Here is a 144,179-nt window from a genome sequence, read left to right as displayed (position 1 = left end):
TTTCCCCATTCCTGTGTGACAACAGCAGTGTGGTACAATCAACACACTAGAGTGAAAGGATACCATTCACAGGGACCTTGACAGGCTGGAGTGGTGGGCCTGTACAAACCTCATGAAGTTCAACAAGATCAAATGGAAGGTCCTGCACTCGGGCTGGGGCAATCCCAAGCACAAACACAGGCTGGGCAGGATATGCATTGAGGGCAGCCCTGAGGAAAAGGACTAGGGGGCATTAGCTGATGAGAAGCAAAATGTGAGCTGGCAGTGTGCACTCACAGCCCAGAAAGCCAACTGTATCCTGGGCTGCATCAAAATGAGGTGATCCCGCCTCTTTACTCTTTTCTTGTGAGACACCACCTGGAGTACTGCATTCAGCTCTGGTGGCAACAACACAAAAGGGACATGGACTTGTTGAAACAAGTCCTGAGGAGGACCATGTAGATGATTCAAGGGCTGGAGCACGTCTCCTGTGAAGGTGGGCTGAGAGAGTTGAGCTTGTTCAGGCTGGAGAAGGGTCTGTGGAGACCTTAGGGTAGCCTCCAGGACCTAAAGGAGGCCTACAGGAAATCTGGAGAGGGACTTTCTACAAGGGCATGTAGGGGACAGACAAAGGAAAATGGCTTTTAATTGAAAGAGAGTAGGTTTAGATGAGATATCAGGAAGAAGTTATTTACTATGAGGGTAGTGAGACACTGGAACAGGTTATCCACAGAAGCTGTGGCTGCCCCATCCCTGAAAGCATTCAAGGCCAGGTTGGAGGGGGCTTTGAGCCACCTGATCTAGTGGAAGCTGTCCCTACCCATGGCACAGGCAGTTAGAACTGGGTGATCTTTAAGGTTCCTTCCTACCCAAACCATTCTGTGAAACTGCTGTAGCAAAAAGATCTCCACAGCCAGCAGCTGAACATTCCCCAGAAAATTATATTATGAAGAATTTTCATCAGACCCCCTCTTTTTCTGGATCTTCCTCTTTCTGGCCATGCAATAGATGCTTGGCCTTTTAAACCACTCAGACCCCATACATCAAAACATACTCTTTCAGCATATGCTGTCAACAAAATTTTGGAACTTGTGACTCCCTGCTTCACTTGTGGCTCATCATAAGTAGGGGGAGTCAACATGCATGGCCTGAATTCTCACTGATCATATGGCTGGATTTAGTTTCTCTCTGTGAAGTTGAAGAGATTGTTCTTAAACTGCTGTAAATCAAACCTTGATTCTGTAGGATCAAGAAAGGGACAACATCTTATCTTCTACCTAGTGGGTATCTCCTGCAGAGTCAGATATTTCACTGGTTCCTCACCATCCTCTTCCCACCTGCCATTGTTTTCCTTCTTTCCATCCTCTATTCTTCCATTCCTCTGTTCCTGTCATCTGTCATTATTCTTTCTCTCTGTGCAGTACTGAGCTCAACTGTGCTGCAAAACTGATACCTTTCTTGCATGAACAGCTGAACTCCATCAAGCCAAGAGAGGAAACCAGAGGGGCTAAGTGCAGTTGAGAGTTGTGCTCTTCCAGTGAACATGGGGAGTGGGACAGGTATCAGGTTATGTGATATGGGCTTTCCTTGCAGCACATGATTCCCCCAATGCCTACCTGAGCAGAGATTCCCAGGAGAAAAGACTTCAGTCATCTGTGCATGGGAGTGCTGTTTGCAACTCCATGATTTTGTTAAAAATATTGCATTTAGCTTATTAAAAAAGAAAAAAAAAGATGGCTTTAGTCTGTTTGAAATTATTATTTGTAGATTTTGGAGTACTTCAGTGGAAGTAAGGGGGAATTATGAGAAGCTGCATATTTCTCTTGTAGTTTCTTGGATTTATTTTTTTTATTTCAGTTCTTTTAAAAAATATATTTTAAAAGAATTCAGGCCAAAACAAAAGTTGGGCTACTGAACACATTTATTTAATTTGCTCTTTGAACCAAGACTGTTCCCTTGGCTTTTTATTGTTCATTTGACTTATAGTTGTAAAAAGTTTTCAGAAACATGTTTCTTAGCACTATGTCAATAAATTATCACCAGTACTCTCTTTAATATTTTGGTAGAAGTGGCTGAATAATATTAATTAAATGATGCATTAGAAAATTTATTTTAAAGCCCCAAAACTTTCTGATTTTTTTCCTTCAGTTTCAATCAGCCAGAAATAGAAATAGGAAAACTTTAAAAGTATATCTGCAAAATGTTTCTGTAATTTCTATTTAAAGATTTTTATTTGCTTTTTAACAAACTGCACTAAAATTTTAAGTTAAAAATATTTTTGATACTATAAACTCATTTTTTATTAAAAACAAAGAAGAAAAGAGATTAAGTTTTGCCTAAATTTGCCAAAACCCTGCTAAATGTGGTTTTTATCTTGTTTTATTAATCTTTCTTGCCATTAAATTTCCATATTTTTTTTTTCCTTTGGAGAATGTCAATTCTATACATCCTGTAAAAGTTCACTTTCAAAACAACCTTTTTTTAGAGAGAGGAAAATGCTATCATTGGTAGAGGAGCATTGTATCATATTACAAATCATAAAATTACAGAATGGTTTGGGTTGGAAGGGACCTTATCAATCATATAATTCCACCCCCCCTGCCCTAGGTAGGGACAACTTCCACTAGACCAGGCAAGTTCACTCCTATTAAGCCTTTTATTGTTGAGAACTAGAAACACAGATTGACAGGATAGATACAGAAGCACATTTGATATATCTAGCAGAACTAACAAGTCAAGGCTGCTCCATAACCAGCCATAAAAGCACATGGAAAGGTAATCCTATATTCCTTCTTTGGGTGAGCTTGTGAGAGCATTTCACTCAGATTACCAGTAAATCTTTACTTTCATACACTTTGGCCCAATCAAGTTTCTCTCCTAGGAGTCAAAATACAAAGTTGTAATGTCTAATGAAAACTCTGAGCTATAGGAGCTTCACAATAACTTTTCCCTCTTCTCTACAAAGGGAGGAATATTGTAGAATATTTCTCTTCTTTGTTTTGATGTTGTTTTTTTTCCCTAGAAAAAACATTGTAGGATCTGTACACATACCTGACACGTATCAGTTTGAAACATGGGATCTGTCCCTTTGACAACAGTGTAATGGATCTACCATAGCCTGAATCTTCTCCAGCCCCTCACAGTATCACTACTGATGTTCATGGCATGACATAGTTGCTACAATAATTATAAAAGCACCTTTAATATGTGGCAGCATTAGTTGGTTTTCTTAAACTTTCATTTCTAAATAGGCTGTTTAGATGTGACTTTATGTAAGACAAGTAAGAAATACATGATAAAAGTATAGAATTCACTACAGACTTGGACAGAAATACAGTGAAAAGATGAAATAAAGCTGTTAACTCTTAGATAGTCATCTTAGGTGTTTCTAACAATTATTGAGAAATAAGTAGGATTAAATGTAGTTAAATAAGGGTTATATAAAAACACAGACAGAACTGAGATGAAAATTATAATGCATTTAAACATATTGAGCATTTTTTCCTTCTCTTCCTCAGCTTGATATGAGCCAATGACCCTATCTTTTTTTTACATAGTTGTTGCTATTTGCAGTGATTTGTCTTTGGTCTGGTTTCCAACTATTATTAAATCACATAGCAGCTGCAGAAGTGTGTATTCATCACCAAAATATCAATAAGGTTTTGCCAATTTCTTTACAGTGGAAAATTTACAGCTTGGTTTCATATACTTCATATTTTTAGATTGAGAACTGTAATTTGTTCTGTGGAAATACATTTGGACTGTTGGGCTGCATTTTATCTCCAACTCATACCTAAAAGTGGTGCAAAATTTAACAGCTTACCTTGTCATATTTTATTATTAGCATTTTATGCTAGTATTTCTGACATGGCTTCTGGCTCTGTGTCCGGCTCTCTGTAAAACAGGTGGATTTTTAGGGATTTGTTTTGGCTTCTATGATTCTGAACTTCTTAAGACTGAGATTCACCTGAAACCACCCCACCAATTATGATCACAAAGAAGTTTTGAATAGACACCATAATCTTTTCTAGGGCTTTTCAGATTTTGCAGAAGTTTTCTTTCTTCAGCCATCTTACCTGCATAATTGACTAAAGACTTAGCTGAGAAACTCCAAGGACTGCTTCAAGACCAGCTAGGTTTCCGTTAGCAGGAATGGATTATGATATAGATCTTGAATGCTTGTGGTTATTGGTGGTTTCTGTGGAATGAGGTTTGTATTTCACACTTGTTTATTTAAGGATTGCCAAAGGAGAATCTAGAGCATCTTTGTGTAGATGGAACATAAGGAAGTATATACACAAGAAAGAACGATATGTTCACAGAACTGTGGTTAGGTTATGAGCTCTACCACTCAGAAGCTAAAGAATGGCAAAGAAACGTATGCTGTATAAATCTTGGACTACACTGCAGTTTCTACTTCTTTGGCTTCATATGTTCTTTTTCTCCCTTCAGTATAGGTCTGACTTTTTCAGTGTGTAGACTGAAATGTTTTCCTTGTGCTCCTACTCTTTCCTCTCCTCTACCTTCCAAGTAGATGAGCCAGGATCCGCTTACCTGCCAAAACCAGGTGCAGCCAACACGTGATATCTGATGCCACTGCTGATCTGTTCTCTTTCCACATCTTGTTTATTATTCATTGTCCAAAATGTGGCTCACACCCTGTAAAATGCACGTGACTCAAGGCCTTCCCTAGATACAAAATTATTATTTTCCTCCTGGGCTTTCCTGTAGCCTGCTGTAGTCACCAAGTGATGAACAAACACCAATTAAGTTATTTCACAACACACTAGTGAGACAGCATGGTATTATTATACCCAATTTAGACGTGGAGAAGTAAAGTATGAGACACTGTGGTTCCACGTGTAAGATATCAGCATCTCTAACTATACAAGTATGGACCATTCTTGGAACAGGGCTGACCTATTAAATAACTGAGGTAGGGTTACTGTGGAAAACAGTATGCAATCATGTAATTAAAGACTAAGTCATACCACAAGTGCCCGATAGGGTCAAAAGAATGTTACTCAATCAGCTGTAATTCTAACATTTCCTAATCTTTCAAGCTTAATTCCTGGTCCTAATTATATTATTTTAATACAGATAATATTTGCAAATTGTAGGATTAACCTTCCACAAAATCAGAGAAAAAGGAATTTCATTAGATCTCGTTATCCTGATTTTCATACGAGTCATCAGAGGAGTATGAGCCTGCAGCCCCATGGTATAGCTCTACAATACCTAGGATGCCACAGGCTGTGCATCTGTGGAGCTCTACTCACCTGCTGATAGCTAAAAGGCAATCTGAGAGGAAAACAACTGCCCACTTTCTTGTCTGGATCAGTAAACACCCACAGTAGATAGGTGCTATGGAAATACAACCTTAAATAGTAGCAGTATTACTTTTTTTCTCTCCATGAGAGTAAGTTCCAGAGATACTGGTTTATCAGCAGGTTTCATGAGAATTTTTATAACATCAGAGACTCAGGTATAGTCAGTTTGATTCCCAGATTTGAAGAGAAAGGTATTGATTTCCTCAGTATTCCAAATATGACCCTTGATGTTGCACTTGCCGCTTGTCCTCTGTTGTTCATATACATTTTGCTGCTCCTAATAACTTCTTAATAATAAACTGAAGAGTAATTTCTTTATTTGTAATTCATCAAATTGAAAAGCAGAATTCTCAGGTAATGCATATGGGGAGGAAAGTTAAGATGGTTAGATTTGGATTTAACCTTCCAGCAATTTCACTGAGAAACAATTCATAAAGCCTTTTAATTTTAAGGCTTGGCCAGGTTCTTCTACAGGAGTGGCTCACCAGGTTTTCAAAGGAATAAATGTCCTATTTCAAAAGTTGTAGGATGCCTTGGAGGATCTCTTGTGGAGATTTAAAGTGGGAAATACTGACATCCAAAATGAAGGTTTGGGGTTCCTATAAGTGTGGGATCAACACACAGAAATTGAGAAATTGTGTCAGATCTACTAGCAATCACTGTGTAGAGAGTAACATATTCCAGAGCCTAGACTAAAAATAGGAGAATTGCAAGGTCCTGCTGCATAAGAGATAAAGGCATCATAGACAGAATACTGAAGAAATACAGTGAAAAATACACTAGAAATTAAGTTTAATTATGTTCTATATAGAGCCATTATGTTCTTGAACCATGAAGCTCAAGATCCCCCTAATCTGTTTGCTCCCATTCCAATGACCATTTTCCTTGACCTTTTCCCTTCCTCAGCTATTTACCCTGCCTGGCTTTTTTCCACCCATTTCTAAATGCTCAGTTGTTTATCTGGACAGTCACCTACCTATGTTTTCTCACCTTACTGGATTCCATTCACAGTCACACTCCCTGAACATCAGCTTCAGTTTCACCTGCAAGTTACCATTTTTTCTCTTCTTTTTGATACAGCTCTTCCTTTCCTACTGCCATGTCCATACAGGTTCAATTTTTTACCCAGGCTTGATTATTTTCTTGAGTTATCACCTTCAGTCATCAACTCAATGTCAAGGTTAGTCCTTTCCTAACCTACCTGTTCCTTTCATACCGTTTTTTCAGATTCTTATAATCAGCTTCATTGTGCCCAACCTCCTCACCCATACCTTTCCTCATTCCACTTCAACACAAAACTGAAGACTAAAGAGGGCCCATTTCCCATTCCATCTTCATTCAGATCACATTGTTTCTTCCTACACAGATCCTGCATCTACTTCAGCACTCAGGAGAGACAGAAAAAACCCCTCTTTTCAAGTGTCTAGGTCAAGATAGCTATTGAAGAAAACCTGTAGCTGCAGGAATGTGGGCCTGAGCCCACATGCTTACCATGTAGGGAACAATCAGAGAAGTTCCACGGGAAGATACAAGAGATCTCCACTTCACAAATCACTTTTCTTAGGCTTTGAATATGGCCAAATGTCTGCAAATTGTAACCCAGGTTTCAGAAGACATGTCCATGTCAGCTCTGTACCCACTTCCCTGAAGAGTTCATTCTTCAAGTGCAAGGCTGAAAGGTCAGCAGCATTTATTGCTATACAGATATGCACAGCTATAATAACAACCCATTATGCATAAGGCTTATCAAGCACTGCTATTATTTATAGACAGGCTGGGGCCATCTTTTATTTCTCTGCTTTTGTCTTAATAATGGCCAAACTTTCATGGCTTCAATTAAAAAAATAAAAAGCCCATTCTAGGATCAAACCACCTTCAGAAATATGCACCCAAATGATTCAGATTTGTCAAATTTATATAAAATGAAAGCAGAAAAATGGAAGAGTAATGCAAGCCCAACAATAGCTAGGCTGGCCTTTAATAAAACCGTTATTAATCTTAATGACTGTTCTCACAGAAACTGAGATTGTTTACTTAAATGAGTAATTTATAGGATTAAACTATTACAGGGAAAACTAGTTCATTTAGGAAAGAAAACATTTGAGAAAAGAAGTCCTTCATATGTGTTGAATTATCAAAGGCTTTGCTCCACAATGGGACAAGTTCCACATTTCTCAAGAACTCAGCACCTGTTGTACATTTAGCAAATCACACACATTACCCACTGCTCTCTTCCTAGCATTATGTTCCCTGAAGCCTACTGGGAATACTTTTGAATCAAATTCTACAAACAAAGAAATATCTGCTCTTGAGTATTTCTATTATCAGACAATGCCAGGCTAACAAAGCAATGATACATGACTAGTCTAAAATTATGTGTCACAGTGGGGATAAAAAGGAAACACATCTCATTGCACACCAGAGGCAATATCCAATTATTTCAAATTCCTCTTCACAAAGAATGCTGACATCTTTCAATTCTGAGAAACCGCCTCTTGTATAAGCACTCTATGGTTTTGGTCTTTTCATGGTACTGCACGTGGTACAGTGCTCTCAAGTCTTGCTGATGTTGGTGGGAACTGATGTGCTTTGCTTCTAAGAATGATCAAAGCCTGGCCAAAGGCGGGCCCATATATATGGTCAAAGTCATTATTAGGATTCAGACATGAATAATATCTATGAAAGCCAGAGATGCAGCCAAAAGACAGTTTCAGGCATACAGTACAAATGTTTTCCTTCATGTACAGACTGCCGGTACTCAGTTATTCAAGGCTGTTCTCGGTTAGGCTCCAATTCAAGTGCTGAAATTTAGGTGTGTGAATATTCATGCTTAAATCACACTGAAATGTATACTGTTACTGTCCCTTGTTATTAGGATTTATTCTTTCCTCTATCCTTTTTTAGCTAGATTGTCCTCTCCTGAGACAAACAGAACAAGGTTTGAAAGCCGTTGGGATCTTTGCCAGGCTCAGAATTTTCAGGAATATTTATGTGCAGTTGTAGCTTTGTCCCCCTGCAAACATTTTTACAAATAAAGTCTTACCAGATTCTTGGGGTTGGAAGAAGGTGTCAGGAAAGTGGCAAGATAGGATTTCCCACTTTTTTCTTTTGTTTTAGTAATTTTTTGCTTTGCTTTGTTTTGGTTTTGTTGGTTTTTTTCCATCATTTTTTTTTAAATCAATTCTTTTGTACAGTTATTTTATTCTATTTTTATCAGTATCTCTTACTGACTTTTTTTTTACATATAGCTCTTAATTTCAGCTACAGACTTTTCAGTGCCATTAGGCTATTCAATATATTTATTTTAATGTGTCAGTGTGAATTAATAGCAAACTGGATATTTGACCCATTAGTGTATCTTATTTGTTACCCTAAGTCTTTCATTTACCATATTTACATTTTATATTTTTTTAATGGGGAAACAAACCTTTGGTTTTTCTCTAGGAGGATTCTGCAGCTTGTCAATTAGTACGCAAGTGACAAAGTTTGATGTGAAGCCCTTGGGGTGCTCTCATCCTGCACTGAACAGAGCAGAGTTTTCCAAAATAAGCTTGCTAACATCAGAACCTCTTGTTGCTAAGAGAAGTGTAGCCTGGTAAAACCACCTTGCTTCAATAAATCCATATGAACTGGCAGCTAACTTGTCTAAAGACAATGGAAGTAGTTTTAAGCAATACATAGCAGATTGTTACATCAGCCTGTTTTAACTGGAGCAAGAAAAAAAGTGCAAGGGTATTGAGGAAAATAGCAGGGAGGGAAGGGGAACATATCATCCACTTACAGAGACTGCAGAATGTAAATGTGTTCTATCAGTCAGAAAACTAATGGAGGTGAGAATGACCTACCTCAGGCTAACAATGTACAGTACATGCAGGTTCTCAAAAGAATTTCCAATTAAGCTTCTTTTTATTACCACACTAACCAATAGCTCCACTACTGCATGGTACATTACTTTTAAGAATTGAACATTAATTTACATCAGGGTAGGTATTCCCATCCTGATTAGGTGAAATGTTATGTAGTATTGACCCTCCTCTAGGACCAGCATGTAAGATCATAAAGCAATCCACACCTTACACTATGTACAATTTACAATCAACTACTGACCACCTGGATGGATCTCTGCACCACAGTCCTTTAATTCTTCTCAATTTTTAGCACATTAAAGATGAAACACACTACAGTCTTGCTTTCTGACTTTCTGAAAGATGCATACAAAAACACCCACACTTCTGAGAGGCTGAGAATAGAGTAAAACACCAGAGGTTAGTCAGCTTTCACAGATTATAAAATGACACACGATATTGGTTACATGAATGGGAATTAAAAACTTCACAGTTTTTGGAAGGTTCACAATCTCTACATATAAACAATAGCTATCACATGTTTAACTAATGGTATTGAAATACAACTTGTTAATCCCCACTGGGTCATGGGAGAAAGTAGAACCTCCAATGAGTTTCAGCATGAGATGCCTGCCTTAACAGGCAAACCACTACCTATGTGTATTTGATTCTACCTGTCTTGTAGAAATCATGTCTTTATTAGTTACTTACTAATTACTTTTTACTAATTACTAATTACTTACTAGTGAGACTAGTCTGATTTTTCTTCGCTAAATTATTGTCTCTTAAAAATATTGAAAGTTCAAAATCACAATAAGTACTGGTTCTGGTAGTTTGTGTGACCTACCTTTGTATCTTCTTTTTTTTTTTAATTATTAAATTTCAAATACCTTTAAATCACTGCAGGATTAAATGCAGTGTTTTAATGACCAGTTTTCATAGTCTTAGTGGATACACATGCATTTATACCAAAATCATTATATTTGAAATCCCTAAAGTAAGAAGAAAATATCTATGCTCAAAAGAAATAAAGAATATTGCTGATTTTGGAAAATAGGTCCTGATTCAAAATCATCTATTTTAGAGTTCTTTTTGTTGACTTAGGAGTATTGTGAATCAAGTCACTGATTAGTGCCCCTTTCTTACAGAGCATGTACAAGTGATGCTGACTTCAGCGAAATTCTCTGAGTTCAGGGTAGCTCTGCTTTGCTTGTATATGTGGTTGTGCTAATTGCTATGAGGAAAAGTCTTTTAAGTAACATAAATAGAAAGGTAAAGAAAAAATAAAAGAAATAAACCCCAAACCAAAACAACATCACATTATTGCTATAATCAAACAGCCAAGGTTAGAAGAAAAAAATCACTTTTGCATGACCCTGAACTAATATCACTAGGAGTCAATAGGAAGACTTGGGATTTCATAGTGATCTTCATATTGGTTGCAACAGACATTCAAGTAGAACTTTCTGATCTCTAAGCCACATCTGTATTCCTTCTTACTGTGTGGTTCTGCTGATTTTAACATTAGGCACTAAATCTGCTTTGGTTTTCTCAGTTATTGTAAAGTTTATTAATTAACATTAACTCTGTAAGGTTCTGTAGTGGAAGACTCCAAGTTAGCATAATATACTCTTAATGCCATTATTCTTTATGAATAATTAGAAAATAATTACCCCTTAAATTTGAGCTTACCATAGCCATGATCTTCTAAGATAACTTGCAACATAAATCTGAATCCAACTGTAGCTATATATAAATTCATAGACAAAAATTTCACAGGGTTTTATTTCGAATTCATATATACAAGACCTTGAAGGTAAAATGTGCACTTACTCAATCACAAGACAAAGGTTTAATGTGACTCTAATGAGATACATGACCAGTTCTGCTAATTTACCTGAAGGAGGAAAGGCTGTGCAATGCAGTGAACATTAATCTGGGCCTCAGGAGACTGCCACTCAGCTCCTTGCTTTTGCAGATATCATCTCTATGACTTTGTAGGAATCATATATACCCAGATTCTGAAAGGTATTTCATTATCTGCCATTAACAATCTCATTCAATCTCAATCAGTTGCCTAAATAACAGAACTAAAAATAACCCTGTGAAAATAACAAGGTGTCAAGGTTTAAACCAAGTCCCCCAACTCCCAGAGAGTTAAGAAGGAGAATCCAAAGAATGTAGCCCCCACGGATTGAGATAAGAACGGTTTAATAGCTAAGGCATGACACAAAACCCCTACTGCCATTTACTACTACAAATAATAATGGTACAGCAAACAGCAAGTGAAAAGAATACAACACCCCACCAGCCACCGACCCATAACTCACTCCACCCTGCCTGGCCGAGCACCATGTGCTCCCTCCTCCATTTTCCTCTAGAGCTCCACTCCTCCATCTCTCTCTCTCCCAGTATGCATCCTGGGCATCACATGCTATGGTATGGAATACCTCATTGACTAGCCTGGGTCAGGTGTCCTGTCTCTCCTTCCTCCCGGACACCCCTCCTCCACGTGGCTGGAAAAAACCTTGAACAAAAACACCCTCAAAACATGCTCAAACCATGACACAAGGGATTTACAGTACCTCAGGATATTTCCTACTCCAATTAAAAAGACCATCTATATTGTATTACTTATAAATATTTTCTTGGTATTACCACCTGACTGACCTGCTTTTATACATAGTTCATTAAGGAAATGCTTTGATTTCTCTAGAAAAGCTATTCCAGTACTTGCTTACATTTAAAATTATTTCTATGTATGAAACTATTCCATGCCTTATTTCTTCACTTAGAAAATGGAACAAATTTTCTTCTTTAATTGAACTCTAGCAAGAATAAAAATACTTACATCTAAGAAACTTATATTAGTCAAGTTTAGGTGCTGAAATCAATATACTCTACATTTGAACAGCTGTATCAATATCCAATCAAAACTAAGCACAGTAATTTGGGAAATATACAAAATAGCTGAGACATTCAAACATAGGTAACTTACCCAGTATTTTTTGAGTAAATCAAATTCTGTTGACAGCAGCAAACACATTTTTACATGATACAATAGATTATATTCCTCCATCAGTCTTTTTAGGAAAAAAAAAAGGAGTAAATAATTGCTTTATCTCATTGTGTTATCTTCACCAACTCATTATAGAAGTTGAATGTGATGACTATATGTAAAGAATATAACCCTAAGGAAAAATACTCTGCCTACTCATCAAATCAGTGATAACATTCTTTTCAAAACTGATCTCTGTAGAAGTACAACAGACACTGACAAACATGAAGTTTCAAAAGAAGACATAAGGTCATGTTTCTACATTTTTTGAACTTCGAGGTTCAGAATTCATATTATTAATGAAAAAATTATTAATAAAAACTTATTAATATTATTAATAAAAAATTATTAATAAAAACTTAGCTTTTCTGATTCAGAATTTGAAAAATAAATAGCTATCAAAACTGGAATTCAAGATTTTCAGACAATCAAAATGAAGCATTCAATCACAATTTTCTGTTTGATTACTAGGTCATGAAAATGTTGATTCACTGTCTCAGGGGAAACATTTTAGACTTGGGTAGTCAAGCATGGGAAAAAATTTCTTACAATTTAACTTTCCTATTGTGTTTTTTCCTAGGTTGGATTTGTTTGGCAGCTGGCATTCACATGACAGTTTAAGCATAAACAGCCTGTTGTACAAATTTTGGAAAAGTAATCTATCTTTGTCAACATTTGCTTTCCCACAACAGATTTTAAGAGCTGACACTCTTTCCCACATGTGAGTTAACAAGAAATGTTTTTCTTTGTTTCTTACCAGAATTTTATATTAGACTAGGCATTGCTTGTTTCTAAGATCTATAACTGACCATGTATTCTGAACACAGCTTGTTTGTCTGTGGCTAACTCAGGTGAAACAGAGAAGAATCTGGACCCTTTTATCACTGTGGGTTAGAAGACATCAAGTTTACACTATACCTTCATTCCCAGTCACCTCTATAAGTATCATCTGTTCTCCCTATTTATGTTTCACCTGCTTTCTAATTGGTACCTTGCAAAGCTGCACACCTGCAGCAGCTCTATTGTCACCTCACTGGCCATCACCCACTAAGTTTCCACACCACAGCCTAAACAGAAATAATTTTGTCACTACATTATTAAACCTCCTTCTCTTCTGGGGAATACGGGTAATAATCAACTGGTTAGAATTGTTATTCTTGGGAAACAACAGTTATTTCTTTTGCATCTTTACACATTTTCACATAAAGTGAAAATCTCACATGTCCAATGTCAGTATGGCCATCAGATTTGTTAAGACCACAATAAGGTGTTGAAAACAAAAAAAACCCCAAACCCTACCCAAAAACACACAAAAGCCCAGAAATGCAGAGTTTTGTCTTCAGAGGTCATTAACAACTACGCCAAACCACTGCGAAATGTTTTGAAATGCTCTCACTGTTGAAATATATACTTTTGCATTAGGTACATTTCTTGTAAAGTCACACCAACACTGTTCTTTTGGGCTGGTTGCTCTTGGAGAAGGGTTATTTTATTTTTCTGTATTGTATCACATTTTGTGTAAATCACGCACAACACACAACACACACACACCCCATTTAATACACAAGCTCAGCTGCTCATGAATAACTTCACTGTGAAGTAACTCAGCAATCCCTGAATACTGTGTGGACAAAATGCATCACATCAAGGGAGTCTGATGATTTTTCAGATTTACATTAGTACAGAACATAATTTTCTTATGCATTCTCATGCAGCAGCAGGACTGTGTTCCTCTGAGCCTCTCTCATGTAACCAGTACATACTGTGGTAGCCAGTGTTTTCCTCCAATTCCCAAACAGGTGTACATGTGTATGTTTGTAAGTATATGTACGTGAAGAGTGCACAGTGATAATCTGCCCTAATACTATTTAAATCACCATTGCACAATTGCTAGTGCTAAATTGCACGTGGAAAATTTTTTGACGTTACAGTGGCTTTATTTTTCCTCTCCACCTATTTGGTATTAGTCTTATTTACATAAAAATAAAAAACCCTAAGCATTGAGTATTCTGTGGTTTTCTTAATCCCTTAGTGCCTGTAAGTCTGCTCTTATGTGATCACTTATGTTTCTTTGAAGCAGGTGGAATAGGATGCTAAATGCTACCCAAGCAGAGCTATCATGGATCACTCGTTCTGTGGTCATGTTGCAGAGTTGCAAATAACTTCTCTAAAGCCAGCAAGGACTGCTTAGATAGACAAATGATCTCTTAAAATCAGGATATTGCAGTCTTCAGAAAACATACAATTACAAAATGCAGTAATGAAAAATTGTGGTTGGGAAGAAACTGTGATACACGTTAATAAAATTGGTATATTTACAAAACAAAAAGGGGTAAAGTATATGTAGAATGACATTTTCTACCTCGGCCATGTCCTTTGCTTTATCTGTCTGTGCCTTCAGTGTGCTACATTACTGGTCTGTCAGCCACAGACTGGTCTGAAAGTTGTGTGATGTTTACTGGTATTCTTAAGAAAATACTATGCAACTGATCTTTGTTGAAGAAATCAGTCATAATCCATCGACTTTAATGGCAAAACATAATTAGGTCTAAGAATACATGCAAACAACTTAGGGGTAAAGACATTTCAAAGAAATTTCTGAGAGTATTTGAGATCAGAACTTTCAGCAATGAAACATGCTTACAAAAAAAATAGAGAGCACGTTGAAGGATGGAAAAATGCATTACAATTTAACTGCTGAATACTTGTAAGCAAAAAACAAAGACATTTGCAAAGCAGAAATGATGTTGCATGTTTACAACTCAATAATAACCAAATACTAGTTTCACAGTATACCTCTTCTAATGATGTTCTAATGTATTAGCAATGAAGGATATCCACCAATGAAGTGCAGTTAATGTAAAGCTCAAGTTAGTCATATAACACAAATATGTCTAAGAATTTAACTTTTTTTTTTAATATTGAATGAAAATAAATGTTGACTGGAAAATCTCATTAATTTGGAATTTACTAGTAGGAAAACCATTTATTTGCCACACCTTCAGAAGCAGAAAACCCCATCCCATTTCCTAATCCCTGTTCCAACTTGCACAGCACATTTAGTTCCAATGATTGCACTACTTACATTCCTGCCCAAGAAACCTAGCCAAGTGTTGAGATTATATCTTTATTTAAATTCTAAGATAAAAATAGTGCCACATGCATATTTTTGTATTTTTGGGTAGTATTTCTTCCTATCCCATGGTATAAGACATACCAATCTCTTTAACAATGATCCAGTGAAACAAGCCATAACTCTAAAATTCTGTTGAAAAAGCACACATTATACAATCACAGAATCACAGAACGGTTGAGGTTGGAAGGGACATCTTGTGGCCACCTGTGCCTACTCCTCTTGCTCAGGCAGAGAAACCTAGAGTTAGTTGCCCAGGACCACATCCAGGTTGTTTTTTACTATCTCCATTGACAGAAACTGCACAACTCTCTTGGCAGCCTATGCCAGTGCTCAGTCCTACTCAGTAAAAAAGTGTTTCCTGATGTTCAGAGAGAACTGCCTGTGTTTAAGGCTGTGCCCATCACTCTTGCCCTGTGACTGGGCACCACTGAAAAGAGCCTGGTTCTGTCTTCTTTATAAACTCCCTTCATACATAAATATTGACAAGGTCCCCCAGAAGTCTCAATTCAACTTCATGTATTAAAAAGATTAGCTCAGACCTGTTTCAGTGTTGGACCAACATTTAAGTGACTGCACTAGGCAGCAGACAACTATTGTAATACCTAAAACAAAGACATCTGTCCTTAGCAAGGTAAATCCTAATACTGTTAAACATGCAGGACTTTTTGATATATTCTTTTTTGTAACCTTACAAATCATCCTATGAGCTCCTCTACTTCCATACTGAGTTAGTCAACAGAAAAGCAGATTATCAGCTTAGACATGGGCGTATCTTCATGTGTGTCCATGCACTCCAGAGAACAGATGAAATAGACTGAATATGTACCTACCCATATAGTTAATACTTCAAACATAGTTTGAAGACACAATACATAGGAAAAGCTAAATATCTCTGATGGGGCACTTCAGCATTTATGCATTCTAACAAAGAAACTGCCTGAAGCTGCATGATAGGACATATTTAGCCCATCCCTTCTGGGGAATCCAAACCTTTGTCCCCAGATTAGCAGAGGTCATGCTTTGCAAACATAAGGAAGATGTAATTTAGCTAGGCATGTCACCGTCCAGCTTTTCCAATACCCTAGTAGTTAAGGTATTCAGATAAGGTGTGAGATTCTTGTCTTTTATTAGTTAATTCTTCATCTAAGAAAGGATCCAGCCATCTTAATATAGGGTTGACTAAGAGGGAACATACTTCACCTCTGTGATGTAGCTGGACCACTTTATACCCAAGAGATAAGGGTAGTTACTTTCCCTCACAAATATTTCTTCTAGATCACTCTACTATTACTAATAATAAAAATTGTATTATAAACACACTGATAATCTATAATTGACTAAATCTATTACTCCATCTACTTTTATTCTTTGTTTTTTCTTCATCAAATGTATTCTGAAATGCCTCTAAGCAGAGAAAAATTGTTTATCATTTGTCAAACGAGTCCTATAAAAGATAAAGTTCATAGCAAATATGTCATACACAAATAGAGAATTATTGTGTTATTTTGCAATATCAATGCAATTAAGTCCTGTTAGTTTTGTATACAGCCTTGGGAATCACAGCATCAGTTACCACTAAACAGAGGAAAGGATACAATAAATACTAAGCTGTAGGAAAAAAAAAATCTGTTCCTTTCTTGTCACTAGCAAAATAAGACACAGTGGGAACACAAGTCATTTATAAGAATTATTTTTTTACATATCCAGAGAATTTAGCATTTTAGCTAGATTTTCACTGATTAGGAATTGGGGTTGGGAGGGTTAGATCTTGGTAATTCTTAAAGCTGATTTTGAAAACTTCAGTGGAAACAGTCACTGCATTACTTCTTTTAGCCAAACAGCATGGTTTATGCACTGTGAATGCAACAGTTCATAGCCTCTTTTTGCTTGAATTCCCATACCTTCAGGTATAAAAAAAGACTCCTTGAACATCAGTACAAAAAAATTTACCTTTTATGGTAACCACAACTGACTAGACAGATATTCACACATGCAAACAATAAGTTTTCTGTCAAATACCCAGTGAACAGTTCTGCAGTATGGTAACACTTGTATCTATCTATTGAGCAAATTCATATCTTAAAAAAAATTCTTATGTTTTCTCTGACATCTCTGAAAAAATTGTGGAAGAAAATATGTCCAGAAGCTGTGTTTTGTATAAAAATATTGATAATTCTGATTTTTGAATGAACTTGTTGACATATGTTTCACATATACCTACATGTATGCTACAGAGCATGTTCTACAGAAGATATGAATTACAAATATTTTCACAGATGCTTCAGTGTCAATATGGTTCTAGTTGGTCTTGAAATGTACTATTACATCCAGACTTTAAAAAGAAATATGGTTTTGGCTGTACATTTAAGTACACTTTTAAGCCAGTGTTTTACAGCTTCCCCATGAAGTCTTGTGTGGATGTGCTTTATACCTTAGTTCTGCCGAACTATGAAGGGAAAATAAGCTCCAATTGGCAAAAAGTGATTATGGTTCTCCCATGTTTCAAGAATACAAAATGGTGTACTTGCATCTTCTTTGTATGAATGTAGTTTTAAAAAAGCTAATTTGGTGAAAATAAAAAGGAATTTTGCTTTCATGAACCCAGAATCACACAGAGAAATATAATCCACAGAAGTCTATATGTGGCACTCCAGTGTGTAAGTAATTAATCTCTTAACCACCTCAAAGATTGCTGATAGACAAATATGTCATCCAAATATAAGAGTTTTTGCCATTTTACATTTTATCAGACTGCCACATAATTTTTTCAAGCTCTTCCAGTAACAGATTATTTGGCTAAGAGAAAAGAGGAAAAAAAACAAAAAATTGGCTTTTATATCTTCCTTAAAGTATACCCTCATCTATGAAACTGTTGTATCTAGCTGCTTATTCAAGCAGAACTCATTTTATCTCTTTAAATTCATGATATTAATAGTTTGATCAGTTAAATATATAACTGCATAATGTATGCACTATAGATTCATTTACACTGCAAACCAGCCAGTGGAGGAAGTGTAAGCTGCACTGTGTCTACGGAAGTGCAAAGTATTTGCATATTGCAAATCTGTGAGGCTTCATGGATGAGCAAACAAAAATAATTACTGCTGCACATATTTGTGTCAGACAGCAATATAGATATATATTTCTGCTGTTGAAATCTTCATGTTTTCATGTGTCCACTTATTACAGCATGCACAAGGCAAAGTATTCAAATTAATATCCAGTAAGCCAAAATAAAGATATTATAACTGCGAAGTTGGTTTTGCTTAGATTTTTTTTGTGGGCTTTTAAAATTCCCAAAATACAGATCCAGTCATAAACAGGATGTATCAATTATTTTAAAGCATCTCTTAACAAAATTAATCAACATATTTTCAGAAGAACAACTAAATAGATTTAGAACAGATATTTCTTAGGAATAGGTTAGTTGAAAAGTGTTTTAAAATATGAAGGCCACTATTTTGCTTCCTTTAACAACAAAGAAACACTGGAGCAGGGCAGAGGCTGAAATGAGCTTTCCCACTCCAAAGCAAACAATAAACAGAAAATGCAAACAGTAATGTGCATGTCCCTGTTCAAAAATGCCTCATATCTGCATATATTCCTATGCAAGAACATGTGGAAGGGACTAATTATTCAGTGTTTCATTTAGGTGCTTGGTTTAGACTTATTGTTTATAAATAAAACAATTTATTTGTTTATTTATTCCCTTCTGTGCTGTGCCTTACCACAAAACCTGATAAAATGTATTAGAAATTAAGTATGTTTGTTTCTGTTAATAGTAAATACATTCTGTAACAGCTATTAAAACAATTAAGGTTTAGTTGAGAACTGTTTCAGTCAGAAAATTTTATGAGATGGTTTAAAAATCCTATAATAAATAATGCAATTCCATTTTAAATTATGTGGGAAACAATGAGCATAAGAAACAGAGAGCCGGTAGAACAGAATGCAAAATTTTTTGGAACATGAATAAAAATCCAAGAAAAATTTTTTTATTTTGTGTGTGTTTAAAAGTAACAGTACAATCACTGTGCAGAGACCATTTTTTGTTAAAATGTTAGGTAAATTTATACCTGCTGTACATCGATTAGAGGTGCTCTTTTGTATAAACTAGATAAAATCCTATTGATCGAGGATTTTTTAAAAAATGTCATGCATTATAAGGTACAGATTATGAGTCCATAATAATATGCATTGCCATGAAAATATTGTAGCAGCTGTGAGGAGTTCTGCTGTTTGTTGTGTCAATGAAATGAACAAAACCTGTTTCAAAGCAAAGACTAGAAAACAAAGCAAGCTCCAGCATGCACCAAGCATCATATTGCATACTTGGATTAGTCAAATGAATTTTTGCTGTTGCTTCATACAAATTTCACTGAATTAAATTTCTGAAGTAGAAATAGTAGTCAAGTAGAGGTAGAAATAGTAGTCAAGTAGAAGGTAGAAGAAATAGTAGTCAAGTAGAGATAGTAAGAATATTCATGTCCTACAGAATTACTAAAATGTGCATATGCCCATTCACAGCAGCAGGAAAGATGCTGCACTTTTATTGTCTTTCCCTCTGAAAAAATTTATTCTGATAAAGATGAAAAGTGATAGTCCTGCTTTGCCACTAGCCTGATTTAACACAGTGATTACAGATTATTGTCTTTTGGTCCCTTGGCAAGGGTCAAGTTTCTAAATCTCATATTTGTGCAGTCCAAACTCACCAAACTGACATTGCTAGCTGTAGCCAGAAGGCTACCACAAGGTTAGGCATAGGTGATCAGACTGTGAGATTCATTTTCAGTACTTATGAGTAGGTAATTCCCTCCTGAACAGCTCCAAATATAATTTGTTTGTTTGTTTGGCTGGTTGGTTTTTCTTTTCATCTTTAGAGGTCAGAATATCTCAAAGCAGTGTGAAGAACTGCTGAACTGAAAATTGCCTGGCATCAGATTTGGCTGTGAAAGGATAGCAGTATGATATATTTCTCTTAAATACTTCCAGAGAAAGACCAAATAATCAGTATCACTCTATCACTGTAACTGAAATATCCAACTGGGATATAACTGTCCTCTACTGAATGCAGCAATACATGTAATTTTAGCTTAAATTGCAAAGAACATGAATATTAATCCTTAAATATTAGACTGAGACCATCTTTTTTTTAATGCAATGTACAAAATAATGCAACATCATTTATGCAGCATCAGCCAACACCTGTCTATGGAGGTTCAGACCGGTGATGAAGGATAGTAAGCCCAACAGCTACATTCTTTCACTTGTCAGAGAGAATCAGTTATCCCAGTCTTAAATTAGGTCTTTTATTTCATTAAAGAGGCTGGTTTTAAGCTGCAATGCTATTTTTCAATGCCTTCACTATAAAAAAATTAAGCAGAGTGTTTATTTGGTAGGTAAATCTTTGATATCTATAACTGCTTTTTTTCCAACCAGTTTATGTATATCTAGGTCACTATAAGTGGTAATTTGCTGAAAAGTATCATTTGACTAGCACTACTTAGTTATTAGCACTACTTAGTTATTAACCCACTGCAAAAATTGCTCCTGATGAGAGATGGGGATGACAGGCAATAGAAACCCTGGATAGAGAGCAACGTGGAGACCCACGAGGAGGCCTGGTGAGGCTGCTGGCTTGAGGGACCACAGTGTGAGAGGTGGCTGTGGTCACAGTTGATGCCGTGAGGGATGCTGGGTGGTTGGGTTAGGTAGGAGACAGAGTAGCCCCTCAGGGAGCCCACAAGTGGCCTGGGGAGCTCAGGCACAGTGTTGGAGACACCAGCCCTGTAGGGAGGCAGCAAAGTCAGGTCCTGAGTGAGGGACACAGGCACGGGCCAAAAGGACCACAGGAGAGCAGGACAGAGGAAAGGAAGGAAAAAGAAGGAAGGGAGTGAAAAAGACTTCTGCATTGAACTTTGTTTTTGTAATGAAACAGAATTAGGATTTGCCTTGTTAAGAAATACTGTTTTCTGTGTTTTTTTATTAGAAAATGCAACATATTGTACATGTAAGTAGAAAATTGAAATAACAAGCTACCTTCATCACTGCCTTTTCTACTTTTGTGCCTTATCTCTTACTGTCAAAAAAATTTTATTCCAAAATTGTTTTACAACAGCATAGAGTGCTGCATCCAGTATATTCTGCACCAAAACCTGTTTAGAGTTGTAATATAAATCAATCATCTCAAGAGTGGTGACATAATAATGAAGCGGTCTTCTTCTACCCAAGGATTTCACATTACCTCACAAGCATTAGTTCTTCCCTTTGAATATCTTTCTCTGTGATAGCCAAGGCAGCAGACTAATATTTTGCCATGCAGAAAGCCAGGTGTGACTTCCATAATTCTGTCACCTTTTACGGAAACAGAATGAGAACAAAGAGATACATTACCCACTTGGTGTAAGTCATATACAAAAGCTATTGAATAGCTTGGGATAATTCCTGTAAAACACAAGTTTTGGGACAAGCCCCATTTGAAGATGGTCCAATAGTACTCCTGTTACAGAGATCAGGAGTGATAGTAATGATGCATAATTCCAGAATTTTTTAAGAGGAACACTTCTGCTACACATTTAAGTACCTAACTATATTTTTTTTTAAATAGTCTTTTGAACTGCATGGCCAAAATGTCCCTGTTTGTTCTTCCATTACTGAACACAGACAGCACCATTCTTAAAGCTGTAAGAACAGCTTTAAGCTACTGTTCATTATATAGCTTTTATTTAGCATTTATTTATTTATATGTTAAATAGCTTCTACTTGTTACCACAGATGCTAGTTGAACACCAGAGAGGAGCAAATACACCAGTAGTGAAAATACTGTATTCATTACAAACATACAGATGTATACATAATTGAAAAAAGGAAATGTGCCAAGTCTGATCAGTAGACTTCTGATTTTGCCAAGATGAACTTTTAAGAAATGCATGTGCATACCTAGATAGATAGTAGCGTAAGTGTACAGAGAATGAAAGGGACCTCTGGAGGTCCCAAATCAGTGAACTTCCAAGGCAGGTGAAGTTGCTCTGGCTTCATCAAGTCCAGGTTAGAGCAGCTCCACAGTCAGAGACTCCAGAGACAATCTGGGCAGCTCATCCAGCCTCATGTTCTTAACCACTTGGAATCCATGGTCATTTACTCGTTATTCATCTGTTATTAAATTATAATACACTAATGGCAAAGAAACCCAGTCACACTCACCATTGGCATTTGCTTTATTCTGCTTGGGTGTTTTTACAGAGGGTACCTAACTCCCTGTCATATAAACTGAAGAAATTAATAGGTGCTATAAGGGAAAACCTTTCTGCAGTTAACAGCAGAAGGACTTGACCACATGAGGTTGTACTGATATTTTCCCAGTGGTACTGACACACAAGTGAAAGCTCATAATCAGCTCTTTTTATTAGCACTAGATAATATCACGTTCACTGCAAGATTGGTCTCCAATCTCAGAAGAACACCTTGAAATCCATGTTCCTCTGGGGCAAAGAAGTCACTGCAGTTTACTATCTTCATTCTGTAATAGTAGTTCAGATATATATATACACATATATACAGAAATAAAAAAAATAAAGGTCTGGGATAATCTGACTCTGATTCATATTCACAGTTTAGATGGAGGCTATCTTTGATCAAATTGCCCATCTGTCTGTGTTCATATTAAAAGAAAACAGAAATAATTCAGAAACCAAACCCAAATCAAACCAACCAAACAAAAACCCCCAGATATGTGAAAGGTATTTTGAGGGACAAAATACAGTCTTGACTCAGGAGATAGAGGCAAACATGTTTTTCACGTGGTCTTTTTGCAGGTGCAGAGAGGAAAGTTATCTACAGACTATCAGTGTGTAGGTGTCTGAAGATAATGATGAAAGGGAGTTTATTTTTAAAACAGCATATTGTCAAAACAGACATATGCAATTTCATCATAGACTGTTTAATTACAAACTATTATGACTTACACTAACACAAAAATATCCATTACAGTGATATTATCCCTTTCTTAATTCAGCAGCATGGCACCAGTTTTTGCCTAAAACATTCTGAATAGCTTCCACTACAAAGTTAATCATGTTTATCATGTAATTCTGAATTATTTGGATTTGTATTATACTGTAACTTAAATGTTTTCAAAATATTTTGGAGAGCATTTCAAAAGGCAAACCTTATCTAATTCTGTCTGCCAGAGTATCCACATGCTGAACCTTGAAAAATTACAGTACTGCATGCGTCAATTTTCTCTCATCCTTTCACCTAATTTTGTTCTGATTTTTATGCCAAAGATATAAATTTGGAAATATTTAGAGGTAGTGCAATGTTGGACAGAACATAAGATTTCTATTTTTGTAAAGTCAATAATTTAAGTGTTTTCTTTTATACACACACAGAGTAATGTAAACTATTCACATAAATACACTCTAGTTTTGATGCTATTTTTAGAACAAGATCTAGTTAAAGACTTGGATGGCTTAAACACAGCCTGAGTGTCTCATTACTGACTTTTTTTCTCCTTGTGACTGAACAAGGCATTCATAAGTGTCAAGACCAAATGGCTCTTTCTGCTTTTTTTCTCAGGCAGCTGCAGAATTATATGAGAAAAGAAAGAAAATTGAGTGTTATATTGAGAAATGGGCATGTTCATGCATGAAGTTCAAACAAAATATGCTTGCAACACAGAACAAAGTTCACCAGGTAATTCCAAATACATTCTTTGGGTAATTTTTCAGAGGGCAGAGATCATAGAGTTACCATAATAAAGGACTTTTAAACAAGTAAACTGCTAAAGAAAATAAAAATGCCCTTCTCACACACTTCTTTTGAAGTACAGATGTAATGCAAAAACTCTGCCAGGACACTGGCCTTCTGTGTGCATGCTACGTTCTGTATGTTTGCTACTCTGCTCCCTATGCTCTCCTGCTTTTTTCTTTTTTGCATGTGTCTCCTGTGTAATTTTGCTCTTCTCCTTCCATGCCTTAGAGAAAAGGCATACTGACAGGCTGCATCCCAATTCCTGTTAAACCTCCTTTAAATAAAAGGAATCTTCTCATACCATACTTTTGAAGTAGAACTCATATGCAGACAATTTTGGGCTGGTGAAGCTTTCTCATTATAGTTCCAGGTCTACAGGTGTGGCCTGGGAAGTGAATGTATCTGGCTTTGCCAGGATCAAGGTATGTAATTTAGGTTAACACACATGAAGACCACAGGTAAAACTACACTAATAAAGAACCAGAAAAGGAGAAAGAAACTTGGAGATGGCCTCAAATGTAAACCACCGCCATAAAAGTCACAGAATGTAACTGATGCCATCAGGATTTACTGCCCTGGAAGAGCTGATAGTACAAAGGAATGCTAGAGCTAGGTTGGTGTGAAGTGTATTAGAATATGCTAATATATCCTAGTAGAGTTGGTTTTGGTACTAAACTGGAAGTATTAATGGATGGAAATATGTACGTAAATAAACAGTCACTCTCATATCTTAACAGCATGATCATGAATCAATCTGTTCTGTATCTTTGATCTGTGTTAGCCTAAACCATGCAGCTATTTTCTAGACAGTACTGTACACAGCATGATGAATTTAAGTTTTCCTCTATTTTGTGAATACGTATTTTGCATAAATGTTTACACACTTTAAATATACAATTTCTTAGCTCTTCCTGCCTTCAGCTATGCAATGATAGACCAAAAAGAGAGTATCTGGTGGTATAGCAGATCACTGTATATCTGCAAAGAAAACCTAAATCCAAAAAACATACACAAGAGACAGAGAACAGCTCTACAAAATGCTTTTCATTAATTCTCCACTGAATAGAAATGAAAATGTATTAGGCATAGAGATTGGTGAACACAGCTGTGGATTCCTCCGTGACTCTGTATCAAGAGCTGTTCTGTGGATAATCCATTTAAAAATGCTCTTTGGCCTGAACTATCATGTGCCAAGTTTCTGCACCTATCATGACATTCTGCCTTTCCCAGACAGAAGCCGGTCAACAACTAATGCGACTACATGGCCACAATAGTTTTTAACAAGAAAATTACTTAGAAACTTGCAATTGGGTTTCAACTGATAATCCCTTGAATGCAAAGATGGCTTTTCATGTACTGATGCCGAATGACTGTTTCTAGAAATGGAAAAAGTCCAAAACAAATTTTGGTTCCCCCCCCATCTTTTTTTTTTTTTAAGGGTTCAGTGTGTAAAGCATTTATCACTCAGTTTGGAGGTCATATCCCAAATATTTCTCTGAGAAGAAGCATCTATTTGGATACAGTGGACATATGATCAACAAAATATTTACTGCAAATTAACTGTGTCCTTTGTAATCTACATTGCCAGTACTGCAGCTCTATTAGAAGGCAACAACAGCCAAAAATGCCCACAAGCATCATTTATTTCCTTCTGAAAGTGCAATCATAGTATAGCGAAATTTGTAATATTTGCAGCTAAAAATTGCTTATTAGCTATATATGAAAATTTAAAGTATTATATCCTAGCAGCACTGTTCAATTTAGCAGAACTAATTTCTATTTTAGTTTAGCAGAACTAATTTTATCTAATCAGCTGAAATGCTTTACAGGATGAATGAAACAAAATTCAAATGACACTAATGAGGGTAATTGTTCCATTTCATTCAAGTGAACAGCAATTTATTAAACATCAGCTTATTGTACAGATTTTCCTGTCACCTATATTTTTTCCTGAGTTTACTATGAAAGACAGGAAGCAGAACACAAAACCTAAAAGTTTTGCCTTTTTTAACACGTGGGCCTATCCCAGCAGCAAGTTTTAACTGTCTCAGTCACCCAGCACAAAGTGTAAACTCATCTCTAGTCAGAGCAGTCAGAGGGTGCAAATCCAGAATAAGATGCAGTATAAGGATTACCTGAGGAGAAGCATATAGAGCCCACATGTGCCTGCTTCCTGCTATCACAAACAGCACTTTTAGCAGAAAATCTTGGAACTTTTCATGGATCTTCTTACTATAGTGAACTAGCAAATGCTTGATAATTTTAATTAATCAATATTTAATTATTACAAGCTCTCTGCAATGTAAACATTTGCATTTTCCCCAGATTTCTAGCTAGGAGAAGATGTCTTCAGGAGCTAGTTGGCTGCCTGCAGTCTGAGGCGATTTAGTGAATGCAGGAGTCCTTACATGACCTTAGGCTGACCGTTGCTTGACTCTCAGTAAATCTAGGCTGTGGTAAAACATTGTGGCTTCTCAGCAACATAGAGCACACCCCTCACATTAGGTTCTATTCCTGTCTAAGGTTTCATGTGTCTGACAGTCCTTCATCACTGGAGAAAACTAGAGCTGTTTTTCTACAGTGACTTTCCCTACATTGGACACCTATGCATTCTTCATTCTGCTACTTGTTTTAATACTTCTTTCTACAATGGGCTTTGGGGTGTGTGTATTTCCCCCCCATTTTTATATAGGTTCTTTCATGTCATGTATTCAGTTCTCCTTTGTTTTTTTAATGTAATATTGTAATATCACATTATTACTTGTTATACTACAAGTGAGTTTATGGTTGGCAAAAGACATTGGATTTATTGCATTAAAAACTGATGTGTTCAACATCCTTTCATTTGAATAATTTATTAGTCCAAACCCCAGAAGTACCTTAAAAACCTGAAACCATACCTCCTATGAACATAACCACGCCACATCCACAAATGCCAGTAAATTGAACATTCTCCTTACAACCTAATTAGTACATCTGAGCCATTTGCTTTTGTGCCAGAATAATCTACAGCCAAAGATTCAGCCAAAAGCATGTCAACTCCAAGTGTTTTTGTTGTTTTGCATCTGAAGGTAAATGATTTTTCAAAACTCAGACGACATTCAAAAAGGGCTGATAAAAATGCATTACCTCTTCACACAGCAGGGGAGCTCCCTGCTCTATGCAAGCCTCTGTTCTTCCTAGGAAGTTGCTGGATCTTGCCTCAAGGTATGAGAAATGTAGGCACAACTGAACAGAGTGGGTAGTTGTTAAGGGTGGGATTTATCAGATTCAAACCTTAGCAAAAGTTTCAAAGGGCTGGTTGACAACGAAAGACTTGACGGTCAATTTTGAACTGTGCCAAAACAAACCAGTGACCTAAAAATAAGACTCTGCATTCTCTCCACCATCTTCCTCCTTGTTCCCAAGAAAACTGCAGTGGTACACTTCATCAAGAAACAGAATGAAAATGAAGCTTTTTAAACCATTTCCCACTGAACAGATAGGTGATCCAAATGAGAAAGGGTCTGCAGACAACTGGTTTACAGTCCATATCAGACAAGAAAATAAGTCAAGTTCATTTATCTTTCTTCCTTTGTTGTGCCTTAAACCAAGTCCGCACAGCTCGTTCATTCACTCCCTCCCTTGCTCCCCCAACTCCCGGAGAATTAGGAAGGAGAATCCAAAGAATGTAGCCCCCACGGGTTGAGATAAGAACAGTTTAATAGCTAAGGTATAACATAAATTACTACTGCTACTACTACTACAAATAAGGATGATAAAGCAAACAACAAGTGAAGAGAATACAACATCTAACCAGCCACCGACCCATAACTCACCCCACCCTGCCCGACTGAGCACTGACCGATACCTCCTCCATCCCCCCAGAGCTCCAGCCCTTCCAGGTCTCTCCCGGTTACATCCTGGGTATGACGTGCTATGGTATGGAATATCTCTTTGGCTAGCCTGGGTCAGGTGTCCTGTCTCTCCTTCCTCCCGGCCTCCCCTCCTCCTTGGCAGAGCATGAGGCTCAGAAAATCCTTGGACAAACCAAACATTTGAGCAGTAACTCAAAACATACTTGCTATCAGCAGCTGTTCCCAGCCCGAAAGTCAAAACACAGCACTGCACCAGCTACCAAGAAGGAGAAAAATGACTGCCACTGCTCAAACCAGGACAGCCTTTTATAACTCTTTCACTTAAAAAAGAAAAAAAAAAAACCTCACAGCAAAACAACACTAAAAAAACCCAATAAACAGCTCTTCTAACCAAATTAGGTTAGCAGACTAGTGAGGCTGCCTGTTTCCTATTCCATCTTAATTGTTTTTATTTTGTTAAATAATTTTGAGAATATTAACATTAGCTTTCATGTTGAGGTTCTTACTTCTTTGTAATCAGATTACATTACTCCAAGGTCTTTCATGTGTTTTCTAGTTCTCCTTTCAACAGCTTTCATAACTGCCTGCTTCTATTTATACTTCTACCACAAAGCCAATGTCACTGAGATACCTCTGCTCTTGCTAATAAGAAATATTAAATTTACTATTTTTGGAAAAGGGCTCAGCATCATTTGTGCTGACTAATTACTTTCATTTTTTTATCTTGTTTTCTACATCATTCATTTTGCATTAACCCCTTAAAGCTAGCATGTTTCGGCAGGAGTCTGGTGGAGCTAGGCTACCATGACACTGACAGCTCCTTAACAATAGGCAGAGAGCTGGAGTATTTTTGTGTGACAGGCTGCAAAAACATCCCTTTTCTTGATACAGTCACATTCAGAGAGAAGCTGTGATGGGTCATGTTTTCCTTTCATACAGCTTGTTCCTGGCCAGTTGAGCAATGGCAGCAGACAGACATTCTTCTGGCACTCACCAAGACGTAATAACAGGGTTCCTATTGTTAGAGAGGCAAGGTTGCTTTTGTTGGCACCAATAAGAGTTTGAATGTAAACATCAGCTTTGAAAGACAACATACTCATAGCTAAGAGAATACAAAAATATCTAATAATAGCATATTTTCACTCTAAATTCTGACATGAGCTTCTGAGTTTGCCAGTCTTTCCTGATTTAAGTAATAAAATGAACATCATCTCTTGAGTTACTGCAATCCTACAAAAGACACAGAGGTCAGAATACAAGGCAGCTTTCCCCCCCACAAAGTTTATTTAAAGCTAATATTGAAAACAGCCAGAGCATTCTCACAAAGAAACACATAAAAATAAAGGTCAGGATCCTGGCTCTGCCTGCCTATGCCTCTGCTAGAAGAACCAGCCCAACAAAGATGTGGAAGCAGCTCACTTTGTGTTCAAAGGGCTAAAAAGGGTGACACTGACATGTGGTATGCATCAAAACACAGTGCCTCCTGTTGTTTGGTATTAGCGATCAGACTTGATTTTACTTTGTTCCAGGCCTGCAGGTGCACAAAATAATTAAGGAGCATCTAGTCCGAAACACCTTCCAGCTTTGTACATGCTGTCTCTTCCTCTACTTGAAAGCAGAAGATCTCAATACAAGATTTAGCATGACTTATATCTAAATATGAAATATTGATTAATAGTGTAAGTCTACCCATTAAATCTTTCTACAAACCAGTTAATTTTAGGAGTATTCAGAGGTGATACTAAGCTTTGGTACACTGGCCTGCTCACTCCTGGTTGCAGAAAATTAATGGAATAAAAAAGTCACTTGGTATTTGTCTACTACTATACTTTTGATCCACTAGAGCAAAATATACCATAGTGCAACACAAAGTCAGGAGCAAAAAAAAAAAAAAAAAACACCTGCAGGTCTAAAATGTCAAGCTTATGCATCTAACAATAGGAATTTAAATCCATGCTTAGGTAACAAACCTGTTCTAAGGTTTGTTTTAATCACCAGTTACTAAGGTCACAGGACCTTCACTGAGCCAAATGCCTGATTTTGTAGAATCATAGAATCATAGAATAGTTAGGGAATAATAGGACCTTAAGATCATCTAGTTCCAACACCCCTGCCATGGGCAGGGACACCTCACACTAAAACATATCACCCAAGGCTTCATCCAACCTGGCCTTGAACACTGCCAGGGATGGAGCATTCACAACCTCCCTGAGCAACCCATTCCAGTACCTCACCACCCTAACAGGAAAGAATTTCTTCCTTATATCCAATCTAAACCTCTGCTGTTTAAGTTTTAACCCATTACCCCTTGTCCTGTCACTGCAGTCCTTAATGAAGAGTCCCTCACCAGCATCCCTGTAGGCCCCCTTCAGATACTGGAAGGCTGCTATGAGGTCTCCACGCAGCCTTCTCTTCTCCAGGCTCAACAGCCCCAACTTTCTCAGCCTGTCTTCATATAGGAGGTGCTCCAGTCCCCTGATCATCCTCGTGGCCCTCCTCTGGACTTGTTCCAACAGTTCCATGTCCTTTTTATATTGAGGACACCAGAACTGCACACAATACTCCAGGTGAGGTCTCATGAGAGCAGAGTAGAGGATGACAGGACACTGTCCAAATGTGAGGAAGTTCTTTAAAACATTGTATAGTTTATGCAAAAAGTCATTAGTGGCCTGACAATAATTAGACACAAGATCCACAATGTCATTAGGACCAGAGAGGTTGGTCACAATATTATTTTTTCTATTGCTCACATAAAGCCAAGGGTAATGATTGCCAGATATTTCCCATTCACTTTGTCTATGTCTTACTGTCAGGGAATGTGTATAGTATGATTCCAGACCTGGGCATGTTGCTGTGCTATGTCAGTTGCTTCTTTAGACTGTCATCTCCCACATTCACGATTTATATTTAAAACGTCTCTAGTCCCAGTGCTTTAAAACATAAAATGAGTGTGTAGTCAATGCAGCCATGTCTCTCTGAGTTTACATTCTGGAACAATGACTTGAAATGACATAAATTGACTTGTATGTCCTGCCAGGATGTTATTGCTGAAGTCTGGTGACGATTCTCTTAACATCAATCACTCTACTATTGCTTCTGCTAGATCACTACTAGGTAATCACCCACACTGGATGTACCTACAGCTTTTGGCAAACATTTGCTGTGTGAGGTTAAGGACATTCACATCTTTTTACTGAATGTTTAAAGTAAGTTGCTACCCAGCCAGCAAGTTCTGGGAATGAAAAAATATATCTCTTCTGAATCTGGTCCCTCGATACTGAAAACCCAGCATTGCCTTATGCTGGTTTACATGCCTGAGGACCCATTTATCCTTTCTCTAACTGCCAATCTTCAGTCTTTCTTTAGCTTCTCAAAAGTGACTGTGTTGCTGAATCTAATTAAATGATATTTTATATAAATGTAATACTAGAGGAACAGATACCTATTCAACAGGGCAGTGCAAGAAGGTGCAAAACAAGAAAGAAAGCACACCAAGTGACCCTGATACTTAATTTCACAGTGCCTACCATATATTTCAAACCTAATGTGTGTCAGAAGCCATTGTTTATCTATTATATCTAAACTTTCAGTGATATCAATAGATAGATAATCCTCCAGGTAGAGGTTATTGCTGGGTCCACAGACACACCATCTAAACCTTCTTTACCACCACAGAAAACTTTCCAGCTTTCTAATATGCAGTAAACACTGCAGCATGCAGTGAATATGCCACAGTTACCTTTCTGTTTTCTGACAGATTTTTGACCATGCTTTCCTCAACAGCTGCTGAATAGGTTACTCCACAATGTGCTACCATGTCTGTGAGAGAAAAAAAGCCAGAAACAGTTTTATTTACTAAAAACGTATGCTGCCTTTTTCTTGAAGATCATTTGGTTTTGTTTGGTTTGCTTAAGCAAAAAGGGAGAAAAGGAGGGAGCAAGCAATGAAGAATAAACTGTACTCTACCCACTGAACGCAGCATTTGGCACACAGACAACTCACTAACAGTTTCTTAGTAGTGATAATTAGCAAGTCAGCCTCTTTGTGTCTGCCTGTCTCCTTTGCAGTTGTGTTTTGCTATCACAGTAGTTCCAGTCATCTTCTTTCTTCCCACACAGCAAATCTACCAGTAGATGAATTATGGCACTATTTAAAAATTCATTTTTTTTTGTCCACAGGGTTTACATTTAGCTATTTTTGTAACATGAGTGAAATTGCATTACACAGTGTAATTTTTAACATTTACCCTGTCACATCCTTTGCAACTCTTATATTTGGGGGATTGAGTTCAATCAAGTAGTTTATGTGCTAGGTATAGGCACCACTAAATGAAGGGGTAGCTCATGCCAGGATCAGACTTCTGGGATTATAGTTACACTCCTGGGACAACAGCATCACAAAGGGCAGAGAGACATTCAGTTGAAAGAGAAGAGTGATTAGCCTTGGAGAGGATTGCTTTATATAACTTCCAGAGACCAGTTCCTTTTTGTTAGGGTGTGTTTCTGCTTTACCTGTAGTGTCACAACAGCTCCAAGGACACATCACGACAGATTTTCCCCAACCTCTGTATAGAAGAAATGCTCAGGAAAGGTATAGTTGCACACTGCAAATGTGGAGGCCTCCAGACATTGAGACAGAGTCCTTCAAACTCTTCTTTTCCCTTCTTCTCGCTTCCCTATGAGTTATCTTAATGTTTTCACCAGGTTTCTTCCATCTTTTTTTCTTCACCTACACACTTACTTTTTACTTGTTCTTACATCTTCCTTTAATCAATGATATTTTATTCAAATTGAGGGGGGGAAAAGGGAATGTGAGGACTTTTTTTCCTAAATGTACAAATAAATTGTTTCTCATTCCCATTATATTAGAAGGAGGGAAGGTCAAAAAAAAAATAAAATAGAGAGGATACAGAATACAACTGAATCAAAATTCTGCTTTGCATTCATGAACAGTTTATAAGAATAAAATAATGCCACTTATTGTTTAATTATAATCAAGATGCACATCCCAAGTGCCAGCAGATAAACTCTATGACCACAGCAATAAAGCTTCAAGAACAACACAAATCAGGCAGCAAGGCAAGATAACTCTGCCAGACAAAGTGTTTATAGCTTCCTTGAAAAGCTTTATTTTAGGTTGGCTTGGAACAGAGAGAAGGGAAATGGCTAAAAATTTTAAAAGAGAAACAATAAAACTTTTTATTTGGAGAAAAATATTCTTGTGTCACAATACCAAGGAGACAATGCACTGCAAAAGAAATCTGAAATCCTGACTAAAATATGTATATCATAAAATTGGAACTGGAATGAACATAAACAGAAAAAAAAATCACAGAAAAAAAAATCACAGATGAGAAATATCAGTGTAAAACTGCCTAGAAATAACAAGCTCCAGTGAAACTTGGATGAGAAAGCAGTTTTTAAAAGCAAATTTCCTCTTTGCAATAAAAAAAAAACCAGTTAGATTGCAGAGATATTTACCCATGATAAGTCATGCTTTTCACAGGCAATTCTGAAGTGCTAAATCTAAGGTCATGGCAAAGAACAGCTCAGACTAGAAGAACTCAATGGACAAAATCAAGCTCTCAGAAAAAAATCAAGCAACTAAATTAAGGTCACCTATGTCACCGTGATTCAATCTCCCACTACATCACCTGCATTAGCATAGGTGTTATTACATGTTCATTACTCTTTTGCTACATTGAATGAATAATTGCAGTACACAGAGTAGATGGTGTTTTTGATAGGATGTGAGACACTGATTTTTCAAAGCCTCCATCTGCAGTTAAAATGAATCTTAAGGTGCTGTGATGAGCAGGCCTATGAGACCAGGTCCTGTGATCATGAAAATAAAGGTAATTCCTGAACATAAGAGACAAGCCTCTGTCTGGCATTTCTTAATTTTTAGTATGTGGAAACTTTGCATTTCCTTAATGTGTCCTTCTCTGCATGAATTTTCTAAATTGTAAACTGAAATAAACCAAAATAAAACAGAAGCAGTTGTATCATGCTGATGGTCTGTATAGGTCATCAGTAGAGTCAGGAACTACAAGAGGGTTAACAACACTTTAGTATCTACTTCAACCTTAATTTCTGCATAGATGCATGTGACTGTGGTTGCAAAACCTTTTGCAGTCTTTACCCACTCTTTTCTATCTTCTCCAATTTATTCCACAATAGACTTTTCCCTGTGGCTTACCTGTTTGTTCCCTTTTCCATTCTTGGCTGCATAATGATTATTTCCCCTTTTAACAACTCACTCCCACAGTTTGTCAATATTGTCTCAACAATTCATTAACAATAACAGATGATCTCTGCCCTGTCCAGGTTCAGCTGAGCTGCGTATCACAGCCTCCTCCTTTCATTCCAGATGACAGTCCAGGATTTTGCACCTCTATATTTGAGGCAGAGACTTAAAGAGATTTTCATAAAATGACCCTCTTGATTCAAAAAGGCCTAATTTACAAGGCACTCTTCATGAACTCTATGGGAATTTAAAGCAAAATGGCTTTATAACTTTCAAGCCTTATTTTAGGTGGTACTTACATCATCAGCAGTGACAGCAGTGATGTGAGTTCCATTCTTTATGCCAGGATATGATCTTCATTTTTTCACTGATGAAATCTAAGAAATCTCCCCAGTGGTCGTATATGGTTCTTCAAAACCCAGAATGACTGGATTTTGGAAGAGGGAGAAAAAGAAGAGTGAAACAGTACAGTGGACTACCTTTATTTCCATAAGCAAACATTCAAAAAGAAGGAAAATCCTAAATATTGCTATCATATTTGAACAATCCACCACACGTATAGATTGAGTTGCCTGTGAGAAATAAATTTTACAGCAATTTAAGGGTACTTCTTAATTTTTTTCACACCCTGTTACTAATGAGTGTGTTGCTTTTAATGAGACTCAATTGTTATCATAAAATATATATATCCCTAATGTTTTCTTCTACATAACAGAAGTTAATAGGAAACATGTTCTAGATAAGTATGTTACACAATACTTACATCTTACACAATAAGAGTACATTGATATATCACTGAGTTGCATAAAGGCTACCACTGTGTGGAACTACCATTTTTCTATAAATTCAGAGAAAATCAACAATTAAATCATTGTATTAATTATAGTACTGGTTATGTGCTTGTGCATTCTACTGTACAAAGCTAGATCTTGAGTGATGACTTCTCTGTGATAACTGATATTGATTTGATAGGGAGATGTAAATAAAATTTTCTTTTTACACTAAAACAACGTAAGAAGAAGAAGGCTCTCAAATCTTCCAAGAATTTTCATGAAAATCAGTCTCTCTTCTACATTTAAGGTGAGTGAGATTTTTTTAGAATACTACCTGATTACTAAAGGTATAGTTTCATTTGAATTTGTTCATTTATTTAATTTCTTCATTTGTTCCTAGTGATCCAAAACAGATTTATATCACCCACAAGAATAAAAACTTATTAAAATAAGTCAGTTATAATGAGAATGTATATTTTGAATAAGAAAGAAGGCATTTAAGTGGAAATTATTTATTTAAAACTGTGAGCATCAATCTGAACTATAATCACAAAAACCAAGTAAAATACTATGGTGTAGCTGAGCTATGTGATTCATACTGCAGACTCAGTGTATTTTCCATCTAATTTCCTAGTTTCTGGGGATCATACACTAAATCCTGTGGTCCACTGATCCAGAATAAAAACTGGTAAGAATTAAGGAGGCATAAATCTCACTCATGTATTCTGCCATTGCATTTTCTGTGTCTTGAATTAAATCGTTAGCTTCCTAGTCTCCACGGGGTTCAAATTTTTACCCGTTTATAGCTCCATGCTTAGCCACATCTAACTCATTCAAGGGGTAAAATCCTTTCAAAAGTCCAAGGTGTTACTTCTATTAATTTAAAAGAATCCTGGTAATGTCAGAATGGCATATGAACAAAAAAGTTATCGAGTTAACCTCCCTCTATGGAAGCAGGATAGACCATTCTTAATAGATGTTCACCTACTCTCTGTTTCAAAGCCTCCATTAATATAAATACACATATTTTTACACTAGGCAGCTTGTTTGTATTACTAATTATCATTATGTTTTGAATATTATCTTTTTCCATTTGATTTACACTTCTCTTACTGCAAATTCAGCTAATGTTGTCCTCCAGTAGACATGGAAGATAACTGAGCATCACTGTGGAACAGCCTGCATATACTGGAGGATATATCCTTTAGCAATCTAATTTTTTTAGACTAAGTTAACTCAGTGCTTTCAAATTGTCCTCAGGTAACACATTGTCAAAATCTTTTACCATTTTTAGTTCTACTCTGAACTCATTCTAACTTGCCTACATCTATCTTAGGGAGTAATTTCTAAAATTAGACACTTCATTTTAGCAGAGGCCTCACTAGATCTGGAAAAAGCAAAGTAATTACTACCTGTGTTAAGCATAGCCACTAATACCCCCTAGACTGAAATTTGATTTTTCTTTTTTAACCACATCACTCTGTTGATTTACATTTATTATGCTGTTTTTGGCGATATCTTCAAAATGCTTTTCTGCAATTCTTCTGCCTGAGGAATGATTCTCTATTTTTATTTGTTTTGTTTGTTTTTATTCCTACGTGCCTTAATATGAATTTTTCTTTATTGGATTTCATCTTACTGACTTCATATAATTCCTTTAATTATCATATTTGTTATAATTTCTTTTTTTTTTTTTTTTTGGTTTTGAGGTATTTTGCTGTTGCAAAATTTGATTATTTGAGTTATAGCTTTCTACCCTGATAGTTACTATTCTTTCATTCCATCTTCCCAAGAAACCCTACCTAACAGCATTTTGAATTTGCTGTCTCCTTTGTTGAAATATACTTCTGTCAGTCTTTATCCTCTTCCTCTTCCATCCCTGCATTCTTTTACCCCATACACCTCATAATCACATCACCATATCTTCTGTCTAGATTTCCAAGTGGTATTATCTGGCTCTTTGGAATCACATGTAAAACTGCTAGCACTAACCATTTATTCAAATAAAAATATTGTGTTCATCTGACATTGTTATTACGTGTGTGAAAATCAAAATTACTCTTTCAAAGATACAAATTTAATTAAAACCATCTACTACAACCCTTCTATTTAAATGCATTACATAGCTACACAAAAATAGCCTCATCCACCTACCCCTTCTGTTTGGCAGTTTATAGTAAAACCTTACCATTAAATTAACCTTATTCTTTTCCCTTTCATCTTCACCCAAGTATCCAACCACAATGCTTCCTCCTGAACTTCAGAGCAGGTATGTGTAAATTCTTGATCCACAGACCAGCTGCTCCCTGTTTTTCCTTCAGCACAGGCAGGGTTTCACCCTGTATTTAAACTAGACAAGAGCATTGTAACTATTTCACATAAATGTTGACTTATATCCTGAAGCCTCAAAACTTGCCAGGGCACTTTTCAGAGAAAACAAAGGATGACCTATTGTAATAACCTGCATGTGTACCAGCCCAAGAACAATGCAGTTTAGAAGTGCAAGTAAGGAGAAGCTGGCAGAGTAGGGATTAAAATGGATGAACATAAAAAAGCAGTATTTTATTAACACAACAAAACATCGTACAACATAGCCAAGCTGGTAAACAAGAAAAAATTGTAATAGCACTATAATTATCATGTAAATTGAGATTAATAATAGTAGAAATACTCATCCCATGCTCTTCTAATCAACAAATAGTAGATTATAGGGTAATTAGTAGGGAATTTATGTATGATTATTAGGCTCTAGATTACATGGTGACTAATTACAGTAGCAATCTGAAGGCATGCTAATGACCATGGAATCATCTGGAAAAAAGTACATAAATTAAAGGTGTAGCATGTCCTAGAATTGTATACATGATCAAACATGGATATAAATATAATAAAATATTTTTCATTATTCATCTAAAATAATGAAAAATAAGGCATCTAAGTAATATTTTTAAGAAAACACATTAGATTATTAGCGCAAGATTGAGTAGAAAATATTCATCATGATTTATTGAATGACTATGAGCATAAAAATAGCTGTATCAGTTTCACTAATTTGGAAAGAGGACAATCCAGAGAATAAAATGAAAACCTAAGAAGTATGATGGACCATCATGGTATTTTTGTGACTATCACTCCTAATTAATTCCAGTGAGCAACATACAGGATAATCTCTGTCCTTTCAGATAAGAGCACAAACTTGAGAACTTAAACGCAATGTGAATTCTTCCTGAAAATGTAAACCTAAAATTCATGAGATGTTCAAATTCAACCAAATATAAACCTGGATTCCTGTGTCTACATAAGGACACCAAAATATAATTTTCTGATTCGGTAGAGTATGCAGCAACTCTTTTGAGTTAAGTTACCAAAGTGTGAGCATTAATGAAACTCAGATTTTAATTTAGAAGCCAAAAGTGAACTTTCAGTCTTAAGTTCAGACATCCTTAAAAACAATCCTCAGAAGTTACCGTAAAGCACTATGGGAAAGCCAGAAGAGTGGTTAGTCTCTAGGCAATAAATGAGAATATTCACTGCCATATCCACTCCTTCACATAATCAATGTCTGCTTTCTACTGCAATCCAAACCAATAATCTTTAAAATCAATAGAGAGTCTGTAACAAGCATAAAAAGAGAGCAAGAGAGGTAATGGAATAGAGCATATACTCAGCAGAATGTAATTAGAAGACTGGAAAAGTTAAATGCTAGTAAAAAGAATAAAGTGTGGGAGAAGGAATATCTAATGAGAAATAATATGAAAAGAGTGTGGACCATGCTCTTGTAGCTGTCTAAGACAGCTTGACTTTTAAGCTCTAGTTAAATGTTAAACAAGATCAAAGGACTTGCTCTCAGGTGAACAATTTGACACAGCACGCTTCATTCTCATATTAATAAGTACCTGGAAATGTGCTGGAGAACATTAAAGTGTCCAGTGCTTCTTGGCCCTAAGGAAGTTGCTTCAGAAAGTCTTTCTTACACAAAGGCTAAATTCTGCTTATCAATCAGCAGTTCTCATAACCTGTGAGGAGCACTTATAAAATCAGGACATTTGATCTGTGAATCTTCCATTACTCTGTGAATCTTCCATTAATCCAGGCAGGAATTATTTCTGAAACTCTAGAACTGCCTGATTTTTTCTGAAAGGCAGCTTTGGAGGAGACCCTGCATGTACAGTTCTTCCCAGTGCTTTCCCTGCAGGGCAGAAGACTGGCTTAATTGTCTCTCTGGCATCATCCAGCCTCCTTAAGCTGGTACAGAAATGTCATGAATCACACAAAGAATAAATGGTTATTGAGTAGTCCATTTTCTGGAGCTAATGATGCAGGGATCAAAACCAAGGCTGGTCACAACCTGAAAAAAAAAATATTAGGAAGCTTGAAGCTATTTCTTGTAATTTTGCACTATTTTATACCTTCTCTGAGGGCCTTTTCCAGGGCCTTTTGCCAGACAAAGCTTAGCAGTCAAGTGACTAGTGTTGCTGTGAAGAGCACAGTGAGGCCAGAGGTGGAAATGGATACCTTGGGCTGAGAGGTGCACTTAAAGCAGCAGACTATAAAATCATATATAGTTTATATCATACTCTGTCACCATGTTTCTCTTCTTCAGCTGAATTTTTATTTCCATATGGTCTGCACTGATGTTTTCCTAAAAATGTTCCCACACTAAGGCCACAACTACGGCTCCCAATACCTGGTTCATCATAGAAGCAGCATTGCCCCATTAGCCATCATTGCACATGAGTTAAAAAGCCCTGTCAGCAGGGTACTTGCATGACTTCACTGCTTCCAAATCCCAAGTTAAGATAATTATGGATTCTGTTTTCGTTTTCACTCCACAGTGAAAAGAAATGCTAACTTTTTCCTGATTACCTATCCTTTTTAGAGAAATTCTATTGCTGTATTTACCTTATGCTCATATATCATAGCAATAATCAACCAACCCATTAATCCCCTCAAAGGGAAGTTTTTGATAAAAAAAATGGTTCAGCTGATAAAATAAATATATATGAAATGGATAAGAAGGACAGAGAAGGTCAATGGCATGGGAAATCTGATAAATATGTACATTCCTGCAGAATAATTAATAAAATTGAATCATTACAGACACACAGGCAAAACATAAACAGATAGAAATACCACTACAGTAGGTAAAATAAAGCTAAAACAGCAGAAGGGAAGACAGTTGTGAGAATGAGTTAAATATGACTGAAATTGTTACACATTTTACAGAAATAAAAATACAACAGAATGGAGGGTAAGTAGGTCAGTAGTCTACTAAGCAACAAAAACCAGCAAGAGCTCCAAAATATACTATTTGCATTTCAGAAGGATGAAATACGTGAAAGATATGGAGAAATATGGAGAAACAGAAATGTTAAATACATAATTAAGAAGAACAAAACCTAACTCGGATAAATGAAGATGTATTTTACAGCAGCAAAGGGTCTAGTCTTCAAACTAACAGCCATGACAGATTCCACATATTTTATGCCCTAAGTGGTGAAATGCAATTACAGAACAAAAGAGATTGCCCAAGACAGGAAAAATAGAGCTATGAAATAAGGGAAAAAGGAATGAAAAAATGACAAAAATCAGAAAAGACAATAGCACCTTGATAATAACTGTTAAGAAATTCATATGGGGACCTGTCCAATACTTGTGGCAATGCCTTTCAAAGGAAGATAATAAATAACTATGAATGATAAAAAGAATTCAAGATTAGCAAAATCTTGGGTTGAATTTGGCTCTGATGCGAGACTGCAGTAATAAGATTAGAACAAAATAAATAGACATTAGAATATCAAACTTCTTTTTCAAGTGCATGAAGATGGGTTCTCAAATACTTGTGAAGATAAGGCCAAAATAAGAAAAAAAAAGAGAAAAAAAAGGCATGTTTATTATAAAAGGTAAATAATGCTCCATAAGAATGCAAAAGAAATAGGGATACAAATAAAATCACTTAATTTGGAATCAACTCATGGAGTATATTGTCAAGGACTACAGTTTAAAATTCAGCAGTTCAAATATTACAAGTCACTAAAGATAGATTTCACTGTGTCTTTACTGACTATTGTCAGTAATTTTGATGAACCAGATTATTTCATAGGTCCAACAGCCAATTTCATAATTAAATACAAATAAGCAACTCTAAGCTGTTTTTTGGTTTTGTTTCTTTTTTTGTTGGTTGATTGGGTTGGGTTTTTGTGGTTTTTTTGGGGGGGGTCAGGGGTTTTAGGGTTTTTTTGTTTTTAAGAACAGCAGTCTTATAAAACATCTTTAGATGCTATGTAGATTCGGTAGGAAACACAGGTGGTGTGACATCACTATATTCTGAAGTGAGTCAATGACAAGAAACAGGTTGAGAAAAATATGTCTGTGAGGTCATCATCATCTTATGTGGCTGCAGCACCATCGCATATGGCTCACATACATCCTCTTCTCCTGACCACTTCTTCCATTTTTCTGGAAGAGCTACTTCTACAGCAGTAAAAAATGACCCAAACCAAGGAACTGGCGAAGCTTAACAAAACTCTCTCTATTACTTCAGTTTTCATCCCAATGACTTTGCCAGACCACTAGGAGGTTCTGGAACTGAGGAAAGTGGGAGGGCATAGAGAAAAAGAAACAATCAGCTGAGGGTTTATCTTGGCCTAAATCTCATTTTGCCCCAAAAGCTGAGACAATAAGGAATCTGCACTTCCATCTTGATTTTGTATACTACTAATCTGCATGTGAAAGGTAAAGACTTAGCTTTACCCACACCACACTAGCCCTTGTCTCCTCTTACCTCCACTCACTTATGGATGACTATTAGTTCCTCACTCAGTGCACTGGGCTCTGCAACTCTGCTTTCAGTACTATGTTAGTGTAGTTAGCTCTGCTCATTCTTGCTTTTTTTTGTGCCACATAAAAATTCTAGTCCTTCATGGAAAACTTCCACTAGACCATGTTGTTCAAAGCCCCATCCAACCTGGCCTTGAATACTTTCAGGGGTAGGGCAGTCACAGCTTCTCTGGGCAACCTGTTCCTGTGTCTCATCATCCTCACAGTAAAGAATTTCTTTCTAAAATCTAATCTAAATCTCCCCTCTCTCAGTTTAAAGCCATTTCCCCTTGTTCTATCTCTAAATCCCCTTGTCAAAAGTCCTCCAGATTTCTTGTAGGTCCCCTTTAGGTACTGGAAAGCTGCTGTAAGGTCTCACTGGAGCCTTTATGTCTGCAAGCTGAACAACCTCAACTTACTCAATTTGTCTTCGTAGGAGAGATTAAAACAGGAACACTGAAATAGCCTGAAGTAAGTGATAGACTACTTTATCTTAATGTTTACATGTTAAAAAAGCAAACCCTAATTAATAACCCAGTGAGTTAATAATTGCTGTTTTTTGGAGACAACATATAAAATTCTCTTAAAAAGCTTTGATATGAACACTTCCTTATTGTAATGATGTAAAACTTTACTAAGGACAAACAGATACCACCAGAAATTGTTCTGTAACATAGCAAGAGGTCTTGAGGGGCTCCAGAGGTCATACATTTTTCCCCATCTTAAAGCAATTCTCTACCTAGACGTCACCAGACTATACTGCAAAAGAGTGGTCTTGAATGATTGGACCTTCAGCTGGAGCACTTCTCAGAACAGAGGCAGACCTTCCTCTCATGCAATGAATAATCTTTTCAGGATATTTATATCATTGCAGGGTTTTTTTTTTTGGCATGTCTAATGTGCTATCACTTCTAATGACAACTTATTTTATGTCTGTAATATGAGGGAACTGAGTTCTTTAGACTATATTAACATGTGTGGCCTTACAGAAAATACTTTCATTCTTTGGAAGGCCTTATCACAGAGGTTTACATGTGTCAATGATTAATCATTTGCTAGTATTAGCTAGCATAGCTTTTATTGCTGCACTGCCCTGGAGGGTTCATTTGGCAAAAAACGAGTTAATATTTTCAGCAAATGTATAAAACCATAAAAATGTACATTCCTAATATATTTCCTTTGCATCAATATTTCCACTTTCAATAATTTTGCTGCTTTGTGAAACAAAAATTTAGTACATCTTGCAAAAGATGCTAGATAAATACTTGAAAGTGAATTTTTGAGTTTCCACCAAACCTGCGTAATGAGCACACCTTTTCCCTCTGCCAAATCGCTACCCACTGTAATGAACCATCAGTGGGGCACTTTATTTTTATGAGGTATTCTTTGCTCTGTTCTTATTTCATGCCTTTGGATTACCAGAAAATAATTTCACACCCAATGAAATTAATGTTACATGTAAGAATAGTTTGAAGGTTCATTCTGCTGAATTGGCCTGATTTGATTCTTAAAGAGCCATGCCTATAATTTAAATGGTTCAGTGAGATCAAAGGTAAATTTTCACTCTTCTTTCACTCTACTCTCACCACAACTGGAGAAAACATTTAAACTGTAACAGTTTCAACCCAGTAAAGTACTTGTTGTTAAGTATGGGCTTAGGTTTTTGTTAGTCAACAAAGCACTTAAATGTTTCTTTAGTTCCTACTGACTTTAAATCATATATAAGCTTAAATAGAAACACATACCTATTTGCTTTAATGAAACAAGGCCTAACTGAGAAATAAATTTTAAATGGATTTATTCAAGAAAACCTTCAAGCTGTCCTCTTATTCCATTAAAATCTGTTAAAGATTTTATCCTGTTAAAAATCACTGAGTGTAGCTGGGAAACCTATCTAAAGATAAAACCTTTCTGGCAAAAAACTTTAAAGAAGTATCAAAGTTGTCAAATTATGTTCAACAAATAACTACTGACTTTTAAGAAATAAAAATAACCCATGTTGTAATGAGATTAAGATATGCAATATTTGTAATATTGCCAAATAAATGTTAGTAGTGCTTTTAATTTCTCACTGAATCTCGGAAATAATATCACCAATTATTTTCACATCACTATCAAATGTGCAAGTCATCTTTGTTCTGTGGGGCTTTTTTGTTTGTTTTTTTTTTACCAAATACTATAAATGAAATAATTTTAGTAGAATGGCCGACTATATTGTTGAAAATCTTGAATATTTATAGTGAACAGGATATCAGTGGCCAGGTAAAAGTTATTTCATCCAACAAAACAGAGCAGAAGAGTAGTGAATAAACTTGAAGAAACGTTTGATGTCTCCATTTTCCAATCTAGCCTTGTTGCCCTATTATCTGTAACACTATCTTAATATGATTTTCACATATTCAGTTCTTGATTTCCTAAATTCTGAAAATCTGACTGCATGTCCCTTTGTTAAGATCCTCTCTCATCCTATATGAAATACTCTGGTGAGCTAGGGTGGCACAGTCAGATATTTTACCACTAACAGAATACTGAGGTGGGCATCTGTCCAGCCTAAAGAGAATACATTCATTCAGAAATACCTTGCCAGGCATTCCCCTGGTCAGCTCTTCATTTATGCTTCTGTTTCTTCAGCACTGTTTCTTTCTGAAATCCTTGTATCCCCTTACCTATGTTACTTTGGAGTCTTTTTTCCTTCCTTTTTTTTTTTTTTTTACATATATATATATATATATATATTCCCCAAGATCCAGCTGTTCAAATTCACATACTGAAAACAAATGGTTGGCAGCCCTCTTCCTTGGCCATGCCACCTGGAAGTACTGCCCTAATTCCCACTACCCTACACATCCTGCATGTCACTCAGTTTTCAAACAGGAACACTCTTCCTCTTTGGCCTATATGTCTGCTATTATTTATTATTTACATTTGTCATTTTTTTCACATGCTGTGCTTTTGTACCTTGAATTTGGGTATCCTTTCTGATGGAGAAGATGTGAAAAAGATGAAACCATCTGGAACAGTTTTCTATTCAGTTTTGAGTAGCAGCCTCAGCTGAGCAAGTGTTATTGGGAGATATGAACCTTGTTCTAAGTAAGGAGACTGCCTGGCTGTCTGATGAAAGGGTGTGTAAAAACAGAAGCAGATAAGAAACCCACAGTATATAAACAGCTTATAACATGAAAGCAGCACCACTGATAAAGTGATCAAGGCAGCGAAGTATCTGAAGAATAACAGTCACAAAAAAGGAGTAACCAAATACAGATCAAAACCTTATCCCCATGCTACAGAACCTAGCAAGTAGTTAAACACATTCCAAGTTAAAAAAAAGTTAACAAACAAACAAAAAGTATTAAATTATATATAGTCATAGGTTATTTAGTAGAGTATATGTTTCTGTGATGCTTTCATGACACATGTAACATACAGGAAAGAGAAGGAAAATAGAACTGTTCAAAAAGAAAATAATTTGATTAAGTGCAAAAAACAATAATCTTTCTGAAATAAGTGCAGAAAGAGCATTATTATAGTTTCTGTCCTCTGCCCCACTTCAAATCCTGGTTTTATACCTTCTATTTCTGGTTACTAGTTTGCAGACATGCACAGGCACATCTGAGAGGAGAATAGCTACAAGAACTAAACTTATATGTGGAAAAAAGTGAGCACAGATGTATTAAATAAAATAGACTACAGATACATTATATAAAATATATTAAAAATAATACATAATACTAAGGGCACACAAATAAAGGAAATGTCATACACTATACCACACCTAAATGAAAGATCATTGCCTTATTCTTCTGTATCTGTTTATGCATGGCAGTATCAGACTGAAAGGAGAAGGAGTTCTAGGGGATTACTGTGTCCCTTTCTCAAGCATGGCTAGAAATGGAGAAGCAGGATGTTCAACAGAGGCTGTGGACAGAACTGTGGCTTGTGAAGCCCACTGGAGCAGCTGGGGACTGTGAAGAGAGAAGCCATGGCTGAAAACAAAACCTCATAATCCATTTAAATAGAAAACTCATGAGAAGTCTCTCTTGCTCTGTGGTGTGCTGATGAGTAGTCAGCTGCATGCCCTCAGTGGTCAGCCCAGTGAAATCAATGGCAAAACTCTTCCTGGTTTTAGCATGAGCAGGACTGCCCATCACATTTAGAAAGGATAGCAGCAGCTACAATTGGTTATCTGCACTTCCGGCACAATCTCCTAAACATCTCTTCTTCCTATAGTTTTCTTTACCTGCAAATATACCAAAATAGGACAATAGCTACAGTCAGAACCAGTGACAGACTTTTGCACAAGATGAATGTCCACAAGCATGCAAAATGGCATCCCCAGCATTTAAGACAAAAAGTATTACAAGTATTAATGTATTAATGGCAAGAAAAACATTTTAAAAGTAAGAAAAACATTAAAAGTATTAATGGAAAGAAAAACATTTGGTACGTTTAAATTGTAATGTCCAAAATTGGAATCCAAATTAAGGTAATCGAAGCAATTTTTAAGATAAAGTTCTAATATTTTTTTATATGTAGATATAGACATCATAGGAAATGTAAATAAGCAAATTTCGAGAAATTTACTAAATTCCAGAGAAGGAAACATCAGAACTAAAGATCCTTTTCCTGTAAACTGAGACTCCCAAACATAATTTCTTCTTTTACAAAATCATGTTATTAACTAATCTTGTACATCAGTAAGTGCAAGATTCATGTTAATTTGTACTAGGTTTGAAGCAGTATCTGAACAACTAGCTTTTAATACTTCAAGTGTGTCATTATTAACTAATCACAGCAAACAAACCAACCCACAACCAACCCTAAGAGTGTATAGATTATATATGATATATATGATAAAAAGCCTCTGTCATCACAGAAATATCCTTGTGCCTATGAAGAGTAGACATAAAGATGAAGAAAAATAATCATGGCAAAAAGAGATAAATATGTTGAGAAATTCTCCAAAACACTTGGTGTAAGTCTTAATAAAGTGAATTTGTTAATGATAAGAATGACTTTTCTGCCTCATGATGAACATGATCTGATTCTTAAATATACTGTGCTCAAACCTGGCAAAGAATGCTTCAATGACTTAAAGCATCTCTTCTTCCTAAATGAATCTGTCCTCTGATTCAAGCCACTGTCTTCCTCATTCTCTTCAGACTTCCAGTAAATTGATTGCCAGTGTGCCAGCTGAATCTGTCTCATAAAATGCTATTAGCCTGAATTCCAGCTGTTGAATTTTACATTCAATAAAATAATCCTAATTTAATATCTATAAAGTCTGTAAAACTACATCAGTTTGAAACCTCAATAGCAGCATGACTCTGCACCAAACCTTGGCTTTCTTAAAGTTTTCATCCTTAACAGAACTATGAACAAGTGATCCACTCCATCTGTCCAGAAAAATTATCCATTTCCTCCCAGCAAACACAGACTAGAAACACCATCAGCTCAAAGACCAGAGATCAGCTGACAAGTATAGTACATGTGTTACATCATTAGGTATTTTGCTTGTATGATGCTGAACTCATCTACATTTCCACTCTGTGTTGCCCAGCACTCACTGCACTATATACTTCTCATGTTGACTGGTTTGCAGATTTTATACTACACAAAAGCAATATACAAGGAAAAAATAAAATACACCGACCAGCCCCAATGCCACTGTGCAGCAATTTATTAATCCAGAACACTGAATGAAGATCACTTTAAAAAACATTAGTGGGAAAAACTGACCTCAGCTGCAGCGATGTACACCCATGCAGTATTCAAAGTGCTTATTTTTTTCTTTTGAGGGGCAATAGGAAGGACAGCAAAGGCATAAGGAGAAGGAAGCAGTGGATAAAGCTGAACCAAACTGATGGAAACGCAGCCTGTCTCAGAAATCCCCACGGCTTAGTGATTAGGGCTGAATGTCCTAAAACCCTATGAGTGGCAATAGTTTTAGGAACTGATCTGGCTAAAAATCACAATAACTTTATAAATACATTCCTGAACTAATTCCTGAACTTGCTTACCAGGGAGCTACCTAAATGTCAAATGCAAAAGCAACAGTGTGGGTGGAACTGCTGATAGGAGAAAGGGAGGAGGAGGACAGGATTGTGGCAACCTGGATTTGAATTGGCTTAAAATGAACCACACCTTTCTAGAGCCTGAAGCCTTCATATATTGTGACATGAGGAAAACTTGACATAAAGAGATAGAGATACAATGGACTCTTAAGCCTGGCGTCCTTTTCACTTTGATGCCTGTGACTACAGGAAAATTCTAGATACAACTTTTTCCTCACGCAAGTCTTCAGTCTTGGATATGAAAATTCCAACAAGAAACCAAATAGAATTTTAAAAAAATGTTTAATTAAAATATTTATTCTGTTCATGCACTAGATGTGTGTGCCTTAGAAAAGACATTCTATGCAATGCCACTTTAAAAGTCCTTTAGTTATTCTAAATATTGGCACAGAAATATTACATTTACCTGAGGACTCCTTGATGAAACAGCTTAGCTCCCTCAAGTTGGTAGCAACACGTGGACTTTACTGTTCTGTTTAACTACATTGAATGTTCTAAAGTTCACATAATGCATGCCTTGCTCCAAAAAAAACCAAAAAAATATAAAGCTCATACCAATTTAATAATTTGTGGGATTTTTTTTATTTTACAATAATTTGTAAAAAAAACACCACAGTTATACACCAAAAATGCTATAAATATATTCCTTGTACTATATTTAATTTCTACAACTTTGCAGCATTGAGCAGAGTAGTGAACCAAACACTTCATATTATGGGCAGAGTTAAAAAGGAGTGTTTGTGAAGTAGGAATACAAAATATGGGAGAACCTGTCTCGCAGTTGCCTTCAGTAATTTAAAGAAGGAGGCTGGAATGAGAACTTTTTTCATACAATTAAGATCAAAATACTGGATATTCCATTTGCTGAGTGACTGCTATAAGCAGCATGCTATCCTGAGTATTCAAAATGAGATTTGCTAGTATGAATATACATAACTAGTTATTTGGAGAAAAGAATGAACAAAATGATGTCCTAGTGCATTGCTACTCCATTCTGTCTTCCATCTGAAGAAAATTCCACCATCTGTCTTGAAGAGCTTGCCCAGCATACTGGTATGCTAGTGTCTCTTATTGGGTAACACAGCATTCCTCCAACGTTTTTTTTTCTAAAAAGGTGGCCACAGCTTAATTTTGCGAGGGGAGCTGCTTTGCATGGATGAGAGATATGCTTTCTGAATGCTTAACAGAACAAGTTCTTCAGCAAATGTAGGCAAAGCAATGTCTTGTTTCCATATCTCAATCTATTTTCAGCAGATGCTAGGTCCAAACTTGCTCAGGCTGGGCAGAAGTCTAGACAACCTAGTAACAGCATTTCCATGTTTGAACTGGCTTTATTGGTGAACTTCCGAAGCAACACATCAACTCGGCAAGAGTTGACAGAATCATGGCTTTTAATGTAGGCATCCATGTTATATTCCTGGTGCTTAAATTCCCATTTGGATTCAGACACTATATTCATAACCATTTAAATGCTCTTAAAAAGAAGATTAAACATAATCATGTTACAAGTGTGATAGTTGTTTTATGAATGTGTAGATCCATTCGCATGATGTGTGACTGTTCATTATACAAACAATCTTATTTCCATGCGGTGGAGGAACTACTTCAGATGGGTGGAACAATTTCCCTCTTCCTTTGTCACAGGCAGGGATTTCTTGCACTAAAGGATGCTGGTTTACTTCATAAAACTTGCCTGATCATGAACGTCTTTAGCAAAACAAAGCAAATGAAAAACACATACCAGTATTAATTATCTTTACTAGTTATTCTTCCTCCTCAGAGCAGTCCCACATTTTTAGGCACTGTGCATAATGTGACAAAAGAAGATATGGAGCTGTTTATTATTAATAAGCACCAGTGAAGGACTTCTCCATTTCCTCCCTACAGGTCTGAACAGGTTCTCTAGCAAACTTGTTGTAGTAGTTTTACTGTGATAGTAAAGGTATGCTCTAACAAGATTTATAAGGAAAATTACATATTTGCTGGGAAGAAAAAATCATGCTTTCAGGTAGACAAATGCAAACCTGCTCAGACCACAGGAGAGACTCTTCTGTCTGCTGTCATGGAGATATTTAAATGACCAATTCCTTTCTCAGAGAAAGAAAAAAGGATGGGGCAGCAGACTTTCCTATGAAGTGTGGCCAAATTGGGCAAGAAACTAAGTTTCATATCCACTGTTGCAACCCAGTGGCCAGCTCTACTTCCACATGCAATTTATGAACTTATGAGTTTCAATTCTCAGTCTCAATGTATTTAGAAAGAACAGCATTTTCTTTCCCTGAATTACTGTGACTAATTATCAGTATCTGTAAGATAAATTCTAAGTAGGATACAGAGGTGATAAAGCCCACTAATAATATGTTGATGTTCTAAGTATAAACACTGCAATTATATTACTACAACTACAACTAGCGAATGCTTTGGATGCCTGTCTACCAAGGTAAGAAGCAAACTTTAATTGTAAGAAAAGAGACACGGCATTGAACCTGCTAACATCGTGCTCACAAACCTTCATGCATTTTTTAATGTAAGCTGTCGTACAGGCCAGCGATTGCTGAAGCACTTCAGCAGGAGGTGTTTAAATAAAATTCTAAATTCTTGAATGCAAGTAATCTAATCATCAAGTAAAGCTTGTAGCATAAGCAGAAATATCAGTTGAAATCAACTCATACCTCCTGTGAAGTATTTTATGTCCTTTTAACATTTGAGCAATTTCATCTGAATCTGAACGATTTCTTAGCTTTCAAGAAAAACAAAAAAAGATTTCAGGAAGATCACCTATTGACCTTCTTGGGTAGACTGACGTTAAGGGAACCTTTCTTGAAAATGGTGTTCACAACTAGCTTGTACCTTTTCCTAAAAATCATCTCAATTTGCAGTTATTTAGCTAAAAAAAAAAAAAACAAAGCTACAATTTATATACACTGAGATTTCCTCACTGTATCAACATTTATTTTTCAGACTGTTATTGTTGAGAGGTTTGTTGGCTTGCTTGGTTTTGATGAAAGCAGAACTAAATTCACAGCCTGACAAAACAGTTATAATTTACAATTTAAGGAATCATTATAATACTCTATTCAAGACATGAATCACAATACTTTTTTGTATACAATGTACAAAACATAATGCAAAAGGAAATTAAGTGGTAAAGCAACCTATAAGTGCCAAACTGTATTCCAAAGAGAACACAAATGAAATTTGAAATTTTGTAGCAAAAGTGATGTCATTCTCCCAGACCGGTGATTCTTTTCACAGGCTGACAGGAAGCAGAGATGACCTAGCATTTTTCTGAATTAGTCATCACCCTTCATGTTAACAAGCTAACAGATAAAAATGCACGTTATAACCCTTGATCATCGTGGCTGTAAACAAAACTGCATAGAACTCTCAAAATTCGGGGACGATGAACATAAAATTTTAATTTTTATACATAATTTATATATTTACACTCATTTTCATATACCTACATTTTTATATACACACTAATTTTTATATGTATTACACTCATTTTTATATTCTTTACATTCATTTCACACATTTTCTCATTACTATGAGAAATACCTACTCCATACAGAAACTAGTAGGCCTTATATTTCAATGTTTTCACACTTAATAAAAAGGAGATGCAAAATGTCACCTGTGAGACTTAATTTACACGTCAGCTTTACAGATATCCTGCTTATTGGAGCATAGGGTGAGAGCTGTGAACAGTGTAAAAGTGGGACAGAAGAAGGCCCGGAAAAAGTTAGGATTTCCTTCCCAATTTTGACATGAAGGCTTCAAAGAGACGTGGCCCACATACCACTTTTCCCTATTGTACAGCATAATTGCCAACAGTTTCTTGGCCGCTGTGGAAGGAGCTACATTGGGTACTTGACTGCTATCACGGTAGGTGCCTCCTCAGTTCAGCTTAGCGCACCCGTCAGCCAGCCCCTGTAGCCGAAATACACTGAGGGGCCGAGGCCGTTGCGACATCCACACCTACTTGAAAACAGGGAGTAAAACAACTTGTGAGAAACCCTTTGAAACGTGAGGTCGAGGTGGCTAACCCTGAAACACCCGAGCTACCCGAACGCGAGCTCCCGTGCGTGGGGGAACGACCAGCTCTCCCCAGAGCTGTCAAGCTTGAATCCAGGTGGGCCAGGAACTGGCTCTGTAAGGGATAGTAACTTTCTGTAGGGAGCAGACGGGACCATCCCCAGCTGAGGGAGGCTGGAGGCAGCCTCCCCCACCCAACAGCACAGTACCCCACCTAGCCCGCACCGCAGCTGCCTTTCCGGCCGCACGCACTGGTGAAGAATGGCGGCCAAACGCCACCGGTGCTACCAGACCCTCTTTCCCGGGCTGCACCCGCGGCTGGAGGGGCGGAGGTAGCTCCACACTCCCGCCGTGCGACTCTGCCGCTCCTCTCTCCACCCCGTCCCCGCCCCACCAGCCCTCTGCGGGACTGTGCCGCAGCGACAGGAAGGCAAACCCCGCCCCTCTGGTCCGCGTGTGGCGCCGAGCAGCTAGGCTCTGCACGGATCGGCTCGGACGGCCTCACCCTCGCCATTGTCTGTGAGCGTGGCTGTCCCTGTTGCGAGTGGCGGGAGGCGCGGCTGCTGACCGCGATGCTGAAGGGCTCCGCGCCCCCTCAGCGGAGGCAGCGGGAACTGGCTTCAGCCCTGGGGAGCAGCTACCCCGCCTGCTGAAGACTGAAACTTTACGTCCCCGCGGCTTCATCTCCTCCCCCTTCCCCTCGCCGACCCGGCTCGCCCTTCTCCATGTGCTGAGCGGCCGGGGGCCCCATGGACGCCTTCAGCGCCGCCAAAGCCAAAATGGGGGCGAAGAGCGGCGGCGAGACGGCGGCAGCGGGGCTGGCCGCGCCTCAGCCCGCCGCGCCGGCCCCTAGCCCCGCCGGTCCCGGCTTGCCTGCCGCGCCCGAGCCCGCTGCCTACAAGCTGGAGGACCTGGAGACCCTGGCCACCGTGGGTGAGTGCGGGAAGGCGGGAGGCAGCGGGACCGGGAAGGAACAAAGGAGCTGCCTAGTTGTCTGCCTGAGCTGTGCTGGCCGGGAGGGGATACCCCCACGTCTGCTTGTCTCCTTCCTCTTCCCGAGCGCTCTGTGGGCGCTCCCCGTCCTCGTTTTTTTACTCCGCCGCGCCCCGGAGCCGCGGCTGCTGGGCGTTGTGGGCCCGTTCTGAAGCAGCAGGGCTGGACCGTCGGCTGTTGAGCAGCCGGCAGGTGCCGTTGGGGGCTATCCCTCTCTTCACACACACAGCAGAGGCGCTGGGGAAGGGGCCGGTAGGTGTTGTGGGCCGCGGGGCTGCCCCTGGTGGCGGTGCGCGGCTGGGGAAGATGCGCCGCAACCCCCGTGCAGTTGTGGAGCAGTGCCTGGAGGCTTGCGGGGGCTGGGGACATTGTCTGCCCGGCGGAGCGGTGCGGGAGCGGGACTGGTGTCGGCGTCCCCGGCTGCAAGGTCCTGTTTTTGATGTGCAGCTGAACAAGCCGGTAACCGGGTTTGGCCCCCTTCTGTGAGACGAGGACAGTTGTGACTGAAGCCTAAAGGCCTGATTCATCTGGTTTAACTTCATTTACCTGCATCACGATAAAAAATTCATCATTTAAATGTGTTTGTTAGGCCAGTGAAGAGATCAAACAAGTTAACTGAATACAGCTAAGTATCTTTCACATCCCCAGCATGCTATTGCCCTGAATCTTGATGCAAAGATGCTTTGCTTGCATAGAATTTTGGTACAAGGCAAGGTTGCATCTTCCATCTGCCACACTTACCAAAGCTGTCTCTAACCAGCATTCTCACAGAGTAAATGCTTGTGTTTAGTAAATTGGCATTTCAGACACTGGTGATGATGTGCATTTGTTCATATCCACTCTGTGCATTGTGTTTGAACATAGGTACATTTAGTTGCATATATTTTTGCACCTGGTTTGAAGGCTTGTATGGTCGACTCTATGCAGTTTTATTTTTTTTCGTTATGCTTGTGAAATTATTTTGGGTAGATTTATTTCAGTAAATGCTGTAATTCTTAATTTCCCTAAGATCTCTTAATCCAGAAAGGTATTGAAACCCTTTCGTAAGTGAAGTTGTGGGTTTTAATAGGTCTTTAAAAATGGAGTTGGAAAGGCCTGAGAATGTTGTGATCGCTGAAGACTGCGTTATCTTCTCCTGAGGTGCATTGTTTTTTGAGATAATTTTACAGTTTGAAATGTGAACAAGCATTCTATTGATAAATTAACTGAGATTATGAAGAGACTGCTTGAAAAGCTGGTAATGTTCTTTTTTTCACTAGTAGTGTTTGCTGCATCATGACTAATTGCTGTGGATACAACTGTCATCACAGATGGTTATGACTTCAAGTGAAGCACAGGCTGCAGAAAAGTAGTAATTTCTTAAAGAAAGCAGAATAGTAATGGAAATGTTCTTGAAGCCAGTGAAGAAATGGGGAAGTAATCTTGGTGTCAGTTTTATACAGTGTATCTTTTTAGTGTTCTTTGGGGTGCTCCTTAAATGTTAAGGAAGAGGAAAGCTGGGTTTCCTCAAGGTGTAAAAAGAGGCTTTAAAAAAGTGCAACTACTTCATATGAAGACACAGAGGAGAAAAAAAGGATGTAAAAGGAGCAGATAGCAGTCTGTCAGGGCACTGACAATATTTAAAGAATAGTCTCCCTTCCAACTCTCTTCCCCAGCTTGATTTTTTGTTTCTACTTTCCTTGAGTAACTCTGAGAAGGTGACTGTTCTTCCCATCTCCTATGAAATGTAGCTCGATTGTTTTGTAGGGAGAAGGAAGACAAAATGCAAAACCTAGAGGGTATAAAAATACATACAAAAAGTACACAAGGCCTCACCTTATGAAAAAAAAAACTGAGGTGACTTATTGTAAGTTTTAAAATGGATTTATGAGATGCCTGTGCACCTCAGTAGAAGGCTATGAGGAAGAAAGGAATTTAGCTCCTGACCAGGAAGCAATACAGGAGCCCCAAAGTGATCCTGAAACTGAACATGTGTATACCTACCCAAGTGGCAATATATAAAAGATTAGTGCCCTGCTGATGTGTCTGTAGAGCATCTGAGATCTGAGCCAGTAACTGTGAGGTTGGACTGCTCCATGTGCACCACATGATTCATTGCACTCCTTAGTTAAATGCGCTTTAAGTTAAATCAGTGCAGAATAATATGTATACGTGTAGTTTAGCATGGAAAACTCATTTTGGCTTGTCTTAAACCTTTTAAATTAAGTTGGTTAAATGCAGTTTATAACACATGTACTGAAGGAGTATATCTACAGGTTGGTTTTTTTTTTCAGCAGTGGTTTAAATCAGTATAACCATATCATTCGTATTGATCTTCCTACACAGATAGGTGAGATTAATGTATTGTCATCAATTTTCACTACAGAGTCATCTGCAACTTGATTGCTGTGATAAGAATAGCTGCTTTCTTTCTGCTCATGTTCCCAAAAGTTATGTGCTCTGAGATATATGGAGATGTTTGTGGTAGAGACAGGGATACCCAGAAATACAGGACAGGAAGTTCTGGTGTCTTCTCTACTAGAGAATCATTGTTGCTTATAGACATACCCAGGCTTAGAAACAGTATGGCCCTGGAAACTGAACTTGAGAAGGTGGCAAAACTGGGAGTTGAGCTCCATTCTGTTACAGCTGTTCATGGGTGATATTTAAGGTAACAAAATTACGTTGGTGTCTGTGAGATTGTGGTCATCCCTGACTTTAGACCCCTTCTCTTGAAGGATGGAATAAAGATAATGTAAAAATAATAATAATAAAAAATAATAATTGCGAGCAATACCTGGTTTTACTGTTTTAAATATCCTTCGTAGGCTAAGAGGACTAGCCCAACCACCATAATTCAGGCTGGACTGCATGTGTTGTCTCTGATTTGTGTTGGATACTCTGCCTCATTTAGCTAAGAACTCGCTGTGAAGAAAGAAGCAAAAAGGAGAGAACAGTGTATCATGAGGATTGATAGGACATTTACCTCCCCCTAAAATCCCTGGACTCAACCTTTGTTTTGGTGTTTGTAGGCCTTTTAATTAAAAGAACTGTGAGCAGAGACTAGGGTACAGGTATGCATTTGGGGGAAGTATCCTAATATTTAGTTGATGAAGTGCAGTTACAGGGTTGGGGAGGGCACAGGAGCAGGGTGCATGCTGGTTTCCAGTGCTAGGAGAGGTTGAACAGGAAGAATATTTCATTGAGGGTACTTCCTGAGGGTTGAATGTGTGGTTTTGAAAGTTTGAGGTGTATTATTTTTTATCTAGTCCTTTTACATGAAAGGTGAGTACTCTTGCTCTGGAGCTATTGAAGGTGCCTGGTTGCAAAAACTTCTCGGTTTGAATTAATTTTCCTTTCAAAGGAAGTTGAAGTACTAATGTTTGTGTGTCATGCTCAGAAACTGCTGCTCAGAAATATTCTGTGAATCTCAGTTGAATTTAGATGCTCAGCTGTGCCAAGACTGAGGTAGTTCTGTGCTGCACAGAAGCAAAAATTTGTATGTCATGACCACATGTTCATTGAAGCTTAACTGCTGAAAGTTCATGGCCCACACATACTTATCTGAACCTATTTCAAACTCTTTGTAGATCTGGTTGGTGGGAGAGAGAGACTGTGAACGCCAGTGGCATAGTTTCTGAGTCATCCTTTTTTTTTTTTTTATTTTTGATGATCATCTAACAAAAGCAGCCTTCCTATTCCAGTAGGCAGAGAGGCTGCAGTCAGACTCCTGATGTATATCCAGAAAGTGAGATACTAAATTTTTAAGTAAGCTGTCATGAAGAAGTAATTCAGGTAAACAGAATAGTAAGTACAAGAAAACCAGAAGATAATTTTTCAGTTTTGAGTAGGTGAAGTTGGGAGAACAGTTGTTACATTCCTAAATTAAATATTTGGTAATAGGGAAACAGGAAGGAAGAGAGCTCCAGGAGGGGAAAGATGACAAACTTATTCTTGCCGCCTCTCCTGTGAGACCTGTTTCTTGCCCATTTTTCAAAGTCCACAGCAGGCTTTATAAAAGCAAATTGTGTTTTGTAAATCTATTCAATTGATTGAAATATTTTAATAACAGTGTTTTCATGTGAAACAATTATTTTAAACAGCTGTTCCCATGAAATGCTTTACACTAAACTAATGCAGAATAGAAAATTGGGCAAACCAGTATTTTAATTTTTATGAGCATGGGAAAATTTTAAAAAATGCATGGGAAAAATGAGGCACAACATATTTTTAAATACATAATTTCACTGTGTTCTCATACAAAATATGCTAGCCGAATATATTTCAAATGGCATTATATTGGCAGGACAGTAGGTACAGAACTGCAGTCTAACGCTCTAAGAAGGAAACTGCTCCTGTATAGGACATTACAGACACTTTTACCTGTGTATAGTCCAAGTAAAAAAAATAATCTGCACCAGAATGGCCAAGTGCTTCTTTACTAGCAAGGAACACTGTTGGCTTTTTCTTTTTCTTTTTTTTTTTAGGCTCAGGTTAGTTCTGTTTCTTACCAAGTGATATTTTTGGTTTCACTACTGAAGTCCTCACCTATTTACAGTATTATATTCTAAGGGGCATGTGAGCATTTTTTCTTGTTTTGTCTGTTTTGTTACCTTTTCTTGATACTGAAATGATAAATAATCATTATTTTATTTGGCAGTGTCCTTAAATACCACAAGTTTTGAAAGAAAACATAGTCTGAATGTTGTGACTGTAATGGTGTCCTGAATTCACCATTGCATTTGTACATCCTTGAGACTTTAGTCATAAAGCCAAATTACTTGGATTTTGTTTTCAGCCTTTCTTGCTTAATTTTTCCTTCCCGCAAGATCATACTTGTCCCAGAATAAATCTTTAGTATTGCTATAGCTGATCTTCTAGAGAGAAAATTACCAGGTTTGAATCAGCTTTCTTCTCTTGCTTTTCCTGTTACCCATTGCTGAGGTGAATTTCAGTAGCATGTTTATGAGTAGGCAGCAACAGGTCCTTTCCCATAAGGTTCTTGTTCTTGTTAGGGTAGAAGAAAATGGATTGGAGCAAGTACTCTCTTTTATATTTCAGAAAGGTCAGAAAAGTGAGAGTATATGAAAGAAGGCTGAACATGTGAAAATTGAAAAGTCACATTTCTGCTTTTCTGTCTTCAGTGTTTAAAACCATTGTTGAGTTAAATAGCTAGTGTTTGCCTGACACCTGCTTTTTTTGTCTGTTTCATCTTAATCTTATTTAGATACATAACTGCAGAAAGAAATTGACTGTTCTTTCTCTGATGTTTTGATCTTGAATGGCATGTTACAGAATGAGATTTGTCTCTTGAATATACTTTTTGAAGATAAATAATTTAAGTCCTATAAATAGCCAGAGATGCCCCAAGGTGTCTGTTCCAATGCAAATAATCAAAAAATCTTGAACCCAGTTAGTGCTGATATTTCAAAAATAAGAAGCATGCAAAACTTCTCTCCCACAAACTTAAAAGCACCTAACCTATACTTAAATAAAACTAATGTTCCAGGTGAAGATAATGTTGAAAAATTCTTCCATACTTGGAGAGAAATAAGGATCTATGTTTTTTTGTTTTTCTTTCCGCTCCTTCAAAGAGAGGAAATGTGAACTTAAAAGTACCCATGTTTGACAGCATATAGGTTATTAGGGCTTGATTCACCTTTTCTGTGTTTAGGTTCCTGAGTTTTCATGTCTGGACTGTTTATGGTGGACAGAGGGAGCAGCATTTTGAAGATAGATGTATTTATGGTTTGGCTTTTACATTATGAAAACTTAGGTAAATGAATCCCAGGCTAAAGTGCATTTGATTCTGGTTTGGTCCACTTTAAGGGCATTATGCAATATACAAATATTATAAGAAAGAAAAGGGTGGTGGAGTTTGTTTCTCATAACAAACAAAAGTGGTACATAGACGTGTACAGCAAAGAAGAGTAAAATTTGAGAAGTAAAAGATGGAAACTTTGTGTTTACCTTGCAAGGGCTTGTCTTAAGCAAATTGGTTTAGGCTAAAAAATAAAATTCCCTTGCTGTTGATACTTATCCGTGTAAAACATCTTCAGCATTAGCTTGTATTACTTGGGAGTAGTTTAGCACAATGTCTTTATTTGGGAAAGCATTATCCCATTTCTGCACAGTTTTAGAGGTTTTTTAGCAGCTTCAAAGATGTTGGTAAGTAAAAATTTTCCAAAGTGCTGTGTGTTAGTGTGCACCTGGGATATTCAGGTGTTAGGGAAGAGCAATTCTCAAACTTAGACTATTTCTGTTTTCACATCAGAAGACTTACCTTTCAAATGAATTAACAAATATGTCCCTTTTTAGAAAAGAAAAAGAGGGGGTAGAGGTATATGATACAGCATTCTTTTAAGCACTGTTTGCACTTCACATTATAACAGTGGTTCAGTTTTTATTTTAAATTTAAATTTATTGTTATTTTTAAGTAGTGAAGGTGGATCAGAGATTTTTCCTTGTTACAGGCTCTTCTTTACTATAGAACCTGTAAATTTGAAGTGCTAAGAAAATTCACCTGGGATACAGGTGAATAAATTGTGACATCAGTTAACAAAACACGTTATATTTGAAAAGTGAGTGGGATGTTACAGAATGAGAGAATATTAAAAAAACAGTGTCAATTTCATTATTGTATTTCTGTGGATAATTGTAGCCTTGCTTTGTTAATTTTGGTAAAAGAAATGTTCAAATTATTGTCCTTTGTGTCATGTTTACAGTTTTATTTCATGTAAGTAATATATTTTTCAAGGGTGTTGAAATAATTTCAGTTGTGATAGTAAGACTGTAAGTTGGCAAATAAAAGACTTGTTTCTTGAGGATCTTGGGGGGGGGGTGTTTAAGAAGATATGACTCACTGCTTCAGAGGTAACGTTTGTTTTCTTCTAAAGATTTAGAGGAACAGGATGTAAAATAAAGTCTTTCTGTGAGGAGCTTTGTCCTTAAGCCATTGATGATACATATTAAAAAAAAAATAAAATGTTCTGAAAATAATACAGATTTAACATTTTGGAAAGATTCTTTGAACTTACAGAAAACATCTTGCTCTACTCTAAAGAGCATTCTGAAAATAGTAAAATAGCAATCTCATTATGAGGTTTAATTTATGTTTTTGTTTTTAGATGCTTTTAAGTGCTAATCTTACTGAACTCTGAATTTGGTGGTTTTAAAGTTTAATTTAAGCAGCATAACTGTACTACTTAAATACGTAAGTTCTTTCACTGAAAGGCCCAAGATGGCTGGAGCAGGGAAAATAGTGTTGCAACTGGAAATCCTGGCATGCTAGAAATATTCAGAATGTGCTTTCCTGGACATATCTACGTTGTAGAATACACGATTACATTTCTCCTTTTTAGACATACCTAAACTAGACTTAAACTGTTGTTAGTTCATTTCACTGCAACTGCTAGTTTTATTGCTAAAGTGATGTGCTTTCGAGTTAGTAAACTAAGCCTGCCTGAGCTGCTGTGTAATGCTAATGCTGTAGGATTTGTATTAATACATATACCTGTTTTAAGACAGTTTGAGGATGTTTGTGTTGCAGAGCTGCTCTTCAAATGTGTAGATGCTCAATTTTTTTTTCGGTGAATTCTGTCAGCTGCTCTATCCAGTCTTAAATTATGATGATCTGTGCATTTGTTCATGAAAACTTTCCACTTGGCTGCCTTTTTTCTTCTGCCCTCTTTCTTCATTCCCATCCCATCTTGGAGCACTCTATCTGCTGGTCTGTTAATTCATTAACAGTAACTTCTGTGTAAATGTGTTTCCTTTTTTTTCTCCAGGGAATCAATTGGTCTGCTTTGATCTGCTTCACCTCAGACAAATTGCTAGCATATGCGTTTTATTTATTTATTTGTAACTGAAACACATTAAAATTAATGAAGGAAGCATCATTTCTGTGTCACTAAACTGCATGGTATGACATATGTCTACGTAATACCAGTGGCGATGTCATGTTAGTCTGTTGGGTTATCTGGTCAGTGGAGTCATTCTCAAAGTCTTGCTTTGACCCTCAGCTTTGTTAGTTTTTTGAGGGAGCAGGGAAGCCCAGCGCAATTTGATATACATTGTAGTTAAATAAATCCAAATTGCACCCCAATTTGAGTATGTTGTGAAATATCTAGATTTCTAGTTTTATCTCTATTTGTTGGAGAGTGTTTATTTAATACCAAAGGATAAGTAGAATGGTTATGTTCTTTATTTGTTGTGCAGTGTATTTCATAGCCCTTATGCCAACAGGTTATGGTGTTTAAAGCAGTAATTTTTATGTAAAATCCTCTTTGCTCTTATTTCTTTCCTGGATATTCAGTTTGAGTATCACCTACAGCTTTCTCTATTGGACTAAAATTTTGCATATATGTGCATATATATTTAAATTTATATGAACTCATAAAGTTCTACAGTTCTACAGCTTGATATAGGAAGAGTAAGAATATGGAAAAGTCTTATGATAATTTTCTGTTATCATATATAGGACTTCTTATAGAATCGTAGAATAGTTAGGGTTGGAGAGGACCTTAAGATCATCTAGTTCCAACACACCTGCCATGGGCAGGGACACCTCACACTAAAGTATGCCACACAAGGCTCTGTCCAACCTGGCCTTGAACACCACCAGGGATGGAGTGTTCTCAAGTTCCCTGGGCAACCCATTCCAGTACCTCACCACCCTAACAGTAAAGAACTTCCTCCTTATATCCAATCTAAACCTCCCCTGTTTAAGTTTTAACCCGTTATCCCTTGTACTGTCACTACAGTCCCTAATGAAGAGTCCCTCCCGAGCATCCTTGTAGGCCCCCTCAGATACTGGAAGGCTGCTATGAGGTCTCCATGCAGCCTTCTCTTCTCCAGACTGAATAGCCCCAACTTTCTCAGCCTGTCTTCATATGTGAGGTGCTCCAGTCCCCTGATCATCCTTGTGGCCCTCCTCTGGACTTGTTCCAACAGTTCCATGTCCTTTTTATATTGAGGACACCAGAACTGCACACAATACTCCAGGTGAGGTCTCATGAGAGTAGAGTAGAGGGGCAGGATCACCTTCTTCAACCTGCTGGTCACGCTCCTTTTGATGCAGCCCAGGATACGGTTGGCCTTCTGGGCTGTGAGCTCACACTGAAGCCAGCTCATGTTCATTTTTGCATTGATCAGCCCCCTCTGCCCAACCTGTAGCTGTGCCTGGGATTGCTGGGACCCAGGTGTAGGACCTTGCGCTTGCCAACCTTATGGAATTTAAGCCCACCTCACAAGCATGTTCAGGTCCCTCTGGATGGCATTCCTTCCCTCCAGCGTTATCAACTGAACCACATAGCTTGGTATCATCAACAAACTTGCTGAGGGCGCACTCAATACCAGTGTCCATGTTACTGACAAAGATTTTAGACAAGACTGATCCCCTGCGGGACACCACTCATTACTGGTCTCCAGCTGGACACTGAGCCATTGACCACAACTCTTTGCATGCAGCCATCCAGCCAGTTCTTTATCCACTGAGTGGTCCACCTGTCAAATTGATTTCTCTCCAATTTAGAGACAAGGATGTCGTGTGGGACAGTGTCGGAGCGCTTTGCACAAGTCCAGGTAGATGACGTCAACTGCTCCACCTCTGTCCAGCAGTTCTGTAACCCCATCATAGTAGGCCAGCAAATTAGTCAGGCAGGATTTCCTCTTAGTGCAGCCATGCTGGCTGTCACCAAGCACCTTGTTGTTTTTCATGTGCTTTAGCCTGCCTTCCAGAAGAATCTGCTCCAAAATTTTGCCACGCACAGAAGTGAGACTGACTGGTCTGGAATTTCCCGGGTCATCTATTTTCTCCTTGAAAATGGGGTTATGTTTCCCTTTTTCCAGTCATCGGGAACTTCACCTGACTGTCCTGATTTTTCAAATATGATGGCCAGTGGCTTAGCAACTTCATTCGCCAGCTTCTTCAGGACCCGCAGATGGATTTCATCAGGTCCCATGGACTTGTTTACTTTCACGTTCTTAAGATGGTCTTGAACCAGATCCTCTCCTACAGTTTACCCAAGGTCTTCATTCTCACAGTGCCTGCATCTGCCTTCCAAGACTTGGGTGGTATGGTCAGAGCATTTGCCAGTGAAGACCGAGGCAAAGAAGTCATTAAGAATCTCAGCCTTCTCCAAATCCAGGGTAGCCAGTTCTCCTGATAGCTTCTGGTGAGGTCCCATGTTTGTTCCTAGTCTGTCTTTTATTTGCAGTGTACCTATAGAATCCCTTCCAGTTATCTTTCACATTCCTAGCCAAGTTTAATTCTAACTGGGCCTTAGCTTTCCTAACATGGTCCCTAGCTTCCCTGACAACATCCGTGTTCTTCCGAGGCCGCCTGTCCTTGCTTCCACCTTTTATAGGCCTCTTTTTTCCTTTGAAGTTTCCTCAGCAGCTCCTTGTCCATCCAAGGAGGTCTCCTGGTCTTCCTGCTACACTACTTCTCTTAGGGATGCAACACTTCTTAATTGGCTTTCTATTGCACTTAGCAGATTTTTGTTTCTACAAACTATTCGTACAGTATCTAGAACGTATAGCAATTATTTGTTTTCCCTAGGGTATTTTTTACTTCCTTAAAGGGATGATTCTGACCTAAGTTTTCATGAAAGATCACATATCTGGTATTTGTTAATTTGATTCTACGATGCAATTTGCAACAACTCAGGTGTAATTATTTGTATTTATTCAAAAAGACAAATCCAGGCAGAAGAAATATATAATATAAACTATTATTAGCAGTTGTAATCTGTGATGTGAACATGCATTTGTTTTTCTTGTGTACATTTGTCATTATGCATATTTTTGAAAAGTACTAAAGCTATCAGTGCAATACATTATTTTAGCCTTGAAAATGTGACTGTTTAATCTCTGACATTGTCTAATATGAGAGGAAAGCATGTAGGGCTAACAAGGTATGGGATTTTTTTCTGAACATGTTTCTTGCAAAGGAGGTAATGGCTTGTTACAAAATAATTAGAAGTGATGATTTAAGATGCCCAGTATGCAGTATTTTTCATGAGTTTTAGTATGGTTCTTCATTAAAATGTAATTTCTTAAACAGCATTCTGGCATTTGCTTAATGTTGTTCTGTTTGTGTTGGGCAATATGGAGACTCTGAGCAATCTGAAATAGTTACGGTAATGACACTGGCATTACTGTTGAAGGTGAACGGAGCTCTCTGGATTAAAACAAAATGTCTAATTAGTGCTGCTTTGTATGCCTCTCAGGTATCTCTCCAGTCAGTAAATTAAATGCTCCAGAATTGTTTTGGTAGATGCTAAGAGAGCTCTCCATAGACTCTTCAAGAACAAGCTGAACTGGGTGTAAGATTTTTACTTTGCTGATCTACTAATTAGAATGCACCATAATAGGTATAAAGATGGCAAGTATAAAAATCAAGAGTCTGGGAGCTGACTGAGTTTATGTGAAACTTCTGGGTGCTGTAATAGCAAGATTCTTCTAGCCACCTCTCCCAAAACTGATGACAGGCTTCTAGCCTCAGACCTCTTGCCCACAGCTTGCTATTGGCTTCTTACCATTACAGCTTCTTGGGTGCGGGAGATGATAGCTTGTACAGTTTTAATTTTCATGGCCTGCTAAAAATAACTTCAGAGTATGCATTGTAAAATTTTAGTTTGTTTTCAGGAAAATTAGTGGGTAACTCCTTGTCTGTCCCTGGAGAATGAATAATGAGGACAGCTGCTCCTCAGTCTGTTTCTAAATTTGTTACTTCTTTTGTCAAACTGTTTCAGTTTGTGTGTTGGTACTCTCAGTTTGAGTTCTGAAGACACTAAACTCTTCCTGACTTCTGTGACTTTCAAAGGCCTATGAAGACTTCTGCAGTACGTCCTTTTTTAACCCACCCCGTTGTCACACTCATGAGTGGTGGATATGGAAAGTATACTGAACTAACAACATTGTTCTTCCTCCTTTTTAAGTGATTGACATAGATTCCTTAGATCTGTTAGTGGAAAATTTTCCTTAATTAAAGTTGGTTTAGATACTTTTTTTTTTTTTCCTTTTGGAAAGAAGCTGCCAGAGAGAAAGTGTGTCCTAAAACACAGAACCATGAGAAGGAAAACAAAGTAATTGAGAAGAGATTTGGAAAGAATCTGAAAAAAGAAAAAAGAAAAGAACTAGCACCAGTGCTGTTGTAAAATATTTTAAAAGACATGGAAATACATTTCTTTTAGGGGAAAAAAGGTGTTTCATTTAAGTTTGTGTTTTGTTGTTTGTTTTTTGTTTAAAAAAACAGTTGTATGCATTACATCCTTCATCAGTTGGAGAGTGGAAACAAATTGGGGAACATCCATCACTGATGCTATAAAGCTTATGAAAGCTATCCCTTTTAAGTGTTTAATAAAAACTGTATCCTTCATGCTAAATAAAGAGAGTTTCTAGAATTAACTCGGCTCTTTATCTGCAACACTATTAAACTTAAAAAGATTTATTTTGGTGGCAGTGGGGATGATTTTTCTGCCTTTGTTAGATAGGCCTAAATTTTTCAGTGCTCCTGCTGCACTGTTGCATGTGGGTTAAGGCAGAGTACAGCCTTGTTGACTTGATTTGAGATAATTCTGGGGAAACATTACTCTGGTGATCTGTGATAGGACAGTTTGAGTGGATCATTTGTATTCTGTGAAATAACAGTATTTGAGACCTGAAATCTAAAGGATATTTTGAAATTATGCTACTCCCCCTGGAGGGGGGGGGGTAGGGAGGGAAGTGTACATTATTTAATTTTGTAAGCAGAAGTTAAGGCTAAGATGTTGCTACGGTGTAATTCCGTAAATATTCACCCTGATTGACATAGAGGCAGATTGAGAAACGTAATCTCAAAAATCCTGTGTAGCAATGATTTTTAATATTCTTTAACATGAAATATGTCTGAATTGTACCTTACTGCAGGTGATGTTAGTTATCGCTGATTTCTTTATCTGTTGAAAAAAAGCTTGCAATACACAGTGAATAGAGAAGCAACATTGTGAAATGGGAAATGTAAAAGTCAGTTGCCTTTGTGGCTAATTAGCCAGTCCCTCAGGAACCTATTTTATTTCTGATGGTCTGCAGATAAACCCATATAACTTAAAGCTGAAGTAGGAGTTGGTTGCATAGTTACTGATTTCATGGCTTACGTTTGCTAGTTTCATATTGCTTTGAGGAGTTTCCTCTTAGGAGTGTACTTCGGTGGTAAAAGCCTGCAATACATTAATTTTGTATTTAAATCTTGATCTTAAATATCTAATTGCAAACAAAATGCGTTGACACTATGTATTTGGAGGCATGGTTTCATACCTCTCTGTTAATTTTAAATATTCTTCTTGATTTTTACTCACATTTTTTATAAAGAGGGTTCCTACTGAAATGGAGACTACCAAAGTGGATGAATAGTCAGACAAGGCTGGCAGGCAGTAACTGAGATGAATGCATAGGTGAGGCTTTACCTTTACTTCAGAATGTTGGACTTTCTACCTAAAAATTACATTGAAAAAAGAGAGTAGGACAAGGGGACTCAATGCTGTGTTCGAGATGCCTTTGCATTTTGTTTAGGTAGGTTTGTGTTTTTATGATAATTTTTCTTTTCAGAACAAAGCAAGTAGAAAAGAGGCAAAGTCTGGCTAGGAGCATAATTGGGTATTATAAATGATTGTATGTGAAGAAACAAATGTTACTAGTGCTTGGTTTTGTTGGTATACATGGACTTAGACTTGTTGCTGCTTAATACTGTGTGATGCCAGCAGCTTTATGTAGAAATAAGCCAGCTATGGCTTCACTGATATCCTGAAGTTGTGAACTCTTGATTTAATATTGCCAGTTTATCTCCTGTAATCAAATACACAGATAAACCTCTCTAATTTTCATGTGTTTGGGCATTTAAAGTATTTGTACAAGGAAAAAAAAATCTGCTGGCAATTTGGTGTAACGGCTAGGGAGAGATTCAGAACTCCAGATATTCCTGGACTAGTTGTAATTTCTAGCTTAATTTGCTTTAATTTTTGTTAAAGAGCTGCATTGCTTAAGAACAAACACAGCTTTGTTGCTTGACCTCCCTTGATTCTCTGGAATATGATTCTTGATGTAAAATTAAACAATGATTGTAGTAATAGGAAAGAAAAAAAAAGGAGGAAAAAAACCCCAAACAACCACCCACTCAACCTAGAAATGCTAGGACACAGGCAGGGCAGAGAGAGTGGAGAGCAAGAAAAAGCCGTACTGTATGATCACTTTGCTTTGGAGAGCCTTTCATTGCATAGTTGGTTTAGTTTATAACCAAGACAAATCCTTTTCTTTTTTTTTTTGTTTTGTGTGAACTACTGCACCATAAAGTACAGACACCTCTAAAGACTGTTGCGTGTTGAACACAAATATCATTTTAAAGACTTAGGAATTTAGTAAACTTGACTAAAAAAGGCAATACAATGAAAACAGGTGCTTTGGGGCTCTTTAAACATTGATGGTGCTTAGCTTGTGTACTGGCAAATCCTATTAAGGGTAACATTTAATTTTTATGTCAAGAAGGTATTTGTGTTAGTTGTTGGCACAGCTTCCTTCTGATACCTCCTGAAGAGGTATATTTTGGATAGTGCAATGCTAGTTTCCTCTCCCATGATTGGTTTAGGAGGATCTCTTATGTATGAAATAATAATTTTATAAATCTCTGCCTGATCCTCTGTTGCTGTTACTTGTTCACAGGAAACATATAAGCATCTGAAACAAATTGCGGTTCAGGTCATAAAGCTGTAAATATCTAATATGCCTAATTTTCTTGTTTGACATATTTCATCGCTCTTCAGGGCAGAAGTATGCCTTTTATTGTTGTTGCTGAAAATCTAACATGTTCCATCTTCTATAAAAAAACTGTTAATGGATGATAAACTAATAACCATTGGATACCAGTAACTGTCAGTTACAACTGATTTGGGTTATATATGAAATGTTGATCTGGCCAGATCGATCGACTTTGCTTTAATTTCTGATCCTTATATCCTGCCTTGCCTTCTAATTATAGCACATTTGTGCTTGTGCCCTATATCTGTAAGAGTAAGTCCTGAATTATAGATTATACTGAAAAAAATGATTCTTTAAAATTAAAACGAATAATTTAAAAACATATCTGCTGGAAGGTGTGCTAATTCAATTATAATAGTGAACGAACCTCTTAGTAATCAATGGTGCTACGATTTTGGAGAAACAGCCTACGAGGGCATGTCAGATATTTTTGGCATGTGAACTATACAGCTCATTAATTCAAATAGCTGAAATGTAATCTGTCCTATCAAAGTGGTGTTGGACTTGCTATTCATTTCTCTCTTTACTGCAGACTATTATCCTGTTTTTAAAAATATCAGAAAAGGTTCAGATAATTAATTCTGAGTTGTTTTTTTTATGGGGTGAGAGAATGTGAGAGAGTAGAAGTGAGAAGCAACTATGGCAGTAAACAAAATAACCTGTGGTTGGGTAAATGGGTGTATGTGTGTAAATATATATATATATATAAATGCCCATATATCCATGTATATGGGTTTATGTTGCTAAGAAATTCAATATATCATGAAGACATAGATAAGATAGCAGAGTGAAATAACTGAAAATCTGAAAAAAAAAAAAGATTCTTATGAAAAAAGTACTTGATTTCCGAGATTTGAGTATTAATAACTAACTGCTTTCAGTGACTGGAAAATGAGAACACTGGGGATGTAAAAAGGGCTCTGTATGGCTGACTAGCCCATAACTATAACTGTGATACAAGGGCTTGGAAATTGTGTTTCTATTAGTAAGGTCTGTGTACTAGTCTTCACTATTATTGCTACTATATAGTATACTGGATACTCTTTATGACCATACAGATCATTAGGAGTGAAGATGCGAGAAATAAGTCCTCGTGGCCTGTGAAATAGAGCAATTGATAAAATCTTTAATACTGAGAATTGCTTTCCATGAAGTATGTTAAATACAGTACATGTAAGAGTTAAACTCTTTCATCTAGACAAGGGCTTGTGAGAATGGATGTAACCGTGTAACACTACGGATGGATAGGTCATTTTTAGATCACAAGGTTCTGCCCTGATGCTTTTGATTGTCACAGAAAATGCAGAGGGGGTTTGGAAATATTTTGTTTGTTTCCTTTTTAAAGTTTTGCTTTCCATTTGAGGCATTCCTTACATTAACCAGCCGACAGGGTAGAGAGCTGTCTATGTGTACTGAGTCAGTGTATTGTCCAAATGGTTGTCCTGAAATGCAGTTTTTAACATTTTCATTGACTTGCCTACACATCTTAAGTGATTTGCCAATGTGCTACATTGAGCTTAGTCACCATCAAGTTAACTGGATGAATATAATGAATTGTTAAGCTGAGATTCTGTAATTTGAGGTCAGTTTTGAACACTGGTTCTTAGTAAGGATAAGGTTTTATCAGTCCAAACTCAGATACGTTTGAAGAGTTGTGTAGTCTTTGTTGTTTTGTTTTGTTTTGTTTTTTTCTCAGTGCACTTAGAAATGGAAATAATTTGGTGGTTTTTGAAGGCTTTCAGATTTCATGGCAAGTTCTCAGGTCTTATGTGAAGATTTGTGTAGGGTATGTGCTCATTCATGTATGTGCCTACTCTTTCCCTTCTTTTGGATTTATATGGATTTTAGTTTGTGCTGTTCAAATCCTACGCTGTAAGGATGAGGTGATTTTTTAATATTTTATTTTAATGGCACCAGTCCTTGAATTGACAGATAATATTTAAGAAAGGCCTACTCTTAAACAACTTAGAAATCAAGTTTGAACACAAATATGAAAGTTGCTATCAGAAATGACACTTGAGGTCTGTGTTTTGAAAGACTGTACAAAATTTAAAGAAGCATAAAAAATGTTATAAGTATAAAATGGCTTTGAAATCACTTATCTGCATTTTGATATAATATTCCAAGAAGTAACTAGTTTAACTTTTCTCCATGGTTTATATTAGCTTGGAAATTTAGGAGTGAATATTGCAACTTGATAAGCTTATATCAAAGTATGATAATTGTGCTCACCTGTCCAAGCGAAGCATTCTTTGAGGAATCTTAAAAGCCTTAGCCAATGTGTGATTGAAGCATGTGCACTGTATGGTATTTTATTTCCCTATTTCACTAGTGTTTAATTTTGAACTTTGTCCTTTGCTCTTCATGTGACTGTATAAAGAATTCTCAGTTTCATATTGTGGCTCATAGATAATTTCAAATCTGAGAAATTCTTTCTTATACCTATATATGTTTATTCCTTAAATATTTTGCTCAAGAGCAGCTAATAGTCCTTGCGAATGAGATTTATGTCTATAAATTTGTGCAACAATCTTCTGTTTGTGACATATTTAATCTTCCCACCTGTGTTTTCAGATGTAGGAAATCAGCAATATGTATCTCATGCAAATAGGGATTACATATTGTACCTTAGATGATTTTATGCTAAAAAAAGGGGGGGGGGGGTGTAAAAATCGTACAGAAAATATTTCCAGCACAAAAATGCCATCTTGTATCAGCCAAAATGTCTATACTTTTGCATTATTAATCACATTGTTATGTGTTATTATGATTTGTGTCAGAGTCTGAAACTTACTTTAGTATTGACCGTAGTGACCCAGTCACCTCTTGATTTGTGTTTTCTTGTACAGTTTGTTTTTGGAGAGTCACAATTTTTGTAGGCTGTTTGGGTGTACTCTGCCATAAATTCTCAGATTTTCTCATCCTGGTTCACCTTTGTCCATTTTAAATGATTGTCAGTTACGTATAATGTTCTATTTGAAGTCTTATTTGTTGTCTTGATTGGTTTTCTTAGCTGTGATATTCAGAGGTATATGTTAGTGAGAGAATAGATCCCAGTTTGGAAGATGGGAGGGAAAGTGAGTACATGAAACTAACAAGGGCAATTTGTTTCTAACTGTGGAAACTTGGTAGAGTGTCTTTTTGTTTAAGAAGCTGTATTGTAAAAATGAAAGAAAAAATAGGAAAAAATAATCTATTCTGTGATTCAGTAGTTTTGTAGTCTGAAGTTAGAAAATAGCAGGATTGCAGTTGAGATTTGATATAATTTTCTGCATTATAGAGTTAAAAAAAAAAAACAAACAAAACACTAAGCAAAACCAGTGTAGTGATCCATACAATCCTGAATAGCATGAAAAAGTTTAAAGACCACAGTCCTTTTCTGCTAGAGCATTTAAGTGTTTACACTAAATGTGTTAAATTAACATTGGCGTGTCTTCAGTAACATTGTGTATTAGTACAGAGAATATTTTCAGTCTTCTATTGGTGATGTAATGTCAGGGCACTATAGAGATATTCTTCTGAGATGTTTAATTGACACTTGAGAGTGGAATTTGGAGACTGGGATTTTGAAACCTGATATTTGTATTAGTGTATTTGTTCTACTTCCATATCAGATATAACTTAATTTGGATATTCTAGACTTGCTTCCTCTTTCTCACATAATAGCTCTTTATGTGGAGAATATTATGTCCATTCTAATGCCAAACAACAGTGACTGCATCACCATATCCTGGACAGTGCCATACTATTTTTTGTATATTATAGTATGAGAGTATTTGGAAGAGTAATGAATATGTGAAGTAAATTTTAGATACATGGAATCATGAAATAGTTCGGGTTGGAAAGGACCTTAAGATCATCTAGTTCCAACCCCCCTGCCATGGGTAGGGACACGTCCCACTAAACCAGGTCACCCAAGGCTCTGTTCAACCTGCCCTTGAACACCACCAGGGATGGAGCATTCACAACATCCCTGGGCAACCAATTCCAGTGCCACACCACCCTTATATTTAAGAACTTCCACCTTATATCCAATCTAAACTTCCCCTGCGTAAGTTTTAACCCATTACCCCTTTTCCTGTCATTGCAGTCCCTAATGAAGAGTCCCTCCCCAGCATCCTTATAGGCCCCCTTCAGATATTGGAAGGCTGCTATAATGCATCTTTACAGTCTCTCAGGAATATCATATGAATATAAACAAAGCCTTCCCTTTGAGAAATACTTTGTTCCACTCATGAATTCTCAATGTATTAACCCTTAACAAAAAAAGATCTAGTTGCAGTGCTTGTACCAGATTGAAATAGTGTTTTAAGAGAAGGTTCTTACTGGCTTGTAGCTTGATTTTATTTTGTAAAACTTAATTTACAGAAGACAAAATACAGGGTCTCAGTGGTCCAGCACACTGATCATAGCTTAGAGAGGCAAAGGAATTATTTGAGTCTTTTGGGAAGGTATTAATTTTGCTATAGTTACAACTCGTAAGTTCTTTGTGAATATTAAAATAAAGCCTCTAGTACTCAGTAAAACCCATTCAAAACAAAGATAAAACTAAATTAAATCTTCAGAATAGGGTTTAGTTGTTTCAGGAATCTTTTTCTGGTTTTGTCTGCATAACAGCTCAAGGGCAAGGTAAACAAGTATTTCACCTGGTTGGTCCCAAGGTAAGCTGTTTAATAAGTGAGAAAGTTCCAACTCAAGGTGTCTGGGGAGGCTGTTGTTGTTTGCTGAAATAATGAAGGAATTCTGTCTCTTGCCTTGTGTTTGGGGTCCACTCAAGTTGGTCAGTTACTGTTTGTACACTATTAGCCTGCATTTTACTACTTTAAAAAAAAAAATTGTAAAAAGACTTCTTACAAGTTCCCACCATAAATAACAACATGCCAAGAACAGTGGCAGCCTTTTGGTATGCATATCCATTGTGCCTTTTAATGTCCAACCATGAAGAGATGATATCGGGCTGCATGGCCATCTATGGCAGTTTTCTTTTAAAGAATAAGGTTTGAAGGTATGATGTGAAGAAGAAACTTTCTGATGCTTTAAGGCCTTTAACTACTACTCAGTGGACATACTTTGTCTTCAACATCAATGTCCAACAGGGTTTGTGTTTGTTTTGGTTGGTTGGCTTGTTTTGGGTTGTTGTTTGGTAGGTTTTTACGCCTCCCTCCTTATCGTGAGGTAGTGCTAGGTCAGTGAAATTTTAAAGTTAAAAGTCTGACTGAAAAAATGTTGCACTTTAAAAAGAAATTGAGAAGTAGGTATTGGCTGCCACTGGACTTTAATTTCACTGTTAATTTGATAGAATTTGCTTTCTGAATATTAGTATCTGGATTTTAGCCTGTCTTTTCTAGCTAAATCTCAATTTTGCTGGTATATTTGTACATAAATGTGCAAATATGTTTATGGACTAGGGCCTTCTGCGTGTAATTCTGGAGTAACATGCAAAATGTCAGGGAATAGGTAATCTTGAACAGCTTTCTGTTGATTATGTAATGATTTCCTGAAACATACAAGAGAACTAAAACATGCTTGGATACATTTAAATTAGGTCAGAGTCTTTGATCTGTCTTATCCAGGTGCTCTTCAGCATAATTTACTCCTCAACCTCATACTTTAAAAGCATTGTAGAAACACCATATTAAGGAGTAAATGGATAATCTGTGTCAAAAATAGTTATAAATATAGGTTTTGTACACTGCATGTGAAATGTCCACCTCGATTTATTTTTTCTTTAGCACCACTTTAGATGAAGATAGAAGTGAAATGTAATTGAAAGGAATGTATTATAAGAGGTACGAGTCCCTCAAAGGCTTCTCTTCAGCACGGGTGAAGGAGGAAGTCGGTCAAGTGCAAACAATGTGGCTTTTATTACATTCATTCAACAATAATAAACCTTTGTACTTTAACAAGATTTTCTTGTTTGCTTTTTAAAAGGACACAGTCAAGAATATTAAGCCTTATACTTTCTTTGCAGTAATATGGAATTGACTTACATCAAGAATCTCAAGACAAAAATATGCTGATTTATGTAAAAATCCTAGATGTGTTTATAGACACATATTTCTGGGTTGAAAAGGAAAGTGGCTAATCAGGTGTCAGATACCTACCCCTATTTAGCCACACATAGTTCAGAGGGGGCTGCTTTTAAAGTTAGTCTGTGCTGCTTGATATCTGATCTGTATCAGAACTCCAGGCAACTTCAACTTCTAGGGAACAAAGTGACTCTTTAAAACTTCGATAGGTTATTGCATTTGTGTTTGTTTTATTAGTCATCAGTTTTATTTTTGTTTACTTTTCTTAGATGAAAATATTTTCTTTAATATTTACATTCCAAAAAGATCTGTTAATGTACTTATTTTAATTTGTCACTACCAGAAAGAAGAAATTCTGTGAAAAGGATTTTAGTGACTTTTTATAATTCTGAAAAGTTCAAACATGGCTTCTCTTTCTAGTATACTTTCTAATTTCTGTATTCTTCACCAGCTATTAAAAAGTGTCAGGTTTTGATAATGCTTTAATTATCAGATGAAATAGATAATACTCTGTATTATTTTAACTTAGACTCTATTGCTAGCCAGATAGATAAATGATTCTTAGCTTAACTGCACTCGCCTTCCGAAAATGTGATAGACCAATGTCTTTTTGATTCAGGTCAATACAGATTGATACATTTTACTTTTAGCAGAGGTTTGATATAATTTAACAGGCCTCATAAATGTACTGCAGCCAAAGTGGTGTAGCACTTAGTTTCTAGGTAAAAAAGGTATATATCTTTAAAGGTTTCTATGGAGCTATTTTAATAAAAAAAAAAATACAACAGTTTTGCAGTTGAGGCCTTCCAACACTTCATGTGTGGTATTTAAGTAGGTAAAAGTATGACTAATAATGGCTTTGTAATGTCTTGTTTTCAATACAGAGGAAAAACTAATCTATTTGTCTGTTCATAATCTTTATATCAATGTGCCACAGATCACAAGTAGTGGAAAGCATGGGAGGAGTTACAGAAATACCACAGAAGAGCCAAGTGGGTAAATACTAGTTTTATAAGAATTGTCCTGAAGATTATGAATGCTAAAGTTTTGTGAAGGGACATGGACATGCATTTAAAGTCCATGTTCTAAGAGCTGTTTAGAAATGTAAAGGATTAAAGGTCATCTTATCACCAGCAGGCTGGTGACTTTCTGGTCTCATTTATTTATTGGTCCCTGGTATTTCAAAATAAAGAGGAGAAACTTTCAAGGCTTCTGCTTATTTTGTTTAAAGGCATGCTGGTATTTATAGTAGTTTTATAGACACCTAATAAGTTGTGAGCCAGAAAAAAAATACCTAAAATTAGAAAAATAACTCTCATAATGGGTGTTCTGTTGAATGGCACTTTTTGGAAATTTGGAACTGTCTCTGAGCTGTGTGAAAAACAGGAAGCTTGACTGATAGGTATTAATTAGCCTGCTGATTCCCATCTTTTCAATTCTTAAGGATTGTAATTTAGAAAGATTTAAATGGGTGGGTCACCAACTGGAGTTGTTGACAACAATTGTTTGGTATTCTTCTGGCATACCAAATCTTGTGCACAGCTGAAAAGGATTGTTACATGTAGTTTTAGCATTGTATTGTTGTAGGTTCACTGTATAGCAAGTAAGAAAGAACCTGAAAAATGTCAGATGTTTGGAATCTGGAAGCAGCAAAAAATTTGGATGCTTTTTCCAGCAACATCTTTTGAGTCAAAAGCTAGGCTGTGCTTCTGACATGCATTACTACTTTTCAGCTTCACCTGAGCTGGGATAAAGAATTAATGATACTGAGTTTTTGGTTGAGAAATGGGTTAATGACATATAAGTCTAGAATCCAAAATAGAAGTAAGAGATAACCACTAGTATGCTAGTGGCAATAAAGTTTCTGGGGCACGTAGACTGAAAAGTAATGGTCTTGCCTGGAATGTGTCTGGCATATTTCTTGTTGTGTAGTATCTCACATTACTGCTAAGTAAAAAGACATTTTCTCTATCCAAGGAGTTCCTAGTGTAAACTGAATTATAGCGTAATGGATAAATTAATAAAGTCACAGAAGCAAGCTACTCTGGCACAGCTGCATATGATGGATGCTGCTCAGGGTGAGCACTACACAAGGCACCTCTACTTTCTGTGCTTTTAACCTCTTTTAATCAGACTGTTTCTTCAGACCGCGTATATTAAAGAATATAAAAAAGCTTTGCAAAAAGTATTGTCTGGCATTTACTTCTTCAAATAGCATGAGGTACAGCTCTAGACAGAACAAGGGGCAGCCTTTAAATTTCTTTATTTCCCGTGTGTGTTTTTCATGTCTAGATCAGAACCCTCTAGAATGGTACAGAAGCATGGAGGCAGTGGTCTAAGGCTTACAATGGGCAATCCACAGCTGGTTTATAGACCACTGAAGAAAATGAATTTGAGAAGGCTGAGTGGCAATCTGCAAGGGATTTTGAGTTGACACTCAGGCATCTGTTGGTTGAAAAGTAGCAGGTGAACTTGGCTACTATGATGACCAAAATTATTATTCTTGTTCAGTGTTGGCCTTTTCATATGCCAGCCATGTTTTCTGTTGTAGGAGCCCACAGTTGCTCCTGTCAAGTGGTTTCCCCATATATTTCTCTCAATTGTTAATCTTCTGATTACCAGTCTGTCTGAGCAGGCTGGTTTCCTTTGCTGTGCCATTTCTTCCCCTTCTTTGTCAAGAGCTACTGACAAGTCCATCTCCCCTGTTGAAGACATGTATTGCTAGGCTGTTCAAGTTGCATTTGAAGGTGAGACAGATTAAATGGCAGACAAATTTGACATTCAATAGTGATGCAATTCACATAGTTTATCTCTTGATATTCAACATAATTAAGTCTTGTGCCTGTGGCTACCAATGTAGACTAACATGTGACATGATAGGAAATGTTTCCTCTAACTGTAAACAAAAGCAAATACATACAATACCTTTTCTGGGCATCTTCTGGAGGTCAGGACCAACCCCTTTGGGACTCGGAAAACAGGCCTCAGGGTCATGGATCTCACATGACCTAGTTTATTCTTCATTAAAACAGGTAGTAGCCATCTAGGCACGGCAAACTTGGTTTGAAGAAAGAGCTAGGTACTGAAAGGATGGAAACCTGGAACAGCTGTCCCTAATTAGTAGGAGCAAATAAGGAGGCAAACAGAGTATTAAGTTAGTCACATCAATAGCAAAACAGTCACTACCTGACTACTCACTCAATTGTTTTAGCAAATCAGAAGCTGCAGGATTGGTTTTCCTAGTGTCAAAAGTATCTAAATGCACATCAGAAATATTCCGACATTCTTTAATCTTTTCTGCCAGGCTTCAAAGAGATTAAAATCCCGGAAACTGGGTAAGGTATTTTGGCACTGCATTAGGGAATCCAGCTTGTTTTCTAAGACTGAGAATGCCCTTCTTGTGTTTGATGCCTAGGCCAAGCTGGTCCTCTGCATTTTTTGGTCTCCTCCCTTTATTTGCGTTTAACATGAGGTTACCTAATTGAGAAGATTGCTGGCATTCCTTCAAGTTCTGCAACCATATTAAATTTGTAGAGGGATCCCCAAATTATATTGTTTCTGTGTTATAAACAGATTATACTGGATTAGTGGTAAGCATTTTGTATGTTTTATTCTGTTTGCCCATTTTGTCCTGAAAATCTTGAATTGTGTTGCATGTTGCAAATAGCACAGCCACACTTTACTTGCTTTCATTACTGGTGGCCAGAAACCTTCATTTGCTGTTTGCCTTAGCAGGGAGAAAGGGACTGTGCAAGTGAACTACAAATCCTCCTTCAAACCTTCTAATGTCTTTTCATGAGGTATAATTTTCTGATAGAAGTACATTTCTTGTTTTCTCTAAAACATGCTGTAATAGAGATGGATAGGTTTACATGTGTGTGCATGTGTGTGTGTAGTCATTGCTCTTTTTTCAGCAGGCTAGCACTCATACAGAACAGTACACAGTTCCCCACAGTTCTCTTGGTTTGAACTAAACATTAAATAAATGTTAGTGTAGAGTATTGTGCAAATCTGTAAACACTATTTCCTTTCATTATTATGTACAAGATGGACAAGTACAGAGTATTTCTATTTTAAGGTAGTCCTAAGGAATGTTTACTTGCCTGTCACAGAAGGTCAAATTTAGCTGAGCCCTGAGATGATTAGGGCAAAAGAAAAAAAACACTTCTTTCTTGGGGATTAGCAGAAGCTGTTCCATGAGCTTAGTGTCTGCTCCCTGGAGAGCAGAAGGCAGCAATACTTTGATAGGAGACTCATTACCCTGCCTTTTTTTGCTTCCAAAAGCCTTCTTTCAAATTTATGGAGCTGGGGTTCCATCTTACATGCTGCCAGTTTGCTGCTTTAATTTTATTTTTAGTTTTCTTCCCATGAATGTGGAGCAGAACTTCCACCTGGTCACAGCAGTAAGACTTGTTTTTATAAAACAGCGAGATTTTCTTGACTGTGCTAAACAACCATAACAACACCTTCATGCAGCTTCCCACCTTGACTATTGTGTCCTTCTCTGCCTCCTGCATTTATTTGCAAGGAATAGAAATTTTAAAATCTTTGCAGAAATGGCTGAAAGCATGAGCAGAAGATCCACACCAAAAGTTTCAAGTAAGATACTTGAACTGTAGTCATCTTTGTATGCAGACTTTACCTGGTTTTGTGAAGACTGGCTAAAACATAATGATAAAAAAAGGCTTCCCATGCTCCCTGTTGTTAATGGCTCCCACATATTTAAAGTCTTTTTTGTCTTCTTAAAAAAAATACATAGTGCTCACTATGTATTTCTTTTCCAGTGAGAGCTGTTTGACTGAATAGCTTAAATGATATAAGTAAATTCCAGACATCTTTCCAGAACATTGCTGCAATTTTTCCTTAGGGCTTTTAGACAGCATATTTTTTTCTCAGCAGTGCTAGGAGGGTGGTATTTGTATGTCTGAATACTGTCACTACCAACTGATGCAGGCCTAATGGATTTTCTGTGAAGACTTGAGTGGGGAAAAAACTTCATATTATGAGATGTCTGAAAACAAATGTTAGGTGGCTTCTTGGTCTGTATTGTCATCTTGATTTCCATAGTTACATGAAACTGGGCTAAAGGTATTTGAAAAAGACTTGCCTGCAATCAGTTCAACAATAAAACTGGTTAGGGAGGTTGTGTGTTCTTGCCTGTCTGTGTGGTCTTCTGGTTTTCCCAGATGCTCTCTAGATTAGGTGCTTGCCACTATTCTGGAATAGCCTGCCAGGCTTTGCTGTTCCTGGCAGAGACATTTTTAAAGAGACCGTGTTTCCAAATTTAGAACTCTTGCTAAGTAAGTCCCTTACAGGTCCTTTGAAAATGGATGGAACTTGTGATTGCTATTATTATTGTTATTTCTGAGCAACACCATTTGTAAAGTTAGACCAATAACATAAGGAAAAATTAAAGCATTCTAAACCAAAAATTTCTAGGGCATGTAGAACAAGTCATAAAATATGAGATCACTAGAGATTTAGGAACAATTAGCTATGTGTTCCCTTCTGATTTTCCTGTTAAATATGTCTATGGAAGTACTTTGTTCATACAAGTATCAAAATGTGCATAAACCCAGCATTTACTTTGTGTGTTGGTGCTGTTAATTTCCCTGAGTCCACATTTTCAAGTCTTCAAAATGTAAGATGATTTTTACTTTCATTGTGCAGTATGACTGTGTTTGTTCTTGACAGTGTTTTTACTCGGAACTTAAATTTCAGCTCCTAATTCTGAATTAACCTAAGTTATTTTTTTTGTCTGTGCATTCAATGCAGATGTAAATAATAAATATTTTAAACAGCTTTAACAGGTGGCTCTGCTTGAAAGCTTGTGGACCTTTTCTTTTTCTTTTTTTTCTTCAGAAGCCCATCCCCATGCAAATAAGGTTGTGTCATGTGCAAATAATGTATAGTTATGTAATGTGGCTGCATTGCTAAGGAATTTAATTGCATGATAAATTTCTCAGGGTAACCTGATGGCTTACTTCACTGTAACAGCGGGCTTTATCTAAGACCTGTGTACTGTTTTCATGCTTAAAGAACTGTAACTCAGGACGGGTGGGAATGAAAAACTTTTGATAGAATCTTTTGTGCTTGGTCAATTGTAATCCTTGATAGGTTTGTCTGGTGAGAAGTTTTATCTCGAAAGCTGGTTTTGAAAGCTGTGTTGGTAATGAAACAGCAAGTTCCATCAAACTGGATCACTGAAGTCTTTAGTTTCAAGTTTGTAATATGAGTATTTTGTTAGTAAAGGGCATGTTCTTAAAAAATATTGCAAGTGACTGGAAAGAATAACTTAATTAAATGTAAATGTTTTAGGTAAGAATACACATATGGAAAACAAACTTTTTATAAAATAGTATCTCCAGTTTATTGAAGCTACTGGAAGCAAAACCACTTGTTTTTTCCTCCCTTCCCCAAGTAATTTTCTGGTCTGCATCCCACTGCCATCTTCCCCTTACTTTCTTCCCACCCCTCTGCCCCTCCTCAAACCCCCCCTGCCCCTCCTCAAATTATCTGTTTCCTTTCACTTACTTAATCATCTTTCTGTACCCACTACACATCTTAGAAAATTGTCTTGTAGTATGGATTGATCATACATAACTGGCCAGAGTGATTAGAAATCAGTTGACATACTAGTTAATAATACTGAGCCAGGTCTTCTCAACAAGACAGCGACTTCTTACAAGTTAGGAAATTGATTTGAATGCCAAGCATCCTAGTATCTATTTTATTGTTCTAAAGGAGCCTACATGGCATTGCTTAATGAATGAAAAAACAATGAGCAACCACCCGACAAGCTGGACATGTGTGTTTGTCTTCAAATGCATAATGCTGTGCTGTAGTACAAATATCAGTGTGGCTAAATGTACTAGTTTTAACTTTCACTTCAAAATAAAAGAAATACTAAGTTCAGTCATGTGCAATTGTCTGGAGTGCAATGTGCTTATAAGGAATTTTAATGACTACTGTATTGAAAAGAGAAATGCATAATAAATTACTTAAAAGGCTGTATGCTTTTATTTTCCTTTTATATTTTGAAGAGTGAATTGCAAGAAGGAATACATTAACTACAAAAAAAGGGTGCCTCAGATCTCCTGTTTCCATGTAATACAATAATGCAACACTATAAGCAGATTTTTTATTTTGCTTTTAGAAGGGTCAGCAAAGTGTTTTTTTCCCATCATTCTTATCCTACTGAATGACTTCACCTCTCTGTGCACATTTAAAGGAATAATCTCCTCACCTGAGTCACTGCAAACATCTATTCTCAGTGACAGAATCACAGAATCATATAATCATAGACTAGTTAGGGTTGGAAAGGACCTCAAGATCATCTAGTTCCACCCCCTGCCATGGGCAGGGACACCTCACACTAAACCATGTCACCCAAGGCTCTGTCCAACCCAGCCTTGAACAGTGTCAGGGATGGAGAGCATTCACAAGTTCCTTGAGCAACCCATTCCAGTGCCTCACCACCCTAACAGTAAAGAATTTCTTCCTTATATCCAATCTGAACCTCCACTGTTTAAGTTTCAACCCGTTACCCCTTGTCCTATCACTACAGTCCCTAATGAAGAGTCCCTCACCAGCATCCCTGTAGTCCCCCTTCAGATACTGGAAGGCTGCTATGAGGTCTTAATGTAGCCTTCTCCAGACTGAACAGCCCCAACTTTCTCAGCCTGTCATCATACAGGAGGTGCTCCAGCCCCCTAATCATCATTGTGGCCCTCCTCTGGACTTGTTCCAACAGTTCTTTTTATGCTGAGGGCACCATGCATACAGTACTCCAGGTGAGGTCTCATGAGAGCAGAGTAGAGGGGCAGGATCACCTCCTTTGACCTGCTGGTCATGCTTCTCTTGATGGAGCCCAGAATTCGGTTGGCTTTCTGGGCTGCAGGGACACAGTGCTGGCTCATGGTCATATTCTCTTTGACCAATACTCCCAAGTCCTTCTCCTTAGTGCTGCTCTGAATCTCTTCTCTGCCCAACCTGTAGCTGTGCCTGGGATTGCTCTGACCCGGGTGTAGGTCCTTTCATTTGTTGCAGTTAAACTTCCTGAAGTTGGCATCAGCCCACCTCACAAGCATGTCAGGGTCCCTCTGGATGGCATTCTTTCCCTCCAGAGTATCAACCGAACCACACAGCTTGGTGTCATCGGCAAACTTGCTGAGGGCACACTCAATCCCACTGTCCATGTCACCGATAAAGATGTTAAAAAAGACTGATCCCAAGACCGATCCCTGTGGGTCACCACTCGTTACTGGTCTCAGCTGGACATTGAGCTGTTGACCACAACTCTAGACATTGTGTGAAAACAGTTCAAATGTAATACCAATGTATTGATGAGGAAAAAATCCAAACCAGGAATTGCGTTCCCGTAGATTTAATATAGTAAATTACCTTTGCTGTTTTCCTTTTTTACAGTAAGTTGACATTTCTTCTTCAACTTTTCAGGCACGGGTACCTTTGGGCGTGTTCATCTGGTGAAGGAAAAAATGGCCAAACGTTACTTTGCACTGAAAGTAATGAGCATTCCTGATGTCATTCGACTGAAGCAAGAGCAACATGTGCACAATGAAAAGTCGGTTTTGAAAGAAGTCAACCATCCCTTTTTGATCAGACTGTGAGTTGTTCTATTTTTTAAAATTCATTTAACTTACATAGAAAGTGCAGATAAAGTGTTCCAGAGCTTCATTGTAAGTTCTTAGGTACTTAAACAGCACCAAGTATTCAATTTCTATTATGTAATCTAGACTGAAGTAGACTTTAGACTGAATTGTTCGTTACAGAAGAATCAAGAATTTAAAATTGAGACATAATTTAAACATTTAAGCAATGATTTATTAAAAGCTTTACTCTGTCTCTTGTTTTCATACTGCAGAAGATATTTTAAGTAAGAGGAAAATACTAATGAAGAAATGTTAGTGTTGTCTCATCAAAATGACTTCCAGAATGATTCTTGATGTTAGAATGGTGAGAAAAGAAGTATTTCTACATATGTATGTCCTAGATGAAGTTATAATTAGATTTAAGTATCTGCTTTTTGAAACCTTGTACAGATTTTTATTTTGCAAACTTTTTATTTTTAGAATTTAAGTACTACGTCACTTCTTGGGCTTTGTAATTCCCATATTTGAGTTTAAGTGATGGAACCTGTTGAGAAATATGATTTAAACACATTTCATGAAGAATACTTTTTTTAAGTGGAATTACGGTGATTCATATGATCCCAGTGATTCCTTTATTAAGGAGAGAAGGCATCAGATTTTTACTATTCACAGCACCACAACAAAAATATGAGTCCATATGTATTAATGGGATAGTTAAACCTCTGGGCAATTGCACAGTTAACTTCCATTTATATTTTCTCATGCATGGATACAGAGCCATTTACTAAAATTTGTTTTGCATTTACCTACTTTAATCAGCTTTACATAAAATTAGACAAAATTAGCTTTAGTTAATCTCTAGCTGCAGGGAGTGCAACCTCTTCCCAGGGCTAAGAAACTATGAGAAGAAACAGGAAAAGGCATGGTAGTCATCTGAAAGATGGAAAGAGACCTGCAGAGGCTTTCACTTTGGTGTGCTGTTGATTTTTCCAGCATCATATTAGTTTCCAGCCAGTGTTCAGAAATCCTGTGTGGCATAGTGTCACTAAGATGAGTTGTAGGGTATGTGCAGCTTCATATGCATGCAGGAAGGCAAGATAAAGGGGCTGAGTACATCTGTTTAGACTGGATGGAACAAGGTTTTGTATGTACATCCATGTATATCACGTATGATATGTATATCATACATAAATTATTTAAAAGAAGCAAAAAAACCAAACTAAACCAAAACAAAAAACCGCCTAAATCAAGAAACAAGCAAAACCCTCAACCCAGTACATCTGTGTGTCTGGAGCAGTGCAGCAAGTAAGGGAATAGAGAAAGAGGTGAGAAGAGAGACAGGGTTGCTGAGGGTTCGCATCTATACAGAAGTGACCAAAACTCCAAACCGACACGTTTTCTTGGATTTCATTTGTGTCGTATTTCCACAGTGTCAGATTTTAAAAATAACCAAAGGACACAATCTGACGAGAAGCTCATTTCTGAGCAAGGCAAACATTCTTCATGTCTTCTAGTGCTTTGCATTTTCTGTTCATGGGTTCAATGAGATGCTGCATCATCTATGCTCATGTAATTGTCTATATGATGCCTTTGTTCCTTGGCAAAGGAGACTCAAAGCAACCTAGCTGTAATGAGTTAGTTAAAATGTAAATCATGTTAATATTTGCATGCTTTAGTTTAAACAAGGATTGATGGCCAATTATCACTGACTATATGACAAATGAAACTTTCTCTGGCTTTTTGTGTTGCTAACAGGTTTTTTTCAGCCACCTCCTCCCATCCCTAATAGATGGGTTTTTTTTTCCAGTAATTCTTTGCTTATAATTGATTAACAAAAACGTGGAAAATATCCTATATAGTTCTGCTTCGATGCCTTTTAACAGTGTTATCTCCATGGTCTTTTTTTTTATATTTTCAATTAGCATCACCATCTTAAACACGGGTAGGATCTTCCTTTTGTTGCAAAACAATGAATATGTGTCAGAACATAATAATACTGGGGCTTTTTAGCACTTTATGGTACAGAATTTTAAAGTAATGCTGCACATAATTTATTTCTGGTGTTCATCTTCTCTGTAGCTTCCTACCTATAAAGACTTTTAGACAAGATTTTTTTTTTGCTTTTCCTGTTACTTTTGAGAAATGCCTTTGCTGCATATAAGGAGGTCCTGTTTTTTTTGTGAGATACTGAAGTTATTTGTCTACTTATTCTCTTAAACTGTTTTTTTGGAAATGCTTGCTTGGTGCTTCTGCAACAGCTGGTCACTGGAGACTCTTAGGCACAATTCTGCTGACATGTTTGAGTGATGTATCATGCCTCTATGGGTGCAGCAGTTCATATTGTGCTGTAATTTTAACATGTCTCTTTGATTTTATTTCCCCCCACCCCCTCCAAGAGGACAAGAATTAATAAAATCAACTATGTCTTACAGTTCTGTAAGGTAAAATAGGTTATCTGTCTGTAAGAGTTTACAATGGCATCTAAAGTTCATGTAGTAAAGCTGAATCATAATGTTACATGGCATTGTTATTCTAATCACAGCTTCTGCAATATTTTTGGTTTTTGTTGTCAAATACCACTTAAAGCGACCCATATTGCAAATACTGAATTTTTATTATGCTGCTCTTTACTATTGCAATTTTTTATGTATGCCAAATAATACATTAAATTTTCTGTGGCTAGACAAACCTTTAAAAGTCAGTTCTTGAAGAAATTAATTGCAGTAAAACTGCTGTCTTTAATGGTCTGGGTTTTCCACTTTCATCCTCTGTATTCTTTGCCAAATTTTGCCCTTTATCTCCCCTGTACATGTTTGGGGTTTTTTGTTTTGATTTGTTTTAATATGTGATTTGCTTTGTTTTGCCCATTTTGATTCCTCTTTCTTTTTATTGTAGGTGCAATTTTGCCTTACTACTTAAAAAATACATTTCAAGAGTGTTTTAGTTTTTACACAGTCTGTAAAGATACCATGAATATCATCAATAGCCAGTGCCATAAAAGCAAAAAGCTTGTGTTCTGCTTTCTGTATCACTTGTAAGGAATGGGGGAGCTGTTCCTGATGTCTGGTTGTCTCATTTTCTTGGTTGCTTCAGTGCTGATATCAAGAAAGCAAATATTACTGAGCAAAAGTCACTAATGGGTTTTGGAGCTCAGTTTACTCTGCTTATCTTTCTTGAGACTCTGTGCCTTGGTTAAGAACCAGCTAATGAAGGAAAAAAAAAAAAGCCCAAACAAACCCCCAAACAAAAAGATATTTGATCTTTCCTAAGATACTGCAGAAACAGTTACTAGAGGCTAAATTAACTTCTATTCTTACATCAACTAACTAGGTTGGGATACGCTATTCTTTATCTGTTTAACATAGTAACGGGGATAGCTGTTTTAAAATGGTACAGTATTCTTCCAAGATGTTACTGGATACTTATTTTCTTCTTCAGTATCAAGTTATATTTGTGTGTGTGGTATATGAGTTGTTCAATGTGGATAGAAAGAAAAACAGCTTAGTGTTGGGGAATGTAGGAAGGAAGATTGCTGTATTCTGTAATGAAGCCTTCGAAAGCAATGTGGAATGATTTTCTTTGTTCCTTAGCTGCTCTTTACTGCACTGTAGTAATGAATACTGCAATCATAGCTCTTAAATTAAAGGTAATAATCTGAGTACTGGAAGATACTTATCATTAGGTTAATTTTGTAGTATAGAAAGGAATCCTGTTTTGTGATAATTTTTGGTTTTCTATTACTTTTGTTAAAGATATTGTCAAAGAGCAGGCATTGCGATGTGATGGTTTAGTCGGGGTTGTATATTTCCAGGGAGAAAGGGATAGGAGAGGGGAAGAACTCTCTAGAGTCTTGTTTTTGAACACACTGTCATAAACATCTTTACAAAAGCTCTGCTTACACATCATCACTTTGGCAATACTTGATTAAATGAAAGGTAAGGTGTGTAAGAATTCTCTGTTCTTAGCAGACTGGCAGTGTACCAAGTCAGTTACTAGCTGCTTATCAGACCTGTTTTTATACAATGCAGCAAAATCTTATCAGTTAAATTTTTCTTTCTTAGCCTGTTCAACCTGAACTGTCTGCTTTACTTTTCAGGTTAAATCAGCTACTTGAATGTCTGTTACCTAGATTCTTGGGGTTTTAGTATTTGTGGACAAGGAAGCATAACTTGATTATGTACATAGTTAGGGCAGAGATAATTTTACAGAAATATACTTCTAAAACAAATTGGGCAGATAATTTATTCAATAAAATAATGTTTTTATTACAGATTTTGGACCAACCATGATGAACGTTTTCTATATATGTTAATGGAATATGTGCCAGGAGGAGAACTTTTTAGTTACCTGCGCAACATGGGGCGTTTCAACAACAGCACAGGACTGTTTTATTCTGCAGAGATTATTTGTGCAATAGAATACCTGCACTCCAAAGAAATAGTTTACAGAGACTTAAAACCTGAAAATATATTACTAGACAAAGAAGGACATATCAAGCTTACTGATTTTGGATTTGCTAAAAAGCTGGTGGATAGGTAAGTAGGCTTTTGTTATAGTAATTACTTTTTGCACATTGAAAAAAAGCTTACTTTCACAGCATTTCACCTAATATTCCATGCAGTTCACGCATGTCAAATACCTTAATTTAAAGGAAACTGTCATCTTGGAAGGGCTGCAAAGAAAACCAATATTACACCTTAGGCATAACTAGGAGGGAGATTTTTGAGTGGTTTTGTATTTTTAGTTTTTCAGTGCTCATCTTGTAAAAAAGGACTTCAGTGAAGTAATATTAGAAAATATTGAGATCTGTGCATCAGTATATTAAGTGGGACATTAATGCTCCATACACATTGCATTGCTAAGTGTTTTGTAATTCATATTCTGCTTTCCTTTCAGAGAGGGTTGGTTTTTTTTTTAGTGTGGGAATAAGATTTGAAAACTGGGTATTGTGGTTTTTACTAGCCTGGTGCTAAAATGAAACTGCAAAATCTAGACAGAAACAGTAAGGCAAACAGCAGAATTGTTTTATTTCACTTTAACTTCTACAGTATTGTCAGCCTTATGTCCATTTCACTAGTGTATGCAAACTTTTTTTTGGTAGCGCAGAGGTGTTTTTTTTCCCCGAGTGATTTTTCTGTTCTCTCCATTTGAACTACTCTTCCAAGATTATAATACATGTTCTTAAAAGGAAGCAAGAGCTGTCACTAGGATTAAAAAAAAAATAGGGGGGGGAGGGGGAGGGGAAGGAAAAACTAGTCTTTCATGCTAGAAAAGTTGTGTGATAAGTTTTGGTATTATGCCCTTGGGCCACCTCTTGAAGGAGGCCCTATCTGATAGTCATAGCTGAGGCAGCCTAATTAATAAGCAAGCTAGGTATTACACAGGTGCTCATCCTCTTTACTCGTCTGTCTGTTTTCCCATTTAATGCTGCTTTTGCAGCAGCTCAGTGTCTGTGTGAAATTCTACAAAATCAGTTTGAAATGAAGGTGCATCTGAGGGATCCAATCACGTTGCGGAGGTCATAAAGGTTGCTTCCCTATGGGCTACATTCTTATAGTGCTGAGTTGCCTTGGCACAGGAGAATGGTAGGCAATTAATAAGTACACTGGTTCTATTCACCTTTGAGGTCTAAATGTTTGTTTTGAAACTATAATATTTTAATATCGACTTGTTTGACTGAATTCAGTTTCCACTGGTCAAGCAGATAGGTGTAAAAATGTGGGTCTGTTTTATTTTTTACTATTTTGTTTTTAAATGGAAACTACTTTTTGCAGGAAGAGGTAAGGCTGCTTCCATGTAAGAAATCAGGATGATCTTTTTATAAGATACTTTCATATAAATTCTTTCCACTTCATTTTTACATGTAGATACTGCCACTTAGTGGTTATTCTTAATTTGGATTTCTGTGGGTTTAAGGCACAACAGATGTAGCCCTTCATTAAATAAAGTGATGTTTCACTTCAGAATATAGTTTTCAATCTAGGAGATAAATCTATTAAAGTAAATTTGTTTAAATACATTTTAGGACATCAAATAAAGTTATCGCTACTTCTTTTAACTGAGTGGGGTTTTTGTCCTGCATTGCTGGGGTGGAAGCAGTGAAATTGAACAGTTTGTTCTGAATTGAATCATAGACCACATAGAACACTAAAATAGTCTTGTATTTGTAGCTGATTTATCTGTAACTGTGCAACAGGTGATATAAATAGAGAACATAAAATTGAAAGGAGCAAGGACTTCATCGGTTAGAGCACAGGCAGTTACCTGTGCAAATCTGGTTGATTTGGGTTGGGGTTTTTTTGGTGTTGGGGTTTGGGTTTCTTGGTTTCGGTCTGTATTCTCCACCCTAGCTGTAGTTATTTTCATAACTTTTTTTTTTTTTCTCTGTAAAGGTACATAATTGTCAGCAATTTATCCAGTTACTTTGTTTCATAGACTGAGAAGTACAAAGACATGTTTTGTCATCTTTATGCACAGCAAATGTCTGTACACATGAAACTTATATGGAAGTATGTGAATATGTTTACATCTGTGTACATATATATATAGTATATATGAATTGTGAAAATAAACCACAGTCTATATCTTTTTCAAACAGCTGTGAGGAAGCCCACCACTTGAGACCAGCAAATGTATTCCTAGGGAAGGGAGGACAAGACGTGTTATATAAAATAAAAGCATGGTCTGCAGAACACCCTGAAAAATACAATTATAATCTCGATACAGAATATTTCCCATGAATGATTCTGTAGTTGCTTAACTGAGATTTTTCTGTACATGTTTTTTTTCCCATTACAGTATGTAAAAGGGTGTTCACCATATCCATCTACAGTTAAGCAGCTCTTCAGAAAGTGACTGGCTCATAGCTTGTGTTCCCATGTAAGAAGCAGCCTGCACATTTACCTGTTTAGTACATTTTGTGAAGGGCTAGGCTCTAATTTTGTAACCTAGGGAAAGAAGAAATCCAGGAGGTTTTCTTGTTTCCTCCTATTCCTTGTTGATTTGTCATTTTGTTTATCTTTGTTCCTCCCTTTTCAGTCATAGTGTACTCTTAAAAATTCTAGTTGTTTCTTCAAAACAGTGTCTTTGCTCAGATGCTGTTTATTTCTTCTCTTTTCTACCTTGATGTTGCATAACTGAAGACTTTTCAGTTTCTTGTAAGTATATTCACATAAAATAGATGTGCCACTACTTTAAAAAAAGGTCAGTCAAGAAAAAAAGATGGGGGGTGGATGCTTGTGATTGTTACCTGAAGAATGTAGAAAGTATTTGCTTTGAACTTTATAGGCAGTACATGTTTAGAATTTTCTTTTTGTGGAAAGCACATACCACATATCCACAATGAATAAATGTATATCCATTAAACATGTTTCTGATCTTTCTCACTTTCTCACTTCTAAATATGGTTTTGTTTGTTTTAATTCCTACATTCTTTCAGAGACATACGAAACTAAAGTTCATGGCATTTTATATTTTTTATGCATAGATTTCTCTGAGAATGTTGTGAAAGTTTTAGGTAAAGTTAGGACTTTTTTTTTTTTTTGAGGAGTGTTAAATTTAGTTTGTTCAGTTTAAATTCCTAAAAAAAAATCCCTCAGTTAAACTGTGAAAGCCTTCCTAGAAACTTGAGAACTGATTAACCATAAAGACATTGGGGATACTTCTGCACTTTTACTGAAAATGGCTGTGCCTTGTGACTGGTCTGGAGTAAATTGAAGGGAGAAAACAAAACAAAACCGAAAAACAAAACAAGACACAGCAAGTCTTGTTTGCAAAGTGTATTGTTTGTCACTGTTTGTGGGCTGGAAACAGAGCAATCTCCACTGAATATAATTATGGAGAAACTTCCGGACAAGAATGCCAGAAAGTACATTGTTGTTAATCTCCTGCTTGTATGTGAGAAGCCTGTCAGGGACTGCAGAGGTGGAAGCTGAATGGTGTAGAGTGCTAAAATACGTTAAACATAAAGACTTAACTTCTTCAAATAATACTGTTAACAAGTCCTGCAAATATTTTATAGCTTATCTTAGTGACCAGAGTAAATTCTCTGGTTTATTTTCATGTTTTAAAATTAAATGTTTAAACTTATTAACTATTGCTTACCTTCAGCTTTTATCTTGAAAACCCAGGGCAATAGACTTACTTTTGTAGTAGTTTGAATGACACTGTTTATTCTTATATTTGTGCTTTCTAATTTATCTTCAAAAAGATTACCTGGAATTTCTGATGAATATGCAACAGTCATGAAATAGTAATGGTAAAAAACCCAAACAAGCCAACGAACGAACAAACAAAAATCAAAAACCCAAACAAACAAAAGCAAACCAGAAAAAAAATACAAAACCAAAAAAACTTAAATTCCATAAAAAGTCATCTTTCTTGATTAATTTTAAAAAATATTATCTTGTTTAATGACTAACAAATGAGGAAGTCATGATCTTATAGCACAAATACACAACTTTACGAAGAATTTGAGCTTCCTCCAAGATTTGTGTAGTTAGTAAACATAAATTTATTGATTGAAATTAAGTAGATGACCTATTGGTGGTAATAAATTGTATTTCCTAGTGCAGCTAAGGGTCTTCAAGTTATGTTGGCATTTCCTTAACTTGTGTTATTAACCTATACTGTAATTGAGGATCATTTTGGATACATTGTTGCCAGCAAATTATGGAGGTCCTGGAAATCATGGTCAAATCTTAGACTATTATTTTTTTTTCTGTATGTAAATGACCTTGATAAGGGATGAAAACCACCAAAGACTGAATCTTTGCTGAATTTGGGGTTTCGTAGTTGTGGCAATTTTTGGGGAGGAAAGGATGACCATTGTGGTACATTGCCTTGTAAACCATCTAGCTTGTCCATTAAAACATACGTGCCTGCTCTATTTGCTTCGTTTGTATGCCCCTTCTTCCCACATAGACTAAAACTGCCAGCTGCTTTGTTTGCAGAGCTGTCTAAATTAGTATAATAAAAAAATACGACAATGGACTGTAATACAGCCATACAAAACCCTGTAATACAGGGATTGTTTTGTTTTCAGAGATAACAAAGCCTTGCTGTTTTTTCCTGATTCCCTAGCCTTTTATCTGGACAACTGCTAGATGGCAGTAGTGTGTAAAGCAGTGCTGTACATAAGGATTTTCTTAAATATGCTTGAATTGCAAAAAGTTTCTGTTTTCTAGCAATAAAAAATATGCCACCTTTTTATGATAAAAATTAAGCATGTATTATTTACAGTAATGAATGTATTTTCAAAAGCCGTGCATAGTGTTGTCCAACACATTCTGACAGTTTACCTGGAGTAATTTAGCTTATTAAAACCAAGGTTTTCCATGTTAAAATCATATTAAAACCAAGGTTAAAGAAATTCAACTCTGTGAATCATAAACCTTCATTTAAAGTCTTGACTGACTATATACCTCCTCTTTCTTGATGCTGTGTTTTTATGAATCAAGGCTAAGTTGTGAAAAACCAAAAGGACAAAAGAGAAAACAATAAAAAAAAAATTTTTATAGCCTGAGATTCCATAAGGTGCATCTTGAATATCTGTTTAGGGTTAGGAAAACCCTATTATTATGTTTAATAATAATAAAACCCTATTGTTATGTTTAGCAGAACAGTGGTAGGCAAAATCAGATCTTGAAAGGAATATGTATGGCTTCTAAAAGTGATTGCTTTTCATTCTAATGTGTTTTTCTAGGACCATATTACGAGTTTGATTGGAGAAGATTCTACCTGCACTCACAAATAAAACAAATAGAGTTTTTTGTGCTGCAAGTTAGAAATTATGTGCAGTGATAATTAATTTTGTCACTATATTCTTTGTCCTTCTTAAAATGCAGTATGCATTTTTCTTTCTTGTTCTGTGCTCTTGTTTCATCCTCTCTTGAACTGTACTTAATCATAGTTTCATCTTCTGACGGTCTACCTAGGGAAGTGTAATTTATTCAGAGCACTTTATTTTTTTTTCCTAGGACATATTAAACATAAGGTAGTGATGCCAGGCAAGTTCTTTATGGGTATTTTTTACAAAGAGTTCACATTTCTGAAAGAAATGGTGTCAGAATATTCTTTGTTTCAAAATGTAATTTGATCTTTGTAAATATTAACTGCTTAGTTTCAATTTATTTCTTGAATTTATAGAACTTAAAATACACATTTCAGTTAGGTAGCAATAGAACAGTTTTATATCCTGAGCTTCTATTAAGAAAGTTGTGTCTAAAAAATGTACACCTTGTAAATATTTTAAACAATTGAATATATAAAATGTTTTCTTTTTAAAGTGGTAACAGGCAATATTTCAATACCATTTGAAGAATGTTGCTTAAATTGTGAAAGGAATCCTGAGTATGTCTGCATCTGTTTACTGATTTAAACTACTACTTTTTTTGTCTCCTTGCCTTTGTTTTTTCCAAACAAAAAAATTCTATTGTTGCTGGAATATGCTAATAAGCATGCCTTTTGCTGAGCCTGTCAGAAGTCCTGCATGAAATCCCAGAGTCTGCAGTTCACAGGGTGACAACAACTGTTAATAATGTCAAGGCAATGTAACCGCCTAATGGATAAATTACCATACCAACAGTTAGCAAACTGTACACAGGTACTTCCTGCAGTCAGGAAGTTTCTTAATTTCCTTATATCTCAGTTATAGGAGAATTGGAGATCCTTATTGAAGCAGTCCTTTTTAGGTCTTGTTAAAGGTCTTTCTTTTTTTATTTTTGTTTGTTTGTTTGGGTCTTTTTGGTTTTGTAGGGTTTTGTTTGTTTATTTTGGTTTTGGTGTTTTTTTTTTTTTTTTAGAGGTTTTTTATATATATTACTACTATTTCAGTTTCAGGTTAGTCTGTGTTTAATTTTTTTTCCATCTTCTTTTCCTCCCAGGACATGGACGCTTTGTGGCACTCCAGAGTACCTTGCACCAGAAGTTATACAAAGCAAAGGCCATGGAAGAGCTGTAGATTGGTGGGCTCTAGGAATTCTTGTATTTGAGATGCTGTCAGGGTAAGTGGTAATGATTACTATATCACAGCAATATTATATAATAAAGTAATACAGGATTCTTCACTAGTTGTGTTTATGATATTCAGAATAGCAAATTTGGGTTAAATTTATTATTGATACAAGAGTTTCCTTTTCTGAAGGAAAGGAATTGAGAAAATGCACAGAAGAACGTGTATCATTACTGTTATGGGGATATTTTTACGGGTTTTTTTTTGGGTTTGGTTTGATGGTCGAGTTTGGTTTTTGGGTTTGTTTTTTTTTTTAATCTCAGACTTTTAACAGCTGCTCTTACCTGTTTTGGAAATCCAGGTTTTGTTGAAGTTTAGATTTTTATATGCAACATCCTTTATATTTAAAGGGTAAAGAAGAGGACACACCAGTTTTCTTTGAAACTTCTGTAATTAGTTTCTAGTATAGTGAAATCGTGTTTGCAGTGGAAGCTATAGTTATCCAAAATGCACTGTGGCAAGTAGGAAGACTTACTAGTACAGCTAAAGAAAAAGGAACAGGGAAAAGCTTAAAATGTCTATTTGGAAATCAGTTTGCTCAGACTCTAATTCTCATGTTCTGGAATTTGCTTGATAAGCAGTGTTTTTGAAAGATACAAATTCAAACTCAATAGAGACTTTCTGGCATTAATGTAATTTAGTGCTGCTGACTTTAAGTGTTGGGTAGATAAAATTAACTGTCAATTTGCTCTGATTTCAAAAAAGAAATGCTGTTTTGAATGCTATTTAAATGACTGATTTAGGTAGGGAGAACATGTAATTTTGCTTGTGTACTAAACAAGGCATCTGCTTGTTTTTTTTTTTATTTGTTTTGGCTATATCATTTGAAGGTACTTAGAAATAAGAGTGGGAATTTTGAAAGAAATCTGTTTTGCTGTGGTCAATGCAATAGAACAAATGCGGATGAAAGCAAGCCTTTTATGGCTTTGAAAGAAACTCAGTATCATCAGTATCAGTAACATCAGTTTTAGTTTCATAGGTGTTAGAATGTTCTTGGTACTAGGCCCCTGTACTTTCTTGCTCGCTGAGTGTGTATTGAGTTGCCTCTGTGGCCTTTCATTCTGGATCTGCAGCCCCACAGAGTGGTCGGAATAAAAACATCTTTGCATGGATTTATTCTTTCTTTTCTCTGTACAGTACTGTCAGTTCAGGGTAAGTTTGGGGACTTCTGGTATCTGGACAAGCTTATCAAATTGCCCAGACAGGGAGTTCCTCTGATGGGCAGTCACTTTAGAGCTCCAGTCCATCATGTTTGTTTGCTCTGAAGAAGTCCACCCAATAGCATCAAAACTTGATCTGAAGACAGTATTGCTGCCCACTGTTTCCTTTCTTAATATCCTGAAGGCTTGCATATGCATTGACTTTGAATCTCAAGGCAATTCCTAGGCAGAAAAGGCATAAAAATGTACTAATAGTTCCCTACTGACCCAGGCAGGCTTGGCTGCCTTGTCTAGCAAAAAGTCATTATTTACGTAGGCTGATTTGTGCAGGAGCCAGGCTTCACATTTCTGCCTCCAATCCCTGTGAGTGCCCCAAGCTGATCAAGGGGCTTCTCAGAGGGATGAAAGGAGCAAGAGATTCCCAGCAGTCTTTTTACCACTAATCTTAGTCCCAGACATCCATGAAGACTGTAGATAAAAGTGTCTGATGCTGTAACGTGACTGCAGGTGCTGCAGTCTCCCAGCTACAGTCCGAGTGAATTATGTTTCTGCCACAGGTTTTGGTGGGGACCACTCTCTGTTTGGTCTGCGTAGTCTCGGTATAAGTGGATATTGTGCATTTTTCCTTTTTGCACCTTACAGAGCTGTTGATGATTCTCCCAGCTAGAGCAGTAATAGAAACATGGTTTCCAAATTTAACATACTGACTAGGTGTTAAGTAAGATCTGGTCTCTGGAGTCATTGAGACCTCAAGACTGCAGGGTGCTGAAGTATGACTGCCACATATATTCTACTAAAATATGACTGGTGTATATTCTTCATAAAAATAGGGAGCAGGTGCAGTCATTTCTATATGGGATTCTTTGTGTCCTGATGCTATCTGGCTCAAGGGATAAGATTTGGATTCCTCCCCAGCTTAACATAAACAGTTTGGTTATAGAGACTCTTAATAAATAGAAATAAATTACACATTTCTAAAAGGCAGCTGAGTTCTTATATGGGCTAATTGACAGAGCAGCTGTCTGCTGCACGTGATTTTGTAATGTTTTTTGGTACAGTATCATGCAGACATGCTCTTCATAATGTTTGGATGCTTCCTTTTACTTTTTAGTGCTCAGGTGGAGTCCTGATCCAATGCTGGGACAGGGACTCCATCCATGTTTGCTTGGGTTTTTTGGTTTGTGGGTTGTTTTGTTTTTTGTTTGTTTATTTGTTTGGTTTGTTGTTGTTTTTTTGTTGTTGTTGTTGTTTGTTGTGGTTGGGTTTGGTTTTTTTTATTTTTGTAGGGGGTGGCAATTGATACTACTTGCTTAGGATTTTCAAGATTCTGGGGTTTGGGAGGTTGAGAAGGGTAGGGATTGTGGCTTATGTATGATTTCTTTAGGAGGGCAGTTTATGACATCAGGCATATGCTTTTAGCATTTTAATCAGCTTTTTGCTATAGTTGACAGTAGTGTTTTTTTACTCTTCTTCACCAACTCAAGATGTGGCTTGATATTTACTATCAAGACTTTTAATACAAAACCAGTCGTTGGTAATCCCTCAAAATTCAAAGATTCGAAAATTATTTGAAGGTGAACAAAACCTGACTTCAAGGCTGAATTCTTATCTGCAAGTTACTGAAGACATTTGATAGCTATTTCCTGAAGTTACTCTCTCTGAATCCCAAAAGCAGTTGAAAATAATTGGTAGATGTGTGTATAAGGGAATGGTCTCTCTAAAAACAAACAAAACCACACTTTCCTGTTCTGCAGTGTCTTATTTCTCTGACTTAATCTCTAGAGGCCCATGGAATTCTAAATCTGCACATACTATATTTAAGGCAATGTCTGCTTAGGTTTAAGATAGTAAAATATAAGAAGAATAAAAAGAATAAAATATAGAAGAACAGGGAGAACCATGGGTGAGAAGAAATCTTTACAGCACAGATGAGTAGTACCAAATTCATAGAGTTAATCTAAACAAGCTAAACAAACTGTCAATAGAAATAATTGAAAGATATCTTTGAGTAAATGTGTTCTGGTAAAATCTGTCATAGAGGAAGGTAAACTTGTTATTTAACATTAGGTCATAATTGTACAGTCATCAGATGTGTAGCTAACTGAATTTTCTGATTTAATGTGGCCTTTGTGTTTTTAGGTTTTTTTGCTTTGGTAATCATATGTGATGTGCTGGTCTGTCATTTCAGGTAGCTAATTGTTCCTGTCTACAGTTTTGCATTCTCTGATGTGTGTGTTTTCCCTTGAGCTTTTACAACTTCCCATATTCAGTGATAAAAACTGTTATCTTTGAGACCAGTGCCATTGTTATGCAACAGTTAGCAAAAGGAATGGTTTGCAGCTGTTGTCCCATATGCAGAGATTTTTTTTTATTATTTTTTTGCTGCTTTTCAGTTAATGGCAAAAAGGCAGCTGTTTGTGTTACAGTGTGAAGATAGTCTGAAACTCAAGGAGAGTTCTGTTGATTTATTAGGTAGCTTCCAGCACAACACTTGTTTTGTCTGAAATCCATGCTGTGTCGAAAATAGATGTTTACAAGTAGTTTCAAAGTCAAGTTGGTTTGTCTGTAAAATAAACTTATGTCATCTTTCAAAGTTATTCTCATTTTGCATACAGTTCAAATGCGCTTTAAGCAGTCTTGCCATTAAACTAATATCGAGTCAAATGTGATTTAGATTTCTCGCAGGAATTTGGGACATACTAATTTCAATTTTTCAAAGTGGGAAATGAAAGAACAATTCAGTCATGTGTAAATATGTAAAAACTTATACATACTTGTTCTTGATTTTACACCACAGTAGTGTACAGAATGTAGTAGTACGTTTTTATCGTTATGCACACAGACAGCTTTTCTTTACTGATGGAAATGTGAAAATACTTTAAACATTGGATTTTAATAGGGGTTGGAAGTTCTTAATATGGTTGATACTCAAAATGCCTTTGTTCTGTAGGGGTCTTTTTGAGACAGAAGCCTAGTAAAAGGGATGCTTTGGTCATGTTATCAAAGTTCAGGTGGGACTAAGATTAGTGAATGAGTAGTTAGTTATTTCATTCCTCTAACAGGTTTACAGTGGTAACTTCTAAAAAGGTAACTGCCACTTTGAAAAACCGTTGCACTTGGGTTAAGCTGCTTATACCAACTCTAATATTCTGAGCCTCTTGCAGTAATCAGGGGATGTGTTACATTAGTAAAGGAAGCACAACAGAAAGCACTCTTGATTCTTACTGGAGCTGTAAAACAAGTACGCTTTGCTCATAACTTCATGAATGTTCTAGACAATTCTAAGTTTAGAATTTTAATTGCATCTTTATTATCTTGGGAAGATTAAGAAAGAAGTACTTTATCTGTCCAACACAGAAAGACAGCTGCACTTTGAGAGAATTTCAGGTTCTGAACAGTCTGTCTCTTTCAAACCTTCTCTAAAAAGATATATACGTGAATTCAAGAAATACAATTATGAACTGAACTGAACAATCTATTCATATGAAGATGCTTTAGAAACTAGTGAATAAGGGTATGTAAGGGTATAGCTGCAGTTATAGGCCAAGATCAAAAATGGCAATGTTGTTTTGGGAAGTATACCATTGGGTTTTATAGATAAAGGCAAAACATTTTAACACTGAACTATGTTTCATAGTTGATTAATTACTGTGCTAATGTAACAAAAAATCTCTCAAGTAATCAATTTTAATTCTCTATTCAATATATTGCATAATTTTTTTTCTATGTTGTGATAGCAGATTTAGGTTATTCTTCAAGCTAGTATTTCGTTAATGATGTCCTACCAAAAATAACGATGTAATCAGTGATTACAGGGGAATTACCATAACGTAATACTATTTATAAGGTTTTTGGAAATTCTTTTTCTAACCTCTAAAATTTTGCTGTATTAAAATAGGTTTCCTCCATTTTTTGATGACAATCCATTTGGTATATATCAAAAGATTCTTGCTGGCAAAATAGATTTCCCAAGGCATTTGGATTTATATGTAAAGTAAGTCCATGACTCCCAACACTGTCTTTTATATTCTATACACCTCCTTAGTACTGTTTCTAAAGGATCTTTGTAGAAGGTTTTGTAAAACGCTGTCCTGGGTTCAGCAGTAGCATTCATTTTTCTCCTTCTTAATAGCTGGTGCAGTGCTGTGGTTTTGACTTCCAGCTTGGGAACAACGCTGATAACACCAATGTTTTTAGTTGTTGCTCAGTAATGTTAGCTGTATGTAGAACTGTTCAGTAAACTAGAATTTCAGGTAAGGCTTTTGTTTTTCAATTAAGTTAAAGCTTATAGATATTACTAGTTTTAAGTAAATGACTGTCTCTTTCATGGTTCCTCTGAATATTTAACAGCCACAGAATTTTATATATGTTAGAGTTGTGTTCTGCCAGATAGGCTTGAGGTAAATTTTGAGATTTTGAGTGCCCAGCAAAACACAAAAATGCAAAGAAAAATACCATGCTGTTTGAGGGGGGAGAGAGAGTTTTTCTCCTTTGTTTCATGGAAGAGTTTAAAAGGAACTTCCAAAATTCTGCAGGACCCTTTTAGAACAAGTTATTCCTTTTTATTATTCATTCTTAGATGTCTAAAATATGAAGGAAATGAATGGGTAAATTATGCACAGTATTGGCTGGTCAAAGGGATCTATGCTCATATTCTGTAAGATTTTGTATGGCAGTAAAATATTGATTACCTTTGTTTAACAGAGAACATGTTTTCTTTACTGCAGAGACCTTATTAAGAAGCTGCTTGTAGTTGACAGGACAAGACGATTAGGAAATATGAAGGTCAGTATAAAATGTAACCCAGAACAAAGCACAAGTTTGAAAGAATTCTGTAGGAAAGATTTAGAACAGCTCTTCTATGGCTTTTATTTTTTATAAGCATGAAATTGAGACACATTTTCCCATACATTACTAAGAACCCTACTTGTTTACTGATTAATTTGAAGACTTGGTGCTAAATCCTGTAGCTTATTTGATTCTTCCTTTGAAGCTGTTTAATCCCAGAAGGAGCACTAATAAAATTTGAAGCTTAAAAATTATTTTAAGATGAATAAGGGTTGTTGTACCACAATGTTTGGTCATTGTCCTGGTAGTTTGGTGATAGGGCTGATTAAGCACAAATAGTCTTGCACCAAGAAGAACCCTATTCCAAATAGACTTCTGAAGGCAATAGTTTACTAGTCAAAAATCTGCTCGCATCTTGGGTAGCATTCCAGCCTACACCAGAAATACAGCTATATCTGTGATATGTCAAGATGGAACACAAAGCAGTCTGGTGAATTCTGTTGGATGTCCTGATCTGGTACTACTTGTAAGGCACAGAAGATGACAGCTGTGTTAGAAGCTTAGTTGATTTTGCACCTGTGCAGTAGCTATGGTTGGTAATGCAGTGAGAAGTTAGCTGCATGTGAACTAACTCAGATGCTTTAACAGAATAGCTAAACCACACATTAATCCTTTATTCATTGACTTGTTAGCTTTGTTAGAATGTTGCAGGTACGTTTTTTTAAACAAATAAAAAATTAACCCGTGTAATGTTTTAATTCCTTGGAGACAGCCAAAACCTTCCTTGGGCAGGAGGTTACAGCTTTGCTCTTTTGTACAATGAACAATAATATAAGTATAGATGCTAGAACCTGCTGCTCAAAGGTCCTTTTCAGAGCCTTTTATGGCACAAACTTAGACTGGTAAGAAAAGCTAGGAAATAAATGTTTTTCTTATCCTTAACAATCCTTTGCAGTGTTTTTGGGATTCAGCAGGGGGATTAAACCCAAGCTTTCATAAGCTAAAAATTTAGAAGGATATCAGCCAGTGAAAACTTTTGTATCTTTTGACAATTTTGAAGAAAAACAAGAATAAACTTTGATTTATTCAAACATGGATTTTGGGCAATGTGTTTGGCTGGGGTTTTTTGTTGAGTTTTGGTTTGTTTTGTTTGGGATTTTTTGGTTTTGTGTTTTGGTTTGGGTTTTTTGCCTTTTTTATGTCTGTGACTGTTTTGTTTGTTGAGAGTTTTTCCCTACAATTGGCTAAAATGTTAGAATCAGACAGTTCTTTTTAGAAGCAGAATATGGGGTGGGGGCAGTAAGTCAATCTCAAGTCTGATCCTTTTCCTTAATCACAGTTGGTTTAAAATGACTTAAAACCCATTGGACATTTTCTGGTGAAGCATTCAATGAGATCTGCTTTTGAGGGGTAGCTAGGTGAGAAATAGTAATCTCCTTGTTGAATCTTTGGGATGTGCATGTGAATAGTCCCACTCCATATAAATCTGAAAAAAAACCCAAACCAATACCAAAGGTATGGTATGCTTCGCTTCATTTTGTGGAGCTGTATGTGTTACGAGCTTTGAATGTGCATTAAAACAGTACTGTGATTAGGCCTGAGAGAGAGAACCATCTGATTTTCTCCAGGGTTTAATGCCTCAGAAATGAAGCTGTGCTTGAATCCAGCTTTGCCCTGGGGAGGGGAAGGAAAAGAAAAAAGGGAAACAAAACAAAGGCAAAACATTTTTGTTCTTTATGTGCATAATCAAAATAGTCATCCCAGAGCAAATTATCATTACGAGACAGATATGCTTTTAACCATATATCTAAAATGAAAAAGAATGCTTATATATATATATTTGTAACAGTACTGAAAACCTCTTGTTGTCAGCACTAAATGTCTGTAATATTTGATACAACTATGTGCTTGCCAGCTGTGGTTTTTATTTAAGACACCATCAACTTCAGTTATTTTTCTTTTAATTAGTGTAAGAATTAGAGGCATTCTCTAAAATGTTGGAGAAAACATAAGTGGATAGAACTGCAGTGAATGGTTTTGCAATCTTCCTTGAGTCAGAAGAATGCTGCTTTAAAAAAAAAGAAGAAAAAAAAAAGCAGAGAGAAATTTGGATCTTTTTACTGGAATTAGGGGCCTGCTAGGGAATTATAAATTATCCTGTAGAATCTTTTAATGATTATTACCTAAGAAAATTTAAAAAGGTTGCATGGACCAGTAGTCTACCTTGATACCACAGTTTTTATGATGAAATACATGGTTTGGCATACATACAACTTATTAAATATCTATTTATTTACTTTTTCTTTAAAGAATGGAGCAGATGATGTGAAGAGACATCGGTGGTTCAGGTCTATAGATTGGGATGCTGTACCTCAAAGGAGACTAAAGGTATATTATGCAAAACACTGTATAGGATGTTGCAACCAGAAATCATTTTTTGTTTAAGCTGATCTGTTGAGGTTTTTGTTTCCTATTGCATCTGTGTGCTCAGATGTGTGTTTGGGTATGTGTGCGTATGAATACATCAATAATTATATGCATTTTTTTCCCTTTTACACTGCAGAATTAATTACAGAATTGTACACTTGCATTTTTGTCTATGCAAAATCTGTAAAAACTCCCTGCATTGTTTTGCTGAAGCTTAGTTAACACAACATTTAATTCTCAGTTTTAGAATTTTGTAAGTTATTTGTTATAGGTTGTTTCATGTGAGGGGATCGGTGACTTCTTGGTTTCATTTTTGTTTTGTTTTTTTTCGTTGCCCTTATATCTGTGCAAGTGTTTTACTCTGGGCTTTGCATTTTTTGTGCCAAGTTCAATTCAGGTAAATTCTTTAATAAAATGTAAAACATATGGTAGTAGGAGGAATAGAGAAGGTGAGAGAGAAGGATTCATGAATGTGATTCTAACAGACTTTATAACAGCACCAAATTCTAGTATTATATGAGGGTAGATGTTTGCAAAAGCTGTCAACACTGCAAAATGCTTTTTAAAGTTTTAAAACTGCCTACTTTCTTTCCTTCCTTAAAAGCTATACTACAGCTTCTTACTAGTGATTTTTGGTAGCATAGGTTGTTATATGCAGTCGATCAAACATGAATTAAATGTTTGATTGTCCTTTGCATTAGTTTCTTGCAATGAATTTCTGGCTAGAGATCATAAATTGAGTTCTTGCAACATAGGTAAGAGATGAAAATGATCTTGATGTGTTCTTATAGACATCCTAATACAAAGTTATCGGTAACTTTTTTCCTTAAATCTACAGTTTCTTTAAATGCATGGATTTTATTTTATTTTTAATGATTAGTTTTATGTAGATCTTTTGTAATGAAATCACATTTTTCAAATTATTTACTGTAAGTTCTGGTCACAGAAATCCACAAAGAGCACAAACTGAATGATAAGTGTTTTGTAAGTATTTAAACTCTGAAGGTTATGAAAACCTACTATATTACCAAATAAATAGCAAATACATAATATTAAACACTGAATGCTAGAGGTACAAATCGAGAGTCTCAGGTCAAAACATCCTGTGTGTTGCATTTTCATGTAAAAAAAAAAAGTCACCATGGCATTTAGATTATCATAAATCCAAAACTTGTGTCTTAATCTTTGTGATGGTTACATTAAGCTCTTAAAAGATAAGATGCTGCTTAATTATGCATCAGAGCGAGGATGTTAATTGGGTCAGAAGTTTGCTTCATTATTTCTAGAAGCAGATGTATTCTTCAGAATTAGTTTTCACAATCTGTCTGTATTTTATACTGAAGAAGAGATTAAAAATACGAAATAATGGATACAGTATCCCATTTGCCTTGTAAAACCTGTGAATTTGCCTACTGTATGTGATGTATTGATTCACTGTCCTGATAAGATCTTAAATGTTAGCATTACATAATGATACTGTTGGCTGAAAGAGAGAAAATACTTGTCTTAATCTAAAATAGAGGATTTTCCTTTCTTGCCTTTTTTTTGGGGGGGGGGAAGGTTGAGGGGGTGATGTGGGTTTGGGGCTTTGCTGCACGAATACTTACAGGCAGGTGGGGGTACCAGGCATTGCCCACAGTGGAGTAGATATTCCTCTAGAGCAGACTAGATGCAGCATATTTTTTAAGGATCTTCTAAAACATCACAGTATACTGTGACTGTGCATGTAGAAGTACGACTTTGCTTTTGGCTGAAGCCTAAAAGTACCATCATTAAGGGACCCTTTCTTTCCCATTAAAAACCTGCTGATGGCATTGTTTAAAACTAAGCCCAAAAGATCAGATAAGATCTCAGAGCTAGAAGAAGCCAGACTCACCTTTTGAGAAGATGCAGAATAAGTTTGCTGTATTTGATAGTTCTGTCTGTGGTATGACTTTTATTAGCCAGTTTTGTTATTGGCCTTCGGGTTTTCTTAGCCAAAAGTGTTTTGTTAGACTCATGACAATAAGCTCTCTGTTACTGATAAGGGGATAGAAAGAAAAAGTGTTTAGCCTACATTAACCTCTACTCCAGAAAGGAGCTTTATCTCATTGCCTGTGGCTGGAGAGGCAGAGTAATCTTGATGCGAGTTACAAGACAAGAAAAAAAAACACTGGTACTGTGAAGCTGGTGGGCAGTACTAGAAATCCAAAGGGTTCTCTGAGAAAAGAAATAGAAAACAAATATTTCTCTTGGCACCTTCAAGTTTCCTTATAAAGTTCTGTTTGAATTAAGATGCTTTTACAAACATCCTTGTGAAGTGAGCTTTACAGTGCAGCAATTTCTTTACATGCTTCAGTTTATAGCTAGGCTAGGAAAAAGGGTAGTAGGTAGACACAAATTAGTCGTTTACACCTCTAAAAGCAATCAATCAGTTTGAAAGTGGTGAAGATGAGGCTTCTTTCCTGCAATTAGAAAGCAGTTTCCCACACTGTTCTCAAGACTCTTAGCTGAAAGGAACTTGATGTGATTACTGATTCAGAGGAAACTCCATGAACAAACTCGCCAACAGAGTTTCAAGTTGACAAGCAGGTATTTATTGCGTCGCCGGAAGACATGGGGGATAGCTCCTCCTAACGTGTATCCCAGTATTGCTCTACAGGCCATCCTTATATCGTCACTGGGCATATTACATCATTTCCAGAAAGTTTCCTGCATTCATACAAAAATGTGATGGTGGTCTTTAAGGGTCGTTTACTTTTTCCAGCCTAATTAACATTACAGACATAGCAATCATCCTGTCCTTCTACTTACCAGCTACTTCATCTGCTCTCATCCTGGCCATCAGCTACTCCCAGATACTCCTCACCCCCAGGTCCTGTTTTCCATTCTGCTTTTCTCACACCTTTTGTACTGAGGTTCTAAGGACCTGAAACTATGTCAGCTACCTTCAGGCAAAACGGTTACTTTCCCTTACAAAGCCATGAAACTTATCATTACTTAGAACTGATTACATTTTGTGCCTCCTTGTTTCAGTACACACCTGTAATGTATAGGCTACAGAAGAGGAGTGAGGAAAGAGACTGGCAGATCTTGCTGTAATGGCAGGTGCCTGAAAACTTAGCTGTAGTAATCTTTTTCAGTAGTTACTTTCAGTCTGCAAAGCAGTTAGAACTTGGTGCTAAATAAAATAGGTATCTGTATCATAAGTGTCTTAACCACAATATAGACAAAGCATTGGAACATGTCTCTGTTGCTGCAAGCTTTCTTCTTTCATGCCAGTCATTATTAGTGTAAAAGGTGAACTTTTATAAATATGTTTAGCAGCCTTTTACAGAATTTCTGCTTTAATATGATGAAGAGGAGCTCACTGAGAAAACTTGAGGAAGCTGTGCTAACATTTTTGTTGTACTTGTTCTGACTAGCCTCCCATAGTGCCGAAAGTATCCAATGATGGGGATACTTCCAATTTTGAAGCTTACCCTGAAGATGACTGGAACAAGATACCTCCAGTACCCCCTAAAGATCTAGAAATTTTCAAGAACTTCTGAATGTGACATCTGCACTGATGAGGTATGTCCAAATATTGGGAGTCCTCTCAAAACATTGAAGGTCTGTAAGAGCTATATGCAGAAATGACATCATCTGCTCCATAACACTGATTAATACTTCCCTTACAGCTCGCAAAACCAACATGAATCACAGTAATACTGTTGAAATAAAATACTGGTAAGCAGGTTTATGGAATGACAAAGGTAATTTATCTCACAGGCTTTGTTGTTCTGTGATGAAGAGCTATTTGTGTACAGATATTTAAGCCCTTCTGTCCTTAAAACTTTTTAAGTGGTGTTAAAAGCAAATATCTAGATTGATTTGACAGATAAGGAAATGTGATTGGTTTTGATTGCAAGATTTTCATAGTAAGAGTGAAGACTAGTTAGAGAAATAAGATTGTCATATTAATTCTGTACATTAAGTTCTGTTTTATAACTGCTAAGTTGATATTTGTCATTCAATTCACATGCTCCTCTTTGTATTTTGTGTTCCTTTTTCATTATATTTTGTCTTAGGAAGGAAGTTGAAGTGCTAACAGCAAGTCTGAAGAAAAATGGAGTTCATATGTAAATGAAGAATTTTTTTGGATAAGAATGATACTGCATTCAAATATACATATTAGTGTATAGTAAATACCTAAAGAGTTGGAGGCAGGCAAGAATAATTTTTTGCTGTAAACATTTGATATTAGTAAATTGTAATATTGATAGTCTATTCTGAAGTAGACTCACTAAAATGGTGTATTTTAGGATTTTTTTTTTTAACTTATGGTTTAGTTAAGTTTCCTGCTATTCCCAGATCCTTTTTGCATAGTTAATTCATAGACTTAATTTTATAAGTTTCTACTAAAATTGTGTAATTAAAAGCACAAATTAGTATATATGTATATAATGAATACAGTACAACTAAAGCACAGGAACTGTGCAAAGATGTAAATTTTTGTACTTTTCAGAGTCTATGATTTTTATTTTTCAAATAATGTTTTTCAAGAAGTTCTCTAGGAATAAAAATCTTAAAAGGATAAATGAGTTTTTCATCATCTTATATACATTTTATAATTCTTTGTAAAAAATAAAAATAATTACGTTTTAAAAAATATTTGTACCTAAAATTTCCAATGCCTCACAATTGCAACCATAGTACTTGAAAGCAGAAAGACAAGGGCATGTTTTATTGCTGTTTAAGATGCATCTTAATGGCTGACTTATAAAGTTCTGTTACGGTGATGTCTCTACAAACCAAGATACTGAGTGTTTATGTACTGTCTGAAATGAGATTCCTCACATGAAGACTGCAGTTCAGTGCATAGTGATAAAAGGGCTCTAGCTGGCTCTTACGGGAGTTGTTGTCTCTCAAGCTTTCTGCCTTCTCCAGATGTAAAAAAAGACTTCTTCTATTATTGAAATGGATGTTTTTGAGTGCTTGGCAGTTCAGAATATCAGAGGGAAGACTGAAAATATATTAGAGCCTGATTCTTCTACTCCTCCTTTTGGAAGTGTCCTAAAATCTCTGCTGACAGGAATTCCGTATGTGCAGAATTCAAACCTTAGATGTAAGGAGTCTCTTATTTTCACCTTGTACTAACGTCCTTCTAGCAGCTTGCATACACTGTATTTTAGCAAGTATGTGCAATACTGCTTCATTTTAAATAGCACCAAATATCAGTATGTGCGTATATATGTACCTAGTATATGAATACACATAAATATGAAGGTAGATTTTATAAAAGTCAGGCTCTTTTTTTATGATTTTTTTTTTTACATATTGTGATACTTGTGTTAAAATAGGGGAACTGGTTTTGAAGTGCTTGGATTTCAAAAAGTAATGACATTCTCTCAGATGTGGGTTTTGATAACTTCTAGTGAAATCATTATGCCAATTTTTTTTTCCAAAGTCTGTCAGCTCATTGAAGTTCCACTATAATAGCTCTACATAAAACTGTATACCATACAAACAGCTTCTGCAAATTGCTCTTCACCTTTCTGATCTGAAATGCTACAAGAAACATAGGCTAAAGATTATTTTTCGGAACTAAAGCCTGAATGCTTATGAAGTAGACGTTCTATTAATCTCTACTTAAATTACTGTACTTATAATATTGTGACAGATCTGCATCTGGAGTCTCCTTTTGGAATAGTGACTTCCATTTTCTTCCGTGTAACTCTAAAGAGTACAGAAATGCTGTTGAGATCTTGCAATTTCTAGGTTACAGGATCTATTTCTTCATAAAGCAAGTCTTACCTTGAAGAGACTGCAAAAATGCACAATGTGTGGCAAAATGAGGATACTTCAAAGTGGTAATTTTGGAACGTCACAAAGTCATCTCAATGTTATGCAAGTGCCACAGAATAATGGCCCACATGCCACTCAGTAAAACCTGTGTAGGAATGTATAATGAAATACAGGAAAATCCATAGAAAGTGATTGTTTCAATGTGGTAAAAATACCTTGCTCTCCTGAAAAAAATTAATCCGGTCCACTGTTTGTGTATCCGTGAGGTAAGTTATTCCATATCAGTCAGAAAAACTGAAGCACATAAAACGTAACTTAATTTGTCTAATGGGAGCAAGCACAGTTCAGCGCTTTTGGGTTTTTTTTTTTGTCCATGTGAGCTTAAACTATTTTATGGATTCTGAGTACTACAAAACCAGTTTCTTATTTAAAAATGTACCTACTGCAACAGCAAGTGTGCTAAATATATTTTTTTCCAAGTTTAAAAAACACACTGTGTTTTAAGTCTTCAAAGCTGAGGAAATGAAGTTGCATTTAACTTTTGTGCTACATGATTTAAAAGTTTTGAATGCTTGAACAACAGAGATAGTGGATTTATTTTCATGAATCTTATCCATTGCTGGCAGTGGATGCACTGACACTCATTATGACAGAGACTAAAGGAACTAATACATCTTATTAATAATGCTAATCCATTGCCTTTACATTGTTTCCAGAGCCATGTGTCCATATGCCTAACTACTGACCTCGTCAACATGCTTTCTAGTACAAAACTGCTTTCAGTTATTTTATCCTTACTTAAAAAAAAAATAACCAACCCAAAACGTTCTTGAAGCATTATTTTAAGTGATCAGTTATTTTCTCAGCAGTCTTAAACTTATTATTATTGTTATCTGCCCATTTTATTTATTTGCACCAGTGAGTATGTTTTATTTTAAGTTTCATTTTAAGTCTTCGCTGGGACATCCTGGCCCACTAATATAATTCTGTCTGAGCACTCATGCAGAAGTTCCCAGATGGGCACTGCACTAAGGACTCAAGATTTATGGTTTAGTTTGGTTTTTGGTTTGTTTGGGTTTTTTTGTCTGTTTGTTTGTTTTTTTAACAGACTAGAACACTTTTTCATTTTCTGTTCAGATATGATATTTTCTAAAGTTCATTTTGCATAAAGACTATTGCGTAAGGACTGTTTTCTTGCAAGAGCCCGTAGGCCTTTGGTATTCTGCTTTGGTGAACAAGAATGTTAAACGTTAAAAAACAACCTTTATTTTTGAGTTTTTTTATACATACGTATATTTTTAATTACCCAGTTGGAGGTTTTAAGTAATAAACATGCATTATAAATTAAATTGCCTTGTAACCAAATGAATATAAATGCGTCATGATTTCATTGGAGAATATGCTGTAGATTTTTCTGTAAATTAGCTTGATCAATGAATACGTGTGCTACTGAGCTTTAACTAATGTGATCTTCCACCGTAGAAAGTCATTGTTAATGGATCAAATATAGGTACTAAACTATGTTTAAATGGATGAACAGGGATTTTGCAGTTTTGAAAGCAATTAAGATCTGGCTGTTCCGCAGCCCATCTGCTTGCCATTCAGAAGAGTTGTAATGCAGTGTTTTCTATGCTATAGAATTATTTTTTGGCTTTCAATGACTGTAGCATGATACCTTTTTGTACTGTACTGTTTACAGACCTCCCATGTTTTGCACTTTTCTATCGCAAACCTTGACTGCTTTATAAATACTATGTTGCATAGTAAGTAGTGATAGTGGTAGCAGGCTTCTGTGTACTGCATAATGAGTTTGAACTGCTAGACTTGCGAGGTTAACTTGGACTAACATTGTATGTTGCTGATTGCTTGTTGTAGCTCACATGTATAAGTACTGTTCAAAGTTACAAAGTCAGCCCTCATTGCACAATGAAAATCACTGTGACCTGTACATAAACCCTAGTAAAATTTTATTGCTGTTTAATTTATGTAATACCTGTCAAATCTGGATTCATTTAATAAACCTTTATATCTTTTTAAATGGTTAAACTGAGTTTGTTTCCATTTGTGTTGGGAGGAGGTAGAGGTTATTCATCAAAAATACTGGTGAAGGGGAGAGGAGTAGAAAAACAACTGTGTACATTCTTTTCAGGAGTTAAGTGTTTCCAGAGCAAGACACAAGTGGTAGAACGTATTTCAATTGGCATGGAAGAAGCACCAGAAAGTGTATTTTCAAATTCATTTCAGTACACCAAGAATGAAGAGTATTACTTCAGACTTCTCATTAAACTTTGATTATATGACCCTAATTGCTTTGACATTTTCAGAACTTAATGACCTGAACATTGTCTGGAACACTCATTTCAGTCTGTTTCTTTAAGCATAAGAAAATATCCTTATGTTTGGAATAGGTAAGGTTTGGGGGGCTTTAGCACAGAACTTTGTGCTAGCTTCCTGCCTGTCTTAATTCTAGATTTTGTGCATTGACGTTTTTCTCCTGTAAACCAATATGTCATGTGCTAAAGGAAAGTAAGGGAACACTGCAGTGAGCCCTGGCAAGCTTTTAGTCATGTCTTTGACATGAATCAAAAGAACTGCTTGGTTAAAACATACCAAATTCTTGAATGTTAGCAAGTAACCAGGACGTTTGTAAAGAATTTGGTTTGGCATCTTCTTACCTCAGCCTTTGCCATGTGGTAGAGGTTTTGTTCATTTGTTCTAACCTGAATACTACATCTTTTTTAACTGTGCGTGCAACTCCAGGTCTCATTCAGCAAAGGCATATTTTAAATATGCTTTTTCACTCACGCCGGGAGAGTAAGTTTTGCTGCTGTATAACTTAGTCTGGATCACACTCACATAGCGTTACTTGCTATTCCCAAATCTGCCTCGCTTACATGGTTCGGTAGCCCTAGAACTGTTTAAACAGCATTTGACAAGAACCCACCTGTTAACCAGTAACAGTATGATATTATAAGAAATGGTTGAAAGCAACTGGGACAGTTGCAACTCTGGATCTTGCCCAGTGCTCTGAACTGGTATATAATTCACATAAAGAGTATAGAATCATAGAATCACAGAATAGTTAGGGTTGGAAAGGACCCTAAGATCATCTACTTTCAACCCCCCTATCATGGGCAGGGACACCTCACACTAAACCATGCCACCCAAGGCTTCGTCCAATCTGGCCTTGAACACCGTCAGGGATGGAGCATTCACAACCTCCCTGGGCAACCCATCCCAGTGCCTCACCACCCTAACAGTAAAGAATTTCTTCTTTATATCCAATCTAAACCTCCCCTGTTTAAGTTTTAACCCGTTGCCCCTTGTCCTGTCACTACAGTCCTTAATGAAGTATCCCTCACCAGCATCCCTGTAGGCCCCCTTCAGATACTGGAAGGCTGCTATGAGGTCTCTATGCAGCCTTCTCCAGGCTGAACAGCCCCAACTTTCTCAGCTTCATATGTGAGGTGCTCCATTCCCCTGATCATCCTCTTGGCCCTCCTCTGGACTTGTTCCAACAGTTCCATGTCCTTTTTATGTTGAGGACACCAGACCTGCACACAATACTCCAAGTAAGGTCTCACGAGAGGAAAGCAGAGGGGCAGGATCACCTCCTTCGACCTGCTGGTCATGCTTCTTTTGATGCAGCCCAGGGTACGTTTGGCTGTCTGGGCTGTAAGCGCACACTGAAGCTGGCTCATGTTCATTTTCTCATTGAGCAACACCCCCAAGTCCTTCTCCGCAGGACTACCATGAATTTCCTTTTTGCCCAACCTGTAGCTGTGCCTGGGATTGCTGCAACCCAGGTGCAGGACCTTGCACTTGTCATGGTTAAACTTCATGAGGTTGACGTCATCCCACCTCACAAGTGTGTCGGGGTCCGTCTGGATGAAATTAGTTCCCTCCAGCATATCAATGGAACCACACAGCTTGGTGTCATCGGCAAACTTGCTGAAGGCGCACTCCCTCCCACTGTCCATGTTGGTGACAATGATGTTGAACGAGACCAGTCCCAACACCAATCCCTGAGGGACACCACTCGTTACTGGTTTTCAGCTGGACATTGAGCCATTGACCACAACTCTTTGCATGAGGCCATCCAGCCAGTTCTTTATCCACTGAGTGGTCCATCTATCAAATTGACGACACTCCAATTTAGAGACAAGGGTGTTGTGTGGGACAGTGTTGACTGTTTTGCACAAGTCCAGGTAGATGACATCAGCTGCTCTACCCCTGTCCATCAGTTCCGTAGCCCCGTCATAGAAGGTCACCAAATTGATCAGGCAGGATTTCCCCTCATTGAAGCCATGCTGGCTTTCACCAGGCACCTTGTTGTTTTTCATGTGCCCTAGCATGCCTTCCAGGAGAATCTGCTCCAAGATTTTGCCAGGCACAGAGGTGAGACTGACTGGTCTGTAATTCCCCAGGTCATCCATTTTCCCCTTCTTGAAAATGGGGGTTATATTTCCCTTTTTCCAGTCATCAGGAACTTCACCTGACTGCCATGATTTTTCAAATATGGTGGCCAGTGGCTTTGCAACTTCATTCGCCATCTCCTTCAGGACCCACGGATGGATTTCCCTGTGCGACCTCCTTCTAGGTGCTACAATCTCAGTTTCAGAGTTTAGACAGCTTTTCACAGGGGGGAAAGTAAAAGGCCTTTTTACAGTCATCAGTAGAAAAAACTAGCCTTTCTTTCTGTCTTCTGCTCCTTCCTTCCAGGTTCTATTAAAAAAAAAAAAACAAAACAACAAGGCCATACGTGCAGGTATATCAAACTTCATATTTATCCTTGAAATCAGCTGAATTATAAGAATTTCTTTAAATGCATCCAGATATTTTTCTAGTCTTGTGTAGGAATATTCCAGACTGTGACAACAGATAATTTCAGCAGTGTGTAGAGCTGTTATGCTAGCTTGGATTTTTGTGATGGTTATATCTGATTTGCTGCATTTGTTCAAGTGCCAGTAAGGGTGAGTTGTTGGGGCAGCTGACAGCCAAGCACCTTGTGCTGCATCTGTAGTTTTGGACACAGGCCACTGAAGTTTATAAGGGAAATTGTAAAACTGATAATGTAACCTGTAGCACCACAAATGCAGGCCTATCTTACCTCTGGAATGTGAAACTCTAAGGTGCTGTGCAGGTGCTGTCTCCACAGCACCGATTTTTACTTAGTTTATCAGAGTAAGTCATAGATACCTTGAAAATTGTTGTCTGTTTCATCTTAAACAGCTAATCTACCAGTTTTTTATTTATTCCTTCTTGTCTCCAGCATATCATCCACGTTCTGGACTGTGATAATAAAGAAGGCAAATGGAAGAGAGAAACCAAATAAGCTTGAATTGGACTTTAAGCGAAGAAATAACTTGGTATGCCTGAACAGTACATACTTGTACTTGCTCTAAATGTTGTAGAGAAATTGCTGCCTATTCTAGCTTTATGCTGGCTTCTAAGCTATAGAATCAAAGAATAATAGAATAGTTAGGGTTGGAAAGGACCTTAAGATCATCTAGTTCCAACCCCTCTTCCATGGACAGGGACACTTCACATTAAGCCATGTCATGCAAGGCTTCATCCAACCTGGCCTTGAACACTGACAGGGATGAAGCATTCACAAACTGTAAACTGCTGCTCTTCCCAGTACTGTATAGAAAAGAGATAAATTCTGTCTTGCACAACTGTTTCAACTTTAGTAAATTAGTCTAGAGAATTCTTGAGACTAAAAACCCATGGCTGGAGAAGGGGAAAAGTTCTTTATAGTCAGCGTCCTCTTAATTTTCAGTTATGCACAGATGTAAGCTGTGCTGAGTAGGGGATTGTGCTTTAATGCTGCTATTGTAAATCACTTGAAGGAAACAGCAGCTTGCTCGAGTATGCAGTATGTCAGGCTTCCTTCAGAGCCTAAACGTAAGATTTCTCACCTTGAAGAACGAAGCCTTTTTCTTTCAGGAGCTTTGTGAGAGTGCAGCTGCACCGCTTAGCAAGTACTAAGACCTAACCTTAGAAAAACTCTTGAGCTGTTCAGTGGCAGCTCTCTGTAAGTCCGTATTTCTTCAGGAGTTAAGCATTAGTTCAATCTTTGATTTAGGATGTGAAAAGTCTCAACTGTTTGGTACTTCTGAATTTAGATGAGCTAATGTCATAAATATGGAGTGATTCAAATTGTGTGTATGGTTGCTACCTGACCTCATCTGACCTGATCTTAATTTTTCGGTTAAAAAGAAATTTTATGTTAATTTAGGACCCTCTTGTAATCAAGATGCTTGTAAAAATAATTAGTTGAAGCAGGGCTGGTACATGGTGTTAATATAGTAAAACTCTCACAAGTGGTATGTCTCATTTCTATGGATTAACAATTTCCTTTGAGGCATGTTGACTAAATTATTCAACATTCTCCTCTTAGTTCTTGGTCAAGCTTCTGCCTATTTTAACAACATATTTTGCAAAAAGTAAGCACAGCTGAGTAAATAGAAGTAGGTAAAATATTTTGTCTTTATGTTAACAAACATGAGGTGGGAGCATACTTAAATGCATTATCAAACAGCGAAGTTTGTTCCAGATGAATGCATTCATGTTTAAGTGTATTCTAACTTAGAATCTTTCTTACTAGCCTCTCTCTTAAAGGAGCACTCCTGTGTCATGATGCTTACTTCCTCCTGCCAGTCTGCCACCAACCACATAGCAACGAGTGAGCCCATTAACTCAAGTGATCTATGAAAAATACTGCCCTGCTGTGAAATGAACTTTGGATCAAAAGCACTACTTGGTTTGAAAAGGGATTTTCAATAACTGAATGTAGCAGAAGGCCTTCTTATTCTCCCTGGAGGTATTTGCCACCAGGAAGCAAGACTATTGCAATTTGCTCTAAAGTAACACAAAATTTGAACAGCATATTTCAAACCTATTTAAAAGTATTTACATAAAGCTCCTGTGACTCATGTAACCCCAACAAAATCTTGGTGATGCATGAAGGAACGTGTGGATGTGGGTCATTTAAGCAAGTGTTAAACTGAGTCTGTTCTTTAATTTCTTCATCCAGCCACTGAGGAAATGGAATTTCTTGGGGCTTTGGTTTTTGTTTGTTTTTTGTTTGTTTGTTTTGGTTTGGTTTTTATTTAGCAGGCCATCAGTACATGAGTAACCATTACTCTTGAGTCAGGTTTTCATGTGGACCCTTGCTTATGAGATAATGAATTTTTGGATTGTGAAAACCTCTGTAAAGTCTGTTTGGATACTGTGGATTCTGCCAGTAATTAACTATTTTAAATTTTATTTATACAGCTGGTAATTACTTGCATGCAAAATATGACAGGTTTGAAACTAATACGTTAATTTAAAATTTTAATACTTTAATACACTGACTTGGCAGTCAAAGAAAATCTATGCATCCAATTTAAGAACAAGATATTTATATCAAAGCTTTTAAAGTAAAATATTTTAAAATTGGAAATTAGAGTAATGTCTGAATAAGCTGGTAACAGGAAGGTGCACTGATTTTGATGCTTCAGCTGGGGATTAAAATTGGAAGCTATTGAAAGAGGAATGAAAAGAGGAAGTTGGTACCCGTTCCTCTCTTCTAACTCACATATCAGAAATTACGCAGTAGAAAAAAATGTAGCTACAGCACAAGGTATTGTTAAGAGTGAAGCTTAAATATCTATGGGGCATTTCTCAAAACTGCAGTCCAAGTCATGATGAATGATCCACAACTTCTTCTCTGTTTTGTGTTAGATTTTGTTAGAGTGTTTTCATTGTAAAATTGATGATATGAGACATGTTGGGAGTCATTTACCTCTGTAAACATATTGTTGGTTGTTGTCATTCATTGATACTCTAAATGCCTTTTATATGACTTTAAAGCCTAAGTCTTTGATAGAAGTGCAAAATCTAATGTATTGCCCCAAAAACAGTGTTTACTTGGATGGAGAAGGAGTAGCTGATATAATAGCCTTAACCATTTTTTCTTTACAGACAAAATTACTAAGTATTTACATGAAATAGTAAATGGCTTGAAGTTCAGTATGTGACATGTCACATTTTTTAAGCAAGGGAGGCATTGCAGCTTTAGAATATATAGCTTGTTAATTGTTTTTGTTGCCGTATGTTTATTAAACAGTACAGATGGATGTCAAAGGGTTAGTTAAGTTGCCAATATAAGCAAGTTTTCAGCTTCTAGGTTTTCTGCAGAAAATACAGCTTTTTGTACGTAATAAGTTTACTCTAAAAACAGGATTTGTGGAGTGAAATAGCCTCCATTAATAACCTATCAGCATAGGAAACAACCTTCATTGGGCTTGTGGTGATAGACAAGAATTGCAAAAGATTTTTCAAATTTCCAAGTATAAAATAAGATACAGTGATCAAAGAGTGGAGTGACTATTTTGTCATTGTAATTAAAAATGAAAATATAGATTTCTTTACCATATGAGTGCAAAAATCATGAGCGGTGCTGAAACATATCCTCTTTATTTAACTTTGTTATGAGTCTTGTCTTGTTTTTCCTAATTTCTAACCATTAATAATAATAGTATTTAAGACAATAAAAATTCAAAAGAGGAGAAGTTTCCCTTGTATTGTCTTTAAGCTTCTAGTTTGTTCCCTACAGTAAGTGGAGATCTCATCCTACTTGAAATAATTCAGTCCAAAACTTTTTTCTAAGTCTTTTTAGTTGATACTAGATTGCCATAGCTTCAAGCAGCTAAACAGAGAAAAGCTGCAGGAAGATTATAGGAACAGTCAATGACTTTTAGAACATATGTTGTCCAAACGTGTGTTTGGTTGGGTTTTGATTTGTTTTGCGTTTTTTTTACCTCTGCATAGGGCCATAATACATGATGTATTGGAAGGAAAAAATACAACCCACCTTGGAAATCAGGTTTGAGTTACAATACAGTTTCACATATTGCCAAAAAGTTATTGCATTTTACTGGCTTCTTTTAGCTAGTTCCCTTTAAAGACATCCAGAGCTGTATTTTGCTGTATTGTTTTGGAAGTGTTTGCTTCATGTTCAAGCTTGTTTCCCTGCTGCCCTGAGGGTGATGTTCAGTGGAGTTCACTTCTGTTAATTCTATCGAAAAAATCTCTAATCCTGTTTCTTCTTAAGGTGTAATTGGAAGATAGCGGCAATAAAGTACAGATTGAAATCATGCACTATTGTGAGTCACATGAAAGACTATGAATGAGGAGTAGACAAACAGAAGAGAGAAAAAGACCTATCAGTCATGCTAGAGTCTTTAAAAGGATTTCACATAGTATGATTATGTTAAAACTTTTAAAATAAGGTCTTAAGATACAAAGTTTAAGGATCAAAGATGATTTCTCCTGTAAATGTCAGTTGTTCAATCTGCCCAACCTATCTCATTCTGCATGTTTTGAATAGGGGGAAGTCAGGAAATAGGGGTACATGTGATTGTCTGGAAAAAGGGTGGCTCCAGATAAGGGAATAAGTGAATCTCGGAATAAGTGAAAAAAAAATATTTTCTACAAACTGCTCACATAAAATGTAACACTGAATAACAAATGCTTACCTGTGGCGAGAAGGCGGGGAGGAATATGTCTACATTGCATTTGTTTGTTTGTATTCAGGCAGTACTCCTTTCTTTGGTTGAGGTTTTTATTTTTTAGAATTGAAAAAGAGACTATGCAAAATAAAAACCTTTAACACATTTCTTTTGTTACTGTATCCTCTTACATCCATAAGAATAAAACCAAAACCAACTGAAAAAACTCCACCACCCATGAAGTCGATATAAGGCAGATGCAGCTTCTAGGGGTGGAGGGAGTACTTAAAACTAAAGAATAGCAGCATCTCAGGACTGGAAGTGTTATTTTCTTGGTTCTATCTGAATCTCATACTCTGTGCCTTATGTTACACCAGAGGTACTCGGGACTTCAAAGGTCAAATTAGGTAAATTGATTTGGAGGGTGGAAAGGAAAAATTCACTAGACAAAGTTTTACCATTCACTTGACCATTTCACAGAAGCATTGATTGGTTAAGGTTGGAAGGGACTTCAGAGGTCATCTGGTTCACACCCTCTGCTCATGGAGGACCACATAGAGTCAAAATAATAAACCAGTATTTGCATTCATCCCAAGAGACATTTTGAAACTGTCCTCAAAAGTTAAAAAAAAAAATAAAAAATACAATTCTTGTTTTTATTTCACTAAAAACTAAAGCATTTATTTTTTAGATTGTTTGCTCTTTTTTGAAGTTTTCCAGGTAATAAATTAATTGTTCTCAGAACTTTACCGAAGTTGAAATAATGAGCTAAGGAATTAATTCAATTGCTTGTTTTCTCAAATGCTGTGGAAGGACTGTTTAACCTCGCTGGGCTTGATTGAGTTCTGAAGTCATGAAGTGGACTACGTGTGGTTGTGAACTGCTGCATTCTAGTTGCTCATGACAAGCAAGTCCTGTTTGAAGTTAGTGCTGATATGCCATCTCTATAGACAGCTTTGGATTTTCATTTGGAAGAAAAAATATCTTTTCTATGTGAATCAGCTCATGGTAGCCATAATGCTACCTCATTGACTGGCTGAAGTAAGTGCAGAAGCCAGTTCTTTGCAAATCATGGGACAGAAGGCTGGTGTGCTCACATGCTGTTGGATGTGCACTGAATCCAAAGAGTACTGGATGCTGTTCAGAATACACCTCTGTCAGATGAAGTTTTACCAGAAACTGATTTCCATCGTGTTCTTCCTATGGTGATGAGACAAGCTGGCGAAAAATAAAGTCTTGTAAAGTTATGCTTGCATTTAAATCAGACATGATTTTCTGGATGACTCATGAAGTCTGAAGAGCTCCTGTACAGCTAACTGGAGTGTGGAAACAGAATGCGTCACCACAAAAAATCCCTTCCAGGAACCATGAGCCCAAGCATGATCATGTTCAGCTTGCCAGCCAACTCTTTCATCATGGGCAGACAGGAATGGAGCACAGCACAATCACTCAAAAAAAAGAAGACATTACCTCGGGCAGGAAAGGCATTCAAGGCAAGGGCTGGAGCAGCTTCATGTTTGTTCCTTGGGCTAGGTGACAGAGTTATGTGATAGCTGTGAAGACATAGGTCTGTCTGCATCCACCCAGCTTTGTTCAAGCACCCCAAATGTATAACTACTGTATTGCTCATGCAGGGTGCTGTGTGTCAACAAAATAATTCCATTTAATATTTGGGGTTTAATAATACAGAAAGTTCATCTCCTTCCTCCTCCACTGAAAACTGTGCCATGGGAATTGGCCTGGAATATATTTAATTGAAAACAGAGGAAGGCTGATGCCATTTCCAAGTAATGCTTTTTTTCTGATATACTGCTTGCTTACTTGGCAATCAGTTTACGTTCATATAGTAATAATACCATCTATTTCTTTAATCCCCCTCTTTTGAAATAATAATGAGAAAAAAAAAATCAAAGTCAAGAGACATTTGACCACTGTTGATTAACTGAACCTGAATGGTATTTGTCCTTTTGGTGACAGGAAGAGAGAGAAGAATTGTTCTGCCTCTAAGAAAACCAAACAGAAAACAAACCCAGCCCCCCAAAACTAAGTTCAGTAATAAAATAACCACAGAAATGTTTTTATAGTTTATGCCAGAGTCATCATATTTATTTTTAAACAATAGTAAATCATTCAATTGTTTCAACCAGGCATAATTCCAAACAGTTCTATATTTGGAGTTAGAGAATTAATTTGTGTGCAGGAAAGCAAAACACTCTTCCTCTCTCATTTCCTGTGTGGATTGATGAGACTTTGGGGTCCTCTTTAATTAACTTGGCAAGCATTACTCCCCCATGAACTGTCCTGTTTAGTCAAGGATCATGGAATGTCCTCACATTAAAAGCATGAATTTATAATCCAGTGTGTGTCGTGAAAAAGTTGTTTGGGTTTTGTTTGTTTGTTTTTTTTTTTATTTAAAAAGAGCCACACCACTATTAGAAACATCTTAATGGGCTGTGTACAGAAATTATTCCACTTTCAGCTTGTGGTGTTTTGAATACATTATATATTGCCTTCTAATGCTGCCAGTCACTATCTTAAAAGTATAATCCATAAAGTAAAAGCACAGCAAGGCAGAGTGAGGTAGCATCAACTATCATGCACTGAGTGCTCTGATTCCTCCTGATGGTCCTGATTCAAAAAAGAGTGATATAAATGAACCAGGAGATGAACACTCTGCCCCAAGAATTTAAGTAAATGGCCAAGAAGCTTCAAAATAACCTTAGGCAAAGGGAGACTGCAGTGACCTCTGAAGGGGCTGTGTCTCTGTTCTCATGGGGCATCAAGGATTTCTTTGAGACATGGAGGCTCAAGGGTTTTGAGAGTCACAGGATTTTTATTGCATCCTTGTGAGTATGCCAAACTTGAAGTATATATTTTGTGATATTTACATCTGCAAAGTCTAGTGATTCTGAAAGTAACAGCGTCACTGGAATCAGTAAGTGTGATAGACAACACTCAAGAAATAGTCCATTTAGTAGGAGCACTTTCAAAATCAAAGGTAGTTTTGTTTGTTTTTTTCTGGTATTTTCTGAAAAGCGGCAATTATAGGTTTATTCACATTAAAACTATGCAGTTGTTTAACTGTAAAGACTCCCTGTTCAGATTAAGTCAAGGCTATGCAGGTGGCATGTGATTTAAGTAGCCTGTGATGTGGATATGTTCTGCTATCCTTTTAGTTTTTCGTTACTCACTGAAAATGTATTTTTCATCACGTTAATAGCACCTGTAAATTTGGTTTATACATTAACATGGTAATTTGATTAGAAAGATTATTTTTTCCATGATACTTCAGGAGTTTCAAAGCACTTCACAAAAAACAAGATAAATTTCTTCCCATGTCTGTGAGTCTGTCTCCCTTTAAACCAGTCATAGTGGGTTAACATCATAATTTTTCTTTATTAACTAAATAACACGATGATTATCAACTTTGTGTGCATAAATCGGGCATTTTGAATGGAAAAATGTATGGTACTTGGGCTAGCACCAGAGTACTGCGAAAAAAAAAAAAAATCAAAACCTAAATCAAAATTTCTGTTTTGTTTTTTTTTTTTTTAATTTTAAATAATGTCCAGAGAAATAGCGGAGAGATAAATTAAGGACAAAGTGATTTTATGATTCATAGGAATGCTTCAACACATGAGTTCATAGATGAGAAAAACTTTTACTAATAGAGCAAAATATTTTCATATCCAGGTCCCATAAGCAATCATTAGAAAGTGTGATTCAGGAGGTTGGAAGTGCATCATCCTCGGATACAGTGACAGTGCCTTGATTCAACAATGAGCTTCTGCAAAACTTCTTCAATCTGAGTTTTCCATAGTATCCCAGATACTTGCAAGTAGTGGGTAAAAATTCTCTTGAAGGACTGTGTACACTAGACTTTTTCATGCTGCTGGAATGACAGAAGAGAGCCTTGCACCTTGAGTCTCCTATTTCAGCTGGACTGCAGGCTTAGCATTTTGCAGGCAGTTACCTAGCATTAAATGGCTACCCATTTAATGGTTACCCAGCATTAAATGGTGGTTGCTGTAAATGTCCTTCTGGAATGAAATTCGAACTTAAGATTCCTTGATAACTTTTATCACTACAAGCGCATGTCAGCATATGAAGTGGAAGGAAGTGGATGAGCTAGTGCTGGGGAGGGTAGAAGCCTGCTGACAGTAGCATAGTGTGGACCAGAGGGACAGGGACAGCAGAGTGGTTGCCTCCACCTGTCAGTCAGTAGCTGCTCACCACAGGCAGACAGCCGGGAAGGGCTTTTTTAGTAAGTGTTTGTGGTGAAGGTGTTGAAGTATTCAGCTGGGGAATGTGCAAAGCCAAACATCCGCACGTCTCTTCTGTCTTTCAGCAGACTGTTTTTATAACGGTAGCATAAATATCAGAGCCAAAGTCAGGAGTGGTCTTTTTCCATTGTATTTCAGTAAGACAAGAGTCTGTAAGCACAGTCCAAGGGAAAGAAAAGAGAAAGACTTGTGGGGTAGAGCCTGTGGTCTTGGATATGCACAAAGATGTTAAACAGCAGCCAGAGAGAAAGCAGAGCTCTGACAGCTAGCTGGGGGAAGAGGCAGGATCTTAAAGAGCAACAGGGTAGGAAAGGGAAGCTGTCACAAAGCCAAAATGAATTAAAAAGGAACAAGGCTGAAAGGACTTGAATGGAGAGATTTCATTTGCCTCTTCTTGAATGAAACAGCAACTTCCTTAGAAAGGAAAAATATATTTAAAGTGTTTTTAACACATTGCTCCCTCAGAGTAGGCCTTTTCTCATAGCATAGGCTACTCTACAGAGAAATCCCCTTCTGAGGGGAGCTGGGGAGGAAGCCAGGCCCATCTCACCCCACCTAGCTTCACAATGGTGTATTCCCATTCACTTCAGCAGGCAAGGCTCCTGTTTTTGGTGGCTGCTGCTGCTCCTTTAGCAAAGCCAATTGCTCTGCTGGGAACCCCTGGCTTCTTTGGATCTAGAGGCTGTAAATGTGCTGTTTGCATTCTCCCTACAGGACTCTCTCTTTTGGTTGCTTTTCTTGAATACTGTTTTATTATCTTGTGGGTAACTTAAATAAAAATATATATCAGTATAGTTACATATGTAGTAACACAGGCTTTTCTCCTTCACTCCCACAGATTTTACAGTAAGAAGTGAGCTTCCTTATTAGGTATCTGTTATCCATAGTGCAGTACCAGAACTGTTAATTACAGCTTGCTTCCTAGTATAAATAGATGGCTTAACCTTGTTAGTGGTAGTAGTTTTTGTAGTGAGACTCTATATTATTGCTACCAGTGCTATATCTCCTATGAGTAAGTGTGTACCTTTGCCTAGCAGTACAAAGTATACAAGCTTTGATTACCATGTGAGAATTTATATTTTTCAGTACTCTTGGGATAAAATTATACAGAAATACTGTAGTGTGAGAGAAGGTAAAATTATTTAGAGACAAGAATGTTGAATATTTTTCTGTTGCCAGAGATGAAGAAAACACCAGCAGAATTACAGTACTGGGTAAGCAGGCAGCTGGGTTTGCAGGCTAATCACTAATAACTAGCTTTTGCTGTTGGCTAAACAAGACCTCCCCGGGAGTCCTAAGGCAGTTTCTGCTCTGTTTTTAACTCCCCTGTCTACCCCTTTTCTGGCCTTTCTACAGAAGAACTGCTGTGCCCACTTGTTTGCAGAATGGTAGTCTGGTGGTAGCAGTACAGGTCAGGAGGAGTTAAGATCAGCATAAAGTATAGGGTAATTATTTGAAAGATTTTCAAATGGGATTCAAAAATCCAATGGGATAAGCTTAGAAAGAGAATTATGTAAAGTCTTACTGTGTAAATGAATCCATACCTGGTACTTGCTCTACATAGAGGCCTTATTTTCTAAAGCATGAAACATCATATCCTACCTGGAGGTTTAACCAGGTCCTGTCTGATCCCAGCAAATCAGAAAGAAAGATCTGTTCCTTTTTTAGGACCCCACAAGGTCAAGCAAGATCCCACTGGTGTGAGAAGTATGTTTCCTGAGAGGATAATTCTGGTAAAAGACAGCCTGCAGATGTGGAGCCATGAATTTCCTAGAGACTGTGACTGAGGAAAGAGTCCTGATTTTCCAAAATGACACTCTGCGCACTCACCAGCCAGCACAGTTAAACTTTCACATCTTAGGAGAAGTACTAAAATGGGATCACATGGTTACTCACATAGTAAGAATTACTGAAGGAATAGCAAACTGGTAAAAGCCGGGTATGTACCTGAGAAAGCACGTAAGTGCTCCTGCTAGAAACAGTAGGCATACTTCTGTTGTGGGGATGAGTTTCTTCTCCTTTTTTGAGCTTAGGCAGCACATAGAGACACATTCACAAGATGCCTCAATCTGACTGAGTGAAAGTCTCATATCCCCTCATACAACTTGGCACAAGTCCCCATGAAAGCAGTCTCCCAAGGAAATGTTGCTGCTGCCATCTTTTGTAAAATGGAGTGACTACTTATTCCAAAAGATGAAAACAGGATTTTAAAGACCACCATTTACTTTTTTCAGCTAGGACCATGCTTTTTCTTCAAACTAAGTGATATTAGAAGGGCAAGGTTCTAGTACAAATGAATAAGGAAGAGAGCAAAACCTCAGGGGTTTGCAGCCTGGTAGGGAGTTTTGGGCTCCATCCCTGCACCAGAGATTATTTCTATGCCATATAAACCAGTGTAACTGGGAGGCACATATCCCTGCTTTCTCAGCATCCTAACTACTTTCTTAGTTATTGTAGTTTGCAGTTTTACATTCAGGAACTTTCTTTTTCTAGTCCTGAGCCTGTAGGACAGAAGACTGGAAATACATCAGGTTCCTGTCTCTGCTTATTAAATTTCTCTTGTTCCTTTCTTTCCTGAGGAAACTGGAAGGATAAGGAATAAATAATGAAGAACAGATTACTTATATAACAATCAACAAAATGAACAAAATTGAAACAGCTCAAATAATTAAAGCTGTGCCACCAAGCCTCGTCAGCCTGATTTATGGAATTTCACTGTCCCCATCCACCAAAAACCCCACTTGGTGTACAAAGAGCCAGTGCTCATGGAAGTGGTGCTTGCCTGCATCTCTGCTCTCCCAAGTTTACAGTTTCCAAGGGGGGGAGCCCTGCACAAACAGAACACCGGCATGGAGCCCCTTTCCTTGCTCTCTGTGTTCTTAATCCCCTTCCAAAGTAGGGACAAACAGCTGTGAGGTCAGTGTGAAGCATTTACTCTGGTTCATATGTCAAAGGGTTCCTGTGCCCTTTCACGGTTGTGAACACAGTGTTGATGTATTAGCATTTATGTCCAATAAAATTGTGGTACAGCTGCAAGTCATAGTAGTGCTGCAAGTGATATAAATGAGGCTGGCCTAAACTCCTTCTATCACTACGCCTTCTTCAACTCATTGTGTTACAAAGGCTTTGGCCCAGCTCTTTTCTTCCCCAAGGAAGCTCAGCACAGTTCCCTCACCAGTCACAAAATCTAAATCAGAATCACATTTCTGGATCATGAGCTGGACTCCTGGCCCCAGGCCCAGCTGTTATGTCTGGCTGAGGAAGCATATAACAGCCTTGAAAACTGCCCTGAACATACTGTGGAGTAAGATAGAGAGGAAAACAGCTTTTGCTCATCCTAAAAGCTCACAGCATTTAGGGGATGGATGTGCCAGAGCTGGCTGAGGCTCTTAGTGGTGCCTAGTTTAAAGGAAGCATAGCTTTCCTCCCACTCCTCAAATACCTGCTCCATTGATTTGGTCTGATTTTCCCCTAGCATGAGAAATTTAGGGGGTGGAAGCTGAGATCATTTTCTGATAAAGCGAAAACATCTGTTAACCTTGAATGCTGTCGTGTCTGCATCCAGCAGCCAAGAAACCTCCATTTCTGCTCCACATTATCACTGGGCAATACTTTGATCAGCAGGAAAAGTCTAGGGAAATCAGATTTATGGAGAACAGAGCTTTGCTGGTGTGAATCAGTAGGATGGCTACTCTTGCTCAGCAGTGATGTCCCTTGAAATACAGGTCCTCTGCTTCACTTGCTCAGTAAAGTTCTTCATGGTCAGTCCTGCGTGGAGAATTTGGAACGAATTTCTGGTAAATCAATAGCCAAGAAATGGACCTGCAGAGAATGCAGATGGCAAACCAATGTCTTCTCAGAGTTATTTAAATGACAATGTTTGTAGAGGGAGGGGTGGTATGTATGATGACCCCAGCCATCACTGCATGGAAGTTCTGCATTGTGAAAGAGAACATTTGAATAAAGAAAAACCTTGCTTTTTTCAGTTCAAAATTGTCTGTGCAATCCTACCCATATAGTACATGTAGAGAATCAAAATGAGAGTTAGCAATCTCAATAAACAGCGAAAAGAAAAAATCTTTATTTAGGATGTCTGGAACTGTAGTATCAGGTGGCACTCTCTTGAGCATGAAGGGAGGGCTCTCCCAGGAGTTGGACAGTTGGTACCCTGGCTTCCTTCCCATGTCTGTGAGACTGACAAACAGTCTTAAATTTTTCTTTTGATATTTCATATACCTGTTCTTGAGTTGTACCTCTAAAGGCCCTAAGATGGTAGTCATTTTTCTGAAACTCATTGATACTTCCTTGAGTATCTCAAATCATAAGTGCTTGTAATTGATTTCTGTTTGTGTACATTTGGTTACTGAGTAACTAGAGCAGAGAGACAACATTCAGTAAATTGTTTTGATTAAATGCTAGGTACTGTGTTCTGAATGGAAAATCGAACATTTTGAAATGAGATCTCTGATATATGACAAATCTCCAATGATGTAAGTAGGATTTTCTACGTAATGTTGCTGTGAGTATATAGTTGTTACTCTCTCAAGGCTCTTCAAATGCATCTCGACAGCAGTGCTAACAGATGTGGGTTCAGGAATGCAGAATCCCATTGTTATTCAGGAGATCTGACTGAATTTGGACACTATTCTTGCAGTTTACTGTAATTATGTGACTGCAAGAGGTGCTGTTAAACATTGTGAGGGTCAGTGAGAGAGCATTTAATTAGATCATGCTGACAGTTCTTTGCTTTCCATGCATAAAGTATTAAAACCCTTGGACTGATGAGTAGAAAATAAAGATTAATGTCTTGCCATACTGTAAAGAGAAGGAAATATGGGCATCATTCGCAAAAAATGAACCCTGATAAACTAGACAGCTATAATCCTTTTGTGGGAAGGATTAGGATAACAGAATATGACCTTTGGCTTTGTTAATGAAAAAAAGCTTTACGAAATAAAACAAAACTCATGTCTGATTGCTTCAGGGTGACATCATATAGGCACTGGCTGCCTCCATGTATCCTTGCCATAGCCTTCTATGCAGACCTTACTGGGGAGCAGGGTGGCTTGGAACAGCTGCTTTGCCTTAAATATTCCAGATAACAGCTTCTCAAAACAATCCGCTGGTGAGCAGGGAACTTGTCATGATCAAGTCATTTTTAGTGGATGCTTCATCTATTTGTCTCATTTTCAAAGCTCTGCTTCCTTCAGGATTCCTATTGCAAGAGTCATGAAAGACAGCTAATGTTAATGTTGTTTGCATTATGGATTATTATTTGTTCTTAGTGCACAATTTTACAATCTGTGTATGGACTTTTGTCAGTTTTGTACTGTGTTCATTGCAGATGGGTTTACTCTGTGACGAGGGCTCTTGGATGTGAGTCAGTCAAATAATTAATAACAGTGTCACCCACCCAGAAATCTGTGTCCTGGATATTACAAATGACAGCTGTGAGGGAAAACTGACGTGCAGAATGTAATGACTTGCTGAGGGTCATTCAATTAAATGTTTAAATTCAGCCTGCCATCCAGTACTCCTAACCTCCAAAGCCTGTTTTTTCCCAAACCATCACTTGGTAATACCACATGACACAGGAGCACAGCAGGAAAAAAGGCACCATGTAGCTTCTGTTCACATACATCTACGCTAAATGAAAAGTTAGAAATATGATGGAGTTGAGTTACCAAAGACTTCAGGACAACTGAGATAACTCTTGACAACCTTTTAAAAATGTGTTCTGCAGTGGTTAAGAGGAACCCATTTCCCATCCTGTCACTTATGTCAGAAGCCAGATCTGGAACCTAGGTGGGGAAGGGTTTTTCAGATTACATAGAAGCAAAGACAGATTCATTGCATTTACAGGCCAACTGAAAACATGATTCAGAAAAATTGTGTAAACACATACTGGTCATTTCTCTCACTTACAGAAGAGCAAACACGAACTTGTAGTATTTCCTGATGTTCTTTTAGCTAGTATGCATCTGAACAGAAGTATTATAAAAAAAAACAATGTATGAGTTTTAATGTGGATATTGGTTTTTTCCAACATCAGTGAATTTCCACGGCTACAGAAATCTTTTGACCATTTTCTGAGTGGTCTTTTTTTAGCATCCACCTGCCATTGTTTTTGGGATATATTGATGAGGAAGTACTCCATCAACTCCCCATGGCCTTTTACTTACAATATTTTCTAAAAACCACACTTACGAAAATGTATATCATTTGGATAAAATAATGAAACCGACCTTACTTGATTTCCTTGTGTAATGCTGTTGAAGTCTACAACAGTAATGATGATAGATATAAAGTCAGAATTTCTTAGCCAATATTTTGTCCTGAAAAAGCATCAGATTCTACAGATGTTATATTTAGCCATGTAATTGCTTTGTGGGGACTCCAAGATAAAGCAGGTAGCTGGGAACAGAAATAGTGCAATTTGCTGCATTTGGGTGTGTATTTGTACAGTGGAATACTCTTGATTTGTCCATAAAAATTGTACAAGAGGACAAAGGCACCCCCAGAGCCCATAAATGATAATGTAAAACTGAACATAGCATAAAATAGAGCAAGAGATTGTTTTCAAAACTGTAAATCTCTAGTCCTAAAACCAGAATGTCCTCCAAAAATACCAAATTGCAACAATAATTTTAGCTACTTCTGTATTTACCTCCTAAAAAGCACTATTTGGCCATTAAAATCTGTATTCCAATTAATATATCCACTCAAACCTCTGCTCTTTTCTGGTATTTGCATGCCAGACAGTTAAACCTGATTTAGATGCTTTGAGACTGTCTGCAGAGGAAGAAAGCAGGAGCTGTAGGAAGCAACCCACCACTGACCTATCAGATTTCACTGAAACTGCTGTGTGGGATTAAGCAGAGAGATTGCAAAAAAGGAGACTGGAAAAATCTATGCATCTTTATGTCCTGAGGCAATGTCTGGAAGTTAATTCAAGCCTTCTTAGACCTGTATATACACTTGTATCAGCTGAGAAACAAGATTTCACTACCTAGCTGGAGCTGCAGAATCGCCTGTCTGCTGAGAGGATGGGGGAATAGCTGGTATTCCCAGCTGACTTGATAACAGCAGCACCAGTGCCTTCTGCTATTGCCTTGGTTTCACAATAAACACGTAGGTGGTGGGTGGGTATTTCCAGTCGGCAGTGTCTACATGCCGTGTTTAGCAATAGACATGTAGCTGTAAAAATAACCAAGCCAGACTTTCCTGACAGCTCTCTTCTCCTAATACTGAAAGCAAGAAAGACAAAACATATTTCCTGCAAATGTACAAAGGCAAAACAAGCTTCCTAGAGCCTGGACATAATTTTAAGGACTTTCATTTTTAATCTTACACATTGTAGTTTCCTTTCACTCCCCTCTCCATCTAGAAAATACTAGATGCATAATAAAATCTTTAGACAGAGCACAGATGGTATATCTGGAAACAAGTAACTATTACAGTCCTGTAAGATTATTTTTTTGGCCATTGCAAGTGCAAACATGGCTTCATCTCTCTTGTTTATTTTCCCCATCATCTTTGTGACTTTCAGCTCAGCTACAATTTCAAGTAGCTCCTAACATATATTACAAAGATAACATTTTTCTCCTGACCATAGCAGACATGCAATGAAACCTCAAAATGTAGAGTCTGGTTTTGTTGCGATTTGGCCTGTTTTCAGATCAGGAAATGCTAGGTGCAGAGAAAAAAGATATACTCCATCAGGCTGCACATCTCTCTGTCAGGGCAGGCATGTTCCTCACAGCACATTTTCTAGTGTTAAATCAAATTCTGAATGTGGCTTATACCACTTCCTTACACTAACCTTTCATACTTAGAGTTGATCTCATTGTCAGGCAGTTTTTCCATATGTTCAATGATGTGCTTTCTCAATTCCATCCTATTACTCGTAATAAACTCTCTCATACCATGTTTAATAACTTCTCTTCTTACTACCTCCTACTATATGCAGGTGATTATATGTTTTCCTGTAGTCAGAAGTTAGTCAGGTTGCACATGCTGAACACATTAGGACCTTCCAGGGTTTTCTGTGCAGAATGGCTGGCCCCATGTCACTGAGTTTTTCTGAAAGAGACTGGTCTCTCACACATGCCAGTGACCTGGTGTCATGGGTTCAGCAGTGAGAGCTGCTGAAGGGTAGTCTAATGAGAGAGTGGCCAGGGGACATCGGTTTGGGGAGGAAGAGAAGCAGAGAGAAAGAGAAAGAGGGACTTCCTTCCCTTCTAGCACCTAGAGGGGAGCTGGGTATGGGTGGAAGGGAAGGGAAATTAAGCTCTGCATTCATCAGATACCCATTTCCAGCAATACAAGGGCTGAGAGACTTGTGTTAAATGAATAACCTTCCTGAGCATCTCTCCTTCCTGACAGCAAAGAGAGTAATGGAGGGAATAACTTCTCAACTCACTATTTCATGACAAACTTCCTCTCTCCCCAGTTCCTGGTGTCTAATCTTTATTTACCATTGCCCCTCTATTTTAGGCTTATGGAACCTCTAAGATATGTGTGTTCAGCTCAAATTGGGGTGAGAGGCACTGGCCAAGTGCAGTGTGGCCCAATGGACAGTCCTGTGGGACCAAGTGGTGCTTCCTTCCAGCTGTAGAAAACAAACAGGCAATAGGGAAGGAAACAGTGAGAAGGAAAAGGATGTTTGGATAAGGTAACTATGAATCCACTAAATAAAGACAAAAAGGTTCCCTTATGTTAAATTTAGATGTAGGTAGACAATGCTTTACTATATTATTCTTCTGGAGAGATTAGGATAGCAGACCTTATTCATCCCATTGTGTACTTTACTTTCCCAGACAACTCATATCTCTTTAGCATGAGGGAGTTTACATCAGCATCATATGCTCATGAGATGCACAAAATTCTCCTTCATGTGCCACTTTCTATCACAGGCATATACCTTCCACTGCCAAACCAGCGTAGGTATATTTAGTCCATGACTGTCGCAGCAAGACACAGTAATCAGTATGGTTTAGTTAATGCTGTCCAGGGGACTCATTTTATAGATATGTTCTAAGCATTTGGACTAAATAAGATTGTGCCCAAAGTAGTGGCTTCTGGATTTCCTGCTATGTAAGTGAAGAGAAAAATAATCCAATTTGTGCAGGATCCAGTTCAGTTTCTTCTTTGCTTGTCAAGATTTGAAACATCACCTCTTGTCCAGTGGATATAGCACTGGGAAGAGTCCTTTTCCTACTGACTAATTACTGCGACTTATACTACATAAAAAAAAAAATCTTTGATACTCAAGCAAATAGAGAATGGAACTCATCTGCTTTTATGAAGGAAAAATGGTCTGCCAGGTTATCCTTCTTTATGATTTTCAATGTAAACACTGAACAACTTGACCATTAGATGTTAGAGATGACAGTTGCTTGGGGAGGAGCCTAGAGAGAGCTGGTGCTCTGTTCATCAGGACAGACACTGGTGATCTGGGACAACATGATGTTGCAATGACATGGGACAGCTCCTTAATGTTGGCATTTATTACTAGGTTGCTCAAGTAGTTCTCCACAGGGTTGTACAGATCTCCTGCTTAGGTGTCTGTGCAGTTCGTAGGAGTGGTCTTTGCTGAGGATATGGATTTGGCTTTGCAACCTCATGCAAAAAGTGTAATATATTTTCACTGTATGTCTCCACGCTTCCTCTTAGAGTGAGCTCTAAGTGGTTTGTATGCTCAGCTTCACTGGGGATTCTGGGGCATGCTCCCTTCCCAGCTTCATTGGAGCTTTGTGCCTGAATCCCTCCAAGTGGAAGGAGACTTTCAATGTTCCCACACCAAGTGTTTAATTCTGTCCAGGAGTGTGCTCAACAGAAGCTTTCTTTCCTTATATCCTCCATGGGCCGTGCTTAAAGAAAACCTGTGCCAGGACTCATCTTTAGCAGAGGCTTCTGCTTTTTGAGGAGGTTTTCCTCATAGTAAAAGGCACTTAAGCACCAGAAGGCAGGACTGAAGACTCCTTTCTACTTTGCATATTCCCGTAAGTGCTTTCCTACTGACAGGGTTGGATTTTTTAAATAATGGTATTTGAATCTACCTAATATTTCCCCTGTGTTATGGAGGGGAGGCCTCAGGGTTTTGGTTCCTGTTCCAATGGGAAGAAAAGCACCAGATCCTGTCTGACCTGCTCCATCCCTGCTGGGTCACTACAGAGAAACCAGTTTGTGGATTTTTATATGCATCAAATCTAAACTTCTGTCAAGCAATAGAAATAATCTATATCACCATTTTTCTTTTACTAATGTAATGTGTCAAAAAAAGGGGAACAGCTGAAGTAAAATATAACTTCTCATTTTAAATAGATATATTGGCAGGTTTTTTTACAACTCACTATTTTAATTGCCTAATTACGTTGCATATTACATTGCTAAGTCTCCTGGGTAAAAATCACATTCTCTCTTTGGCTTCTAGCATACTGGAAGTTGGTAGCATGTTTTTAGATAGCAATTATAATAAAGGGATAAATTAGAAACATAATCAAGAAATAGGTGAAAAGGGCTATTCAGATGTCTTTGTGTTTAAAGCACTTCAGTTCATGACATCTTTCCGGGGCTCATTGTTTTTTTAGCATAACACTGAGCAAAATGAAAATAAATTATAATTGCTTGCATTGTTTTGAGGTCCAGAATGTGACTTAGAAAAACAAGTTGGGATCACAATGAAAATGGTTTATTACTGAAGAAGCTGAAGTACCACCAGATTTAATCCATTGCCTACTTGTCTGCCAGTAAAACTATGCCTTGCATTAATTTACTTTTCAGCCCTTCCAGTTCTGCATAGTAATGCATACAGAAACTTTATTTAAAATATTAAAGAAATATTGAGCTGGCATTAACTAGAGAGATTTTGTCCTGTTGGAGAGAATAGTAACAACTATACTCATTTCAGGGGTACTACACACACAAAAGCCTTGTGATAGGACTCAAATGCTCTGAGGGTGGAGGAAACGTCTGGAAGTTGTTCAGTGCAGCCTGGACTTCTTTTTTTCATTTGAAATGAAGGCTGAGCTGTTCAGTCATGAATAAGAACAATAGTGGCTTTTAAAGGAACGCAGTTGGGAAGGTTGGCTTTTATTGGCAGTTTGTGCAAGGTCTGTGCTTCCAGAGTGCTGTCAGATGCAAGTCTGGAGTGACTGAGGAGCTGGAGCAGCAGTTTTGTGTTGCATAAACTCAAATTTGGTCTTGCAGTGCACAGACCATGATAGTGGCACCAGCCCAGCAATAATCAAAGACAGACAGGAAAAAGAAGAGAGTCTTCTCTAAAAGGGTACAGTAAAAATTGAATTATAAACCAGAATGTGCAGATTCCACTTGGCTGGGTGGAAAACCCCACTGTTCCTCTGAAGTAAGGTTTCAATTAAAGGTAGGTTCTGGTTATAAATTTTACAGAGACTGCATCTGAATGGTTTCTTAACACTTAGCTAAATAACTAAAGGTACGGCTTTCCCAAGATTTCAGAAGAAAAGTTTTGTGTAGTATTTCCTTTGGCAGCTCTGAATCTTCTGTGAAACCAAGAATTAAAAAGGAATCTTCAGCAATTCATTGACTTTTACTGGCCAAAATTAGGTTAAATCTGTTCAATCATTTAATGTCTCTCTTAATGGAAAGTCACAAATGTGTAGGAAGGAACAAATAGTTCCCATAATAGGGAAGTAAAAAGCATTGGCCAGGTCAAAGCACATTCAGATGCACTGCAGTAATATCCTGAAGAAGTAAACCTGGCAGGAAGAATTGTTATAATTTTATTATTGTTTGTATTAACATCACCCCCAATGAGACCCCATTGCACTAGAGTTACACAGGCCTGTCTCAGAGTTTTTTAGACCTGCACTCCACCAGCCTCTTTTCCAAAATCACATTCTGCAAGAAGGGCACTGTAAAAAATATGAAATGCAAATTAAACATACTGTTACCATGCCACGTTTCTTAAAAATAAAAATGACCATTCTGATAAATGTACAGTGAATAGGAATAAAGGTAATCAGTATGGCAAATCAAGCCTGTCCAGAGGGCGAACAGAAGGAATGTTTAGGTGATCTAAGTATGTTACAAGGTACTGTGAATTTCCTTTCTCATCTTGCCATTTTTTTTTCTGGGACTTAAACTCCATATTCAGTAAGCTATACTTGCTGAGAGATGATCTTCTCCCAAACCATATTTTGAAGTTATAGGGTTTTTCACAGTCAACACAAAAGTGATATTTCATATTGTAATAAGCATGAGGACATATTCCAGATGTACTGTCCCATTTTCACCACATGTGTGCACTGAACTGTCTTTCTCTCCTAACATGACAGTTTTATATCAGAACAAGTTTTTGAAACTCCCACTTACCTTGTAAATTCCTTAGATGTAGTTATATGGGGTTTAGTCTATGTAAAGAACCAGACATGTACTGCAGGATTTAAAAATTCCTTTTATCCCATTGGATTGAATGCATTAAATAACATGAAAAAATCCAAAATGCTTGTCCTTTATCATAGTATTTCTAGAATCCTGGCATATGTAGGAATATACTTGTCAGAAGAGAAAAATATATATATACTTGTGGTTATACTACATTCAGTAGAATAGCCTATTAAATAACTTTCTTGTTTTTTAAGTTGGAAAAGTTTACTAAAATTAAACCCTTTTATTAATCATGTTTACTTTCTTTGCAGTACAGCTACAACTCCTGATTATACTCTGCTCTTCTGTTTCACATAAAAGTAGCCTCACCCTAGAGAGCCCACAGCCAACACTCCAACCCTAATGCACAGATGTGCCAGCCACATAAAAGGAGAACATAAATACAGAAAAACTAATGGAGAAAACAAACAGAATACACATGGGAGGCCAATTCTTCACAAGCATTATCTTCAAGTCCTTGCTTGTCATTATCTATTATCAATAGAATCAGTCAGGGATTATAAACCAGTAATTTGAAGTTTTTATAATTTGATTCCTGATGTTTGTCCAGCATTCATTGAATGGGAGCCTGCAACACATGAAAGATCCAAAAGCTTGATCTGAATATTGGGAATGAGTTACAAGGGGAACATGCTTTACAGTATGAGTTTTTTAGCCTTGCCTTCACTAGACTCTTTGCATCTGTGGTCCATTTGCCAAGTGGGATTACTTAACTTGTTCCATCCTTAAGCTATGTGGGAGAAGCAAGCAGTACAGGTATCCTCAGCTGCAAACACAGAAAGAAAAGGGCTTCTTGCTTATGTACTTGCACTGTGTTCAGAAAAGCTGAGCTCTGGCCCTGACCAAGGTCTGAATTTCTGGTTTAGTCAAAAATACGACATTAGTATCATAGGATCAAGTGGGTTGGAAAAGACGTTTAAGATCATCAAGTCCAGCCATTACCCCAGCATTGCCAAGGCTACCACTAAACCATGTCACTGAGGGCCTCATCTATACTTTTTTTGAACACTTCCAGGGACAGTGATTCTTCCATTTCCTTGGAAAGCCTGTTTTGAATACTACACAGATTACCTGTCACTCAAAATACTTCACCAGATTTCTCTACACACAGCCATGAAGAATTTGTGTGAAGGTCCATTAGTGTCTTACAAACATTCTTCTAAATAACATTTCTGAACTGGAAAAAAATTTGCATAGACTTTCTAACAATTTAAATTTTAAAGCACACCAAACCGTCTGCATCTCGTAATTCCTCCTGCTCCAAAATAGCTATTAACTGTAGCATTGTATAGTTTTTCTCCAAAACTTGTGCCATGTTCCTCTTGATCTAGCTTGTATTTCTTCTGTACATTGCTGGCTCTGATAATTTGTTTTACAGTGATTCAGGAAATACCTACAGACATTTCACCTAATTTATTGAACAGTTCTTTGGCTAGAGCTGCTTTAGGCAACATAAGAGAAAAAAAAAAAGTTTTGGTAATACCAGGAGAGAGAAAAGGAAGAATGCCTAAAAACCCAAAACAAAAGAGAAAAACAGTAGTTTAGAATTGAAAGAAAGAAATGACTGAAAAAAAAAGTAACAAAGCTTAATAAAATCTGTGGTCAGAAAATAACCTGTTTTGGTGTGCCTTGACTCAAGGACTGCTGACAGTATTATAAAATGTCACTTTCCTTTTCCCTTCTTTGCCTTTCTCCTTCCATTTCCTTTTCCTCTTTCTTTCTTTCTTTCTTTCTTTCTTTCTTTCTTTCTTTCTTTCTTTCTTTCTTTCTTTCTTTCTTTCTTTCTTTCTTTCTTTCTTTCTTTCTTTCTTTCTTTCTTTCTTTCTTTCTTTCTTTCTTTCTTTCTTTCTTTCTTTCTTTCTTTCTTTCTTTCTTTCTTTCTTTCTCTTTCCTTTTTCTTTCTTTCCTTTTCTCCTTCCCCTTTCTCTTTCCTTTTCCCTTATTTCTCTTTCCCTTTCACTTTCATTTTCTTTTCCTTTCCTGCCTTGCCTTGCCTCTCCTCACCTTTCCCTGCCTTGCCTTCCCTTCTGTTTTCCCACCTTTGCCTTTTTTTAAACAAGGTCTGTTCTTAACATATATCAAGTACCAGGTCTAGATCAAAAAGTCAAATATGAAAGGAGGTAAGGAAAGGTCAGAAAAAAATCAGAGGAGGAAAGTGTCAGAAAGGGCTAAAGTCTCCCAAACCCTGGATACACTTTTAATGAGAGATATACTTGAGTGAGGCTATGGCCATATTGACATGGGCTTGTTCCCCTGATCCTGGGGATCTCTTGGAGATGCTGATGTACTTTCCTACGGAAATCAGACTCCTGGGGAATACTGCATACTTGTATCTTTTTCCTGAATGAAGCTAAGGTACCTCCTATACTTGGAAACAGAGGAAAATTTTGCTTATGTGCCAGTGAAGAAATGAAAACTGAATTTGTTATTAAGCAAACATTTTGGTTCTTTGAGCCCAGAAGATGCAGGCATCTCAACAGTTTTGCTTGCTTTTACAGAAACCAAAGAGAAAAATCCCTTTTCATATGAAAAATGTAAATAAATTCAAATAACCTAAACTGTAACCTCTGCCACTAAAGTCAGGAATGTTATGTAATGCATTAAAAATTAAAGGCTTTACCCAACAGAAATCAGTATTTTATATGAACTTTAAAATAGGTGTGGTTTTATTACATTCCACTGCTTTACAAATACAATAGACCCCCAAGCATAATGGAGAAGGGCAAGTCAGCATGATGTCTACTTTATATTGCTGAAATAGCTACCAAGAATAGTAATGGGTCTGATCTCAGTGGATGCATTATAAAGCATATTCTAATGAATTTTCTCTTTTGAATAGCTGGCTGGCAGTTGAACATGGCTCCATGAAGAGGAAAGCTAGGGGAATGAACATACAGTGGCGTCTGTTGTTAGGATTTTATTGCTAACAATATGTTTTTGCTTGTTTTATGTGAAGCCTTCCAGAAAACAGTGTTTTAATAGAATGCAGTGTACTGTTTTATCTTCTAATGTCCCTTCCTTGTAACTTGGGAAATGGGAGAGGAAACAAGGCCTTCAGAAGAATAACAAGGGGAGTGAGAGCCTTAACAATCTTCAAATCTAATGACTTTCATACAGTTGTCTCTGAGGATTAGCGGTTCTCTTGATTTTCTGAGAGGTTTCCTTGGCGATTTGCTCTAAGAACTTTCATTCGGGATCTCTGAACTATCATAGAATGATTAAATCATACAATCATAGAATAGTTAGGGTTGGAAAGGACCTTAAGGTCATCAAGTTCCAACTGCCCTGCCATGGGCAGGGATGCCACACTAAACTGTGTCGCCCAAGGCTCTGTCCAACCAGTAGTTCTCCTCTTTTATTTATTACTATTTTTCTGGAAAATGAGTTTTTATTTTCTAATTGTCTTAGATTTCTTAGTTTTAAGGAAAGATATTCCTTGTGAATTCAGTTGCAGCTACATAAATAAGGGGTGGGGAATGCTACTACATTAAAAAAAAGTAATACTAGTGAAAATATTTTCCATTTGTTCAAGAGTTGATGATTGTTCAAAGACCAAGCTCTCTGCTCATGTAAATGTGCTGAACTTCATTGAAGACACAGAAGTGCTCCTAGTTATACTCACTCAAAGCTTTTCTGAAACCCATATTTTTAGGGATGAAAATAAGATTAAGAGCACTGTTCCAGGATGATTCGACTTGAGACCTTTCTGAGATACTGTGAAGGAAAGACATCATTAAGCCCATGATTATTGAGAAGATTATAGTCAAGTCTTCATTACTTATGGTGGGTTTATATGGGGTTTGCATTATTCATGCAGAGAGATTTCACTTCATATTCCTACATGAAAGAATACAGCCTCCAAAGCACTGCCATGGCGTGTGGATTCCACCTCCCAGGCTATCTCCAGCTCAGAGCTTCTTCACACCACAGCTGATGAAACCACAGATGTCTTATCTCTTTCCCTGTTCTAGACCAAATGCCATTTGTTTTGCATATTTGTTTTGTATATTTGCTTTGTATTACTTGTCTTTTTGTATTATCCAGGGTTACCTGTAGCAATGGGATATTAGGATATTTGAGCAGATAGTCCCTAGCAATCCCATGTCTACCTTAGTTTCTCCTGAAAGCACACCACGTTCCAATAGTACAGGCTGAATAACTGTTTTCCAAAAATATAGACCACTGCCAGCTCTGTAGGCCTACATTCAGTAGGACTCAGGGTAGATCTTCATAGAAGCACAGAAACACTAGTGCTTCTCTTTACAAAGCTGTATTACAGTTACAGCTGCTCTTACCATGTGTGTGGTTAGGGACCTCTATTTATATCAGATGAAAAAAACCAACTGTACTGATATTTTTATTCTTTGGGAAAAAATGAAGTCTTGTATTCCGGGCTTAAAAAGTGTATGGCTAGACAGACTTTATGCTAGTTTTGCCATTTGGTACTGACTGTTTCTTTTTACTGTGAGTAATGCTCAATGAACGTAACATCTTGATTTTTAGACTGCTTCTTAGGATGTTTCTATATTGACTTTTCCAGCATCAAATGCTTTGATTTTCTGAAGAACTATTTTGTATTGAAATAATTTATTACAGGAAGCAGATGTGTGGTGGTTTTATTTTAAAAAATTTAAACTAAGGGTTTTCTTTTCTCTTTCTATTTTTAAAAAGATCAGTATCTCAGAAAGTATATTGGAGAAAGGATAAAGGATATAGATGTTGTAGTTTTTCCTTAACCTATTGCTACAAGTATGGTTGTAGGCCAAAATTAAATTATAACAAAGCTTACTTTCTTTCTTTTTTTTTTTTTTTTCTACCAGCCCAGGACCACCAGAACAGTGTGAGAAAATAGGTATGATTCAGAAGTAGCACTTTGGAGGGAAAATAAATAGAAAACAAGATGAGAACATACAACCAATATCTCTAGGTTTCTCATTAATTCTTCACAGATAGAATTCCAAAGTCCTTAAGTCAAAGGAGAAGAGACAGAGCCATTGGCTGGCATTCATCCCAGGGACACAGCAATGTATAACTGGATTTCAGTAATCTTCCTTTCCTGAAAACTGAGGGTATAAAATCAAAAAGGCTGTTTTTCATATGCCTACATGAACTGGTTTTGAATATTTTAGCAATCTAAAATTTGTATGTTTTCATCTCTTCTGGGTATAGCTGTGTGAAGCATGACATACACTTCAGCCAAATTTTTTAAGACACAATTAAAACTTATATGAGGTATTTTACTAAAAAAATCTTTTGACATAATTTCAGTAAGGATGCAGAACTTGCTACAGATGTGTGTGTCTACACATTCTTAGTTTACGTACAACTTGGTTGTTCTGTTTGTTTTAGTATTTGAACAAATAAATCTTTCATTGGCAAATGATAGTTTTAACCTCTTAATATATCATCTTCTGACTGTCACATGGACTGTTTTTTGACTCCTTTCCTGTATCCTGTAAATGCATGACTACTGTAGGTTTTTCCATGACAAATACAGTGAGTGCGGTAAAAGTAGATGATGTGTTATCTTTTTGAAAGGTGTTCAAAACCACACTGAAGTTTCTGGAAAAAGTGGAGGCACCTTATTTGATCTTAACCTGAGCAGTATAAATTTTCCTGGAAGACTTAGGCCTGCTGATGAGTTATCTGTCTGGAAAAGACATCACCATTGATTTTTATAAAAATTAAGCTGTCTTTCTTTTTACAGTTTCAAATATTTTCACATGAAATGATTTGCTAAATATGGAGAAATGTCAATACCTACTAAACCACCGACTACAAGTTTTGCCAAGTGGATTGAGCATTAAAACTGTGGAAACACTTGTCCATATACACAGCTGATATATGAAAATCAAACCCTTATAAAAATATAGAGAACTCACACAGATCATTCTTCTCAGTGAGACTGGCCTGTTTCAACAGTTCTTTGTGTGAGTCTACACTTTCAGATCTGTCTGGGAAGTAAGAGAAAACTAAGACATAAACTGATTGCCTTATTGTAGCACCAGTGCTGAGGTTTAAGTTTGATTAGATGCACTGTGTCTTTCTAACAATTTCCCTCCACAGATTCTAAATGACCAAGACAATAATTCTCTGTCAGTTGCTTTCATGTTTCTTTTACAGTTTTAGATAATAATCTTTTTCCACTCTTTTTTTTTTTCCTTCCTACTAGAGATCCTTTTCCTGGTTTAAGCCCAGCCAGTAACCCAGAACCACGCAGCTGCTTGACCACTCTTCTCCCTTCCTCCCTCTGCTCTGGGGATGGGGAGGAGAATTGAAAGAATATAACTCCAACGGGTTGAGATAAGAACAGTCCAGTAACTAAGGTAGAACACAAACCACTGCTGATACCATCAATAGCAATAATGATAGTGGAAATAACAAGGGAAGAGAATACAACTGCTCACCACCTGCTGACCGATACCCAGCCCGACCTAAGCAGTGATCTAGCCCTTACGGGTAACTGCCCTCTATTTATATACTGGGCATGACATGCTGTGGTATGGAATACCTCTTTGGTTAGTTTGGGTCAGGTGTCCTGTCTCTGCTTCCTCCTGGCCTCCCCTCCTCCCTGGCAGAGCATAAGACTCAGAAAGTCCTTGGTCAGACTAAACATTACTGAGCAACAACTGAAAACATTGGTGTTATCCGTGCTGTTCCCAGGCTGAAAGTCAAAACCACAGCACTGCACCAGCTACTAAGAAGGAGGAAAAATGATTGCCACTGCTGAACCCAGGACAATCCTACTTTTTCTTCTAATAAATAACAGTAGTGGGGCTTTTTTATTTTTGCTGAAAATCAGAAGATAGAAAGAGAACAGGATTTTAAAGCCCAAATTCACATGATTCTACCTACAGATTGAAAAGGTGATTTGCATGTGGAACACAATATAGTAAAGTGATATTGTTGTCTTCTTTTTGGCTAAGATTTGAGCTTAGGATTCTTGAGTTTTTCTGTGGTAAAAGAAGATATCACTAGCATTCGAAACACAGCAAGGAGCTGAATGACTTAGTTTTGCATTTAGAGTGAGAATCTCTGGAAAAATTTCCATATGGATTTGGCATCTATATGAAAAAAAAGGATAAAACAGAACATCCAGGAAAAAAAAAATCCATAAATTTGGGATTTGGGGTCTGTACTTATGTTTGAAATTCAGGCCCATTTCTGTGACAAGATGATGTCATGATCTTGACTTGTGGGCAAAAAAAATGGTATTTTTTTTTTCTAGGACAGTAAACATATTTCAGGTTTTACAAAGAAAATATGGAAGAAAAAAACAAAGAAAAGAAGAAAACTTCTCAGGCAAATTCTGTCCCTTTCCTCAATTTCTAAATAGAAACTCCATAGACATACACAGGAGAAATATGGAAACTCAGAAATTCTTCAAAACCTTGCAAAATAAAGAAATAGAAGCAAAAAAAAAACATCAGAAATCAGCACTCACACTGTCTTTTCCAATACTCTTCTCCTTCAGTCTCAGGAACAAGTCCAAATCTGTTGCAAATGTTCAGTAAACACCTTTGCAGAGTTGATTGGTGTAGATCTCCACCTGTAAACAGCAGGGTTACTTTCATAGTTCAAGGCATATCTGGTATGAGTGTGAAGCAGTTAAAGTAAATGTCTAATGAGCAGCATGGATTTAAAGTTTCTTCCTTTTCTTTTAATGACCTGTTTGCTTACTGATTTCTTTTCCATTACGGATTCAGGTCTGGATTCAGTGCCTGGACTGAGGAAAATTGCAGCAGCAAAAGTTATTCATTTATGTATTTTTAATTATCCGTTCTTTTTATTTGTGATCGTTTTCCTCTCTACTGCAGCTGTAAACACAGGGCTAATTGTTTCAAAGGGACAAAGTAATTACTTGATTTGATTAACCTTTTTTTTTCAGTTTCCCTAAGTCTTGCTTTATTTATGAACTTTCTGATGGTTTTTTTTACTTTGTACTTCAGAAGCCCCAAGTTATATTGCCTCAGATTCTGGCAGTTAATCATAATTAATTATTTCATTATTTTTATTCAGCATTTTTCTGGAAGAAAAAATGCATTTACTTCTTAAAAACTTCTGTTTTTTTCTGAAATCTGTTGTGTGATGATAGCTTGGAACACGGGGACCCTTGCTGGCAGACATCTGACAGATCCGTATTTTGTAAGCTGATATTTTGCATAAAAGTGCAAGCTGTTCCAGCTGGCTTTTTCGACTGTGTCTATATGGAAAGGCAAAGCAGAGGATCTGAGAACAGGCAGGAGGTTTCCAAGCTATGACTGTACTACTGGTGAGCACTTGGCTGTACCTGCTTTTTTCAGTTTTCCTGCTGCTTTTTGTATCTGCCAATGATTATTTCAGATCACTCCTATGCCTCTGTAGGCTACATGAATAGTAAATAGATGAGCTTTTGAAGCACTGGAGTAGGTCACTGAGGGAGGCTAAGGAGTTGTAGTTTTTAAGAACAAGTTAGATATTACAGTGAAGTAGGAGCACCTTGGGGAGGCAAATGTATCCAAGTATAACCTGAGGCTCTCTCCAGCATTAAATAATTATTCTTCCATGATACATCTTGCTATACAACAGCATGCTAAATATATCTGACACTGGCTTTTGCCATGAGAACAAAGCACATTTTTAGGGTAGTCTATCAGTTCACAAAGTGGTGATCTTGATGAACCTGGATTAAAATTAACAAAAAAACCCTGGAAGCAGGACTTCCACTTCCCTGCAGATAAAGATATCTGCCAGGATACTCCAGACATGTGCATTGTGAAAACTCATTACTCAGGCACATTAGGCTAGGCAGCACTTGGGTGAGATTTAACCTAGAAGAAAGCTTAAAATGATGGTGTCAATTCTTCAGAAATGGCTCGTATTTTCAGATTTCTTTATTGTTATACGACCATCTGACATATTTGGCACATTAGACCTCACAGACTGCACAGCAGAAAAATGACTAAACAGGAATAATAAGATTACCTTCAAAAAGAGTAGATGTTAAATACACATACTTTCAATAGAAGAGATTTCAGAAATACTTCACAGTGTTTTTTGAGAAGAAGGTGTTTTTTCATTTATCCTCCCACAGTGATAGAAATAAGTTATTGCTACTTGTGGAGATGCTGTGTAGCACCAATTGCGACATATGAAGACTCATAAAATCATTTGCAGCTTGCAGACGCTAATATCTCAGGAGAGGCTTTATTTTCATTTTGTTTTTCTTAAGAAACTGTACACTGCTGCAAAAGAGCTACGCAAGAGCTAAGGGAGAGATGAGAGAAGGACCTGTGCCCTCTAAACGTCATAAAAGCCTTTGGGAAGAAATTTTTCTGTTCTCCTTAGTGCTAAAACTCAAAATATGGTATTTAAATGAAATATACAGTTGCTTAGGTTGCAGGATGATGAACACAGAGTGAAAACATAGATATATTTTGAGCAGTCAAGGTGTGTAGGAAAACAGGTCTGTTTTATCTATCAGCATATTTGAAATCCCAGCTGTGTGCATTTATCATAGCAGAAGTAGATGTTGAATTAATGTAATTTCACATACAAATATATATAAATTATATCCATCTACATACATACACAGAAGTCTATAACTGTCTAAGGGCTTTCTTCCTAAATTGAATTCTACTGAACTTTTTAAATAATGCCAAATCAGAGTTTCTCCTTCAGTTGTATACTGAAATTCCAGTTTCATTTTAAGGACGCTGGGTTCAATTTTTCATCAGCACGATCCTCCCAAGCTCCCAGCGGCAACACTGAAAAAACTTATACCTGAAAATATCATATTGGAGGTGGGGTGGGGATGGGCATGTTGACTGTTTATGAAATAAGATCTTTAGTTGTGAAGTATGATAATACACAAAAGTGGGTTGTCATGGATATTGTTTGCCTGAGGCAGCACCTACTGTGACTTGGCCAGCATGTGGTTGTCAGAACCGGTGAAGCTGACCGTGTGCAGCAGCCATTTATTTTACTACTTCAGTAATTGCAAAGGTGATGTATCCAGCATAGGTAAGAATAGTGACCATGTGATTTTTCTTGCACTCCAACTGGTGGTGGACAATAATGATCATCATTTTTTTTCCCAGCATCATTTGTATTGCAAATTATTTAACACAGACTACGGTTTCATGCTAGCTGGGTGTGCCATGGCCAACAGCTACCTGAGACAATGCTTCTCTGTGAAAAGTAGGTGAAATGGTGGTGTCTCAGATATGAACCTGGAACGAGCTCTCTTAAAATTACTGATAAAGATTTATAGGTATAAACTGTATTCTAATACAGCATAGGTGTTAATGATACTTGAAGAAAAGGACAAAGAAATAGCTAATAGAAAATGCCTCTGGAGATATTTCAAATAAGCATGTTGAAAATATGTTAATTTGATTCACCATTAATGCACACCTGGAATAGTCATTACACCACTCAGCAGGAAGTCCACTGTGCTCCCATTGTGATTAAGTGGTGTCTGACATCTTTTGCTTATTCATTTTATGTCACGGTCCCATAAGG

The 144,179-nt window shown here is 37.1% G+C and overlaps 1 protein-coding gene across 3 annotated transcripts; it reads left to right on the top strand.

The window, feature by feature from the left end:
- The first annotated feature begins 52,352 nt into the window (after window positions 1-52,352).
- PRKX (protein kinase cAMP-dependent X-linked catalytic subunit) lies at window positions 52,353-109,507 on the top strand. Of its 3 annotated transcripts, none has more exons than XM_031051020.2 (9): window positions 52,353-52,836; window positions 82,155-82,323; window positions 86,581-86,844; window positions 93,193-93,312; window positions 98,379-98,474; window positions 99,208-99,265; window positions 101,579-101,656; window positions 105,100-105,247; window positions 105,749-109,507. In XM_031051020.2, the coding sequence occupies exons 1-8, from the start codon at window positions 52,653-52,655 to the stop codon at window positions 105,223-105,225; spliced, it is 1,095 nt and encodes a 364-aa protein (XP_030906880.1). In that variant the 5' UTR covers window positions 52,353-52,652; the 3' UTR covers window positions 105,226-105,247; window positions 105,749-109,507. The 3 variants fall into 3 exon arrangements, with proteins under 3 accessions (XP_030906880.1, XP_005151605.1, XP_030906881.1); XM_005151548.4 differs by having other exon boundaries at window positions 105,745-109,507; XM_031051021.2 differs by lacking the exon at window positions 105,749-109,507 and adding an exon at window positions 105,355-105,737.
- The last annotated feature ends 34,672 nt before the right edge of the window (window positions 109,508-144,179 follow it).

The sequence above is a fragment of the Melopsittacus undulatus genome, chromosome 2 (assembly GCF_012275295.1).
Source record: "Melopsittacus undulatus isolate bMelUnd1 chromosome 2, bMelUnd1.mat.Z, whole genome shotgun sequence".
Classification (NCBI taxonomy): Eukaryota; Metazoa; Chordata; class Aves; order Psittaciformes; family Psittaculidae; genus Melopsittacus; species Melopsittacus undulatus.
This window is presented reverse-complemented; position numbering and strand designations above follow the sequence as displayed.

Coding starts and splice junctions, on each gene's coding strand:
- PRKX (XM_031051020.2), top strand. CDS start 52,653: ATGGACGCCTTCAGCGCCGCCAAAGCCAAAATGGGGGCGAAGAGCGGC. Junction 86,845..93,192: donor GCTAAAAAGCTGGTGGATAG/GTAAGTAGGCTT, acceptor TTTTCCTCCCAG/GACATGGACGCTTTGTGGCA. Junction 93,313..98,378: donor GTATTTGAGATGCTGTCAGG/GTAAGTGGTAAT, acceptor GTATTAAAATAG/GTTTCCTCCATTTTTTGATG.